The sequence below is a fragment of the Euleptes europaea genome, chromosome 9, assembly GCF_029931775.1.
Source record: "Euleptes europaea isolate rEulEur1 chromosome 9, rEulEur1.hap1, whole genome shotgun sequence".
Taxonomy (NCBI): Eukaryota; Metazoa; Chordata; class Lepidosauria; order Squamata; family Sphaerodactylidae; genus Euleptes; species Euleptes europaea.
Genome location: NC_079320.1, coordinates 11,083,401 through 11,227,579, shown reverse-complemented (window position 1 = coordinate 11,227,579; position 144,179 = coordinate 11,083,401). Strand labels below are relative to the sequence as shown.

General features: G+C 46.0%; 1 protein-coding gene and 2 non-coding genes across 3 annotated transcripts; 1 reads left to right on the top strand and 2 right to left on the bottom strand.

Moving 5' to 3' along the window:
- Positions 1 to 3,877: 3,877 nt before the first annotated feature.
- Positions 3,878 to 3,946, bottom strand: TRNAD-GUC (transfer RNA aspartic acid (anticodon GUC)). Its single transcript has one exon. It is a non-coding gene; the product is annotated as a tRNA-Asp (tRNA).
- A 29,948-nt stretch (positions 3,947 to 33,894) lies between these two features.
- LOC130482913 (nucleolar protein 58-like) lies at positions 33,895 to 101,803 on the top strand. The gene is made up of 3 exons (XM_056855789.1): positions 33,895 to 33,923; positions 34,491 to 34,635; positions 101,453 to 101,803. Exons 1-3 carry the CDS (start codon positions 33,895 to 33,897, stop codon positions 101,801 to 101,803), a joined length of 525 nt encoding a protein of 174 aa, XP_056711767.1.
- On the bottom strand, positions 41,096 to 41,167 carry TRNAS-AGA (transfer RNA serine (anticodon AGA)). The gene has a single exon. It is a non-coding gene; the product is annotated as a tRNA-Ser (tRNA).
- Positions 101,804 to 144,179: the final 42,376 nt, after the last annotated feature.

Genomic DNA, 144,179 nt, shown 5'->3' with positions numbered 1-144,179 from the left:
TCCTGCCAGTGGCAAAGGGGCAACCCAGGTGAGCAACTTGAAACTGAGGTCTTAAGGAACATTGTGCTTAAGGGACATTGTAGGGAGCCAGCGTGGTGTAGTGGTTAAAAGCGGTGGTTTGGAGCAATGGACTCTGACCTGGAGAACCGGGTTTGATTCCCTTCCACATAGGGTTGCCAACCTCCAGATACTAGCTGGAGATCCCCTGCTATTTACAACTGATCTCCAGCTGATAGAGATCAGTTCACCTGGAGAAAATGGCTGCTTTGGCAATTGGACTCTATGGCATTGAAGCCCCTCCTCCTCAAAACCCTGCCCTCATCAGGCTCCGCCCCCAAAATTTTCAGGTATTTCCCAACCCGGAGCTGGCAACCCTAACTCTCAAGTAGCAGATGACTTATGGTGACTCCCGATGGGGTTTTCAAGGCTAGAGACATTCCGAGGTAGTTTGCCATTGCCTGCCTCTGCATAGCAACCCTGGTTTTCCTTCATGGTCTCCCATCCGAATACTAACCAGGGACAACCCTGCTTAGCTTCCGAGAGTTGACAAGACCGGGCTGGCCTGGGCCATCCAGGTCAGGGCTGCAGATAGAGTAGAAGGCCAGAATGCTGAATTCTGTTTTCAAGCAGCCTTTATGAATGAGTTTGCTATGCTTTTTATCACTTTCTCTTCACCTTCCCTGTTATGTTTTCATGGGGGACTTCATTTTGTTCATGCAAAATGTTTTTGAAAGAACCAACTCCATCTTTCTTTTGTATGCATTGGTTCTGATCTGGCCCGTGAACGCACCAGCAACTCACCTCGCTATTTATACGTGTCGAGTACCAAAGAATCGAAAACGAAATAAAAATTCTGTTCCCACCGTGCCGCCTTTCTCCGGGTTTTTGATAAAATTCGCATGATTTCTGTTCCCACTGCGCCGCCTTTCTCCGCTGTACTGCGCTCAAAGGAAGGACGGCGATTGGTCTAAGAATTCGCGGGCCATCCCATAACGGTAGCGGGGAAGGTTGTTTAGAAAATGGCGGCGAAAAAGGGAAAAAAACCCGAGAATTGTACTGCGTGGCGGGAGTTCGAGGGGAAAGCGAAACTTGCCGCCGGGACTTGCCACCATCCCACCCTCTCGCATCTAAGCATGCAACTTAAAGGGGGGGCTCGTTTTGCAAGCTTCGATTCTGCCCCCTCCCCCCTCTGCCCCCTCTCCCCCACACATGCCGCCCCACTCCGGTTGACTTGGGAGTTTGTGCCGGAATCCGGCAGGTGACGCTTGCAAACCCCCCCCCAATTTCCCCCCTTCCTCCTTTGTAAAGCCGAAAAGGGGGGGCAACGAGTGTGGGCGGTTAGGAAGGATGGGGGGGCGGGGCGTTGGGCTTTCAGCGGGGTTGCATGTTCCCACTTCATTGCTCCGCGTGAGGAACACGTTTTATTTTTATAATCCGCCGTATAAGCGGATCCTCTTACCGCGGAGAAACTGCGCTCTGGAGACGTCCTCGGAATCCTTCGGGTGAGATGAAGTGGGAACATGCAAGGAAACCCCGCAGAAATCGGAGCGGCAAGCGTGCAGTGCGGACACGGCCCTGAGCTTGCGAGATCTTTGTATCCACCATCTGTGTACAGCTGAGTTTTGCGCCTCGATAAGCCACTTAATTCATTTCAGTGAAACTAAAGTGGCCTACTGGGGCAAAAGAGGACCCCAAATTTATGGCTCCTGCCTAGGGTTGCCAACCTCCAAGTACTGGCAGGAGGTTTTTGGGGAGGAGCCTGAGGAGGCCAGGATTTGGGGAGGGGAGGGACTTCAGTGCCATAGAGTTCAGTTGCCAAAGTGGCCATTTTCACCAGATGAACTGATCTCTATTAGCTGGAGGCTGGCAACGCTAATCTCCTAATAAATTCTAACATAGCCCATTCCAGATCAGTATTTCCCCCTTTCCTTCCTCTAGTTGCTGTTGCTTGTGTCAGGATATGAAGACTGTTTCACAGTTAATCTGCTTTTAGGTACCAGTAATTTCCTATTCACTGCTTATACAGTAAATCTCCCATTCCCTCTCGCTCCCACCCCCTCAAGCATGTGTGCGGAGGGGGAAATCCTTCCATACATTCTGCAAAGCATGTGTTTATCTCTGTATTTTTAAATATTATGGCTTCCCAACATCTGTCTTTGCAGGGTATAATCTTACTGATGAAATATTTAATGTTTTCCTCGAGCCCTTGTCAATATGTCTCTGTGTTATCAGCTTAGCAGATGAGGAAGCAGAAGGCTATAACCTCGGCTTACCTGCGTGTTTCCATGGCAAGTTTTGTGCGTATTGAGTTGGGAGCAAAATGCAAAGTAATTTCTTTGTGACATGGCTTCATTACATTTAACTCCCTGCATTCTGTCTGCTTAAATGATGACAATTTCGTCTCTAGATCTCGCAGCCATGTTGCCAAGAGATGTTGCCAAGATACTGATCACCAAATTACCCCAGGGTCATAACTTTGACTCCCTTCCCTGATCCTGCAAAGTAGTAAGGGGAATTGTGCCACATATGACATCAGTTGCAGATGTGTGGTAAAAAGACATTAAAGGTAAAGGTAGTCCCCTGTGCAAGCATCGGGTCATTCCTGACCCATGGGATGATGTCACATCTCGACGTTTACTAGGCAGACTATTTTTACGGGGTGGTTTGTCAGTGCCTTCCCCAGTCATCTACACTTTACCCCCCGCAAGCTGGGTTCTCATTTTACCGACCTAGGAAGGATGGAAGGCTGAGTCAACCTTGAGCCGGCTACCTGAAACCGACTTCTGTTGGGATTAAACTCAGGTCGGGAACAGAGCTTGGACTGCAGTACTGCAGCTTACCACTCTGCGCCACGGGGCTCCTGTTAGAATCTAACTTACTAACAAATATATTGTTTGAGCATGGGAAAATCTGTGAAGTAACATGAGTATCCCCAAAAGCAAACAACATGCATTGACTTCCAAAAGCAGTACTGTTTTTTTTTTCAACCTCAAACTGGTTCTGTTTTGCTACACACCCTGCACAACCTACCCCCATTATACAACTGAGATGAATGTTGATTGTGTGTGGTGTAGTGGAAATAGCCAGACTATATTTACAGAGTGGTTTGCCATTGCCTTCCCCAGTCATCTACTCTTTACCCAAGCAAGCTAGGTGCTCATTTTACCGACCTTGGAAGGATGGAAGGCTGAGTCAACCTTGAGCCAGCTACCGGAAACCAGCTTCCGTTGGGATCGAACTCAGGTTTGAGCAGAGCTTGGACTATAGTTCTGCAGCTTAATGCTCTGTGCCACGGGGCTCTTACTTCCCATATTTGTCAAATATGTTACAGTGGACTGCCCATGCATTTTGGTACTGGATTATTTATTCATATTGTTACTGTCAATACACCCGAATTCAAACAGAATTATGACTCAGGATTCAAGAAGTTCTCACTCTTTTTATGTTAGATTATGATACCTGTGAGTTCCTTTCGAATCCAACTTACCACAGGGTTAAATTCCAAATAAATAAGGGTGGAAAGTTCATTGGGCATCTAAGCTAATTCCATGAGTAGACTAACGGATGACTGTTTAAAAAGGGATCATTCTCAGAGCTGCACTAGTAACTCCAAACTATACAAACATATGAAGCTTTCTTATACTGTGTCAAATTATTGGATACGTGAACACATGAAGCTGCCTTCTACTGAATCAGACCCTTGGTTTTTTTTTAATTAAGAATGGATGCAGAGTTTTTGGGATAGACTTTCACTGAGTCATGAAGCTGCCTTATACTGAATCAGACTCTTGGTCCATCAAAGTCGGTATTGTCTACTCAGACTGGCAGTGGCTCTCCAGGGGTCTTTCACATCACCTACTTGCCTAGTCCCTTTAACTGGAGATGCCAGGGATTGAAGCTGGGACCTTCTGCATGACAAGCAGATGCTCTACCACTGAGCCACAGCCTGACAGACAATAGTTACATCTACCCTGATGGACAATAGTTAAATCAAGAATGGGTTTTAATTGCGGGAGGAAAGGTACCGGCTGGATATCAGGAAAACATTTTTTACAGTAAGAGTTCTTCGACAGTGGAATCGGCTACCTAGGGAGGTGGTGAGCTCCCCCTCACTGGCAGTCTTTAAGCAGCAGCTGGACAAACACTTGTCAGGGATGCTCTAAGCTGATCCTACATTAAGCAGGGGATTGGACGAGATGGCCTGTATGGTCCCTTCCAACTCTATGATTTTAACAAACCCTATATTCCTTTGTTCCTAACATCTGGGATGTACCTTAATGTATCTTACAGATATGTATGTTGCAGTTCTTCAGATATATGTAGATGCTGTTGGGATTACAAATTCATTTAAAATAGTTACTGAATTCTTAATAGCTTTTTAGATCTCGGCAGGTCTTGGAAGCTAAGCAGGATCGGTCCAGGTTAGTACTTGGAGGGGAGACCACCAAGGAAGTCCAGGTTGCTATGCAGAGGCAGGCAATGGCAAACCACTTCTCTTTAAAATATTGTCGAAGGCTTTCACGGTCAGAGTTCATTGGTTCTTGTAGGTTATCCGGGCTGTGTAACCGTGGTCTTGGAATTTTCTTTCCTGACGTTTCGCCAGCAACTGTGGCAGGCATCTTCAGAGTAGTAACACTGAAGGACAGTGTCTCTCAGTGTCAAGGGTGTAGAAAGAGTAATATATAGTCAGAAAGGGGTTGGGTTTGAGCTGAGTATTGTCCTGCAAAAGTATTGTCCTGTAAGTATCAAGATAATGTGCTAATGAGGGTATGGTATGTTAATATGAAACCATTGTATCCTGAAGTGATCTGTTAATGTGTGTAATCCAAAACTAATCTGTATGGCTATTGTTGAATGTTGTCTTTGTCTGGAGGTTTTTCAGGGCAGGAAGCCAAGCCTTATTCATTCTTAAACTCTCCTCTTTTCTGTTAAAGTTGTGCTGATGTTTGTGAATTTCAATGGCTTCTCTGTGCAATCTGACAAAATAGTTGGTAGAATTGTCCAGTCTTTCAGTGTCTTGGAATAAGACCCTGTGTCCTGTTTGTGTCAGTCCATGTTCAGCCACTGCTGATTTCTCAGGTTGGCCAAGTCTGCAGTATCTTTCATGTTCTTTTATCCTTGTTTGTATGCTGCGTTTTGTGGTCCCGATGTAAACTTCTCCACAGCTGCAAGGTATACGATATACTCCTGCAGAGGTGAGGGGGTCTCTTTTGTCTTTTGCTGATCGTAGCATTTGTTGTATTTTCTTGGTGGGTTTAAACACTGTTTGTAGGTTATGTTTTTTCAAAAGTTTCTCCATCCTATCAGTGACTCCTTTAATAAATGGCAAGAATACCTTTCCTATGGGAGACTGTTTTTCTTGAGTTTTCTGATTTTTGTTTGGTTCAATGGCCCTTCTGATTTCATTCTTGGAGTAGCCGTTTGCTAGCAGTGCGTGATTTAGATGGTTAGTTTCTTCCTTGAGAAACTGTGGTTCACAGATCCGTCTTGCACGGTCCATTAATGTTTTGATTATTCCTCTTTTCTGTCGGGGGTGGTGGTTGGAGTTTTTGTGTAAGTAGCGATCTGTGTGAGTTGGTTTCCGGTAGACCTTGTGACCTAACTGAAGGTTTGATTTACGGATGACAAGGGTATCAAGAAATGGGAGTTTACCCTCAATTTCCTTTTCCATGGTAAACTGAATGTTTGGATGGATATTATTAAGATGGTTTAGAAAGTCCATTAATTTTTCTTCACCATGGCTCCAAATGGTAAATGTATCATCTACGAACCTGAACCAGACTGTAGGTTTGTAAGGTGCTGATTCTAATGCTGTCTTTTCAAAATATTCCATGTAAAAGTTTGCTATTACTGGACTGAGTGGACTTCCCATAGCTACTCCATCAATCTGTTCATAAAATTCTTGATCCCATAGGAAATAACTTGTTGTCAAACAATGGTGAAATAAGGCTGTTATATCTTCTGGAAAAATCTGGTTAATCAATGAGATTGTGTCTTTTACTGGAACCTTGGTAAAGAGGGATACAACATCAAAACTGATTAATATATCCTTTGGATTGAGTCTTAACGGACTGATTTTGTTGATGAAGTGAGTTGAATCTTTGATGTAAGAAGTGGTTTTTCCAATGTGGTCCTGTAGGAGGGTGGTCAAATATTTAGCTAATTCATATGTTGGGGAACCAATGGCACTCACGATGGGTCGGAGTGGAACGGAATCCTTATGAATTTTAGGTAGTCCATATAATCGTGGTGGTTGTGCTTCAGTCTTGCATAGTTTTCTGTGTGTGTCGGGATGAAGAGTGGAATTCTTGATCAGAATGCTAGTTTTCCTGGTAATTTTGCAAGTTGGATCTCGTTTTAGTTTTTTGTATGTGGCAGGGTCCAGAAGTTCCTCAATCTTCTTTTTGTATTCTTCTGTTTTCATGATCACTGTGGCATTGCCTTTGTCAGCTGGTAGAATAATGATTTCTGGATCTGCATTGAGGGTCTTGATGGCGTTTCTCTCCTTGCGTGTTATATTGCTAGCAGGGGGCTTTGCTTTTCGTAGAATTCTTGCTGTCTCTCCTCTTATTTCCTCAGCATCTTCTTCAGGTAGATTACGAATGGCAGATTCTACATTTGCAATGATGTCTTCCACTGGAATTTGGGTGGGAGTGACTGCAAAGTTTCCTCCCTTAGCTAAGATGGAAGTTTCTTCAGGTGAGAGTTGTCGGTCTGTCAGATTGAAGATAATCCGTTTGTTGTCAAGTTTTGGACTGTTCTGTCTTCTTTCCTGTAATTTGTTAAACTTTTGCTTCTGTCTGGAAGTATGGCTGGTTAACCCCTGTTCCATTTTTCTGTAGGTGAGATTATCAATCTTGTCCCAATCATGGCTTCTCATTTTGTGGCTAGTATTGATATGTAAGGAAAACAACTCCTTGTCTGTGGCAGCAAGTTCTCTGCGGGTAGTGTGAATTCTCTCTCGTAAGAGAGCCCGTTCTAGATGGTCATAAATGATGGTCATTTTGGATTACACACATTAACAGATCACTTCAGGATACAATGGTTCCATATTAACATACCATACCCTCATTAGCACATTATCTTGATACTTACAGGACAATACTTTTGCAGGACAATACTCAGCTCAAACCCAACCCCTTTCTGACTATATATTACTCTTTCTACACCCTTGACACTGAGAGACACTGTCCTTCAGTGTTACTACTCTGAAGATGCCTGCCACAGTTGCTGGCGAAACGTCAGGAAAGAAAATTCCAAGACCACGGTTACACAGCCCGGATAACCTACAAGAACCACTTCTCTTTACCTTGGGCATTGAAAACCCTATGGGGTTGCCATAAGTCGGCTGTGACTTGATGTCACTTTCCACCACTATTTTCCCAATGGATATTAGTAGTACAACTGCTATTGTGTGTGCGGGGGGGAGGTATGTGAATTGTTTTTGACATTAAAATGGGGTCCTCACACTGAAGAAGGTTGGGGACTACTGGTTCACAAGACAAACTGTGGTCTTTTACGCATGGCTGTTTCCCTCGCTGTCACCCCTCTGACGACATCGAGACTTTGTGTTGATAACGCGTCCCGTTTCCGACTGTCAGAGGTCGCCTCGCTCTCCCCTTGTGTTTCCCTGCTTTTTGCCCATGTTTTCAGGGACCTTTTTATCTCCAGTTTGAAAATGCAGGCAAAATGCGGGGAAACATAGGGGGAGAGTGAGGCAACTTCTGAAGGCCGGAAACGGCATGCATAATCAACACAAAGACCTGAAGTCGTTGGAGGGGTGACCATGAGGGAAACAGCCATGCATAAAAGGCCTATCTGTGAAGTACTTGACAATGCTATGTAAATGTGAAGCATTAGTATTCTTAAGAACAGAATGAATAGGCCACTTGCTCAATGGCAGAACAGCATACAGAAAGTCCCAGATTGCCTTGCATCTTCACTTGAATGGATTATAGGGCATTTGCCTGGGGCTTGAAGAGTAGGGTTGCCAACCTCCAGGTATTAGCTGGAGATCTCCTGCTATTACAACTGATCTCCAGCCAACAGAGATCAGCTCACCTGGAGCAAATGGCCGCTTTGGCTATTGGACTCTATGGCATTGAAGTCTCCCCTCCCTATACCCTGCCTTCCTCAGTCTCCAAGCCAAAAACCTCCCACCAGTTGTGAAGAGGGATCTGGCAACCCTACTGAAGAGTCACTGTCATTCAGAACAGAGGGGAGCAGAACAGTGTTCTGATGAAGGGTGTCATAGGTTCATAACACCTCTTCCTATCTGACACATAGAAGTGATTCTTGTAGGCTGCCTATGTAGCATGGGACACTAAAAGACAAGCTACCATGGCAACAACCCATCCTGTCTATTTGGTCCATTTTAATCCTACCCTTTGGGAGGGAAGGCGGTGTGGTATAGCCCAATCTTGTCACATCTCGAAAACTAAGCAGGGTCGGTACTTGGAAGGGAGACCTCAACGAACGATGCTGCAGAGGAAAGCAATGGCAAACCACCTCTGCTTCTCACTTGTCTTGAAAGCCCCTTGCTGGGGTTGCCATACGTCGGCTGGGACTTGATGACACTTCACTAGCGTTGCTAGTACAGTACATGTATGCACAATAAAGGCCTGTACTGAATTTAACAAATTGAAGACTGCGGTCGTTTTCTGTTATTTTCCCTCCTTTCCCCCCATTGGAGTCAAGAAGTGCTACTTTAATCGTAAAAATGAGGCTGTAATCTTGAAGAAATCATCTTGACCAGTATTTAATGACTAGTCTGGTAGTTAACGGCCTGAGGCATAGCCCATGGCTATTAAAGTTCTGAAGGGAGGGAAATGGTAATTAACTGCATTCATCTGAGGTGAGGTTTCTTGAGTAAATGGACAAAAGCTGTATCAGATGATATTGCCTCTCAGTATGTTGAATGTGTACAGTCTATATTATGGGTACTCCAACTCAATAAGCCTGAGGATGCTTGTAGAATGTTGAGAACTATCGAACCAACCAACATTATTCTAGCTATAACACCCTCCTTAAAGATATGAGAGTTCAAAATGGCCATTTAAACTTATTTATTGAAGTATGCCCACCTTAACGTGGTGAGGGGGTTGTATGTGTCGCGGATGCTGAGAGCAATACCATAAGGGGTCTAGATTCTATCAGGAGACTAAACCCCTAGCAGAGTCACTCGAGGCGGAATGGTCACAGCTGAGACACCAGGCGAAGATGCGTCCACCCACTTCAGGGATCAATAGCCACATTCGCAGAACAGGCAGTTCCAATGGTGATGGGGGCAGAGGAATCCCTGAAGGCTAGCTACTGGGCAGCAGCAGTAGCGGAAGGTGACACTGACGGAGGATCTTTCGTAGACAACGGCAGTGCCACTACAGCTAACCCTGGTTAATACTGTGCAGAAGAAGGCACTGGTAAACCACTTCTGACCAACCTTTACCTTGAAAACCCTATGATGAGACAATCCAAAATAGACATCGATTCATAGGGTCGCCATGAGTCAGAAGCGACTTGACGGTACTTAATACATACACATTGACGTAACAACTTTTCTGTGGTTGGGAATGTCTGGGGAGGGGTCAAGAATCCATATGTGGTCTTTGGAAAGTCCTTGTGTTGGATCCAGCCCACACTCTTATAGTCTAGCCTACCTAGGGTAGCCAACTCCAAGTTGGGAAATACCTGGAGATTTTTGGGGCAGAGCCTGAAGAGGGCAGGGTTTGGGGAGGGGAGGGACTTCAACAGAGTCCATTTGCCAAAGCAGCCATTTTCTCCAGATGAACTGATCTCTTTCAGCTCGAGTTGAAATAGCAGATCTCCAGCTAATACCTGGAGGTTGGCAACCCTATGCCTACCTCACAGAATTGTTATATGAAGAAAGGAAAACCTTGTATGGTGCCTTAAGCTTCTTAGAGGAAGAGTAGAATAAAAATGCCCTGGATAGACTGTATGATAAAGTTTAGGGTGCAGAATTTTGCTGGCTTTTAGCATGGTGCATACAGAACTTATATTAATTTTTTCTGCAGTGCGCAGGAAATTTCAAAACTTACATTCACAGGCAGTATTTCTTTTTCTTCTTTAGGCTTCTACAGAAATATTAAAGAGTTTAAGTATGGGGGAGAAACAGGTATAAAATAGTTAACACGAACCCTCGGTTGCTGGATGGCAAACTGAATCTCTGTTCCAATGACAGTAAGGATTTTTGGTGGTTGTTGGTTGTTGGTTTTAATTTTATGATTCCATTTAGAATCTTATCCACAGAAAGGTAAACACTGAAAGATCATCAACCAAATAAATCGAAATAGAGAGGCAGTGGTCGGGTGGGCGGAGGCGGGGAAACCCCCTCAAGAGGGTCAGGAGATAATAAAGATTATACTCAATATTGGGATTATGATGTTAGTTCTTGATTTCAATAAAACTGGATAGAGATCTTTTATATCAGGGGCACGGCTAAGCTGCATGGACGAAGTAAATCTCCTGGGAATTATGCATAGAATCTCCACATCATTTGTACTGGATGGCTGATGAACTGAAAAAACTCCAGAATAGCCTGGCTTTAATTTGTAATCTTAATTTTCATATAAATCAGTGCAGGGGGGAGGGGCTATAATGCACGGACATTTTTTTTAGCCTAGTAACATGAAATCAGTACAAGAGGGGAGGCGCCCATTAACATTCATCGAGCTTGTGATCCTCTTTCTCCCCCCTCTGTCTATCCATCTGTCTCCCGTCTTTGTATCTATCTATCATTTCCCTCCACCTCTCGTTTTTTAAAAAAAAAAATGTTTAACAGCCATACAAGAACTAGGAGAGATAATGTTAGCACAATTTTTTTCCCTCCACCTCTTCCGAGGGTGACCTACAATAAATTTCCTTAGAAGCAATCATTTTCCTTAATACTCTTGACTTCAGCTCGACCAACGACAGATTGCTTGCTGGGTGCGACCATGTGCAGAGAAACTGGCCATGTAAGTCGTTCACCTTGGGATGCACTTCCCATCGATTTGAAAGCCACCTGGAACAGCGAAGGGCTGTGGCTCAGTGGCAGAGCATCTGCTTGGCATGCAGAAAGTCCCAGGTTCAATCCCCGGCATCTCCAGTTGTGAAAAATGTTAGCCTGAGATATGGTATTAGCTGGAGATCTCCTGCTATTACAACTGATCTCCAGCCAACAGAGATCAGTTCACCTGGAGAAAATGGCTGCTTTGGCAGTTGGACACTATGGTACTGAAGTCCCTCTCCTCCACAAACCCTGCCCTCCTCAGGCTCTGCCCCCCACCCCAAATCTCCCACTGGTGGGAGGGACTTGGCAACCCTAGGCTGAGATCCTGGAGAGCCACTGCCAATCAGATAATATTGACCGTGATGGAGCATTGGTCTGATGCAGGATAAGTAGGGTTGCCAGGTCCCTCTTTGTCATTGGCTGGAGGTTTTTGGGGTGAAGCCTGAAGAGGGTGGGGTTTGGGGAGCGGAGGGACTTCAATGCCATAGAGTCCAATTGCCAAAGCGGCCATTTGCTCCAGGGAGGAACTGGTTTCTATCAGCTGGAGATCCGTTGTAATAGCAGGAGATCTCCAGCTAGTACCTGGAGGTTAGCAAAAGGAAAGAACGTGCTGTGCAGAGAACAAGCAAAAAGTACCTGGAGCTAGGGCTGTCAATTCGGTTCGGCCCGAACTGAAAATCAGCCGAATTTCCCTTGATTCGGCGGTTTTTAGTTCGGGAGGAACCGAACTCAAAACTGGCGGGCAACCGGGGGGGCCGAATTCAGCGAGTTCGGGAGTTCGCGAATAAATTCGGCCAATTCGGGGCCGTCAGTAAGCAGCATAACCTTCAGTAAGCAGCATTCTCCTCCCCCGGCCAATCGGTGGCCAAGCTGGGTCTTCTTCTGGCCAATCAGTCAGGATTGAGTACTGGAGGAATCAGCTGATGTGCGGCCAGCCGGGGAAAGAGAGAGAGAGAGAGGGAAATCCTCATGTGTGTGTGAGGGGGTGCTTGTGCCCATTCGCTCCTTTCCGTGGCTGCAGGGGGCGCATTTTTGGGTGTGCCGACCCCAAACTTTCAGGGGATATTCAGACAGGTTTTCTTAAGAGACCACCCAAGTTTTGTAAACATTGGGTCAGGGGGTCCCGAGATATGGGCTCCCCCCTTTTTCTTTCCATGGCTGCAGAGGGCGCATTTTTGGGTGTGCCGACCCCAAACTTTCAGCGGAGCATCAGACAAGGCTTCTTAAGATACCCCCCAAGTTTTGTAAACATTGGGTCAGGGGCCCCCGAGATATGGGCTCCACCCCTTTTTCCTCTCCCCCCTTTTCCATTTTCGTGGCTGCAGGGGGCACTTTTTGGGGGGTGCAGCCCCCAAACTTTTATCATAGCTTTAGAGAAGCCCTCTTAAGAGACCACCCAAGTTTTGTAAAGATGGGTTCAGTGGGGGCTGAAATATCGGCTCCCCCCCTTTTCTCTTTCCGTGGCTGCAGGGGGCGCATTTTTGGGTGTGCCGACCCCAGACTTTCAGCGGAGCTTCAGTCAAGGCTTTTTAAGAGACCACCCAAGTTTTGTAAACATTGGGTCAGGGCCCCCCGAGATATGGGCTTTCCCCTTTTCCCTATTGGGATGAATGGATCACCCTCGAGAGATGCATACATATGGATCTTATATTGGATACAAATGGAATCATATTGGATTACCCAGCCTCCCAGCCCCTCCTGCTGGAACAGAAGACAGCCACAGTAAGACCCCTTTGGGGGCTTTAATCTATATTTTTTCTTTTCTGTGTGTGTGGCGGGGGGAAAGCAGAGTCTGTGTGTGTGTGTGGGGAGGGAGCAGTTTCTGTGGGGGGGGAAGCCAAAGGGGGCTTTTGCCGGTTCTGCCTGGGGTGTGTGTTCCCCCTCCAGTCTCTCTCTCCCTGGTTTGAGGGGGGGGGCTTCATTTTTATTCTTCAGGTTTTTCCTCATTCATAAGATCAGTTAGGTTATTTTGATGCTTGCTCAAAACTGGTTTTCAAATGGTGACTTAAAGAATGCATCTGCCTGGTCCCAAGTCCAATGCAAAAGGAGAAATTCCACCCCCTCCTGCTCATTATGCATAGCTAGCTGCCTCTGTCCCTTTCCATGGTATGCAAAGTCCCAGGTGTCAGGTGTTGCTTTGCACTGTTGCAAAGGTGTTGCATTGCGTGCTTGTGTTGCTTTGCAGTTGTATTGTTTTGCAAAATTCTTCACACCTGCCCCGCCCTTTGCATGTTTGCAAAGGTGTTGCTTTTCAGTTGTGTTGCTTTGCAAAGTTCTTAGCACCTGCCCCGCCCTTGCTCTCATCAGCTGTTTGTCGGGCCGGGAGCTTTGTGCGTGGGCGGCAAGCTCTGCTGAGAGATACACATTAAGGGTGGGGGGGACCCCTTTCAGGGCCCATATCTCAGCCCCCCCTGACCCAATCTTTACAAAACTTGGGGAGTCTTTCAATATACGTCCTTTGAAGCTCTGCTGAAAGTTTGGGACCTCTAAGCCCAAAAATGTCCCCCCCAGAGCCGCGGAAAGGCGCGGTTGTGTTTTTAATGGCTTTATTCGGCCGAATTTTTTTTCCGAACTTTGAATTCCCGCCGAATTGAACGGATCCGAAGTGGGGGAGTTCGGACTTCGGCACGTACCGAACCCACAAGGGCCAAATTCGGCCGAATCCGAACTTTGACAGCCCTACCTGGAGCGGCAACCCTATTGATGGAGCACTGGTCTGACTCAGGATAAGGCACCTTCACATGTTGTTCATGGATGAGAAAGAGAGTGCCAAAGTGTTTCCCTCCCCTCTCCCATGGAGTAGTTGTTACTCTAAGTCATGGGTCCCCAACAACTCATAAGGGACCCCTGCTTAAACTCCAACTCACTCAGAGTGAGTTGCTGCCCAGAGTTTTGTCAGACAAGCTCTGGGATGGCACAGATTCCTGAATCTCAAGACTCTGGAGCTTCTTTGAGCTGAGTGTTGTGGGCTAACAGCTCAGGGACTGCATAGTTAAGAGCATAAGAGCTCTTCTGGATCACACTGATGGCGCATCTTGTCCTGCATCCTCTTCCTAAATATAACCAGCCAGATGCTTCCACAAGGTCCAAAGCAGGACACAGTCTAAAGGCCTCACCCCGGCTTTCTGAGACATGGCTGCCTCTGAAAATGAAGGTTCCATTTAACCTTCTTGTGTAATGGCTTCTAAATAGGGATGCCAACTCTAGTTTGGGAAATTCCTGGAGCTCTGGAGATGGAACCTGGGTAGAGTGGGGTTTGGGGAGGGGATAGGGTTGCCAGCTCTGGATTGGGAAATACCTGGAGATTTTTGTGTTGCGGAGCCTGAGGAGGGTGGGGTTTGGGGAGAGAAAGGCCTTCAGTCCCATAGAGTCCAATTGCCAAGGCAGCCATTTTCTACAGGTGAACGGAGAGCTATCTCCCTCACAGGTACGGTTGCCAACCTCCAAGTGGTGGCTGGAGATCTCCTGCTATTACAACTGATCTCCAGCCGACAGAGATCAGTTGACCTGGAGAAAATGGCCACTTTAGCAATTGGACTCTATGGCATTGAAGTCCTGCCCCTCTCCAAACCCCACCCTCCTTAGGCTCTCAGAAACCTCCTGCCAGTGATGAAGAGGGACCTGGCAACCCTACTCACAGGGTTGTTGTGATAATTTGGAGCGGGGAAACATCCATCCTGCCTTGAGCTCTGAAGAAAGGGTGGGATTAACTGTGAAAGGTGCCGGTGGTTCGGCCTTTAGGTTTAGTGGACAGAAAATTTTCCTCGCAGAGGAACATTTCTCCTCATACTGGAAAAAAGAGTTCTTTACGTACAGAAAACAGCCTTTCCTGCCCATTTTATTACCTAGCTTCTCATACTTTGATGGAAACGTCCCATGACTTTAATGTAGTGTCCCAATTTTATGCAGCCTAGCTCCCTCTTATCTGGCATTTCAATCAGCTTTTATCTCGGAAGAGGCAATTTGTCTATCCGGGGTTTATTTGGCAGCCGTTCCCACAGCGAGCGAGCCCCCATTTTGTCATAACTCGCTGTATGGAAACATAAAAAGGAGCTGCTTATCCCCATCTTTCCCCTATTTATATAAAGATTGAAACAGACCCCTGCTGTTTTTGTAATCCCTCAAGGAAATGCCTCCTATCTTCTCAACAGTTGTGTCCAAGTGGATTTATGGGTACCAAAGAAGAGGAGTAAAGCATCGTTCACGTAAATAACATGGAGCCAAACGGCTCTCCGGGATGAGGAAGAGCTTCGGAGCTGACACACTAAATCAATCCGGGAGACCCCGGTGAATGAGAAAAGGGTTGGATATTGCCTCAGCCACCCCCGTCATGTCATAATATCGCACCGGTTCATGATGAGGCGACAAAATACCCAACGTTCACGGAACAGCTGCTTTCATAAGGACCGCAATAATGAAAAGCGCTCTCGGGATTCCTCGATACTTGGGTGGCAAAACAGAAGTTTCTGGCGAGGAAATTAGAACGCTAGCTGGCAAAAAGGAATTTTATTAATATAGTGAACGAGTTGTAGATTCAATTTCTGCGATTCAATTTATTGTTAAAATAATTTATTAATAAACTGTTTAGACACTTCTCTGGAAGTTCAACACGGTGGTGGGAGGGATTAAGGGTACACTGGTGGAGGGAGGTGGGAATAAAATTGGGTAAGATAAATGTAATAAGAATGTAATGAATATATTTTGAGTCTTTTTAAATTTATATATATATATATATATATATATATAATTCTTATTAGGTAGTTCTGTATATTGTTATATGTCTTTTTTTATTTTGGGGTTTTTTTGTATTATGTTTTATGTATTATGTTTTGTTTGAAAATATAATAAAAAAAATTAACAAAAAAGAGAAAATTAAAATGCCAAGAAGATTTATCTTTACTTATGCAGATGGCCCGCAGTCCAGAGCTGTGCAACGGTAGTCTAGGACACTGAAGAGGAAGGTGGAGGAGGGTACAGAAGTGAGAAAGAAATCTACGGTAAGTCTGTTGTTTTATTTTTAAAAGATACAAGGCACAACCAACTAACGCACACTTAAAATATAGCCTAGCAGCAACTAGGAAGTAGAGCGGCGGATCACCACTCTTGGATCCTTCTGAGCTGGAGATCTGCCAGGACCCATGAAGGGCCAGACCAAATGATTTTGCAGGCATTAAACGGCCCCCGGGCCTGACGTTCCCCACCCCTGAAGTAGAGAGTGAGTTGCCAGCTCCAGGTTGGGAAATACCTGGAGATTTGGGGGGGTGGGGCCTGAGGAGGGCAGGGTTTGGACAGGGGAGGGTCTTCATTGCCATAGAGTCCAATTGCCAAAGCAGCCATTTTCTCCAGGTGCACTGATCTCTATCGGCTGGAGATCAGTTGTAATAGCAGGAGATCTCCAGCCACCACCCTGCCCTCCTCTAAGTGAGAGCCCTTCAAATATTTCAAGAGAGTAATCATGTCCCCTCCCCAACCTCCTCCTCTCCAGACTGAGCTTTCCCCTCAGGCTTTCCTCGTAGGGCTTGGTCTCCAGGCCCCTGATCATCCTCGTCGCTCTCCTCTGCACCCGCCCCATTCTGACCACATCCTTTTTAAAGTGAGGACTCCAGGACTGCGCACAGCACTCCAGATGCAACCTAACCAATGTGATGTACAGCAGGACTATGACAGCTAGCAATTTGGATGTTATGCCCCTGTTGATACACCCCAAGATTGCATTAGCCTTTTTTGCCGCTTCATCACACTGGTTGCTCATATTCAGCTTACAGTCTACCCGTACCCCTAGATCTTGTTCACACACAGTGTTACCCCAGCCAGTATGCATGTTTCTCATTTTTGTTACTCAGATATAGAACTCTGCATTTGTCCGCTGTCATCTTGACACTCACTCCCTTTTGAAAAACAGAGGATTCTCCTCTGTTTCCTCCTACTTGACTGAGCACCCTCAATTTGTGTTGATGAGATACGAGGTACAATGAGACTATGGTAGCATCTCTAGTGGTTGCACAGAAGAAGGAGATCAGTTGTAGTTTGGGGTACTGGAAAAATCCTATTTCACTGCCCCAGGAACTCAAGCTTGAGAAGAACATCAGGGTGGAAAAATCGCTCTAAATTTGAAGAAAGTTCATTGGGACCACAGACACTCCTCTACAATTGGGTGACAGTTGCATGTTTGTACAAATAAACCTTGAAAAAAACATAAGAAACCTTATTGGGTATCTATCTTCCCATCCAGCTCTTGTTTTGTAATCCCTTCTTACCATAGCAAGCAAGAGGTTTTGGGATTTACATTGTTGATCTCCTTTCACTTTGGCATGGCTCTCTGCAATTTCACACTTGGTTGTCTCTCCCTTTCTACCACCCCAATATTTGGAGATAATCTTTTATCTGATGCTGCTGGTAAATATCAAAGGAGTTTCCCCATGGTTTCTTTCTAATCCTCCTATTTATTAACCTGAAGGTTCCTCAGTTGTTTGGCTAATCTCTTCTGGTAAGACTATAAGCCAAAAAGATTTCCAGAAGATGATCAGAGTTAAATAAACTGATAGATTACTGCTGGTTGGAACATAGCCTTAATTTTCCACCTTATGCTCTAGCTAAGCTCAAATAAGTAGGAACTGCTGAAGGAAAGGAGAGTGAGATTTCCAAAGCTGTAGGCCAAGTCAGATGGAATTTAAGTTTTTCAAAAAGTCAGGTTTCTCAAAACATTCAGCTGCTCTCTCACAATCTGCCTAGTAGTTTTTTACCATGCCATCCTTCACTAGGGTTGCCAGGTCCCTCTTTGCCACCAGTGGGAGGTTTTGGGGGCAAAGCCTGAGGAGGGCAGGGTTTGGGGAGGGGGGGACTTCAATGCCATAGAGTCCAATTGCCAAAGCGGCCATTTTCTCCAGGTGAACTGATCTCTGTCGGCTGGAGATCAGTTGTAATAGCAGGAGATCTCCAGCTAGTACCTGGAGTTTGGCAACCATATCCTTCACCCAAGGAGCTCATGTAGGCAAATGCAAAATCCTTATTTCATCCTCACAACAAACCTGTGTGTAGGGTTTCCAAGGTCCAGGTGGGGCCTGGAGATAGGGTTGCCAGGTCCCTCTTCGCTATCAGCGGGTGATTTTTGGGGCGGAGCCTAAGGAGGGCAGGGTTTGGGAGGGGAGGGACTTCAATGCCATAGAGTTCAATGGCCGAAGCGGCCATTTTCTCCAGGTGAACTGATCTCTATCGGCTGGAGATCAGTTGAATTAGCACGAGATCTTCTGCCATTACCTGGCAGTTGGGGGAGAAAATAGACACCACTGTACTATTATCAACCGATGAGGAAACTAGTACAGGAGCGAACCAGTATAATGAAGTGCAAAAAATATTTATGAGCTACTGTGTCTAACAATTACGCACAAACAATTACACATACATATTAACAAGAAATCTTATACATCAACTGTACAATCCATCTCATGGACGGTAAGACAAGGAATATATCTGAACAAGAGTGCAATGTCTCTCACTGTATGTACATCAATCTTCTGTAGAAGTATCATACAGGTAAATGAGTAGTTCTGACAATAATAATAGGTTAAAGGAGGATTTGCTTCAAGGAAGATACGGCCGTTTCAAATGGTTACATTTGCTAAGGTTACCCTTCGTGGGTTCTGTTATGCATGCAGCACTTTGAAATTGATTACTAAGGATGTGCAATAACAGAGGAATATGCTTGAAAGACTGATGAAGAGTCCAAAGAATTTGAAACGGCCGTATCTTCCTTGAAGCAAATCCTCCTTGAACCTATTATTATTGTCAGAACTACTCATTTACCTGTATGATACTTATACAGAAGATTGATGTACATACAGTGAGAGACATTGCACTCTTGTTCAGATATATTCCTTGTCTTACCGTCCATGAGATGGGTTGTACAGTTGATGTATAAGATTTCTTGTTAATATGTATGTGTAATTGTTTGTGTGTAATTGTTAGACACAGTAGCTCATAAATATTTTTTGCACTTCATTACCTGGCAGTTGGCAACCCTACCTGGAGATCTCCCATAATTACACTGATATCCAGACTACAGAGATAAGTTCCCCTGGAGAAAACTGCTACTTTGGAGGGTTTCATGAGTCAGCCTGCTGAGGCTTCCTCAGACAAAGAGGACCTCTAAGCAGAGGAAGGCAGAGGAACAGAGCAGCTGCAGCAGGCTGAACAACCGCAGGCAGAAGGTGCCTTTCCGTCTCTACAGTCGCGCAGTGCAGGGGACTTACCTGTGCCAGAAGCTCAGCCTCAGGCAGTGCCGCCAGAAAGCCACCCAGAGCAGCTGCAGCAGAGGTGTAAAAGACTCAGGGCATAGCTACATGATTGGAGAAGACGTGCCAGACTACAAGCTCAGTGAAGGACACCCCCAGATGACTGTAATGAGGCTAACGAGCTTCACCAGGCAGAGAATGCTGAGTCAGGGTAAAGCACAGCAGCTGATCCACTGCAGGGCCATTTAAGCAGGCCACCATAGCTGACTCATTGTGGGAGTAACTAGTTGCTACCACTCTGTGTTGACTGGGAATGCTGGCTGTTTCGATGACCATGCAACTTTGACCCTCGACCAGACCCCAACCCCTTGTTTGGATTATGGTTTTGGTACTGCTGCTTGGAACCTGGCATTTGACTTGGACCACTCCTGACCATGCCTCATGCATCTGGCCCTCAGACCTGCTGCTGTACAGGACAGAGAGTGGACTCTATGGCTATGGTTGCCAGGTCGCCTCTCTCCACTGATCACATGTGTGGCCACGTGATGCAATTATGTCAATTCTGGGAGTAAACCCAGAAGCACCCAGAACTTTTCCTCCCTCTCATCCAGTGCTAGAATTCAGGGGCACTCTGTGACAGACAGAAGATTCAGGACAGGCAAAAAGAAGCCCATCTTGACTGTGGGATAGACTGTAGTGAGACCTGCTTGTTGAGTTGGCTTTAAACATAGATTTGACAAATTCCATGGAGGAGAGGTAGGCTAGAGTAAAGGGAACCTCCATTTCCCAAGGAAGTATACCTCTGAATATCAGAAGCAACAATGCTTTGCCCTGGGTGTACAGCCTTCTGAAGGAATCTGTTGGTCATCATGAGGACCACACTAAGATGGACCACCCTATCAATCCACTGTGGGTGTTCTTATGTTTGAAGGTAGCTGACTGATGCTATTTTTAACCACACAAGCCAAAACTTCCATTTGTGGCATCCCACCAGGGGCTGGATAATTGTCTGATTTTTGCTACTTGAGTGGGAGATGCCAGGATACAGTACATGCCAAGGGATTGGTAGTCTGCAGAACCATCAAGAGAGTTGGCGTGGTTAAGAGCAGCAGACTCTGATCTGGACAACCGGGTTGGATTCCCCACTCCTCCACATGAAGCCTGCTGGGTAACCTTGGGCCAGTCACAGTCCTCTCAAAAGCCTCTTGGCCCACACGGAGGCAGGCATTGCAAACCACCTCCGGATGTCTCTTGCCTTGAAAACTCCATGGGGTCTCCATAAATCAGCTGTGACTTGACAGCACTCACACACACACAGTACTATCAAGGAGGGTGGCAAATCCTCAAGAAGAATTTCAACAAGCCCCCTATTCAATCTCCACACAATGTCTTTTTAATCAAGCAGTGCAGGTTAATCCTGGCTTTTGAAATATATAATCATCCCAGACTATGGTCATACTTTCTACTCATTTTGGAAAGAAAAGCATACAAATAATCTTGTAAAGCTGCAGAGATTTCTGATCAAAGTTTATCAGGTGAATCAAACCTGAAATGAATGGATTACAAGAGGAAGGTTGCTGTAATTTTTTGTTGTGGCTGTTAAGTGAGACAGAAGCAGATTTTGCCGAAATTTGCGCTCTAATTCCCATCTGGAAAGGCATTACTCTGGCAAGGAACAGGTTTGTGGGAATGTCATTTTTAATGACATCTGTAAAGTAAAAAAAAACCTACAGGCTTAATCTGTCACTCAACAGCAGGTACTTGGCATGCAACCATTGTGATACTGATGAAATTCAGATATTCAGGATATGCAAACTGTTGAATTTGATCAGATTGGTACTTTATCCTGTGTTTATTCTGTCCTGGCCCTTCTTTCCTTCCATCTCCTCAGCATCCAGGTGTACAGCTGTAGTATCAACAGTGAGATAATTTTGAGCATAAACGTGGGTTTCATGCCTACAGTGATTTGAACTGATACGAATATTAGTCTGTCTTGCTAGGTCAGAGGTCCCCCAACGTAGTGGCCGTAGGCAATATCTTCAGTAGCTCTCAATATATATACAGAACATCCCATATTATTGTATACCCCTCCCTGCCATAGTCTGTGATACATCTTACAGGTAATAATTTTTTCAATTGGTGTTACAATGCCTTGAAATTCAGTGCTGGCCCAACAAAAATTAAATCCATTAAGGTTTAATCTCGAACTGAAAGCTTTAAAAAAAAAAACATTAAAGGGACTGTTTTATCATGTGCTGTAATTTTAAACAAGCTAAAAATAGCATTAATAACCCTCGTATTAACTTCTCTTTCATTTAAAAAAAATCTAGCACTAAATTATGAAGGGAACGAATTTATGAGGCCCGACTTAGTAAAGTTTTTTTTTTTTTTTTTTTGTTACGAGCGTAAATCACACTGCGTGATTCCTGTTGGGGCAATGGCTGCAAATTAGGGACTACGGTAAATTTCAATAGACATTAATAATATAAACATCTCTCCGTTTTAACAAAGTGGAGAGTGGGCCCTGCTTGCCCTTGCACAGACAGACAGACAGGCAGACAGCTAGCCAGATAGATAGATTTGCTTGGTGATGATTTAAATGCTATCTAGGGCTAGAAGATGCGCCAGGATTGTAAAAAGAAAGGATGACATCTTTTTCCCCCAAAGATGAATGTCTATAAGCATCTTATCAGCAAGAAGAAAAGCAATGTGATCTGACTGCCAGAATGCTAATGAATGTTGCTCATCATAGTTGACGTATTCATGCAGATCTTTAAAGTAAATTATTATAACAATCAAGACATCAATACAATGCTTTTTTGAAGGAATTGCCAAAGTGGTTCTATATGGTTGAGTGGAACCAAAGTTCTATCTAGATCAGGGGTCCCCATAAGGTTCCCAAGTCCGTCTTTGCCACCAGCGGGAGGTTTTGCGGGCGGAGGCTGAGGAGGGCGGAGTTTGGGGAGGGGAGGGACTTCAATGCCATAGAGTCCAATTGCCAAAGTGGCCATTTTCTCCAGGTGAACTGATCTCTATCGGCTGGAGATCAGTTCTAATAAACAGGAGATCTCCAGCTAGTACCTGGAGGTTATATCAAAATAGACACTTCTGTGTACTGATTAGTTAAACCCAAAAACACACAGAAAATCACTCTCATGAAATTAACCCAAAATATAATGGCAAACAAAATACAAAAGTACCATAGATTCAACATCAAAATTCCAAAGATGGTGTTTCAGCTTATGTTACAGTCCTATACATTAACAAGGTAAGTTTACATAATTCTTGTGCTAATATCATTAAACAACTTTTATCTTTTTTTACAGGAACAACATTCCTTGCATTCAACACACGTCAGGTCAAAGAGGAAAACGGCCGTCTCTGTTCTTATATCTTCATCTGTTCCTCTTCAATTCCATATATTCTCAGCTAGGAACCAGTAAGCTGTATATACCAGGAAACTAGCCTGTTCAGGCAGTAGGATCAGTACCTACCTAATAGGAGATTGTACCAAATCATAGGCAGCAGGACATTGATCGTACACTGAGAATTATGATTGAATGTATACTTACCTTGTTAATGTATATGACTGTAACATACGCGGAAACACCATCTTTGGAATTTTGACGTTGAATCTATAGTACTTTTGTATTTCGTAATTTGTTTCCCATTATATTTTGGGTAAATTTCATGAGAGTACCTGGAGGTTGGAAGCCTGGAGAAAATGGCTGCTTTGGCAATTGGACTCTATGGCATTGAAGTCCCTCCCCTCCCCAAACTCCACTGTTACCCGAAATGCTCTTTGGATGGGGAATTAGCTAAACAAATCGGTAACTTTAATATTTTTATAGCGAGATCAACCAACTACACCAGAGCCCATTAACTGTGACCTTAAGAATCAAGACAGACAAGGGAATTCCGAATTAAGAGAGTTTGTTTCATTTTCTTTCAAATCAGTGATGCAACACAAACATACAGAGATTCTAAGAAATAAAAGGTAGTAGAATAAGGACAGATGCCAATGTGGCAGGAGGTTGTTGATTGGGAAATACTGCACCTTTTTCCAGATGAGGAGTTGTCCAAGTTCCAGTAGACTAAGATAGCAGAAAAAGGGGGGCATGGGGAATAAACAGGGGGCATGGGTAGCCCCCAGCGTGTTCTAGCATGGCTGCTCACTCCGGTAGAGTGACAGGCTGTATAGAATGGGAAGCCCTAAGGTAACGTATGGGCTGTGGGCACCCCAGATATACTGTTTTTCTGGGGGCAGAGTGAGGGGATTTACCCCTCCTGGATTCCCAGGTGACAAAAAGGTGACAAAAGACTTAATGGCTAGCTGCCAGGGTGGGGTGGGTGAGAATTTAGAAATCTATTTTAATTCCAGTGGTTTACACAACCCGGGAGGAACCGGGAGATCTCTGTTGAAGTGCTTAACGTTCTTAAACAAAAAGCGCGATCGCTGCTAACGCCTGGGGATCGCTGCTGCATAGCTGGAGGAACGACTCATCGCTGATATCAGGATCGCTGCTGATTGCCCATTAAGCTGCTGATGTTACAATGGGAGGGGGGTGTTGGCACTGACTATGTGACTGTCTGCTTTTCACGAAATGGCTGCTGCTGGAACAGGGACGAGCAGGAACATGGAGTCTCTCAGGTTCTCTGGAGGTTGCCCTTGCCTCTGCTTCCTAGCTGCCGGCTGCACGGAGCACACAGGAGCGGCCGCGTCAGTTTCAATGGAGCGAGCAGCGGCCGTCCCAGTAGCGTTTGGGGCGGGCGCGCGGCTGGAACAGTAGTCGTGTGCCTGCATATCGGGTTGCCAGGTCCAGTCCGGGAGTTTAGGCGGCCCGTATGCTTACACCACCCTCCTCAGGCTCCACCTCAAAAACCTCCTGCCGGTTGCGAAGAGGGACCTGGGAACCTTAACCATAGAGTTTTCAGAGGTGATTGCTAGAGCGTCCATGACAGTTCCGGGTCACATTACCCCAGTTCCAGAAAGCTACCGCTGGTTCCCAGGAGGGACCTGGCAACCCTAAATTGATATACGGAATAAATTATGGATGACTCAAACAAGGAAATCTATATCAGTGGTCCTTAGGGAGAATTCTTTGAAACTATTACACTGATACTATATTACTCCATTGCATCTTACAAGAATAGGGTTGCCAGGTCCCTCTTTGCAACTAGCGAAAGGTTGTTGGGGCGACGCCTGAGGAAGGCAGGGTTTAGAGAGGGGAGGGACTTCAGTGCCATAGAGTCCAGTTGCCAAAGCATCCATTTCTCCAGGTGAACTGATCTCTATTGGCTGGAGATCAGTTGTAATAGCAGGAGATCTCCAGCTACTACCTGGAGATTGGCAACCCTATGCAAGAATAAATAATTAAAAATAATACAAAATGCTAGAGAAATTGCAACCAGAGAGGTGAATGTATCCACATGCGGTGGTCATTCCCTGTAGTGTCAGTTCTGGAGAAAAATATTTATAGAAATGACAAATATTATGAATCACAGTATCCTTGCTTCATCAGCATTGGCTCTGTTGACAATCTGGGGGGAACAAAATGGAAAAGGGATTAATAGTGTTTATGTTAGTGGTAGCCCATAGGGTAATAGCAAAATGTTGGAAAACCACAAAACATTTAGCATTACATTCTTAGTATTCCAAACTGTGGCAAATAGCTATGGCCCAAAAATTGATGTATCAACTTTTTGACCTAACACACTGATTGATGAATACACATCCTTAGAAGCCTGGCATGAAATACAAGGTAGGAGATGTGAGCCATGTTCTAGTGTACATGGAATAAATATTTTTACAAGAAGCCACATAAGACAAAAAGGGCTTGTATGTATTTTCCACCTTGCATTATGAAATTGGATTGTTCGGATGTGTACTATATTACAATTTCATGTATGACCATTGAGGAAGGCCTATATGAGGCCAAAACACGTCTGGTCCTTGTTGGGTCCTACTTTGGTCATTGTATGGTTATACATCAATTGTGTATGTGTTTTATGTATTTATTTATTGTGAATTACTATCCTACTATATAGGCCCTGTGTTTTTAACTTTATTATGCACCATATTAAAATTGATATATTTGTAATTTTAGCATTCTTCAGCTCAACCCTTTCAGTTTGGATTCAACATTTTGGTTGAGTTTAATTTGTCCCCCCCACTTTTTTTTTTCTATGTTGGTGGTAGCCCATAGGGTAATATCAAAATGTTGGGAAACCGCAAAACTTTTAGCATGACATCTTTGGTATTCCAAACTGTGGCAAATAGCTATGGCAGAAAAATTGACTTATCAACTTACAGCCCATTCCTGAGAAATGGGCTGAAAGTTCTTTGGAGGGAGCATGGCCCCACTGCCAGCATAAGTGTGCTCTTATTCCGTGATAAGAGGCACTTATGCTGGCAGCAGGGGCAGTTCTGCCAGCGCCTGGGCGCTGCGGAGCTGCACGCCACTCCCCCGCTGCCACAGTCTCTCTGGGATCTAAATCCCAGAAGACAAATGCGGTGCCGGCATGGGGGGCATTCCCAGGAGTGGAATGACATTAGTCAGCTTCCTAAGCCCCTGCAGCCCAGGAACGCCCTCTCCAGCAACAGCGTTGCTGCCACAGGTTTTTTCGGTAGCAGCCTCGCTGTTTTCAATGGGGGGGAATACCCCATTTTCCTAAAAAGCCTTTTTAAAAGGCTTTTTTTAAGCCTTTCGGCAGCCGGGAAACCTCTTTGGAGGCAGCAGCAGCAGCGGCTTGGCTATGCCATCCCTGGCCGCCACAAAGCTCAGGAATGAGCTGCCTGAGTAGTAAAAGGTAAAGCTAAAATATCACATTCTATGAAAAGTGGCATGATTTCATTTCATACACAAATCAGAAAGGTGCTCAGCATCTATCAAAGTCCTTCTTCAGATTATGGGAAAGTAATTAAGTCTGAAATATAAAGAATTTATTTTTAATTCCCCAATGCCATTAATGAATTCCTCTGTTATTTGTAATTGTAAGATAAATTGGAAAATGTGTTAAACACATGAACAAGTGACGCTGCCTTATACTGAAGCAGACCCTTGGTCTATCAAAGTCAGTATTGTCTACTACTCAGACTGGCAGCGGCTCTCCAGGGTCTCAGGCAGGGGTCTTTCACATCCCCTACTTGCCTAGTCCCTTTAACTGGAGATGCTGGGAATCGAACCTGGGACCTTCTGCATGCCAAGCAAATGCTCTACCACTGAGCCCCATAGGAGTTAAATACTCTGTCAATAATCTGATTCAATTTTATGTAAGTTTTGTTTTTCTTGTTACATTATTTCTATGTTTGCATGTTTTTAAAGTTTTTTTTGTTATGGCTGTTTGAATGGCGGTTTTCTGTTTGGAAAATTATAAAAAATAAGAGAGTCAGTTAAAGGGGAGGAGAAAGCAAAGAGAAAGGTGGATTTAAGAAAGGCTGTTGCTACATAGCAGGCCATTGACCCTACAGAGCCAACATGTCCTTCCCAAACTCACCACAAAAAGGAGGCATGGGAGAAGATGTCAGATGGAAACAGGTCTACATAGGAAGAGGTTATCCTTCAAGTATGTGGGTCCTAAGTCATGAAGGGCTAACAGCTGAAACCTACATTTTGAAATGCATCCAGAGACAAATAAGCAGACAATACAACTGTTGCAAAATTAGCCTGCCTGTCAGCCAACACCAACCAAAAATCGGGCTGCTGCATTTTGTACTTAGTCAGCCCCATATGGAGTGCATCACAGAAGTCCAAGCTGGAAGTTACAGAAGGAACAGGAAAGGAAGGTGAAAGTTACAACAATAACAAGAAAGAAAGAAAGAAAGAAAGAAAGAAAGAAAGAAAGAAAGAAAGAAAGAAAGAAAGAAAGAAAGAAAGAAAGAAAGAAAGAAAGAAAGAAAGAAAGAAAGAAAGAAAGAAAGAAAGAAAGAAAGAAAGAACTAGCTCCAGGTAGTATCATCCATGTAGATGTGCCATAGATCCAATCCAAAATGGCTGCCATGATCTTGTGAGCTGATCTTATGAGACCTATACACTTTTCAAACGTGATTTAAACCCTTCCTTTAAAAAAATTATATTTTTCTGCAGACCTGGAGGGTTCCCCCAGATTAGTCAAGACATCTTCCCCAATGTGTACCTGGTCCCATTGTGCAGATTTTTTGGTCCCTACTGAGGGACCTTGTTCAGAATTAGATATATAAATTATGCTGGGTGAGTATACAACTCATTGATGTCATGGGGCAAGTGATTCCCAGGAAAAGGAGAATCCTTAGTATGGGGGTGTTTTTTGTAACATATTGTTCTTCCCTAAAAAGCTGTATTTTAGGTGCTTCTCCAAAAGAGTGGGAAATCCACAATGGCTAAGCTGCTAGTTCAATTTACGGAGAAGTGAACTATACACCTGGCAACCCTTTCTGCAGAAGGATTTCCTTCTTCTTGACCAAAAACGTCAGCAACTCTTCCATTTGATTCTGTCCGCAAGGCCCTCGCCGCCTCCTCATCAGCTGCCCTTGGCTGCAACAGAACCATAAAACATTTTATTGCAAAGCCATGAACAATCCATATGTCCGTTTGATGTGTCAGGCCACCAAGAAGCCAGCGCTTGTGGGGTAGCATAAGGATATCTGAAGGTGACACATGCTGTCATTCGATGAACAGAGATGCAGAAGGGGGTTTCTGGCAGCCAGCGACTTGGCCTTGACAACTTGTGATGGTGACCAGGTGGGGTGTGTTATCTTAATAGTCTGGAGCTCTTGTGAATTATTTGCTGATAGATGTAAACAGCTGTTATTCTTGGTAATGGAAAGCAATTAGAAACATCTGTACTCTTGGCGATGAGTAATGCCTCCTATCCTCACGGCTCCCATGTGCCAATTGGAAATAACTACATCATCCGAATGGGGCTGGCAAGTCTACCCTGCATTCTGGAACCGATGATTAGTATTGAGCTGTGAAGAACAAGAGGTGAAGAGCAGGAGAAAGAGGCTGTCCTTGGCTTGGAGGAAGACAGAATTCAGGGTTGTACAGGACCACCCCCACGAGAGGTTTCACTAGTTTTATTGAAATGTCTCCCGTTTGACCTGACGTAGCAAGAGAACCTCCAATGGTCAAATGGAAACATCTCCAAAGTTCACTGCCAGGGTTGGCATAATGCTCCTGGCTAAGAGACTCCTGATTTTGGCATCACAACCCTACTGCTAAGAATTGTCTGTCAAGCGGGACAAATCCAAGTTTGTGTTTTGTTGCATGTCACATCGACTAATGGAACTGGTCCCTGGCAAGGGAGCTTTGCAAGAGTTTCCCACATTGGGTGGAATTCAGGGGCACATGCTATTCACTTAAGGGTTGCAATCATCACCCGAGAAGAACTTGGCCAATCGAAGCTTTCATGGCGGCTGTCTCTGAGATAGTCCGTTTATCTCTTGAGAGCAGTCAGTAGATGTACATGGGGAGGAAGCTCCCAAGTACAGAGAGAAACACAATCTGAATACAATCTGATGTATTTGAGCGGCTATACAGATTAGGGTTGCCAACCTCCAGGTACTAGCTGGAGATCTCCTATTTCAACTGATCTCCAGCTGATCATTTCACCTGGAAAAAATGGCCACTTTGGCAATTTGACTCTATGGCATTGAAGTCCCTACTTTCTCCAAATTCTGCCCTCTTCAGGCTCCACCCCCAAAATCTCCTACCGGTGGGGAAGAGGGACCTGGCAACCCTAGTACAGATGTAGGCCTGCCTTGGAAACTGCATTTCCCACGATTGCTTGAATCCAGAGCAACAGAAATTGAGCAAACAGAAATGGGTCCAGAAATGAGGAAATTGATATTGTTCAAGGCTTCCTATTCCTTGGCTCCCTCATCAACCAAATGGGAGACTGCAGCCAAGAAATCAGAAGGAGATTGAGACTGGGACGGGCAGCCACGAAGGAGCTAGAAAAGATTCTGAAGTGTAAGGATGTGTCACTGGCCACCAAGATCAGGTTAATTCATGCCATTGTATTCCCTATTACTATGTATGGATGTGAAAGCTGAACAATGAAGAAAGTAGATTCCTTTGAAATGTGGTGTTGGAGAAGTTACAGATACCTTGGACTGCAAAAAGAACCAAACAAATCAGTGGGTTATAGATCAAATGAAGCCTGAACTGATCCTAGAAGCTATAATTACTAAACTGAGGCTGTCGTATTTTAATCACATTTGAGAAGACAAGAGTCACTGGAAAAGACAATCATGCTGGGAAAAGTTGAAGGCAGCAGGAAAAGAAGACCCAACAAGAGATGGATTGACTCTGTAAAGGAAGCCGCGGCCCTCAGTTTGCAAAGCCTGAGCAAGGCTGTTAAAGATAGGACATTTTGGAGGACATTGATTCATAGGGTCGTCATGAGTCGGAAGCAACTTGATGGCACTTCACATGTACACACACACTTAGCAACAGAAGGGTAATCAGTAGACTGTTTGGAAGGCACAGTTCTTGACACAAATACTGAGTTCTTTTAAATGGTCCGCGACTTTACCAACCACCCAGGATACCTGAAACTCCTGTAAGCCTCCCACTGAGAAAGCAGAATGCTCATCTGGAAGGTCTTTGCACTGCAATCTTATGCAAAGTAAGTCCAATTTGTGCCCAATTTATTTCAATGGGTTTCAATTGGGGTAACTCTGCCTAGGATTACACTACATTGGTGGTACTGGAGTATAAGTCTTTGAAACAGATCTATGCTGCTTTAAAAATCCTGCCAGTACACAGCTGAGCCTGAGCCTGTCAGACCTCCGAAGTAGGGTCGGCTCTGGTTAGTACTTCGATGGGAGACCATCAAGGAAGTCCGGGGTTCTTGGCAACCAGCTGAGATGGTCAGGTGTGTTGGTGGTTCTATCCCTGGGAAACATTAGGTTGGAACCACAGTAAGCTACAGTAAGGGAGGGAAGGCAGCATGGTATGGCCTGATCTTATCAGATCATGGAAGCTAAGCAGGGTCAGCCCTGGTTAGTGTTTGGATGGGAGACCGGCAAGGAATACCAGGGTCGCTATGCAGAGGAAGACAGTGGCAAACTCTCTTGCTTTGAAAACCTTATAGGGTTGCCAAAAGTCGGCTGCGACTAGACGACACTTTACACAGAGAGAGAGAGAGAGCTGAGGCTTGGGCAGTCAGCAGGCCAGTTTCATTACCTACTAGCTCAGCTGGGATTTTGACTTTGGTTTGAGAAGTAGTGTGGTGTAGTGGTTATAGCGTCAGACTAGGATCTTGGAGGCTTCGGTTCAAATTCCACGCCCATGCTATGGAAGCTTACTGAATGAGTAGTCAATACTGACTTGATGGACCAAGGGTCTGATTTAGTATAAGGCAGCTTCATGTGTTCATGTGTTACTGAGCAGGACATACATTACAGAATTTGCTGTCAAGCTGAAGGGTCAGCTTCCACTGTAAGCTCCTAGATACTCATATTCATAGCTTCCACATCTTGAATGTGCGCATCTCCCCTTTTCAAGTCCCCCTTCAGGCATTATAGCCAAAGTGCAAAAAGAAGACTTCTCAGTCATTTGTGCCTCCGCTTGTTCTCAAAACAAAACTTCTCTTAAAACTTCTATTTTTTGTGTGGGGGGGAAAGCGGGAGGGAGGGAGGGAGGGAGGGAGGGAGAAGGGCTACCCTATCAACCTGTAGTTTCATCTTGATTGAGGAGGAGGAGGAGGAGGAGAAGAAGAAGAAGAAGAAGAAGAAGAAGAAGAAGAAGAAGAAGAAGAAGGAGGAGGAGGAGGAGGAGGAGGAGGAGGAGGAGGAGGAGGAGGAGGAGGAGGAGGAGGAGGAGGAGGTTTTTATATGGTGACTTTCTCTACCACTTAAGGGAGACTCAACCCGGCTTATAACCACCTTCCCTTCCCCTCCCCACAATAGACACCCTGTGAGGTAGGTGGGGCTGAGAGAGCTCTAACAGAGCTGTAACTTGCCCAAAATCACCCAGCTGGCTTTGTGTGTAGGGAATCAAACTCGGTTCTCCAGATCAGAGTCCACCGCTCCAAACCACCGCTCTTAACCACTACACCACTCTGGCTCTCTCTTCGGTTGACCGAAGCAGGAGCACAGCACACGAACAAATCCGAGGAAGGCACGAGTCACGCCAGAAGGAGTTTACAATCTGCAGTGAGAGTGTCAAACTCCTGATAGGAAGGAGGATTGTTGGCGGGGCAGGTGGGGAGGGGACAAGGGGGGACGGGAGAAGAAGTGCCTGAATAAGCTGGCAGCGTGCACTCCTCAAGGGAGCTGTTGATTCCATAGCTGTTTAATCCTCAGCTTGGCGGCTGTCTTGGCAGTCACGGCACTCTATGATTGCCAATTGTGCCGCGTTGAGTTCGGAGATGGGAACACCTGTTTATTAGCATTTGGTTGAGCACATCCAACATATTTCATGGAGGCTGCAGGAGGGGGGAAATGCTTCTGACGGCTGTTAGTTTTTTGTTTGGTTCCCCCCCCCCCTTCGGCACCATGCTAGCTGCCTGCTCTTTCTGGATACCGAAAGGAAAAACATTCAATCTCTTTTTTTTCCCATGATCCTGCTGCCCCCCCCCTTGGATCTTTATACAGGAGTGACAAAGGCCCACTTCTAGGTCACTATATTGCTCTGGATTTGGGGAGGGGCCCTGGTTCAGTGGTAGAGCATCTGCTTGGCAGTCAGAAGGTCCCAGGTTCAATCCCAGCATTTCCAATTAAAGGGACTAGGCAAGTAGGTGATGTGAAAGACCTCAGCCTGAGACCCTGGAGAGCCGCTGCCGGCCTGAGTAGATTAAAATCATGAAGCTGCCACAGGGCTTATATCAGGAGAGGCCATCCTTCAGGGACTTGGGCCCCAAGAAGTGAAGGGCTTCTTGAGTTGGCCAAAAACTAGGGTTTCCAGGTCCCCCTTCGCCACTGGCGAGAGGTTTTTAGAGTAGAGCCTGAGGAGGACAGGGTTTGGGAGGGGAGGGACTTTAATGCCATAGAGTCCAATTGCCAAAGCGACCATTTTCTCCAGGCAAACTGATCTCTATCCCCTGGAGATCAGTTGTAATAGCAGGAGTTCTCCAGCTAGTACCTGGAGGTTGGCAACTTTACCCAAAACCCTGTATGTCAAACTTGTGCACCATCTGATTTCTGACTCTGTTTTAATTGGGTGTTAACTGAATTGATGGTTTTAATTAATACTGTTTATGGTATGTATTGATGTGACCCGCCCTGAGCCCAACCCTGACTGGGATAGGGTGGGATATAAATCTAATGAAGAAGAAGAGGAAGAGGAGGAAGAAGAGGAAGAAGCAGTTTCCTTCTAGAAATACAAAGGAAGCCCCCCTCATTCACAACAGTCTGAAATACACCTGATATATTTTTATTATCCAGAGCCTATGAGCCGTATGGTCGGCCTTCTTGAAGGTTGTCACTGGAAGGTTTGTAGAATTATTTTGAAGACCAAATAATTGTTTATATTGTGCATGGAAAATAATGAGAACAAACTCTTGTTGCATTGGAATGATATGTTAAAAGGTAGTATCGATTGCTTTTTCATTGCTGTCCAGTCAGATGGTAAGAATCCTTGTCATGAAAATACTACAGTTCTGTCTCTACAGAATCATGATTCAGCTTTGACAATGGCCACCTCAAAACCTGCCATGCTTTAGACAAACCTGCTTATGAATCGCACATGCATGATTGAACCTTGCGTATTCTCACAATGATGGTGTTCTTTCCATATTTTATCCTTTTTGAACTGAGCCATCTGCATTCTTGGATTATTTTTACTTTGTATGCAAAATGATCTCCTCTTGTGATTTTATAACCATTTTGGCTGAGAAGGATAAAGGCATAAGGACAGGAAACTATTTTTAATTTTTTTAATTAAATGTATTTACGAAAGGAATTATAAAATGTTTACAAAACTACATTCCATGTATATTACCACAAAAGTGTCACCAGTTACAATCTAAGACGTTGTCCACTAAAATAGAAGCTTAAAAGGGGATATTAGATTATCCTTGAATAAAACTTAGCTTAACCAGCTACCATAAATTTGACAAATGAAGTTCTAGCTAAAACATCACTGCTCAATGCTTTATCCAGTGTCCATACTTAGATACTTAGAATTACTTCTTTATATTCATAACTATGTTATTATTCCAATATTTAATAAAGAGAGAGCCAGAGTGGTGTAGTGGTTAAGAGCGGTGGTTTGGAGCGGTGGACTCTGATCTGGAGAATTGGGTTTGATTCCCCACTCCTCCTCATGAGCAATGGACTCTAATCTGGTGAACTGGATTTGTTTCTCCACTCCTACGCACAAAGCCAGGTGGGTGACCTTGGGCAAGTCACTCTCTCTCAGCCTCACCTACCTCACAGGGTGTCTGTGGTGGGGAGGGGAAGGGAAGGTGATTATAAGCCGGTTTGAGTCTTCGTTACGTGATAGAGAAAGTTGGCATATAAAAACCAATTCTTATTCTTCTTCAAGGTTGCCATTGATATAAACAAGATTGCCAGATTGAAATCCTAGGCACCCTCAGCATAGTTACCATGAACTTTCCTTCCTAGCATTTTAAGCACCATACCAATTAATGCATGCTCTGGATCGTTGCTAGGAGAGAGACACACGCACACAATCTCAGAAAGTATCTTGCTACACTGTTCCTGCACAAATGGACAATTCCACCAAATGTGGAACAAGGTACCAAAAGCTTCATTTCCAACAGATGTTAAAGGCAAAATTTGTTTTGGAAATGTGGACAAATTTGGCTAGCATCTAGAACCACCTGTGTAATAACTTGAAACTGTTTTCATGGATGCCAGCATTCAGTGAGGCATTAACAATATTTTCACGCAGCTTGAAACAGTCATCGTCCATGATAATTACTCATAGATCTTTTCCCCTCTGCTTATGCTAGAAGGGTTTCCTTGTTGTCTCACTGCCTGATACAATTTACCTAACAGCCCTTTCTGCATTGAAGATTTCACCATTAATAGCTCTGATGTAGTCAAGGTTCTGAAGATATTGAATTTCATCTGATTAAACTGCAGAAAGCTCTTAATTTGTAAATACTAACAAAGAGACCATTCATCTGGTGCCATCCTCTCGCTTCAAGTGGTGTAGGCAAGATGGCTAAGGGGAAAAAACAACAGAGGTTTATAAAATTATGCATGAGGGAAAGAAAGTGGATAGAGGTAGCTTTTTCTCCATCTCCTATAATACTAGAACTCAGGGGTACTCACTGAAGTTGTTGAGAAATAGGTTCAGGACAGAGGAGGAGGAGGAGGAGGAGGAGGAGGAGGAGGAGGAGGAGGAGGAGGAGGAGGAGGAGAAGAAGGAGAAGAAGAAGAAGAAGAAGAAGAAGAAGAAGAAGAAGAAGAAGAAGAAGAAGAAGAAGAAGAAGCAGCAGCTGGTTTTTTATATTCCGGCTTTCTCTACCACTTAAGGAAGAATGAAACTGGCTTACAATCACCTTCTATTCCTCTCCCCACAACAGACACCTTGCAAGGTAGGTGGGGCTGCGAGAGTTTGGAGAAAGCTGTGACTAGCCCAAGGTCAACCAGCAGGCTTCATGTGGAGGAGTGGGCAGTTCACCAGATTGGAGTCCACCACTGATGTGGACGAGTAGGGAATCAAACCCGGTTCTCCAGATTAGAGTCCATCGCTCCTAACCACTACACCATGCTGGCTCTCACACCTCTTTACTCAGCAAGGAATCAAACTGTGGAATTAATTACCAGTGGCGGTAGTGATGGCCATGATCATAAATAGCTTTAAAAGGAGATTAAACATATTCATGGAGAAGAGGTCCATCAATGATTACTAGCCATGGTTACTGAAGGGAGACTTAATCTACAGAGGCACCAAACCTCTGTATCACAGTTCTGAGAGGCCTCTATGCCACGTTTGTTTGGCCCTCTAGGGCACCTGGTTGGACTCAGTGTGAACACTATGCTGGACTAAATGGACCATTCATCTGATCCAGCAAGTTCTACTAAAGTTATTATGTTCTAATTGCTTTGATTTTCTGTAGTCTAGAAAATCTATGCTTTCACCAAACACTGAAATTTCCAGTTTGCCCGGCTGCATAGAATTGTGGATCTTAAAGAACTGAAGCTAGTGGGGGCAGTCCAGGGACAACTTGAGGTCTTTGCTTACAAACTCTGCTTTAGGGAGGAGCCATGGCTCAGTGGTAGAGCATCTGATCGGCATCCCAGGTTCAAATTCCAGCATCACCAGGTAAAAGGATCAGGTGCAGGGTGATGTGAAATGCCTGAAAATCTGGACAGCTGCTTCCAGACTAAGTAAATACAGACCTTGATGGACCAATTCAGTATAAGGCAGCTTCAGGTATTCGACTCTGAACATATCATATTAGGTATGGTTTCTTTCCTCTCTTTTTGCTAAACCACATCCAAGCTTGCTAAGGACCCTCAATGCTCAGTCTTAATCAGACAGGGCTTTCCCCTCTCTTTGTCTTTTTTTTTTTTTTAAAAAAATTGTTATTAAAAAAATTTCAAAAAAGAAAAAGAAAAACACTCATTACATACACAATCATTCACTTGCATTCAGTGTAGTCAGTCTTCCAGGGAGTTCGTTTTGAGTTAATCTTCATATCATGCTGGATATTTGTTTAAAAGATTATCTATTTTAATCCTATATCAATATTTCCACTGCTCTCATGCTATCTATCAGTACAATACTTAATGCAATTCATGTTACTCATTCTATGCATTACTTTTATTCTTGATCTGCTACACTAAACTTGACTATTTCATATACAGAATAAGTCTACCGCCTTTATATTACTATTCTTTTACATATTAGTAAGCCTCCACCTTTCTTTACTAAATTATAACTTCTACTTTATATAATCAAAATATAACACCCATTTCTTCTGAAATTCTTAACCTCTTTTTTTCCTTTTGATTAATTTGCAAAGTTTTTTTTTTTTTTTTGGTGGATCTCATTCTTCCCCTCCCCCATTGAAACTCCACCTTTGTTGGTTGCATTGCTGGATTTGTCTGCTTTTTGTGATTGGCGCACGTCATCTGCTTTAGACAAGACAAGGGCAGGGGAGGAAGGTTAGGAAGATCTTTTTTGCCAGCCGAAGGAGATCTGGGCTCATCATCTGTTCCTCTTCTGTTTCTAGTACTTAGCCTGGGGGTAACCACAGGTGCCAGCCAAAGTGCTGTTTGCTCTTGACTCTTCGCCCATGGCTTATTGCCTCTGGCCCTGACTAGCTCAGGATATGCTGCATTACTGTTGTTGTTTTGCCATCAAGTCATAGCCATCTTATGGCAACCCCATAGGGTTTTCTAGGCAATTTGTGGCGACCCCGTAGGGTTTTCAAGGCAAGAGACTTTCAGGGGTGGTTTTCCAATGCCTGCCTCTGCGTAGCAACCCTGGATTTCTTTGGTGGTTTCCCATCCAAGTACCAACCAGGGCCGACCCTGCTTAGCTTCTGAGATCTGATGAGATAGAATCATTGTGAAGGTTTTGGAAGGGGGGCCATACAGGCCATCTAGTCAAACCCCCTGCTTAATGCAGGCTCAGCCTAGAGCATCCCTGACAAGTGCTTGTCCAGCCTCTGCTTAAAGACTGCCAGTGAGGGGGAGCTCACCTCCTCCATAGGTAGCTGATTCCACTGTCGAGCAACTCTTACTGTAAAACCTTTTTTCCCTAATATCCACCTTTCCGGCCGCAATTTAAACCCATTATTGCGAGTCCTATCCTCACTGGCCAACAGGAACAGCTCCCTGCCCTCCTCTAAGTGACAGTCCTTCAAATACTTAAAGAGAGCAATCATGTCCCCCCTCAAGATCAAGCTCTTCAGGTCAGGTCATGCTGCATAATACAGTTTGTTTGTTTCTGTATATTTAAATTGCATTATTTTTGCGGGAGGTAGTTTGTAAGCCATTTTGAGTCCCCATTGGAGGAAAAGCAAGGTTTAAAAAAAATGTTAGATACAGTTAGGTCCATAGGTGGAAACTAAGTGGTTTAAGAGAAAGAGCCTCCAGGAGAGGAGACGGGCGACTGCACTGGTTCTGGGATGGCGTTCCAGGCAGCTGGGTCAGGAAGGGAGAACGGCAGGAGAACCGGGCAACAGAACTGGAGGAGTGAAGGTCACGGGCAGGAGGCTATCGGGATGCGCAATCCCTGCGCCGCTCCCCTCCGCTTCCCTAAATCCTCCCTGCGTCCGTCAAGCTGCTGCGGCTGCTGTCGTTGTCATCATTCGTGTTGTTTGGGGGGGGTCGGCTCGCTCGCCGAGGGCTCCCTGCCAACAGGAGCAGAATGTCATTATGAGAGGAGGCTGCTGTGAGCCCCCGCCATCGCCGGGAATTTATCACCGCGAGCATTGATCATAATGGACTCCTTCACCAAATGACTTTGGACGAGCCAGGCCTTGGCAGTGGGCACCGAGACCCACATGGCAATTATTATTCAACTGAGCGGCCGTGTAATAGAATCGGGGGGGGGGGGAGGACACATCACACCGGAGCGGCCGGCAATCTCTCACAAAGCCCCACATGCAGAACTGCAGGAATTCACTCCAACCGTCCAGACCGCCAGACAGGCGGTTGGGGAAATGAGCACTCTGGAGCATTGCTAATCCAGCGGCCAAGCTAGCAAGGGAGGTCAATAGCCAGGGAAGCTGGCGGAGAGGAAGGAGAATGAATCAAAAAGGGGGAGTCCACATCGGACAGATCGGCAGTTGTCCTTCTGACAAGTCTTGCAACCGGACTGGAGGATCCAACACATCCCTACTGCCATAAACCACATTGCACTGAATTTTCCTTGCACGGCTGGTGTATTTGCATCGTTTTCTTTAATTCAATGCCTTTTGATGTTTTTGTGTGGTTTTTGTTTGTTTGTTTGTTTGCAATTTGATTTTGAGCGCACACATGAGCTCACTTGAAGCTGCCTTATGCTGAATCAGACCCTTGGTCCATCAAAGTCAGTATTGTTACCTCACTAGACATTGACATTTTGACTCCGATGCTGGATTTTAAACCTTGCTGAGAATCTTGGCCCTCTCCTTCTAAAAGCTCTTTATTGTCTACTAAAACATGGCCTTAAAAAAGGGTTCAGCAAATGTGTGTGGGCTAGGTAGAGTTGCCAACTTCCAGGCACTAGCTGGAGATCTCCTGCTATTACAACTGATCTCTAGCCGATGGAGATCGGTTCCCCTGGAGAAAATGGCCACTTTGGCAATTGGACTCTATGGCATTGAAGTCCATCCCCTACCCAAACCCTGCCCTCCTCAGGCTCTACCCCAAAAACCTCCCACTGGTGGCAAAGAGGGACCTGGCAACCCTAGCACTAGGCCTAACAAAAGCCATTAACCATGATATTTGTTGATTTCTTAAAATATAGTTCTTAAAATATTGATATACTGCCTTTTCTCACAGAAGTGCCCCAATAGCAAACTGAAATCTCTGTTCAAAGGCAACTATGAATACTGGATGTTGGGGATACATGGCTGGGTATACATATATGTTCTTGAGTTGTTTGCATGCTCTCTGGGGGAATCTGGTTTAAGACTGCTAAATGGTCCTTTGGTCTTTACTAGCAAAGGCATTTTTACATTCTTAATGCAGCTATTCTTGCCTTTTAAAAAACAATTGGCTCCTGTAGATCAGTTTTCACATAATCTCTTATTTCAACAAAAGATTAAATCTCATGGATGTCTTTATTTAGCAATGCCATGCATTTTTGTGACGAAAGAAACTACATATCATAGGTCCCCACAGATCATATTGGAGCAAGTAATGTGCTGGTTCCTCCACAAGACATATTCAGAAACATAGAAATGTGCTGGTTCCTCCACAAGTTATATGCAGAAACATAGAAGGTACCACAAGGGTCATCTAGTCCAACCCCCTGTGCAATGCAGGAAATTCACAACTATCACTATGCTGTTTATCCCATATTATGATTGTCAGCAGAAACAGTGGGAGATACGCTTGCAGGAATGAGGATTTCTGGAGTGGAATGTCTGACCCAGCTACTGAAAACATTTGAGTACACATGAAGACATAAAATTGTCTTACTGAACAGGACCATCAGTCCATCAAGGTCAGTGTTGTCCACTGATACTGGCAGCAGCTCTCCAGGGTTTCTGGTGGAGAGCTTTCACATCATCTACTGCCTGGTCCTTTTAACTGGAAATGCTGGGGATTGAACCTGGGACCTTCTGCATTCCAAGCAGATGCTTTACCATTGAGCCATCATTGATGTCCCTCCCCAATTGACTGGTTTAGGTTCAGTGTTGTGTCCTATTTCACTGACTCAGTCCCAAGGAGAACATGAATGTGTCCATGGACTCCTACCACTGTGCCATGAAGAAGAAGAAGAAGAAGAAGAAGAAGAAGAAGAAGAAGAGTTGGCTTTTTACCACACTTTTCTCTACCGTAAGGAGACTCAAAGTGGCTTACAATCAGCTTTCCTTTCCCCCCCACCACCACCACCACAACAGGCACCTTGTGAGGTAGGTGGGGCTGAGAGAGCTCTGAGAGAACTGTGACTGGCCCAAGGTCACCCCAGCAGGCTTCATGTGGAGGAGCAGGGAATCAAACCTGGTTCTCCAGATTAGAGACCACCTCTCTTAACCAGTACACCATGCTGGCCCTCTAGTTGAGTAACTACTGAATAAGTTACATTTGTGGACAGCTCATTCTTTTGTGAGTGTGGGTGTTAACACGGTCAAGGAACTGAGTGTTCATATCATAAACATGTGATTTGGTTATGCTTATAGTTTTTGAGGTTTCCCCTTATTCCAGAACCAATATTCCATCTTTCCAATCTAACCTGTGTCCTTTTAAGGAAGAACTACCGAATGTCTATTATCTAGAGTCCTGAATGGGAATCAGTGTCAAAGTTGAAAAGAACTCAGCCTTGGCACTGCCACTGATATTGACAGAAGTGTTACTCTTAGGTTCTGAAGGCTGAAACAATTCTTTATTAAACACCCAACTCTAAATCTTCCATTGCAATCCTGGCTATGGAGATTCATGGCTGCTTTTTGCTTGAACATTCCACAACACTTTTGACATGTTTAAACTAGAGATAAATTCAAAACATTCAGCCTCAAAACTATCCATCTTCTTGATGGGAATCTGCTCTAATGGCGTGCCACGACATGGACCATTCATCATTACCAAGCCATCCATCACGCCCCATCAGCCAATGGCCAGATGACAAGCCTCCCAATCTGCATAAGATAGCAATCGATTTAATTGTTGGTGGTGTTGATGCGATGGAGGAAGGGAGTGCTAAATCCCTTCTCAAAAGCTGTTGACTCCTCGGGAATCAAGACGGCCTTCTCGCTTGAGACAAAGCTTCTCTGTTCTGACAAATAAGGGGGAGGTTCCCTTGCCTGTAACATGACATCTCATTCTTTAGACAAACTCTGCAAGGTGATGCACTATGCAAACAGGCTTCTCTGGATGGCCTGGGAAGAACTAAAGCGCTGAACTGGAGTGAACTAGGAGAAGTTCTTTTGGCTTAGGAACTACTTGGGGGAAATACACTATACAGGGGCAGGTTATATGAACACATGAACACATGAAGCTGCCTTATACTGAATCAGACTCTTGGTTCATCAAAGTCAGTATTGTCTACTCAGACCAGCAGTGGCTCTCCAAGGTCTCAGGTAGAGGTCTTTCGTGTCACCTACTTCAGACAGGAGAAAAATATCACCTTACAAGAGAGACAGTGTCCCTGGTTGTCTTGAACACACATGAAGCTGCCTTCTACTGAATCAGACCCTTGGTCCATCAAAGTCAGTATTGTCTACTCAGACTGGCAGCAGCTCTCCAGGGTCTCAGGCTGAGGTCTTTCACATCACCTATCTGCCTCGTCCCTTTAACTGGAGATGCCAGGGATTGAACCTGGGACCTTCTGCATTCTAATCAGATGTTCTACCACTGAGCCACAGCCCCTCCCTTTATGCTATTTTCCCTCTACTAAATGGCAAGAGAACATGCTTAGATAATCAGTGGCTTCATCTCAAGACATTTTATAAATTTGTATTTGAACCAAAAAAAAAACTTTTTTAAAAGCTTCCTAAGTATATCAAACTATTGTGTGCACTAAATTATACACAATGCAGTCCAGACTAAAAACACAGCCAATAATGTTTAGATTTAACTAACAAGGCAGTATTTAATATTTCTGGAAATTACATGTCTGGCCACCTCCTCTGAAGGGATCTTGATCCTGCTAGGGCCAGAACTTTGTGGCTTGTTTCTTGAGTCTTCCATTCTTGCCCCCTGCCTGGTTTGCTTTCCTGCCTGACTTCCAAAGCTGAGCCTGTTTGTGTTTATATTTCATTGTAATTCATAGAATCATAGAGTTGGAAGGGACCACCAGGGTCATCTAGTCCAACCCCCTGTGTGTTCTCCCACTGCCACATGAGAACTAGGGTGCCACAGTAATTGCCACAAATGAGTTCTCTGGGCACAGTTACCATAATTGATGGTAGCGATTCTGGTGAGCCAATTCCCCCGATTAGTTCATTGGTGCAGCAAATGTCCCGAACCCCATCTGAACTAGACAGTGGCTGGAGAAATTGACTCCAATGGGCACCACTGAAACAATGAAGTACTGCAAAGGTGCAAATAAAACAAGGAACAGATTGCAAAAAAACAAGGGAATGGCTCAAACTCAGTCACTGAACTCAGGATGCACTGCAATCCTCTTTCCTGGGAGCAAGCCTTATTGAATAAAATGGGACTAAAATGAGAGCCAGCATGGTGTCGTGGTTAAGAGTGGTGGTTTGGAGTGGTGGAGTCTGATCTGGAGAACCGGGTTTGATTCCCCACTCCTCCACATGAGCGGCGGAGGCTAATCTGGGGAACTAGATTTGTTTCCCCACTCCTACACATGAAGCCAGCTGGGTGACCTTGGGCTAGTCACAGCTCTCTCAGCCCCACCTACCTCACAGGGTGTCTGTTGTGGGGAGGGGAACGGAAGGTGATTGTAAGCTGGTTTGATACTTCCTTAAGTGGTAGAGACCGTCCATCCTTCCAAGGTCAGAAAAATGAGTACCCAGCTTGCTGGGGGTAAAGGGAAGATGACTGGGGAAAGCACTGGCAAACCACCCGGTAAACAAAGTCTGCCTAGGAAACGTCAGGATGTGATGTCACCCCATGGGTCAGGAATGACCCGGTGCTTGAACAGGGGACCTTTACCTTTTAAGTGGTAGAGAAAGTTGGCATATAAAAACCAACTCTTCTTCTTCTACTACTGTCTTGGACCCTAGAAAGCTGCTGCCAGTCAGAAGACAATACTAACATTGATGGACAAACATTCTGACTCAGCTTCGAGTGCTCTGACTTCTTTTGTACCATTTCTGCTGTAGTGGTTTGTTGCTTTTCTCCATGATTGATTGCTTTATTCTTTTGTAAGCTGCCTCGAAAGCTTTTTTAAAAAGTGGAAAGGCAGGCGATAGATTTTTGAAATGAAATCAGATTCCGTTAAATCAGGCATTTTGGATATGCCAACATCAAGATGAGCATCCCCGAACGACGCCTCCCTCCCTCCTGTCACCATGGCTCAAATCTTTTCCTCACCTTTTATAGCCCCTCCACCGCCCCCTTTGTAAATCTGGGTAACAGAAATGACGAAAATGCCACACATCTCCCTTGTTGTCTCTGAACATGCGACGGACGGACCCCGCGTGTCGACTGTCTTGGAACGTCCCTCCGCTTGGAGGAATGTGAAGCTCAGGGCCCAGATGCCAAGGCAAATTGGAATGGGCCCGGTTGTTGCTTTTTGTTGCCGTCGCTTTGAACAGTTTCGGAAGCATCTGTTAAGTTGGCCCGTTCCACAAAAGCTCGTGGAGTTGCCTAGACTACAGACTCCTGCAAACTCTTTGTTTATTTTTATTTCCTGACAATGAGAGGGACAGCACAAAGAAGCACATGAAATCGCTGCCCTGGCCACCTGGAAAGGTGATGATGTAACAACATCATCTCATGGTAGACCCTGTATGTTAGCATTGGCTTTCCATATATTTAGGGTTGCCTAACCTCCAAGTACTAGCTGGAGATCTCCTGCTATTTCAACTGTTCTCCAGCTGATAGAGATCAGTTCCCCTGGAGAAAATGGCCGCTTTGGCCATTGGACTCTATGGCATTGAAGTCCCTCTGGTTTGATTCTTCCTTAAGTGGTAGAGAAAGCTGGCCTATAAAAAACCAACTCTTCTTCTTCTTCTTCTTCGTCTTCTTCTTCTTCCCCAAAGATAAGGTTGCCAACCTCCAGATGAGGCCTGGAGATCTCCCGGAATTACAACTGATCTCCAGAGTACAGAAAACAGTTCCCCTGGAAAAAAATGGCTGCTTTGGAGGATGAACTCCTTAGCATTATACCCCATTAATAGGGTTGCCAACCTCCAGGTACTAGCTGGAGATCTCCTGCAATTACAACTGATTTCCAGCTGATAGAGATCAGTTCCCCTGGAGAAAATGGCTGCTTTGGCCACTGGGCTCTATGGCATTGAAGTCCCTCCCTCCCCAAACCCTGCCCTCCTCAGGCTCCGCCCCAAAAACCTCCCGCCAGTGGTGAAGTGGTGAAGACCTGGAGCTGGCAACCCTACATATACTTCAACCACATTGTCAAAGTCAGCTCATGTCAAGTGGGGGGTGGGGCAAAGGGAAGGTAAAACTGAAATGGGGGAAGGGCGCTGAGAACCACCACATGCCCCCAGACAAAGATTTTTCATTCCCCCCTCATATCAACCAGACTCAGCATAAACATCATATGAAACCAAATCCCATGACCTGGCCAGTTTTGTGGGCCCCAGAGTGGCCAGGGCCTCAGGAATTTCTTTCTTCCATTTCCTTCAGTTTGGCAGGCTAGCATGAAGATCATTTCAGTAAACCTTCCTTGTTCCTAGGGTTGCCAGGTCCCTCTTCACCACCAGCAGGAGGTTTTTGGGGTGGAGCCTGAGGGGGGGGGTTGGGGGAGTGGAGGTACTTCAGTGCCATAGATTCCAATTGCCAAAGTGACCATTTTCTCCAGGGGAACTGATCTATATCCGCTGGAGATCGGTTGCAATAGCAGGAGATCTCCAGCTACTACCTGGAGGTTGGCAACCCTACTTGTTCCTCAAATAGGCATGAACTAGAAGATTCTCCGGACTGTGAATATCACATGACCTGGTCTGGCCGTGTTCGCCACCTTAAAGGCCCTGATTGGGTGGAAGACCAGCATAAAAATATTGTAAATATTTTAAATAATTAAATAAATATCATTTTAAGAGACTTTTTGCAGATTATGTCTGATCTTCTGTTTTACATATTTATACTGCTTCTTTTCCTAGACATATGGATTCATGGGTCTCCTTTTCTCTACATTATCCTTGCAAGAGCTTTATGAGTAGAGTTGCCAACCTCCAGGTGGCACCTGGAGATCTCCTGCTATTACAATTGATCTCCGGATGACCAAGATCTGTCCCCTGGAGAAAATGGCTGCTTTGGAGGGTGGACTATATGGCATTATTCCCTTCTGAAGTCCCTTCTTTCCCCAAATCCCACCCTCCTCAGGCTTCAGCCTCAAAATCTCCTGGTATTTCCCAACCCAGAGCTGGCCACACTACCTGTGAGATAGGTTAGTCTGAGAGAGAGTTACTGGCCTATGTTCATTCAGCAAGCTTCATATCAGAGTAGGGGTTTGGACTAGGGTTTCCAGCTTAAAGTTGTCCAAGGCTGGCAACTGGCAGGAGACTTACCTGGGGGAGGGTCTAGCTGGTGATTTGGTGATGTCACTTCTGATGTGACCCAAAAGTGACATCATCACATTGCTGGGGATGTTCTAGCATGCTCTAGCATGGTATGGTGATTAAGAGCGGTGGACTCTAATATGGAGAACCAGGTTTGATTCCCTGCACCTCCACATGAGTGGCAGACTCTAATCTGGAGAATCGGGTTTGTTTCCCCACTCCTACACATGAAGCCTGCTGGATGACCTTGGGATAGTCACAGTTCTCTCTGAACTCTCTCAGCCCCACCTACCTCACAAGGTGTCTGTTGTGGGAAGGGGAAGGGAAGGCGATTATAAGCTGCTTTAAGACTCCTTAAAGGTAGAGAAAAAGTGGGGTAGAAAAACCAGCTTTCCTTCTTCAACTTGTATGGTTTAACCACAGAGTTTTGAGTGAATGCTAGAGCACCGTCTGATGCATGTCTGGGTCATGATGATGTCTGGGTCATGTCTTAAGTGATGTCATGGTGTTTGGTGATGCCAATTGCCCCTCGTTGTCTCCTGATATTTTTTCTCTTGCTGCACATGTGAGTAGCAAGTAGAGAAACTGGGCATATAAAAACCAACTCTGATCTGGAGAACAGGGTTTGATTCCCCACTCCTCTACATGAGCGGCGGGAGCTAATCTGGTGAACTGGATTTGTTTCCCCACTCCTACACACAAAGCCAGCAGGGTGACCTTGGGCACGTTACAGCTCTGTTAGAGCTCTCTCAGCCCCACCTACCTCACAGGGTGTCTGTTGTGGGGAGGGGGAGGGAAGGTGATTGTAAGCCGGTTTGATTCTCCCTTAAATGGTAGAGAAAGTCAGCATATACAAACCAACTTTTCTTCTTCTTCTTTGTCTTCTTCTTCTTTGTCTTCGTCTTCATCTTCTTCATCTTCGTCTTCTTCATCTTCATCTTCTTCTTCATCATCATCTTCTTCTTTGTCTTCTTCTTCCTCTGGCCATATGAATCAATTGCCATGTGGCTGTAGTTTCTGGCGGCTTCCAAGTGGTGGCCATGTTGTGTGAAAGAGATCTTAGATATACAGCACGTAGGCTGAACATGTACTGAAGGGAGAGATCATTGCCAACACCAATTGAGGCAGTACTCTGTCAAGGGATAAACCTTTGTTACTTGATGAAGTAGCTCCATTGCAGCAAAGTGCCGTGCATAAATAGGGCTGCCAGGGTTGTAGAATTTGACCACATTTTCATACCCAAATTACATCTGATCGAAATGCTTCTTCTGTTTACACGCTCTGACATTCCTTTTTCAATAACAGAAAGTTCACTTCCAAATGCGCCCCGGCACTGATGAGAAAATATGGATGTAATTTAGGGTTAATTGCTGGAACAAAGCAATTTGTGCTCTTGCTCATCATTGTACATGAAAAACTTTTCTCAAACTATTCATATAACAACAGAAAAATTCCCTCACAAATAAACTTAGCAAGTCTGGCAACTGCCCCATTCAATCATAAGTTTTAAAAATATTCTGTGATGACTGTATTTTAATATAAAAAAAAATTCTAATAAGCGATGTCCTCACAAATGGTATCTGGGATGTTATTTCCCATGGATTCTAAGAGATCCCAATATTTTATTCAAGCCTGTTATCTTTGAATCAAAATCTTCCAGAGACAGAACATTTTTAAACAAAAAGAACCATGCTTATTGATACCTTCTTAATTTCTGTATCTGTGTCAAGTAGGTATTGGCTCAGTTGAAACATGAAACCACAGTTTGTTTTAACAATAGAAACTTTCTGAGACTGGGATTCAGTTTGCAGATGGTCACTGAAACCCTTGTTTGTGCCAATAAATGCAGCTTTTATCACCTTCGTCCTGTCACTAGGGAGGGCAGGGCTGGGAAATAAACAGGGATTAAACCAGGACATCTGCATTCACACATTGTGTGAAACCACAATCAAAACTAACCGTGGTAAATATACCAACTTCAAACCATGGTTTCAGATGCTGACTTGATGTAACATAACTTTGATTAGCGAAGCAGAAGCAGAAGCAGAAGAAGAACTGGTTTTTATATGCCAAAACGGTAGTTTGAACCGCTAAAGATGCAGGATGCCTGGGAAATACCTTCTTTTTGATAATTGGCTGATCATTGCCTCCTGGGTTGTGTACAATTTCTTTTTCACATTGACATCCTGCTCTTTCTCATCGAATCCTAGAGCTGGGAGGAGCCATCTTGTATGGCCCACTAATGATGATGAAGAAGAGTTGGTTTTTATATGCTGACTTTCTCTACCACTTAAGGGAGAATCAAACCGGCTTACAATCACCTTTCATTCCTCTCCCCACAACAGACACCCTGTGAGGTAGGTGGAGCTGAGAGAGCTCTAAGAGAGCGGTGACTAGCCTAAGGTCACCCAGCAGGCTTCATGTGGAAGAGTGGGGAAACCAACCCGGTTCTCCAGATTAGAGTCCACCGTTCTTAACCACTACACAATGCTGGCTCTCAGTAGCCCATGATCAAATATATTAACCATAGTTAGTTTAATTAAAGTACGGATGATTTTTTGTGATGTTAGTCACACAAACCACCAATTTAATTCAGACTACCAGTATTCTGAATATACAGTGTTTCATTTTCCCATAACTCACTTTAACTGAATTGAATTGATCCCAGTGATGTTGTGGGGGGACCATAAAAAAACCAAGCAAATGCAATTAAGAAAACATAATGGAGTGGTGAACAGACACTTTCCAGACACATTGAATGTTTGAGTCAAACATGCATAAATTATGGGGAAAGTCTTACATGTTTTTGGAGTCAGTTATTACTCCAAACGCATAGGAAGATTACAAGGTATTTTGTTAATTCTGCAGAAATATGAGGAACCTAGGTCCACATTTGGCTCCTACATCAGCTAAAGTTAATAATGTCTGCACCTATCAGTTAGTGTCTGGCAGACAGATAGTTGGTAGTCAGGCAGCACAGAAGATAACCTGGCAGCATTCCTTTGGTAACAAGTTGGCCAGGAGGAGACCAGATCTCAGAGCTGTATATTACAGTGTGACATAGGACTGGCCTTTTGGGTTTGATTGTTCCTCCCTGGGCAAGGAGGACCAGCTGCTGTGAAAGTGTTCCAGCTTCAGCTGGCTGGAGTTCCTTTACCCAGCAGCCCAAGTGGTAGAAGAAGCACAGAACTGATGCCTGATCCTAATTCAGGTTCCCGTGGCAGCAGACTTCAGAACTGGAATCCATCAAGACAGATGGAATCAAAGCAACAAAACTGTTTCGGGGGATGAAAATACAATGCCAACTGGCCATTCATACCATTATATGTTCATGTGGAATACACAACCAACACTGGATACACAATTGCCCTCATCTGTCATGTAAGTGTATGGTAGACCGGTCTAGGTTGAAGACCCACATAGGATTTCAAATCCTACTTTGTGTGTAGCTTTGGTCATTGCAGAATTATGTCCACCTTGGCTTCATTGAATGCTGAGAATACATATGAAGATAGAATAAGAAGAGTTGGCTTTTATATGCTGATTTTCTCTATCTTTTAAGGAGAATCAAACCAGTTTACAATCTCCTTCCCTTCCTCTCCCCAAAACAGATACTTTGTGAGGTAGGTGAGGCTGAGAGAGCTGTAAAAGAACTGTGACTAGCCCAAGATCACTCAGCAGGTTTCATGTGTAGTTTACAGATTTCCTGTCCAAGTTTTCTATTAGACCTCCCTTTAGTAATGAATAAGATACTCACAGACTTAGAACGAAGGGACCATCTTGAAGTATGTGGTGATGCCAGAAGGAAATGTGCACCCTCCTTCTGGGGACAAAGTACCCCATCTTTTCCAGTGCCCCCAGATTATCTTTAATTCTTAACCATTACAACTTTTTGAAAATGTTTCTTCTTGGCCAGACATAATGCCTTACCCCTCAATGAATTAACTGGCAGATTTTTGAAAATCCCAACCGAACAGAGTCTGCCCATGTGGAAAGGCAAAGACAGAAACACCCATTTTTTATTCAGTTGTGATTTATATTCTTCTATAAAATCTTCTTTGATTACTCCATTGATTTCACACTTTCCTGTATGTTCTCATGTCTACCACTTAATTTATTTGCTGTCTGGTAATGAAAAGGTTGTTACTCTATCCTTAGTTTACTACTTAACAGCCGCTTTGAAGATACGCCAAAAGTTATAATCAAGTTACTACTAAATGCTCATTTGTAGTCAGGCACTCTTTTTGCACTGGAACTGGAACAGGCCTCTGAAGCACCAACCCAACAAGAAGGAGGAGGAGGAGGGGGGGAGGAAGAAGAAGAAGAAGAAGAGTTTGTTTTTATATGCTGACTTTCTTGACCACTTAAGGAAGAATCAAACCAGCGTCACCTTTCCTTCCCCTCCCCACAACAGACACCCTGTGAGGTAGGTGGGGCTGAGAGATTGTGACTAGCCCAAGGTCACCCAGCTGGCTTCATGTGTAGGAGTGGGGAAACAAATCCAGCTCACCAGATTAGCCTCCGCTGCTCATGTGGAGGAGTGGGGAATCAAACCCAGTTCTCCAGATCAGACCCCACCGCTCCAAACCACCGCTCTTAACCACTATGCCACGCTGGCTATAGATCTAGCCATCAAGTGCCAGTGGGCAACTCTAATAAACATAGTTTCAGGATAGTAACATAAAACAATAGTAACACCCAACATAAAACAAAACACACAATGTACATACATACATTTTACATAGCTATGACATCTATCAGATACTATGGAGTGATTCTCTAACAATCTATACATTCTACCATTCTAGAAAATTATTTATGTGTCTGAAATATAAAATATAAACATGCTTTAAAAGAGAAAGAGGGGAGAATCTAAACATAATTAACATCTTCTTGCAGTATACATGAATTACAGTTCTTATTGTCATATAATTCCGCTTCTGTATAGAAAGCCTATCAGTCAATGTATAGTTATACTATATATTTTCTAAATTTTATGATATCTGCTTTAACCTAATATATGCTTTAGTCTATTCTAACAGTACAGTTATATTGAAATACCATGTAATATCCATATAATATAATTTTAAACAATTATAACTAAATTGCCAGCCTTCAACCATAACAAGGCCTATGGCCATAATATCATGCACAATAAATTGTTTAAATCTATATATCTACTGTAACATTTCATATTATCTTATACATCTTATGTTACTCTGACATGTAATCATAATACAGATAATAGGGAGTTTTGACTCTCAAAACTGTATGTTCCAAAAAATCCTGGTCTCTTAGAAGCTGCTGGACTCGAATCTAGATCATCTAATAAACGTAATCAGCTTTAAATACATAAATTAACTGTAAATTAACCATTGCTATCATGCTTTCTCCAAGCATGATCACTAAGTGCACTTTTAGCAACAACACTTGAAGCGATTTCCTAAGCACACCTGCAGCTCAAGCAGGAATTTATAGGGAAAGACAGGACATCCCCCACACACACAAACTATCTGGCTTTTATACCCTGGATTAAGAAAAGTGCATCTCCATCCCTGATCTGGGTAGCCCAGTCTAGCCCGATCTCATCAGATCTCGGAAGCTAAGCAGGGTCACCCCTGGTCAGTAGTTGGTTGGGAGACCACCATGGAAGTCCAAGGTCAGGACACAGAGGCAGACTTTGGCAAACCACCTCTGAACGTCTCTTGCCTTGAATACCCTACAAAGTCCCCATAAGTTGGCTGCAACTTGACACATTCATGCAAAGAGGTGGAAGAGTGAAGAAGAAGAAGAAAAAGAGTTGGTTTTTATATGCCGACTTTCTCTACCACTTAAGGGAGACTCAAACCGGCTTGCAATCACCTTCCCTTCCCCTCCCCACAACAGACACCCAGTGAGATAGGTGGGGCTGAGAGAGTTCAGAGAGAACTGTGACTAGCCCAAGGTTACCCAGCTGGCTTCATGTGTAGGAGTGGGGACACAAACCCAGTTCACCAGTTTAGCGTCCGCCACTCATGTGGAGGAGTGGGGGAATCAAACCCGGCTCTCCAGATTAAAGTCCACTGCTCCAAACCACTGCTCTTAACCATTACACCATGCTAGCTCTGAATCAGAAGCACTGCAGTGTTTCAACATGTTCCTCCCCTTGCCAGACCTACTCAGCACGATCCCATCCTGCTGTTTCTCACCCTTGACCCTAAACGGTCATTAACTCTCAAGGTTTTCCAAGGCAGCCTGAAAAGAGTTGCTCCCTTGCTCTTCCAAGCCAAATGAACCAAAACTGTGCCGCTGCTTTGTATCGTGGCGACCCAAGAAATGCAGCCTGGCTAATAGGATCACAATATGTGAGATGCCAAAGTATTTCTGTGATTTACAATATGCCTAATGAGCAAATCCGATGAAGAGGTTTGTTGTCTACCATAAAACCAGATGGATGTAAGCAGTGATTAGAAGCAATTAACTCCATGCGGCACTAAATAACTTTCCATCATTAAAGCTCTCCCCCCCTCCTTCCACACCCTGTTACAGATAGGGGTGAAAATGTACCACAAATAGAGCACTCAGTGTGATCTTCAAAATATTTTCTGTTGGTCTTGCTGTAACCCAGGTGGAACTGGTCCAGCATAGCAAAGAAGTCGATGAGTGCTGAATTTTCAAAAGGGAGCTACTGATAGTTACATGTGCCTGCAAGAGCTCCAACTTTTAATTTTATGGCCAATTATAGGTGCCAAATGGTAATGCAAAGGCTCTGCACATGCTCAGAGGTTTCATACTGTTCATTCAAGAAGAAGAAGAAGAAGAAGGAGGAGGAGAAGGAAAAGGAGGAGGAGGAGGAGAAGATGATGGTGGTGGTGGTGGTGGTGGTGGTAGTGGTGGTAGTGGTGGTAGTGGTGGTGATAGTGTGACCTCAAGTTGCAACCAACTCATGGCGATCCCAAGACCATGGGGTTTTCAAGGCAAGAGATGAGCAGAGATGGTTTGGCCATTGCCTGCCTCTGTCTACCAACCCTGGGCTTTCTTGGTGGTCTCCCATCCAAGTACTAACCAGGACTGACCCTGCTTAGCTTTCAGGTTATGACTTACAAAATCCCAAAAATATAATTAAACAAATAACTAGCAACAAAAAGAAAATTAAGTGCAACTCTCAAGGCTGGTCTAGGATGATGATGATGATGGTGATGATGGTGATGATGATGACGATGACAATGATGATGAAGAAGAAGAGGAAGAAGAAGAAGATAATGGTGATGGTGACGGTGATGGTGATGATGAAGGAGGAGTTGGTTTTTATATACCGACTTTCTCTACTACTTAAGGAATAATCAAGCTGGCTTACAATCACCTTCCCTTCCCCTCCCCACAACAGACACCCTGTGAGGTAGGTGGGGCTGAGAAAGCTCTAAGAGCTGTGACTAGCCCAAGAATCCCCCAGCTGGCTTCATGTGTAGGAGTGGGGAAACAAATCCAGCTCACCAGATTAGCGTCCACCACTCATGTGGAGGAGTGAGGAATCAAACCCGGTTCTCCAGATCAGAGTCTACTGCTCCAAACCACCACTCTTAACCACTACACCTCGCTGGCCTAAACAGTACGGGACCTCAACAGTACAGGACATCAACAGTACAGTAGCACCAAATGTATTGTTATAAAACCTATGATTGTTACATGAATTCTGAAACAAGTTCCTGGAACAGTGCTGTCAATACTAAATCTAATGCGAAATTCAAGGCAAATTGGGAAGTCCTGCTCTGGCGAAATTGCCAGAAGCCTGCTTTCACACTCCATAGCATGTATTGGAGTCTATGTGTATAAAGCACATGCGACTGTCCTGTGAGCATCTAGCATAGCTTAGAGAAGTTATAAGGCACAGAGAAGGAATGACCAGACTCAGTTGTCCAGAAGCAGGAAAAAGATGTAAACTCTGCAGGACCACGGACAGCTCCCCACAAAAGCGCCCATGTTGCTCTGAAAAACTGGAATGTTGTGACATCATGGTTTGAAAAATCTGCTTTCCACCCCTCTGTCTTTTTTACATCTTGTAACACTCAACCTGATGAAGAGTTCTAGTGGGATCAACAAAAGGTTTCCCAATGTTTTAGCTGGCCCTAATAGAAGTAGCCCTGTGGCCCAGAGTGGTATGCTGCAGCACCACAGTCAAAAGCTCTGCTCACGACCTGAGTTCGATCCTGACGGAAGTCGAGTTCAGGTAGCCGGCTCAAGGTTGACTCAGTCTCCCATCTTTCCGAGGTCGGTAAAATGAGTACCCAGCTTGCTGGGGGTAAAGGGAAGATGACTGGGGAAGGCAATGAGAAACCACCCCGTAAACAAAGTCTGCCTAGTAATCGTCGGGATGTGACATCACCTCATGGTTCAGTAATGACCCGGTGCTTACTTTTAATAGAAGGTATTGAGAGCCAGTGTGGCATAGTGGTTAAGGTGTTAGACTAGGACCTGGGAAAACCAGATTCATATCTCCACTCTGCCATGAAAATTTGCTGGGTGACCTTGGGCCAGTCACACACTACTGGTGTGCATATCAATAGGATGTTTTTTTAAAAAACAAAAAATACCTTTTTGGTATTTTTCAAGGTTGTTTCTCAAAGCAGGCAAGGGGCAGTGAAAGGAACTCCCCTGCCTTCCTATCCAAGCCGACTGCTGTCTCCTGCCTCCTTGGAGGCCTGAGCTGGCAAGCAACTTGGATACAAGGAAGGCAGGTGCATTCCTTTTGCCAGCCCCTGTGTGCTCCAGACAGAGCACACAGCATGGTGTAGTGGTTAAGAGCAGTGGTTTGGAGCAGTGGACTCTGATCTGGAGAACCGGGTTTGATTCCCCCACTCCTCCACATGAGTGGCAGAAGCTTATCTGGTGAACCGGCTTAGTTTCCCCACTCCTACACATGAAGCCAGCTGGGTGACCTTGGGCTAGTCACAGTTCTATTAAGAGCTCTCTCATCCCCACCTATCTCACTGGGTGTCTGTTGTGAGAGGGAAGGTAAGGTGATTCCTTAAGCGGAAGAGAAAGTCAGCATATAAAAACCAACTCTTCTACTTATTATTATTCTTCCTATCAGAGCCGAATTTTTCGGCATTTCTCAGGTTTGAGTTATTAACCCCAAAATTTTCTGGTTTAATAAACCCAAACCCAAAAAATACAACAACAACAACAACAAAAACCCTCCATGCACACCCCTTTCACGTACTCTCAGCCTCAACCCTGGCAAGTATTTGGATGGGAGACCTCCAAGGAATAGAATGGGTGTAATGTGGAGGCAGGCAAAGGCAAACCACCTCTGAACATCTCTTGCCTTGAAAGCCCTATGGGGTTGCCATAAGTCAGCTGTGACTTGACAGCAAAAAGAAAAAGAAAGAAGGTATTGCATGGATTTTGTTCCTGTTTTGTGATTCTGTTCACACCTATACAGCTGTTTATCACTTTACATCCTCAGATGTCCTACATGCAAATCTACAAATAATTTAAAGGGGCAGTGCACTGGTTTGGAGCCTTACATCGTGGAAACACTGGGTGTCCTCAGTGAGCCAACAGACACCAACAGATGTAAGCACGGCTGGAGATGTAGTATGTAAGCATGGGTGTGGGGGGGAGCAAGGAGCCCAGAATCGACTATTACATGGGCACCTGGAGAGCACCTGTGGAAAGGTAACAAAAAAATGAACCTTGTGTGGGTGAATAGGAAGAGATCAAAAACAGGATGAGATTAAATCAAAAGGGTTTCTGTCTAAACAATAGGAAGAACTTTCTAACAGTTAGAGCGGTTCCTCAGTGGAACAGGCTTCCTCGGGAGGTGGTAAGCTCTCCTTCCCTGGAGATTTTTAAGCAGAGGTTAGATAGCCATCTGTCAGCAATGCTGATTCTATGACCTTAGGCAGATGATGAGAGGGAGGGCATCTTGGCCATCCTCTGGGCATGGAGTAGGGGTCACTGGGGGTGTGGGGGGTAGTTGTGAATTTCCTGCATTGTGCAGGGGGTTGGACTAGATGACCCTGGTGGTCCCTTCCAACTCTATGAATCTATGGTTCTATGAAAAGAGACTGAGAATGAGAGAAAGAGGTCCCGTGGAGGAAGGTATGGAGAAAGGTATGGAGGAAGGTATAAGTTACAGGGTCATTGCTGAAGCTAAGCACGTTTGGGATTGACCGGTGACTGGAAGAGAGATTTTCTCTTCCCAGAATTCTGTGTGCACTGCTTCAAGTTCAACAGTGAAAGAAGATGGGATCTAAATGTGATGAATAGAGATAGAAGTGATCATCAGTTTTCTGTATTAAAAAAATGAACAAACTCTAGTTCCAAACATCAGACAGGCATTAACAGACCCCTTTCACCCCATTTGGGGATGTTCAGTCACAGGATAATGCTGCTGCAGTCCTTTTGTTTGTGGGCTTCCTAGAGGCACCTGGTTGGCCACTGTGTGCACAGATTGCTGGACTTGATGGGCCTTGCTCTGATCCAGCATGGCCTTTCTTATGTTCTTTTGAGTGGACATATTCATGTAGGATCAGGCTATCCATGGCTACTAATCAAAATGAATACAGTCATGATGCATACCTATTCTCTCCAGCATCAGAGGAGCATGCCTATTATTTTAGGTGCTGTGGGACACAGGCAGGATGCTGCTGCATCTTATTTGTGGGCTTCCTAGAGGCACCTGGTTGGCCACTGTGTGAACAGACTGCTGGACCTGATGAGCCTTGGTCTGACCCAACATGGCTTTTCTTATGCATATCTGTTCTTATGAGTGTAGAAGTCAGGTGACATTTGCAGGGGTCATATGATTCCACTCTCAAGGCCTTTGACCTTTCCCTAAACAAATCTTGCTTAAAGGGTAAGGTGCTGATTTTGCAGTTCTTTAGGCCTTTTCTGCTCAGTTGGACATACACACAGGTGGGCAAAGTAGGGAGGAGGGGAAACGGTAGGGAAGGCCGGACACCAGGCTTCGAAAGAAGCAAAATGGCATTGACAATTTTTTAAAAAATAAAAAAACTTGCAATCTTCAACTTTTGCTGCGAAATGAGCCATTCAGGCATCCCTTCTTCCGAACGTTCCTTGCCGCTTTCGGAGAAGCATATTGGGGCAAAGCTCGCCAGCTGCCGTCTTCCTTTGCCTTCTGCTGCCATTATCCTCAGGCACCACCCCACCTTCTGGCCCTCCAGCTTGTGAGGGGGGGAAGAGGAGGGAGGTTCGCACACATATCACACAGCAGGGGAGAGCCGAATTTAGTTATATGTGTGCCTGGTCGATGCAACCGATTCCTCTTCTCTTCCTGCAGCCGCTGACTTCACCAAGTATCAGCCTGCCTGCCTGATTTCCCATCATCTGTTCGCTCGTTTTTTCTCTGCTCTCCTGTCTTCAAACTATGGTAAAGAGACAGGCGGGCAAACACAGGTAGGATACAACCCAGGGAAAGAGATGTAGCGGATGGCCACTGTTCTCTGGGTTGTGTGATGGGGAGGGGCTGTGGCTCAATGATAGAGCATCTGCTTGGCATGCAGAAGGTCCCAGGTTCAATCCCCAGCATCTCCAGTTAAAGGGACTAGGCAAGTAGGTGATGTGAAAGACCTCTGCCTGAGACCCTGGAGAGCTGCTGGTGGTCTGAGTAGACAATTTTGACTTTGATGGACCAAGGGTCTGATTCAGTATAAGACAGCTTCATGTGTACATGTGACAATAGACACACAGTGAGAGAGAGAGAGAGAGAGAGAGAGAGAGAGAGCTCTGCTTTTCTGCTGTGGAGCAATATGACTCCCCAAAGCCAAAATGAGCAGAAGGGGAAAATATATGACAGCACCCCCCATATCTGGAATTTAGCCAGCAGCAGGAGCTGATATGAGCCTCTTGAACACCCCAATCGGCTCCAAGTTCAGAGCCATTTTTTTCAGAATACCCCTTCTTTCTCCTAGTGACTAGGGTTGCCAACCTCCAGGTTCTAGCTGGAGATCTCCTGCTATTACAACTGATTTCCAGCCAAGAAGAAATCAGTTCACCTGCAGAAAATGGCCACTTCGGCCATTGGCATTGAAGTCCCTCCCCTCCCAAACCCTGCCCCCCTCAGGCTCCATCCCAAAAAACCTCCCGCCAGTGGCAAAGAGGGACCTGGCAACCCCTCTAGTGACTGTGATGTCATCTCACAGCCAGTCACATCTGGCGACTTGAAAAGGATGTGAGCCAAAACAATTGTTTTTGGACCTGGTACTTATGTTTGTTTGTTTTTCATTGTTATCACCTGAGTTTGGAAGTTAAAAAAAAATACATAGAGTTTGCATTACCACTGATTTCAATGGAAAGTGCATCTCTGGTGTCAACTTTCCCCCATTTGAGATGAGGCTCGCAGGGCTTGTGCTCCTGCCTGAAAGGCTCTTCCCTGTCAAATTTGGACTCCAGTTAACAGACCAAATTCTCACTTGCACAGGAGGAGGAGGAGGAGGAGGAGGAGGAGGAGGAGGAGGAGGAGGAGGAGGAAGAGGAAGAGGAAGAGGAAGAGGAAGAGGAAGAGGAAGAAGAAGAAGAAGAAGAAGAAGAAGAAGAAGAAGAAGAAGAAGAAGAAGAAGAAGAAGAAGAAGAAGAAGAAGAAGAAGAAGAAGAAGCAACCACTTGGAAAGTTAGATCTTTCAGCACAATCTTCTTGGGTGGCAAGAACTGTGTCTAACTGTGCTGATGCCTAAATGTCAGTTAGATGTCTGCTGCCAGTCTGAGTAGACAATACTGACTTGGACGGACCAAGGGTCTGATTCAGTTTAAGGCAGCTTCATGCATCCATGTGTGTTCAAGTGCCATTTACCCTGCAGTCTCCATAAAGTGATAGCCATAAAAAAGCCACCCCAGAGGCCTGGTTCTTTCTCCCCCTCCCCCAGATCTCCGTAGTATTTCGAAATGTAAAAGCTTCGCCAAATTGGTTGAGTCAGGCTTGGAAGGGTGGCAGTTTCACGGCTTGTAGACTCCAAGCGTTCACAGTCGTTCGGAAATGAAGTCTCCTGCGCCTTACACTGTGTCTGTGTAGGTGTAGCAATTTGCAAAACATACAGCACATCTGATGTATTGTGTCAACATCGAGGCATCTACAGATGGAGTCAAAAGATGAGCAGCCTCCAAGCAGCATATACTATCTCTTCCCGCATGTCGATATCAAAGGCGGGGGGAGAGAAGGACATTGGGTTGCTTTGCAAAAGGAATGAAAAAGTACTCCAATAAATGGCTTCATTGGCTCTTCCAAAATGGGTTTATACAATCTTTAAAGCCAAGCTAAACCACCAGTGTAGCTTTCCCTGGAGCATACCGATTCCGGCTGCATGTCTGAAAATTCCTCTGTTTCTCTCAAGGTTGCCAACCTCCAGGTACTCACAGAAAATCACTCTCATGAAAATAACCCAAAATAAAATGGGAATCAAAATACAAAATACAATAGTACCATAGATTCAACATCAATATTCCAAAGATGGTGTTTCACTGTTGTGTTACAGTCATATACGTTGTCAAGGTAAGTATACATTCAATCATAAATGTCATTAAACAACTTTTATCTTTTTTTGCAGGAACAACATTCCTTGCATTCAACACATGTCAGGTTGAAGAGGAAGACGGCCGTTTCTGTTCTTATGTCTTCATCAGTTCCTCTTCAATTACGTATATTCTTAGTGAATGATCAATGGCCTGCAGCCTATAGTTTGGTACAGTCTGCTATTAGGTAGGTACTGATCTTACTGCCTTAACAGGCTAGTTTCCTGCGATATACAGCATACTGGTTCTTAGATAAAAGTTGTTTAATGACATTAGCATGCGAATTTATGATTGAATGTGCTCATAGACACATGGTTCCCGTGGATGAGTTTCCTGGCTCCCACTTCCTCGTTCCCTGAAGTGACTCTTCTCTAAAACAACAAGCCAAACCTGGACTTTACTTCACTGGAGGTGAACATGCTTCAGAAGAGCCCACAAGGCATCGCCTTTGTGTCTGGAGGGAGTTTCCATTTGGAAACAGCTGCCTTCATTGTAGGAGGTGGCTTGGCTTGGAATTTCCCAACATTATACGATTGGCCTCAGCCCCCATGACAGCCGTTTTGTAGCTGGCCATGCCCTCATGGCCACCATTTTGCAGTGGCACCCACTATCTTTTCTTAAAATTCCAAAAGTGTCCGCAGGCTCAACAAGGTTGGGGACCCCTGCAAATGAGTTACTTGCTGCTATGTGCCGACAACGCCCTTAGTCAAACTAGACTGTTTTAAATTAGGATAATAAATGGATACCAATTAAATATTAAAAAGAGAACCATTCACAAGCATCTGAATTCACTCTTCTCTACTTAAGGACAGATCGACTCACATACTAGCTGCATCTGAAGAAGTGAGTTGTGACTCATGAAAGCTCATACCCTGCCAGTAGGGTTGCCATCCTCTAGGTACTAGCTGGAGATCTCCTGCTATTACAACTGCTCCCCAGCCAATAGAGATCAGTTCCCCTGGAGAAAATGGCCACTTTGGCAATTGGACCCTATGGCATTGAAGTCCGTCCCCTCCCCAAACCCAGCCCTCCTCAGGCTCCACCCCAAAAATCTCCAGGTATTTCTCAACCAAGAGCTGGCAACCTTACCTGCCAGACATTTTTATAGTCTTTAAGGTGCTACTGGACTCTTGCTCTTTTCTACTACATTCACAAACATGTGAGTTTCTCTGGACATCAATGGTAGATGTAATGGTTGGGATGCTTTAGCCAAAGACTTTTCAAAGGAGACACCAATGAGAAGCTGCAGAGGCCTAGAAAATCATGGCTTATCTCAGCCTACTTAGTAAAGAATACAGGAAAACCTTCCAAGGGAAAGTGGATGTCCAGCTTCTTCGGCTGGACAGAATATATGGGAGCAAAATATAAAATGTTGTTTACATTGTTCAGGCTGTTGAAAACATCTACGAATACCTACTGCCTTGTCGACGTTAACATATAATGCCATCAATAATTTTTTTATGGAAGCTAACCTGGTGCTGCCTTAATGCACAATTTTAAAAGGAAGCAACAAAAGAGACATAAACTGGATAAAGCCTCCTTTTATTTCAGAGGATGTTCGTTCTACGGCATTTGCTGCGTAATGAGGGACCACGAAGAGGAGTCCCATTTTATATGTGCATAAAACTCGAGAGCTGTAGCACAAACCGAAGTACTGCCAGCCCATAAAATCTGGGAAAAGGATAAACATTGACTGAAGATAGGACAAATAACTATGAAAAAAAATAAGTGTGTCAGAAATCATGGGAAGGAGAGTGCGGGTCAAAAATTGAAAGTGTGCGCCCCATTTCACACATGCCGATCCATGCACTGTAGTGTGCATATAAACATGGATCAACTTGCTGCATGCAATCTTTATGAACCGAAGGTGTGGCATGGAGGCAGGGCTGGTTCCAAGTTTGGGGGGGCCCTGGGCAGACAGTGCCCAGAGCACCCATCTGCCCACCACCAGAGCCACCCTCATGGCTCCCTTTCCACCTCCATTTCTGCATGCCCCACTTCCCTGTGTGTCCTTCTTCCACTTGCAAACCCTCCCACCGCCCATGCTCAGTTGTGTTAGCCGAAATGCACTTTAAATGGGGAATTAGCTGCGCACACAGTAACTATAATATTTATAAAGCGGAATGCAACCAATGTATTCCAGAGATGGAATCTGTGACCTTAGAACCTTAGAATAACGACAGAGGCAAGGGATTCCAAATTAAGAGAGTTTATGTTTTCAAGCGTTCAATGGTGCAACACAAACACAGAGAGAGAATCTAGGAATTCAAAATGGAGGAGAGAGAGAGACAATCGCCAATGTGGCAGGAAAACGTTGACGGGCTATGCGATACCTTTCCTGTAGAGGAGTTGTCCTTAGTTCCAGCAGGCTAAGATCCAGAGAAATAGAGGGGGGACAAGGAATAGGGGTTCCCGGGGACTTGACCAGCAAAGTGGGAGGGAGCGTGGCCAGGCTACGCAAAATCCAAGCCAACAGAGTGATGGCAAATATGCCAGGGAAAGACCTAAGGTACCATTATGGGTGTGGGTGACCCCAGTTATACAGTTTTCTGGGGGCAGGGTGATTGGATTACCCCTCTGTGGTTCCCGTGTGACAAAAGATGATAATGACCCTAATGGTCGGCTGCCGGGGTGGGGAGAGGGTGATTTGGAAAAGACTATTCTAATTCCAGTGACTTGTGCAACACCGGGAGAAACCGGGAGTCTCTGCAGATTGGATTAACAACCTAACACAAAGGCGCGATATCGCTACATCTGGGGCTCATTGCTCTGCATTGGCGGAGGAACGATTCTTTGCTGTTATCTCAACATCTGTCGATGGCTGGCTAATCATAGCTGATGATGCAAGGGGGGTGTCGGTGAAGGCTACGTGCTTGCCTGCTTTAGATGAAATGGCGTTTGCTGGAACGGAGGACATACAGGAAATGGAGTCTCTCTGGTTCACTGGAGAGGTTGACTTGGCCTCGGCTCCTCAGCTGCCGGCTCCGCGGGATGCATAGGAGCGTTCGTGTCAGTTTAACAGCGTGCGCACGTATGCCTGGGGTTGCCATGACCAGTCCGGGAGTTTGGGCACTCCGTTAGACAACAGTTGCCTGCACCACCTGCGCACCCTTTCCCTGACAGCAGTGGCCCATACATGCAGCTGGGAGTGCTGCTACCCTTGCCACCACCAGGAGTGCCATCACTATGAACCATCCACATGCTCTTCTATTAGGGTTGCCAGGTCCCTCTTTGCCACTGGCAGGAGGTTTTTGGGGTGGAGCCTGAGGAGGATGGGGTTTGGGGAGGGGAGGGACTTCAATGCCATAGAGTCCAATTGCCAAAGCTGCCATTTTCTCCAGGGGAACTGATCTCTATCGGCTGGAGAGCAGTTGTAATAGCAGGAGATCTCCAGCAAGTACCTGGAGGTTGGCAACCCTACTGGCAGGGTATGAGCTTTCATGAGTCACAACGCACTTCTTCAGATGCAGCTAGTATGTGAGTCCATCTGTCCTTAAGTAGAGAAGAGTGAATTCAGATGCTTGTGAATGGTTCTCTTTTTAATATTTAATTGGTATCCATTTATTATCCTAATTAAAAAACAGTCTAGTTTGACTAAGGGCGTCGTGGGCACATAGCAGCAAGTAACTCATTTGCAGGGGTCTCCAACCTTGTTGAGCCTGATGGACACTTTTGGAATTTTACGAAAAGATAGTGGGTGCCTATTAGGGGGGTATAATGCTAAGGAGTTCATCCTCCAAAGCAGCCATTTTCTCCAGGGGAACTGGTTTCTGTACTCTGGAGATCAGTTATAATTCTGGGAGATCTCCAGGCCTCATCTGGAGGTTGGCAACCCTATCTTTGGGAAAGAAGACGAGTTGGTTTTTATATGCCGACTTTCTCTACCACTTAAGGAAGAATCAAACCGGCTTACAATCACCTTCCCTTCCCCTCCCCACAACAGACACCCTGTGAGGTAGGTGGGACTGAGAGAGTTTGGAGAGAACTGTGACTGGCCCAAGGTCACCCAGCTGGCTTCATGTGTAGGAGTGGGGAAACAAATCCAGTTCACCAGATTAGCCTCCACCTCACATGTGGAGGAATGGGGAGGGGAGGGACTTCAATTACATAGTCCAAAGGCCAAAGCAGCCATTTTCCCCAGGTGAACAGATCTCTCTCGGCTGGAGATCAGTTGTAATAGCAGGAGATCTCCAGCTAGTACCTGGAGGCTGACAACCCTAGCCACTTTGGAGAACTGGTTGAACATGATCTAGTTGTAGCAAAAATACTCCCCAAAGCCACCACTGAGCTCAGTGGCAAAAGACTATGGGAGTTTAGGCCAAGGTCACATGCTGCAAAATGAAGGTTGCTGAACGTGGGACCACCTGCCGCACTGCCGCTGATTACTTAACAGGAACTCGGTTGTAACATATGCAAATGATCCCGGCACTGAGATGGAAATGAGGCAACTAAGGCATTGTCATATATAGATGTCCTCATTAGAAATGGGATGATAATGAAGCCTTTGGAATAATTGGCAGTGTTGACTATCTGGGATTTCAGAATTCCATTGTCCATCTGAAATTAAAAGGTTTTGGGAAAATAGGGGCTCATATAGTCCTGTTGGGGGGTGCTGCTAATTACGCTTTTGATTCTCTGCATTTTATACACACTAGATTTTCTTCTCTATTTATCAATCTCTCTGCCTGGAAATTGACTTTGAAAGAGACTCTGTAATGGCCAGCAAGTCGTAAAGAATAAAGATGCCATTACTGTAATGAGACCTATCATTACAGCAGATATTTCAGAAGACAGATTAGAGATGACGGCCGAACGGCTGGCCAGTCACTTGGATGCCACCGGCTTCTAGATTTGGAAGTAATGTACAGCATTTATTCACTGGGGGCCGGAAGTAATGGGTAGGAGAGCTGTGAAGACATTGCGATTCCAGGAAGACACGTCATCATTGACCTTGATTGAGTGACAAAGGATTGTGGGAGTTTTGACAAAACTTTCAAGTCTTCTATTGTTTCAATTGATGGTGGCCCACTTGGAGTATAATAAAGCCCATTTCTTCTCTCCAGTAGCTTCTACAATTTGGAATAGGCTCACTGGGGAGGTTAGAGGGAGGCCATCTCTGAGAAGTTTTTAGGAGGTGCTGTAAGTCCGTTTTATGTGTGAGAGATTTCAATGGGGCATTGTCTTGGGGAGGGGGTTATTGTATTTTGTGTGCTTTTCATTTTGGAATTGTAAGGTGCCTTGAGCCACAAAGGAAAGATGGGGTGGTGGTGGAAGGTCCTGTCAAGTTACAGCTGACTTAGGGTAACCCTATAGGGTTCTCAACGCAATGGATGAACAGAGGTGGTTTGCCATTGCCTGCCTCTGCATAGCTTCCCTGGATTTCCTTGGGGGCCTCCCATCCAAATATCAACCAGGGCTGACCCTGCTTACCTTCTGAGACCTGATGAGATCAGGCTAGCCTGTGGTATCCATGTCAGACTTAGATACAAAGCCTTATTTTGAAGTGGTGGTAAAAGCAGGAAGATCCCCTTAATGCACAATGGGCACCCTGCCTTCTAATGTAGACTTGGGCTTGTTGGCCTCTTCCTTCCTGGGGGTGGTCCTGGATGAGCCTGTACTGGAGGTGAAGCAATGTATGCAGCAATGAATGTACCACTGGCTTCAAGAACTGTGAAGTGCTGCCTTGGTAGCCAGCATGGTGTAGTGGCTAAGAGCAGTGGTTTGGTGCGGTGGACTCTGATCTGGAGAACCGGGTTTGATTCCTTACTCCTCCACATGAGTGGCGGAGACTAATCTGGTGAACCGAGTTGGTTTCCCCACTCCTACACATGAAGCCAGCTGGGTGACCTTGTCCTAGTCATAGATCTCATAAAGCTCTCTCAGCCCCACCTACCTCACAGGGTGCCTGTTGTGGAGAGGGGAAGGGAAGGTGATTGTAACTTGTTTGATTCTTCCTTATGTTGTGGAGAAAGTTGGCATATAAAAACCAACTCTTCTTCTTCATCATCATCATCTTCTACTACTACTACTACTTTTTCTTGGATAGAAAGGTGGGATGCACATTCTGTAAATACATAAATAAATGGGTCAATTGGTGTGGCTTTTCTGGTGGGTCTTTCAGAGTTATCCATTCCAGGTCTTGATTCCATCTGACCTTAACAGGGAAGAGCTGTGGCTCAGTAGTAGAGCATCTGTTTGGCATGTAAAAGGTACCACGTTCAATCCTTGGCATCTCCAGTTAAAATGATCTTGTAGTAAATGAGGTGACCCTGGAAGGTGACAAAGACCCTGGAGAGCCGTTGCCTGTCTGAGTAGACAGTGCTGGCCTTGGCAGACCAGTGACTCAATTCCGTATGTATAAGGAAGCTTCATGTGTTCATGGTGTATTCAGGATAGTCCTTGGAGGATGACATTTCTGATTTGGGATCTAGAAGGTAATTGACCATGACATTGTTACCACCAACTATTAAGCATGAAGGTGTAAATATGACTGTATTGAAATTTATTTTATTTTTCTATTTTGCCCCGCCCTAAATCCCCGGCCAAAGGCCAGGCTCAGGACAGTTAAAATCATCAATTCTCGATACAATAAAACGAGGTGTGTTTTACAGTGCTACCAATGTATATGGATTACTATCAGTGGAATATTTCCACTATCAATGGAATATCATCAATGGAGTGGCTATAGGAGCAATGCTGAGGGAGGTTAGAACCGTTTCAGCTCATACTTGGGACTTCCTCAATAGCAGCCTCAGTATTTTGGAATAAGCACAGCAGGGAGCAAGGAGCCCCATGGTGCAGAGTGGTAAGCTGCAGTACTGCAGTCCAAGCTCTGCTCATGACCTGAGTTCGATCCCAACGGAAGTTGGTTTCAGGTAGTTGGCTCAAGGTTGACTCAGCCTTCCATCCTTCCAAGGTCGGTAAAATTAGTACCCAGCTTGCTGGGGGTAAAGGGAAGATGACTGGGGAAGGCACTGGCAAACCACCCTGTAAACAAAAGTCGGACTAGTAAATGTTGGGATGTGACATCACCCCATGGGTCAGGAATGACCCGGTGCTTGCACAGAGGACCTTTACCTTACCAACCAGCACAGCAAGTATTTTTAAACAGGTAGCAAACCAGTTTGTGATAGGAAGAAAGTAGATTCCTTTGAAATGTGGTGTTGGAGGAGAGTGTTGCGGATACCGTGGACAGCCAAAAAAATAAATCAGTGGGTTATAGATCAAATCAAGCCTGAACAAACCCTAGAAGCTAAAATGACTAAACTGAGGCTATCGTATTTTGGTCACATTAAGAGAAAAGAGTCACTGGAAAAGACAGTCATGCTAGGAAAAGTTGAGGGCAGCAGGAAAAGAGGAAGACCCAACAAGAGATGGATTGACTCAATAAAGGAAGCCACGGCCCTCAGTTTGCAAGATCTGAGCAAGGCTGTCAAAGATAGGACATTTTGGAGGACTTTGATTCATAGGGTCGACTGGCTGGCTAGGCAGGTGTCCCCTACCTCCCTCACCGTTCCATGTGCGTCCCTCCCAAAGCTGTGCGCTCAGTGGAAGAGGACAACCATCCCAAATAGACGGAGTGTACCGTTCTTCAGTCAAGGGTATACGATAGCTGCGCTCCCCTGCTAGAACCTCCAAACAAGAACAAGATTCATAGGGTCGCCATGAGTCAGAAGCGACTTGACGGCACTTAACACACACTTAACACACAGCTCGGTTTCAACATGACACTGTGCAGATGCTAAGTCCCACAGGGAGAACTTCTGTTTCTCCAGTGTGATGGTTAAATTAAGTCAAAGATGATGTTCAGTGGTGACAGTTTCACATTGTTTCAACATGGTGTTTCACGTCTTCGGAAAGTTTATATCTTTGTTCAGTCCTCTCCCACCACTCCGGAAGGATAGTGGTTCCAAATTTTCACAATATGATGGCGCCAGATTATTTTTCTAGACTCAAAAACGAGTCCGGCTGGAAAACCCAAAAATGTTCTCTCTGTCATTTCCTGTTTCCATGTTCATTCTTTGGCCACATCTCTTTATTGCCATCTGTTTCTTTCTGGCAACTAGTGGTGGGCAAGCGACTCTAACTGAGTGACATCTGTTATCTGAATGAGTCTATGGATGCAATTCACCAGGAACATCCCTTCTCAGATGCCTCGGAAATTAAAAAGAACAATTTGAGTTGTATTTCTCAGTTGTTTCATGGGGATTTATACAGGAACTTTTATAGACCCAATGAATACCCTCTGTAGACCCTCACTGAGATATGTGAGAAAGATTGTGAGGCACTGAGGAATGTAGCTGGTTGGGTGGGAGAGAAAAGTCCAACATTGGACATCAAAGAAGAAGAAGAAGAGTTGGTTTTTATATGCCAACTTTCTCTACCTTTTACGGAGAATCAAACTGGCTTGCAATCTCCTTTCCCCCCTCTCCCCACAACAGACACCTTGTGAGGTAGGTGTGGCTGAGAGAGTTCAGAGAGCTGTGACTAGCCCAAGGTCACCCAGCAGGCTTCATGTGGAGGAGTAGGGAAACAAACCCAGTTCACCAGATTAGAGTCCACCGCTCATGTGGAGGAGTGGGGTATCAAACCCGGTTCTCCAGATTAGAGTCCATTGCTCTTAACCACTACACCATGTTGAGTCAGAACAGAGGTCCAAGAAACAGCAAGATGACAAGCCAGGGTCAGGACAGAAGGCTCACAAAAAAACATTTTTGGTTCTTCCAGAAAAATCAAGTGGTTCTTAAGTGATAGGATGAAGTCTGCTGGTGCTGATCAATTATTGTGGCTTCTCATATCCATGACCACTGCCTGAAACAGCTACCATAAACCACAGAGACCAACTTAGTGTTAACTTCGCATCCTCTCAAACACTATATACTCCAGTGAAGTTGGTTCCTGTGTTTAGCTATAAATTGGCAGAACGCTCATGATGAAAACTACCAAGCATAAGTTAATACTCCGTTTAGAGCCAACTTAGTGGCAGCAACGCTTACACCGAAGGCACACTGGAGTTCCATGATGGAAGAAAGGTGGATATAACACATTACATAAATAAAACAAGGCTCTTCTCATTGCATCCAGATAATCCAGTCCAGCAGAGGTAGGAGTTTTACTGAGTTTTGTGAACACACCATTGCAGTCTGAAAATCCAAGTAAGTCTAGTCAAAGGATAAATACGGTAGCTTAGAATGAGTACCATATCGCTCCTTGGGGTTTTCATGGGTACTTGTAGGAGTTCTCCACAAACCCTCCACTTTCAAAACCAACTGGGGATTGCTTTGTCAGGATGTAGGGTTGTGCAAAAAAAAATCGGTAAATTTTGGGTTCGGGTTTATTGAGCCTGATTTTTTTTTCAGTAAACCCAAAATAAGCCAAATACCCAAACCAGTAAATATGGGTATTCGACTTTATTTCTGGATTTCCCTCCCACAAAAAACTTTGGTCCATTATAGTCTATGGAAAACATTTTTGAAGCTCCTGTGGGAGCAGGAGTTTTTTTACAATGCTTCTCTGTGGAGAAGTGGGAGCGACCCCTTCGGGACCCCATAAAATTGGACCCCTGACCCAATCTGCACCAGACTTCGGGGTTAATGCAAGGAGAGTTCCTTGGAGCTACCCTGAACCTGGACCTGGCAACCCTATTTGGGGAGGGGAGGGACTTCAATGCCATAGAGTCAATTGCCAAGGTTGCCATTTTCTCCAGGTCAACTGATTTCTACAGGCTGGAGATCAGTTGTAATATCAGGAGATCTCCAGCTAGTAACTGGAGGTTGGCAACCATACATTTGCCCTCCCCTTGGCTAATGCAATGGTGTTATCATTTTTACACTCCAAGAAAAATTGCTTTGCGAGGCATTAAAGAAAGCTCAAGACGGGAGGATCCTCACTTCCCCACCCCCAAGCACAGCAGCCTCTTTATCTCATATTTGTCTCAAACAATATGAAATGTTGCACAGTCCTCTTGCCGAGGTGGCAGGCCTGAGCTATTAAATGAATGACTCCAAGCAAGGCGGCAATGGACCGTGACATGCCGCTATTTGTGCTCACCGTGCAAATTCTGCTGGATGGATGAAGCTTATGCAGTGTTTGCACAAGGAGGGGAGGGGAGGATTTGTTGGTCTTTCTATCTGTTTAAAATGAAACACAGGAGCCGGGTGCAGTCTTGCTCTAAACAGACATTCTGAAATCATCCAACAAGGAAACCTGATACAGGTTAATTTTTTAAAGTATTTCTTCATGCAATGTATAGTTTAATTGTGGAACTCCCTGCCCCAGGATGTGGTGATGGCTGCCAACTTGGAAGGCTTTAAGAGGGGACTGGACACGTTCATGGAGGAAAGGGGTATTCATGGCTACTAATAAAAATGGATACTAGTCATGATGCATGGCTATTCTCTCCAAGATCAGAGGAGCATGCCTATTATGTTAGGTGCTTTGGAACACAGGCAGGAGAATGCTGCTGCAGCTGTCTTGTTTGTGGGCTTCCTAGAGGCACCTGGTTGGCCACTATGTGAACAGGCTGCTGGACTTGATGGACCTTGGTCTGATCCAGCAAGGCCTTTCTTATGTTCTTATGAGTGGACCCGTTCACGGAGGATAGGGCTATCCGTGGCTACTAGTCAAAATGGATACTAGTCATGATGCGTGCTTATTCTCTCCAGGATCAGAGGAGCATGCCTATTCTATTAGGTGCTTTGGAACACAGGCAGGATAATGCTGCTGCAGTCATCTTGTTTGGGGGCTTCCTAGAGGCACCTGGTTGGCCACTGTGTGAACAGACTGCGGGACTTGATGGACCTTGGTCTGATCCAGCAGGGCCTTTCTTATGTTCTTATGTTCTTAGCTATGTACATAAGTGCTGTCAAGCACAAACAGACTTTTGGTGGCCCATGGGGTTTCCAAGGCAAGAATAGTTCAGAGATAGTTAGACTCTGCAAAGCAACTCTTGGTGGTCTCCTATCCAAGTACTAACCAGACCCTGCTTAGCTTCCGAGAACTGACGAGATAAGGCTAGCCTGGGCCATCCAGATCAGGGTATATCAGGGCCCCAGATATATTATTAGAACTTCCCATAATCTCACACACAATGTTTTTCAAAGTTTATATATTCTGCTGGCAGTCTTCAAAGGCTTGCATGTGTGAATGGGCCCTTGATCAGAAATATAGGGCTGTCTTATAGGGGGTGGTGCCGATGATGTCACCAGGAGGTTCTAGGATTCCTCTTAATCCTTCCTTAATCTCCTTAAAAATATAGAGACTGGGAAAATCTTTAGAGTGTCTGTTGCCCCAGAAGGTGGGACCAGAACCAACGGGTTGAAATTAAATCAAAAGAGTTTCCATCTAGACATTAGGAAGAACTGTCTAACAGAGCGGTTCCTCAGTGGAACAGGCTTCCTCTGGAGGTGGTGAGCTCTCCTTCCCTGGAGGTTTTAAAGCAGGGGCTAGATGGCCATCTGTCAGCAATGCTGATTCTATGACCTTGGACAGTTCATGAGAGGGAGGGCACCTTGGCCATCTTCTGGGCATGGAGTAGGGGTCAGTGGGGATGTGGGAGCAGGTAGTTGTGAATTTCCTGCATTGTGCAGGGGGTTGGACTAGATGACCCTGGTGGTCCCTTCCAGCTCTATGATTCTATGATTCTAAGAAATACAATGCTGCATCCTTTCATGTATCCACACGTCCTCGCAAGCACAATGCTGGTCAGTGATATCAGCTCGGTTACCAGTCCTGGCATGAACAGTAGTCAACTATTGGGGGGGGGGGGATCTAGTGATGTAGATGCATGTGTGAAGCATCCTACAGAGAACACTGGGCACATGAATGCATAGACTCTGAATTCTACATCCAGGCAGATTTTTTTTTTTTGAAAACCCAAATAAATTTGGCACAAGATGGAGAGGTGGCTGTGAATATAAACAGATGGTAAAAGAACAGAGCATACTCTCCCAGTTCCCTTAAATGAAACGGGTGGGGGGGTGCCTGTCTTCTGAAATGCCATCCTTTGATAACCAGCATCCAAACAAGATGATACTTGTAGGAAACCGAATGCCACAGATGGATGCTTTCAGAACCTTCTGCTGAATACTCCAGACAGGTTGGTCCTTCCCCGCCTTTAATGAACAAATCTACCCTGCAGGTTCCAAAAAAAATCCCCAAAAACCTGTTCAGCTAGAACCGCGTGCCCAAGGAGGCCTTTGGATGTGTGTTTTGTGAATTGAACACACTCACACAAACACGCTGCCGCCACAGGCTTTATGGAAAGCCACCACTGAAACTGAGAGGGAATTGTCAAAGCAATTAGCATCCTCACGGCATGGGGGCACCGGCCTACCTTAGTCAATCACAGCAATACTGAAAAGGATATTTTCAGAAAACGATTGTTTCCTTTCGTCTGGAGAATTCTGTGCCCAATCCGTACCTGGTTGTCTAAAAGAGACCCCCCCCCCAAAAAAAGCCATCGGTTTCAAACCAAAGAAAATTGACTGACTCTTTGCATCTCTTGATAAGCGGCGAGACCTCCTGCAAAAAAACCAATTTGAAAATAAAGAATTGGATTCCTGCTTGTCTTTTATGCTTCATTATTTTCAGGCTGCAATTAAAACCAGTGGCCCTAAAGAGCTTCACACACATTGCAGCGTTCAGTGCGCTTAACACAGCTAATCAGAAATACTACAATAATACTCACTGAAATGCTCATTGAGCAATGTCAATTTCTTTGGGATGAATAGGGTTGCCAACCTCCAGGTACTTGGAGACAAACAAGGCTCAGTGCTGCAATGGTAATGGAAAAGATCCACAACAGCACTTACAACTATAATAATAAAGTAAGGATTTTTATAAAGTGAAAAAGGTGCAAAAAAAAGTGAATATATATACATGAATACAATAGGGTACAATAAGATACAAATTATCAAAAGAATCCAGCACAGATGGAAATTCAATTGAAGGATATAACCATCCTGTAAGGCAGGTACCTGCACAAGAGAGACACAAGGAAGACTTTGGTCCTGTTTGAGACTTTATTTATTATGACTATTATGAATTCTCTTAGATACATGTAGCTGATGAAGCCAAGTGCGAAACGTGCTTTTGATCTAGACGACATGTCCTGATACTTCCTCGTTGTGGCTTCGCCATCGCTGTTTACCGTCCAGTTTGTCATATACAGAGAAGAAATAACAACATATTGTGGACAATATATATTGACTTACCTGCCTTACAGGATGCTTATATCCTTCAATTTAATTTCCATCTGTGCTGGATTCTTTTGATAATTTGTATCTTATTGTACCCTATTGTATTCATGTATACATATTCACTTTTTGCACCTTTTTCACTTTATAAAAATCCTTACTTTATTATTATAGTTGTAAGTGCTGTTGTGGATCTTTTTCAACCTCCAGGTACTAGTTGGAGATCTCCTGCTATTACAACTGATCTCCAGTTGATAGAGATCAGTTCCCTGGAGAAAATGGCCACTTTGGCAATTGGACTCTATGGCAGAACTCAGAAGTGCTGCCTTGGTAGCCAGCCTGGTGTAGTGGTTAAGAGCAGTGGTTTGGAGCAATGGGCTCTAAACTGGAGAACCGGGTTTGATTCCCCTCTCCTCCACATGAGCACCGGACACTAATCTGGTGAACCAGGTTGGTTTCCCCACTCCTACACATGAAGCCAGCTGGGTGACCTTGGGCTAGTCACAGCTCTCTTAGAGCTCACTCAACCCCATCTACATCACAGGGTGTCTGTTGTGGGGAGGGGAGGGGAAGGGAAGGTGATTGTAAGCCGGTTTGATTCTTCCTTAAATGGTAGAGATAGTCGGCATATAAAAACCAACTTCTTCTTCTTCTTCTTCTTTCTCAGATCATGCAGACTGAGGGCCGTAGCTTCCTTGATTGAGTCAACCCATTTCATGCCGGGTCTTCCTCTTTTCCTTCAACTTCTCCTAGCATTATTGTCTGTTGATAAGGCTATATCTTTTGCTTTCTCAACGACATCAACAATGTTGTTAAGACTTTTATGAAAATCCCTGGCACAAAACTTTTCCTTCACCTCCTACAGCAAAACTCTGGACCAAACTCAACCCAAGATTTTTTTTTCTTTTCATGAAGATTCTTTAATGAAGCTGCACACAATGCTCATTAGAAAACATGAGTAATATCAATAGCTGACATTCGTTCTCTGAAAACCCTGACCTTTCAAAACGCCATCATGTCGCTGGAAAGAAATAAAAAAGCCCCCCCCCCCCAAGAATCTATGATGTTTGAAATTCTACTTAATTGGAAGCTACTCTCTAACTCCCCAACCCACTATTTTTTTAAAAAAAAATAGTTTGTCAATCGCAAAACCGTGCTGACAATAAATTCACCCATAAATTGTTAATGGCATTAATTCTACCGAGGGGCATAAATTCTCGCAAATAAGGCCATTGCGGATGTGCGTCTCCTTGTTATCGTTGATCTCTCAAGTTCGATCACGGTTGATGCTGAAGTCATTTGGATGCCAGTTTTTTAACCCTTTGACCCCGGCAGAAGCTTAATTGTTTGCCAGGGTGCTTAGTGGAGGTAGTAAACAAATTAGGCATGTAAAGTGCTAAGACAATGGATGTCGTTTATGTCCCACGCTCTGCTGAGCTTTATGGTACCTTGGCTTCTCATTCGACCATGCCAAGGAGACCAAATGGGGGAATTTAAGGATGGGTCTGTCTCAAGTCTTTGGTCAGGACAAGCAGACGTATTGATTCTCTAGACTCCTGCTGCTGGCGTTTAAGAGTCGGTGGACTGGGTGCTGGGCAGATGCTTCCCAATGTCTCCATCTTAGGGTTGCCATCCTGCAAGTGGTGGCTGGAGATCTCCCGCTACTACAACTGATCTCCAGCCGATAGAGATCAGTTCGCCTGGAGAAAATGGCCGCTTTGGCAATTGGACTCTATGGCATTGAAATGGCTCTGTGGCTTCCAAATGTCTCTTCATCCTAGGGTTCCCAATCTCCAGGTGGCTGGAGATCTCCAGCTGATAGAGATCAGTTCCCCCTAGAGAAAATGGCCGCTTTGGCAATTGGACTCTATGGCATTGAAATCCCTCCCCTCTCCAAACCCTGCCCTCCTCAGGCTCTGCCCCAAAAATCTCCAGGTATTTCCAACTAAGGTTGCCAATCTCCAGGTACTAGCTGGAGATATCCTGCTATTACAACTGATCTCCAGCTGATAGAGATCAGTTCACCTGGAGAAAATGGCCACTTTGACAATTGGACTCTATGGCATTGAAGCCCCTCCCCAAACCCCACCCTTTTCAGGCCCCATCCCAAAAAACTCCTGCTGGTGGTGAAGAGGAACCGGGCAACCCTATTCCCCACCCAGAGCTGGCAACCCTACTTCATCTGAATCTGTCCCTAGATTTTGGCCTTCCAGATGACCTTTTGAAGTGGAACCAATACCCCGAGGTATTCTTTATTGGAGAAGTACATTTCTAAATATTGCACTTTGTTTATGGAAATGTTTTGAGGAAACTGCTTTCCCTCCAAAGTTGCTCATGTCATTATGTTTATGGGTTGCATCAAGATTCTCTTTGTGTGGTGTCTTGCCAGCACACTGGTACACAAGTGCAGCCAGTCTAGTGTAGAGTGTTGGACTAGGATCTGAAAGACCTGGCTTAAAGCCCTGTGTGGCCGGATGGGGGATACTGGTGGGCCGGGCCCAGGGTTGCCAGGTCCCTCTTTGCCACCGGCGGGAGGTTTTTGGGGCAGAGCCTGAGGAGGGCGGGGTTTGGGGAGGGGAGGGACTTCAATGCGTACAGTCCAATAGCCAAAGCGGCCATTTTTTCCGGGGGGAATTGATCTCTATCAGCTGGAGATTAGTTGTAATAGCAGGAGATCTCCAGCTGAGGCCACAGAGACACATCACACCCAGAATAAGGCAGTCGTGTTTGATGAGCGTAGGAAGCAATACATGAATGCCCATGAAATGAACTTCATTTGAAAAGGGTCCATGGCACTGTGGTATAGCATCTGCTTGGCATGCAGAAGGTCCCAGGTTCAATCTCCAACATGTCCTGTTAAAAAGGGATCAAGTAGGAAGTGACGTGTAAGACCTTCTGCCTGAGACCCTGGAGAGTCGCTGCCAGTCTGAGTAGACAATACTGACCTTGATGGACCAAGGGCCTGATTTGGTATAAGGCAGCTTCATGTTTTAACATGTTCACCATCCCGAATAGGCCTTGCAGTTGCCACAGTAGTAGAGATATGGGAAGCATTTGAAAACTAATATTTATTCGGGACCAGAGACAATCCTTTAACCAGGCGAGCCAAGCAAAAGGTAACAAACTATAAGATCCAATTAGGGTTGCCAGCTCTAAATTGGGAAATATCTGGAGATTTTTGGGGCGGAGCCTGAGGAGGGCAGGATTTGGAGAGGGGAGGGACTTCAAGGCCATAGAGTCCAATTGCCAAAGCGGCCATTTTCTCCAGGTGAACTGATCGCTGTCGCCTGGAGATCAGTTGTAATAGCGAGAGATCTCCCGCCACCACCTGGAGGTTGGCAACCCTAGATCCAATAATGGCTTATGATGAAGCTTTATCGCCAATGAGATTGTATCAGAGCTGGGGAGAGGGGTCCGGAGGGATTATGGCCTGTTCAGTCCCGTTTCAAATTTCTCGCTGGCCTTTGAGTTATTAATGAGATTTAGCCCCGCAGTTGGCATGAGTCACAGGCCCATATGGGGTGGGAGCAGCCATCTCCCAGATGCCCACAGAAGTGAGTGCAGAAAACCAATTGCCTTTGCTTCAAGGGCAACAAGGAAACAACTAAGCACAAAGGGAAAGGGGAGCTGTAGAAATGGACCTTGAAATGTGGCATCAGCATCCCCTCTGAGATAGCACCAGAATGGATCAAGCCATTTATAGTGGAGAAAGACCTGGGAAACCACAGATGATGGTGAAAGGGTGGATGCCAAATGGATGGCTGACGCTAATGGCCAACACTAATGGTCAACACTGATCTATCAAATGCCCCCTCCAGGCCCCTACTAGGGTTGCCAGGTCCCTCTTCGCCACTATAAGGGGTGGTGTGTGTGACTAGCCCAAGGTCACCCAGCTGGCTTCAAGTGTAGGAGTGGGGAACCAACCCGGTTCACCAGATTAACCTCCGCCGCTCATGTGGAGGAGTGGGGAATCAAACCCGGTTCTCCAGATCAGAGTCCACCGCTCCAAACCACTACTCTTAACCAATACACCATGCTGACTACACCAGGTGCTGTTGGACTCAATTCTAGCTGTTCTACTGTAGACCAACCCGGCTACCCTCTGAAACTATCTAACAGGGACAAAACTTTTTTTTGTTGTTGCATGACCCCAATTCCTTCAGGAGCTCTCAGCATCTTTATTAATCTCTGAGAAAATTAAAAGAAGAGAAAGAGACAGAGGAGAGGCCATGTGAAAGGTATTCTCCGGCGAGCCCGGCAAGGTCAAAGACTAATACACTATGAAACTGTTAACAAAGAAAGTTAAAATTAACTAGTCCCTTGAGAGAGATTCTGTTCTAATGTGCTTTGCCTTATGTTCTCTTCATCTCCTTTCCTGGGCATCTTTGCTCCCCCGTCTGACAGTAACTTCTGACAAGGCCAGGAGAACCATCAAATCGGCAGCCGCACTGAAGCTCCCAAGAGAACAGGCATCCCCTGTGGAACTAAGGATGACATTTACTGTTTAAACTTTAAAGCCACTTAACCCTGCTTTTTTGCTGACGGAAGAGTTGTCTTTACTGTAGCTTGTGTGTGTAAAGTGCTGTCAAGTTGCAGCCGACATGGCGACCGCTTATGGGGTTTTCATAGGGTTGCCAACCTCCAGGTACTGGCTGGAGATCTCCTGCTATTACAACTGATCTCCAGCCAATAAAGAGCAGTTCACCTGGAGAAAATGGCCACCTTGGCAATTGGACTCTATGGCATTGAAGTCCCAAGGTCATGCATCTGGTTTCATGTGGAGGAGTAGGGAAACAAATCAAGTTCACAAGATTAGCCTCCTCCGCTCATGTGGAGGAGTGGGGAATCAAACCTGGTTCTCCAGATTAGCTTCCGCCGCTCATGTGGAGAAGTGGGGTATCAAGTTCTCCAGATCAGAGTCCGCCGCTCCAAACCACCGCTCCTAACCACTACACCATGCTGGCTCTCCCTGGTGACAGTTTCCCATGGCGGTCCTGCCTCAGAGGTTGTAGGAATCCGCTCTTGCTCGGCTGAACCCTGCGACACTTCTGAGGCAGCACGCAGGCAGGCTGCTGTCACCCTCTCCCTGCATCCTTAGAATTGCAGTCACCAGGGCTGGGGCCAGGAGGCAATTTGGCAGCTGCCAGGCTTTCCACTCTGCCTGGGAGACAGCTGCGATCGTTTCCTGAATGGCGGAGAGGATCTCACAGAGAGTCCGTCCTGTTTTTACACATTTGTTTTCCTTACATCTGGAAGAAGCATACAAATGCTCTCCAAGGAAAATGTTGCATTTTTGCTAAAAAGGTGCAGCAGATGGAATAGGTCTAGGCAGCAGTAGGGGGAGAGACTGAGGGAGATTATAAAGACAGATTGGTTGCCAACCTCCAGGTACTAGCTGGAGATCTCCTGCTATTACAACTGATCTCCAGCTGATAGAGATCAGTTCACCTGGAGAAAATGGCAATTGGACATTGAAGGCATTGAAAGCATTGAAGTCCCTCCCCAAATCCCGCCCTCCTCAGGCTCTGCCCTCAAAACCTCCTGCCAGTGGTGAAGAGGGCCCTGGCAACCCTCTTCTTCTTCTTCTTCGTCTTCTTCTTCATGTGCTCTTGTGTGAATAAGGCCCTTTTCTTAGATTTCACTGTACCAGCCACACTCTCCTCTGTACCAGTCATTCTTGTTGGAATAGATATTCCAACAATTCTCTCCTTGCCTGAAGGATGTCCAAGACCCTTGAGCTCCAGCACTTTACAGTGAATCTCCAACAATACCACCCCTTTTTGGATTGAAAGAAGCTGCTGGATGGAGAAGGGAGGTGACAGGCTTGATGCTTATCTCTGCAAAGCACGCTTCCTGACCCATTGCTTGTTTTATTTTATGCCTTCTCGGCTTCCTTCCAATCACACACACACACACACACACACACACACACACACACACACACACCGAGGCTAAATTCAGGTCAAGTGATCCAACCCTAACCAGAAAAGAAAGCCCTTTCTTTCACTAGATTATTCAAGTAAAGCATTTGAGTGCAAGCATTTGGGGGAAGGGGGAAACAGCCAAAGTCGCTCTAATGAGAACTTCTTGCATTTCCAGCTTTGGGCAGAAACACGACAAAGAGCTATGATGAAACAGAAGCAACTCAGACAGGAGGTGGAGCAAAGCAGCTTGGGCTAACCTAACATGCACACGAAGCTGCCTTCTACTGAATCAGAGCACTGGTCACTCCATCAAGACCAGTGTTGTCTACTCAGACTGACAGCAGCTCTCCAGGGTCGCAGGCATAGGTCTTTCCCATCATCTACTGCCTGGTCCTTTTAACTGGGGATTCCAGGGATTGAACCTGGGATCTTCCGCATGAGAAGTAGATCCTCTTCCTCTGAGCCACAGCCCCTCCCCGAGTGAGGATGCTGTGTGCTGCATTATACAGGACAGAGGATAAGGAAAGGCAAATGGATTTTAAATGGGGAAAACATAGCACGGTTAGTGACGTTGCAGCTATTTTACAGCAGTTACCTCTGAAAAAGCTGTTCGATCACTCTGTTGAGCATTGTGACTAGGGTTGCCAGCTCTGCGTTGGGAAATACCTGGAGATTTTGGGGGCGGAGCCTGAGGAGGGCAGGGTTTGGAGAGGGGAGGGACTTCAATGCCATAGAGTCCAATTGCCAAAGCGGCCATTTTCTCCAGGGGAACTGATCTCTATCAGCTGGAGATCAGTTGTAATAGCGGGAGATCTCCAGCCAACACCTGGAGGTTGGCAACCTTAATTGTGGCCAAGGCACCCATCTTAAAGGTCTCTGTTATGTTATGGTTGGAAATGATTATTGGAAATAACTGTATGAGTTTCCTGTTCCCTTTAAGGGGACTGAAATGCAGGATACAATGGAAATGAAAACAGCAAAGTAGAAACAGATGCACATAAAGGAGAAATGCCCTGGAAAATAAAGATAAAGATCAGAAAACTGAGCAGGGAGGTCTGGAGGACAGTTTTCATGACCTCAAAGAAGAGTAAAATATAAGGTTTTAGGAAAACGAATAGAAAGATATGAGTCCAGTAGCACCTCAGAGACCAACAAGATTTTCGGGGTACAAGCTTTTGAGAGTCAAAGCTCCCTTCGTCTGATACTATCTCACAAAGGGAGCTTTGTTTGTGACAAAGGTAGATTTGACTCTTGAAAGCTCATACCCTGAAAAACTTGTTGGTCTCTAAGGCAAACACATGAAGCTGCCACTGAGCTACAGCCCCTCCCAAAGGGCCTTCGCCTGACTCCCCCACCCATTCTCACTCTCTCCAAAAGGGAGCAGCTCTCCAGGGTCTCATAAGAACATAAGAGAAGCCCTGCTGGATCAGACCAAGGCCCATCAAGTCCAGCAGTCTGTTCACACAGTGGCCAACCAGGCAGAGGTCTTTCACATCACCTACTTGATTGAACCTGGGACCTTCTGCGTGCCAAGCTCTACCACTGAGCTACAGCCCCTCCCAAAGGTCCTTGGCCTGACTCCCCCACCCATTCTCACTCTCTCCAAAAGGGAGCCGCTCTCCAAGGTCTCAGGCAGAGGTCTTTCACATCACCTACTTGTCTAGTCCCTTTAACTGGAGGTGCTGGGGACTGAACCTGGGACCTTCTGCATGCCAAGCAGATGCTCTACCACTAAGCCACAGCCCCGCCCTGCTACTGGACTTGTATCTAACGCTTCTACTGCAGCCCAACACAGATACTTTGTGAAACTATAGACGTGCCAGTTGCAGTTGCTTTCTTAATGGTGTGATAGCTGGCACCCATGGGGCCCTTATTTATGCATTCCACATAAGTAATCCTGAAGGTTGATAGTAAAATAAGAATTAAACAATACAGGAGCAACATGTAGTACACCAGCATAGAGGTGCTAGTTTACTACCTGCAGGCAGTTTTTACACAGGGGAGTACTGAAAAATACAATTGTCTCCTATAGTCTAATTCAGGGCCGAAATCAGTTGCACATCTTACTCTGCATAATGCTTAGATTAGCTTTGAGAGCTGTGATGTCCCAGTCAGCAAAAGGACATGAGGACAAGTGAATACTCCCCCTATCAAAAAAATCCCTGCTTATAGAAAGCTAGCATGTCAGGCATAAAAGTTCTAGCCACTTCTTTTCCATGAAATCCTTCTTTTCTGTTAGTGGGGATATTTTGAGACGACGGAGCTCCAAATATTTTGATTGTTTACTGGATGTACTTTGGTGGCTATCATGACAGAGTTCATGGGTGACATATTTTCTTCTCTGTCTCAGGGTCTTCGCACAATCTTACCTTTTTCTGAACAGCCTCCCCTTAGGAAAAAGTAAGCTTATCCCACTACTTTAATTCCAATATAAGTGTTCTTTTTCATAGCCTTTAGGATATAAATTGGACACCCAGATGTGAACCCCAGCTGCAAAGTTAGAATGGGGGAGTGCCAAGAAAGGAAGTGTAAATAATATTTCCAAATGGGATTTCAAACCTGCGCCGGTTAATAGACACATCTCATCCCTTCAAGTGAAACAGGAGGTTGTCACTTAGGATAAACGGGGGAGTCACCCATGGTTGTTTGCCACACGGAATTGAAGCAATGATCTCAAGCAGACATTGAAATGCTTCAGTGACAATTCTTTTATGGGTTTTCTTGTGCGTTTTTCCCCCTCTCCAAATTAATTTCCTCGGTTCCAAATCATACACTTGGAAGGAGCACAGTGCATGAAACTGAAATGAGATTGTCTTTTTCCCCCCACCCAAACTGAACACAAATATCCAGTCAAGAGGTCTGACTCGTCCAGTAAACGGAAAGCCAATAACATATTAAATTTGTAGATAGGGCAGATCCTACCATTCCCGTCTTCCTCACCTCACCCCTGTTTTTACCATGGATATTATTGAAATGAAAGCAATGAGGTACACCCGCAGTTGCTCAAGTTAGCGTTGCATCCTGAAATCTGAGCAGGGGAGGAGGAGGAGGAGGAGAAGGAGGAGGAGAAGAATAGCTGGATTCCATGTGCCAACTTTCTCTACCTTTTAAGGAGTCTCAATGCAGCTTACAATTACCTTCCCTTCCTCTCCCCACAACAGGCACCTTGTGAGGCAAATGTGGCTGAGAGAGTTCAGAGAGAACTGTGACTAGTTCAAGGTCATCCAGCAGGCTTCATGTGTAGGAGTGGGGAAACCAACCCAGTTCACCAGATAAGAGTCCGTTGGTTATGTGGAGGAGTGGGGAATCAAATCCGCTTCCTCAGATTAGAGTCCACCACTTTTAAGAGATATTTGTGTGGATCAGAGCCCACTTCATTCGATGCATGAAGTATGTTCTTCGATAGTAGATAAAGGTTTTTAAAAAGTAACAGTGAGGCTGTAAAACAATGAAATGCAAGAAATAAAAATCTGTGACGTTTCTATGCAACAGCTCAGTTGGATATACAATAAGCATAGGCAACATCCATAACGGCAATCATAGGTATCAGTAGGGTTGCCAGGTCCCTCTTCGCCCCTGGCAGGAGGTTTTTGAGGCAGAGCCTAAGGAGGACGGGGTTTGGAGAAGGGAGGGACTTCATTGCCATAGAGTCCAATTGCCAAAGCGGCCATTTTCTCCAGGGGAACTGATCTATATCAGCTGGAGATCAGTTATAATAGCAGGAGATCTCCTGCCACCACTTGGAGGTTGGTAACCCTAGGTATCAGTGCTCCCACAATCCTCCTGGACTTGCTTTTAGATATTAATTTAAAAATAAGTTAGCCCTAATGTTAAAATTAGTAGAATATGCAGTGAAGGCAAGTATTATTGTGTTACTGTTAAAATATTAACAATATGTAAAATGAACGAGCAAGTAAAAAATTAAGAGGATTTATCATTAAGAGGCTAGAGACCTGGCAAAAAATACTTTACAAGTAGGATAGAAAAATCATTGTAATTTTATCAAATCTTTGTATGGCCACCCAGAACCTGTTTATTTTTTATGTATTGTTTTCTCTTTATCTGTATTTATCTGTTTTCTATTTCTGTTTTTATTTTTATTGAAATGAAATAAAAATCTTTTTTTAGAAATCCTCCTAGATATGCTAAGTTAATTTGAACACCTGTTAGGGATGCCAGCCTCCAGGTGGGGTCTGAGGATCCCCAGGAGTTACAGCTCTCCCCTGGTGAAAATGGATACTTTGGAGGGTGGACTCTATGGCTAGGGTTGCCAGGTCCCTCTTTGCCACTGGCGGGAGGCTTTGGGGGCAGAGCCTGAGGAGGGTGAGGTTTGGGGAGGGAAGGGACTTCAATGCCATAGAGTCCAATTGCCAAAGCAGCTGGGGGGACGTGGCAACCCTAACACCTGGGTTGACTAAGGCCTGGGTTAGACATGCAACAGAATGAGGTGGCAGAATGCTGATGTGGTAGGAGTTTCGATTCTTGAAAAACAGCATCATCAGTGTCATAATACTATTTCTGGGTGAAAATCCAGACAGCAGTTATTGGTTGCAACGGCATGTTAAAACCCAATAAATAAAAAGTTTTCTTCAATGAAATGATATCCTTCAGGTTTGTGGTTAGGCCTCAGTCCTTTGTCCACAATAAACGTTTCACCTACTTACTTGGATAAAGATTTATACAGGTAATAGGGAAAATAGGTAGCAGATATGGGTGCAGCGATTAATAAATTATTCAATTGAGAGCAGTACTGGCAGAGTGATTTAGCACATGTCAATTTGGGGGATATAGGAATGGTTTTAATAAACGGTGTACAGAACGAAATCAGCAGTGGTAGAATACTAAAAATCGTAATTTCAGCACATCCCAAGCAAAAGAGCTTAGGAGAGAGAAGGAACATGTCCAGAAATACATGAACACATGAAGCTGCCTTATACTGAATCAGACCCTTGGTCCATCAAAGTCACTATTGTCTACTCGAACAGGCGGCGGCTCTCCAGGGTCTCAGGCAGAGGAGGAGGAGGAGGAGGAGGAGAAGAAAAAGAAGAAGAAGAGTTGGTTTTTATATGCCGACTTTCTCTACCACTTAAGGAAGAATCAAACCAGCTTACAATCCCCTTCCCTTCCCCTCCTCAAAACAGACACTCTGTGAGGTAGGCAGGGCTGAGATAGCTCAAAGAGAACTATGACTAGCCCAAGGCTTCGTGTGGAGGAGTGGGGAAACGAATCCAGTTCACCAGATTAGCCTCCGCCGCTCATGTGGAGGAGCAGGGAATCAAACCCGGTTCTCCAGATCAGAGCCCACCTCTCCAAACCATCGCTCTTAACCACTACACCGCGCTGACTTAGAGGTCTTTCACATCCCCTACTTGCCTAGTCCCTTTAACTGGAGATGCCAGGGATTGAACCTGGGATCTTCTTCATGCCAAGCAGAGGCTCTACCACTGAGCCACAGCCCCTCCCTAAATAATAAATAATCCTGATGGTCCCGTCCGGAGGTCTGTGGGCAACCCCACGGACAAGATAGAGGTTTCTGCATATTTGGGGGACTCACAAGGTGTGTGGTATTGCTCTGTAAATTAAAAAGAAAAAGAATCCTCCCACTTCCCAAAAAAAGAATGCACTGAGCATGCCCAATAGACTCCTAGAGGCATGGAACATTGCGGGAAGTGGAATGGCCAAGGGGCGCTGGGAATAGAAGAGCCGGTAAATTGACCTGCCATGAGTAGCTTTTAATTCACTGGAGGAAGTTGTGAGATGAACATCTCCCTCCAGCAACCCTCCCTTTCAGAACTGGGAGGGGAAGGTAAAAAAAAATCCCTCCTCACTAGTAAAAATGGATACTAGTCATGATGTATCTCTATTGACGCTAGTATCAGAGGAGCATGCCTATTATATTAGGTGCTGTGGAACACAGGCAGGATACTGCTGCTGCAGTCGTCTTGTTCATGGGCTTCCTAGAGGCACCTGGTTGGCCACGGTGTGAACAGACTGCTGGACTTGATGGACCTTGTGTGAGAGATCCCCCTCTCTGAGTTTGCTTCTCCAAATCAGTTGCTCAGACGTTGATACAGAAACAATCGATTTATTGAAGCCTTCAGGAGATGAGACAGGCACAGGTAGAAAGTTGCAAGTGAGGGGCTATACGGGTTTACAGAATATATTGACTCCAGGGCACTGGGGCACTGGGGTTCACACTTATTGTTATGGGAAGTTACAAGCTTGGCATAATACAAAACATCAGACAGATCCCAGGAAGTCTGGGCGGCTATCACACTTCCAAGGCCGCATCGGCCTGAGGGAGTACTGGCAGGAAGAACAGCGGGGGGGGGGGGAAGATACATGGGCCATCAGGCCTGGCGCCTGAGACCAGAAGGTGTGAACTGCTTTTACGAGTTCACTGATAACACAGCAGGTGATGGAAAGCAGAGACACAAAGACAGAGACCCTCACATTCTGCCCCCCTTAAGGCCCCCCCCCGGGGTCCCCGAGAGGACGAGGCTTATCGGGATAAGCAAGGTGGAATTCCCGGACTAAGCGAGGAGCCGCCATGTGGGGTGCGGCCACCCATTCGTCATGAGCGGAGCCAAGGTTTTTCCAGCGAACAAAGTAAAACAGTTTCCCTTTCTTCCATTTGGAGTCTAAAACCTTGGATATTTCCAAATGGGTGTCCCCTCCTACTACGGTAGGAATCTCGTGTGCGGGAGGGGGGTGGAACTGGGGGGCTGCCACATAGGGTTTGAGGAGGCTTATATGAAAGACTGGATGGACTCCTTTCAGAGTTTTTGGGAGGTCCAGTTCCACAGTAACCTCGTTGATTACTCTGGTAATGGGGAAAGGTCCCACATAACGGTCGCTCAGTTTTTTGCAGGGGCGAAGAGAGCGGAGGTTTTTGGTGGACAGATAGACTTGCTCCCCCACCTTGAGTTCCCATCCCGGAGACCGGTGTTTGTCTGCTTGTTCCTTGTACTTGCTTTTTGCCCTTTCCAGATTTTTGAGCAACCATGGCCAGGTGGATTTAACCACCTGAATCCACTCCTGAAGGTCAGGGGTAGACTGGAGCTCTGGCGAGACGGGGGCAGAACCGAAAGGGCCGAAATCCGTCCCGTATATAACTTGGAAGGGACTAAAGCCGGTAGAGGAATGAGGCGCATTGTTATACGCATATTCGGCAAATGGCAGCAGGTCGACCCAGTCGTCCTGGTGGAAATTTACATAGCAACGCAAATAACATTCTACCACCGCATTTACTCGTTCTGTTTGACCATCCGTTTGGGGGTGATAGGCGGAAGAAAGGCCCTGCTCTTCCACTCCCATTAACTTTAGGAAGGCCCGCCAGAATTTGGCAACAAACTGGACCCCCCGGTCGGAGAGGACCTTCCTCGGGATCGAGTGTAGCCTGAGGACGTGTGTGATGAACAGTTTAGCTAAGCCCTGGGCTGAAGGAAGGCCTGCACATGGAACGAAGTGAACCTGTTTGGAAAAGAGGTCTGTGATAACCCAAAGAACCGTTTTTCCCCGACTCGGAGGTAGGTCGGTGATAAAATCCATGGCGATGACTTCCCAGGGACGGGAGGGGCTCTCAAGCGGTTTGAGAAGCCCTGGGGGTTTTCCCATCCGTTTCTTGGCTGTGGCGCAGGTGGGGCAGCTGCGCACATACAACTCTACATCAGATCTCATACCGGGCCACCAGAATTGTCTTCGAACCAGGTGAAGCGTTTTTATGAAACCAAAATGACCCGCTAGCCTGGCACCATGTACAAGTCCCAATACTTCCTTGCGAAGAGAGGAGGGGACGTACAGTTTCCCCCCTTGCACCCACCAAGTGTTGGTACGTTCCAGACCAGTGGGGAGGAGATGATGCTCCTCCTCCTGCAAGGAGGCGTCCCGGAGTCGCTGTTGGAAGGCTTCCGGGATGCCTTTGAGTGTAGGGGGGGTCTCCGGTGGTCGGGCTTGGGACCGGGTGGTGACGGCTAAGCTAGGAACTTCCCCTCGCTGCTCGGGAGTGAACAGGGAGTCGACTGGGCGATCGAAATCGTTGCGATACTGGGGAAGTCGTGACAAAGCGTCGGCTAGGGCATTTTCTTTGCCAGGGACATGTCTGAGAGTGAACCGGAACTTAGCGAAAAATTGGGCCCACCGAACCTGTTTGGCATTGAGTTTTCTAGCCCCCTTGAGGGCCTCAAGATTCTTGTGATCGGTACACACTTCGAATGGCAGTTCGGCCCCTTCCAAGAAGTGTCGCCATATGGTAAGGGCATGTTTGACCGCTGCTGCCTCCTTCTCCCAAATGGCCCAGTTGATTTCAGACTGGGAAAACTTCTTGGAGAAGTAGGCGCATGGTCTCAACCGTCCCCCCTCATCCCTCTGCAATAGGGCCCCGCCCATGGCTACATCCGAGGCATCCACTTGCACCACAAAAGGCTTGGTGCAATCTGGGTGAGCCAAAACGGGTTCGGATGAAAAAAGTAGCTTCAAACGTTCAAAAGCTAGCTGGCACTGGGGGGACCATTGCAAACGGGCTGAGGGAAGCGCGGCGCTAGCCCCCTTGTCCTTGGTACGCAACAGGGCAGTGAGGGGAAGCGCAACTTGGGCAAAGTTAGGAATGAAGTTCCGGTAAAAATTGGCAAACCCCAAAAACTGCTGAAGTTGGCGGCGGGTAGTGGGGGGTTCCCAGTCCCGCACTGCCTGGACCTTGGCGGGGTCCATTTCCAACCCTTGGTGGGAGATCACATACCCCAGAAACGTAATGGAGGGTTGGTGGAATTCACATTTGGACACCTTAGCATACAGTTTGTGCTCCCGCAGCCGCTGGAGCACCTCTCGCACTAGGCGCACATGGTCTTCCATGGTTTCAGAGTAAATAAGGATGTCATCGAGAAATACCACCACCCCCCGAAACAGCAAATCATGCAAAACCTCATTAATTAATTGCATAAAGACACTCGGAGCCCCCGAAAGTCCGAACGGCATGACTAGGTACTCAAACATCCCAAAACAACTGGAAAAGGCCGTTTTGGGTTCGTCTCCTTCTTTGATGCGAATGCGGTGGTAGGCTTCTACCAAGTCCAGTTTGGTGAAGATTCGGCCCTCCTTTAATTGTGCTAGAAGGTCAGGAATAAGAGGGAGGGGGTAAGCATTAGACTGGGTGACTGCGTTCAGTCTGCGAAAGTCAATACACAGTCTTAAATCTCCCGTCTTTTTCTTTACAAAGAAAGCTGGGGCTGAATAAGGAGCCTTGGAGGGGCGTATGAAACCCCTCGCCAGATTGACATCCAGATAGTCTCGCAACACTGTCTTTTCACTAGGGCTCATGGGGTAAACCTTTCCCTTAGACAGTTTGCCTTCCCCTACAATCTCGATGGCACAGTCCGTTTCTCTGTGGGGAGGCAGTTCGTCGCACTCTCTAACATCAAAAACATCAGTAAATTGCGAGTACTCAGAGGGTAATTGAGGAGAGACTGGGGCGGGGGACCCTACCAGTGCGGCGGCTGGAGTCCTGAGTACCCGTTCCTTGTCATGCAACCCACAGGGGTTTTCGGGGAAGGAAAGCACCCGTTTAACCCAATCAATGGAGGGATTGTGCCCCCTTAACCAGTTCATCCCTAACACCACAGGGGTTACAATAGGGGCGATAGTGAAATACAACCGTTCCCAATGTTCCCCCACGGACATAATCACGGCTGCAGTTCTGTGGGTCACCGGGCCCCGTTTAAAGTCACTCCCGTCCATTTGGGAAAAACGGAGGGGTCCCGGAAGCCGCTTGCGCCGGACACCCAACTTCTTGGCAGTTTCCTCATTTATCATGGTGCGGGCACACCCCGAGTCGACCAACGCGGGGACCTCTAACGGGGGGCCCCCTTTGGGTAGGGACAGATGGACACGCACAAATACATTGTCCTCTTGGGCGCTTACCATCGGTGGAGCTCCTTGCACAACGATAGGGACGGTCTGCTGCGGAGCCCCCTCTACAGCAGACCGACGGCGTTTTTTGCCGGCTGTTCCCACTCTTCCTCCTCGCTGGAAGAGGGGGACGGGGTAGTGGCCTCCGGGGAGCCGTCCGAATCAAAGACGGTATTTGTAATCCGGGACCCCGATGGGACCGTAGAGTCGGATGCCCCATCCTGGGGACGTGCGTGGAGAGCGGAGGGTGCGCCGGAGCGCCGGCTCAGTGGTCCACTTCTGCGGCGAGGCTGGCTGTCGGCGGCCGGTTTCGTCGGCTCGGCCTGGGTTTGGCGGGGAGGGGTCGGACGGCCTGAGCGAGAGGGGCATTGCGATGCAAAGTGACCCTTTCCCCCGCAGATCAGGCAGACGCCGGCCTCGAACCGCTTGCGGCGTTCCGCGGCCGAGAGGACCCCGCCACCCCCTTGCCGGAGTTCCCGGCCACGGTCACCCCGGGGCCTGGGGTCTCGCCCAATCCGTTGCTTGGACAAGTTCAGGAGTTGTTTGCGATTCTCGATGTCAGCAGCATGGCGAACCCAACCTTCCACATCCGGGGGGTTCCCTTGCATGAAGGCCCAATGTTGGAGGTCTGGGTTGAGACCCTCCCTGAAACATTGTACCAAGGTAGCCTCACTCCAGTCCAGAATTCGGCTAGCCAGTGACTGGAACTCACTTGCATACTGCGCCACCGACTTAGTCCCTTGGCGCAGTTGCATCAGGGAGGCTTTAGCCCGCTCACCTAGAGTCGGGTCCTCAAAACGGTTTCGGAGTGCTACCATGAACTCGTCCAGGGTTCGCAGCACCGGCGAGCGGAGTTCATACTGCAACACCATCCAGGCAGCCGCCTCCCCTTGCAGTAAGGAAGCCACGTACTGCACCCGGGACTCCTCAGAAACGAAGGTTCGGCCTTGTTCCCGCATAAAAATGTCTACTTGGACCATAAAAAAGGTCAACTGGTCTCCCGACCCGTCATACGTGACTTTCAGGTCCCGACGGGCCGGGGGGGCAGGGGTTGCGGGCGGAACTACTGGCGCCCCGTCTGGGGGAGCACCGGCTGGAGGTTGCAATTTCAGCGCATCTAGGGTCGTGGCCATCTCACCCATTACGCGTTGCATGATCTCCATCTGCTCCTGCATAGCCCGGCGGTCTTCCTGCCACTGTTTTCGTTCTTCCTCCATGAGGGCCTCTTTGCGGGCCGGGTCCCCTTCGAGTCCCGTGCTGGGGAAGGCCAACCGGCGATCCTTCGCCGCAGTCCGCGAGAGCGACCAGCCCTTGGGAGAGTCCAGCCAATAAGTGAGCCCCCGGGGACGTCCGTCCCGATCTTGGTCGGGGGCGCGACCCTTCGGTTTCTTTGGCTTGGCTCCCTCCTCTTTAGGGTCCGGCTTCTCCGGCTCGTCCGGTTCCTTGGGGACATCGGGGTTAGGGGTGGTGTCCTCGTCGGCTGACATTCTGTCCAAAGCGGTACAGCTGCAGTCCGAGAGGCAAGGACTTGCAACTTAATGTGAGAGATCCCCCTCTCTGAGTTTGCTTCTCCAAATCAGTTGCTCAGACGTTGATACAGAAACAATCGATTTATTGAAGCCTTCAGGAGATGAGACAGGCACAGGTAGAAAGTTGCAAGTGAGGGGCTATACGGGTTTACAGAATATATTGACTCCAGGGCACTGGGGCACTGGGGTTCACACTTATTGTTATGGGAAGTTACAAGCTTGGCATAATACAAAACATCAGACAGATCCCAGGAAGTCTGGGCGGCTATCACACTTCCAAGGCCGCATCGGCCTGAGGGAGTACTGGCAGGAAGAACAGCGGGGGGGGGGGGAAGATACATGGGCCATCAGGCCTGGCGCCTGAGACCAGAAGGTGTGAACTGCTTTTACGAGTTCACTGATAACACAGCAGGTGATGGAAAGCAGAGACACAAAGACAGAGACCCTCACACCTTGGTCTGATCCAGCATGGCCTTTCTTATGTTCTTAATTTCTCACCGGGTTGCAATCCTCCTCCCCAAAGTCTTCTCTTTAAAAAAAAAAAAAAAATGGTTCTAATTCTCCCTGTCTTTTGGAAACAGGAAAACTTACTAAGCAAATGATATCTGTCAGATCCACACTGGGCACATAACCGCCTTCGTTCTGAATGTTCTACCCTCACTGACTTTCACTGTGACCTTGACTGAGCTACGCTGCCCTTACCCGGGGAATTTGTTAAGTATCCATCCAGCACCGCTGCCAGCTTTGATGACAGTGTCTGGACGTTGCTACCGCCGAACAAAAGTTGGGAAACTGCAGCTGACTTCTTACAGTGAGGGGCACATTGCGTCTGAAGCCTTGAAAGGTATTAATACACCCACGAGCAGGCCCCATTCACTTTAATTAGTGATCAATTACTGAGCATCAAAGACAGCGTGCAACAGAATAATCCCAGTCCTTGGAGACTAACTTTCTCCCACCGCCACTAATTTTTCTCCCTCCAAGTTCGAAACGAAAAAAAGATATGCTACTGTTAGCACACACAAACAACTGAGTGCAAAGAGGCGCGTGGATACCCTCTCCTCCCCGCAGTGTGATATAGTAGTTAAGAGCGATGGTTTGGAGCGGTGGACTCTGATCTGGAGAACCAGGTTTGATTCCCCACTCCTCCACATGAGCGGCGGAGGCTAATCTGGTGAACTGGATTTGTTTCCCCACTCCTACACATGAAGCCAGCTGGGTGACCTTGGGCTAGTCACAGTTCTCTCAGCCCCACCTACCTCACAGGGTATTTGTTGTGGGGAGGGAAGATGATTGTAAGCCGGTTTGATTCTTCCTTAAGTGGTAGAGAAAGTCGGCATATAAAACCAACTCTTCTTCTTCTTCTTCTTCTTCTTCTTCTTAACACCTATGCACATCTAGAGTGCTGTAGCGCCCCCTGATATCCAGGCATGCTGAATCACCTTATTCCAACATAAGAGCGATGGTTTGGAGCGGTGGACTCTGATCTGGAGAACCAGGTTTGATTCCCCACTCCTCCACATGAGCGGCGGAGGCTAATCTGGTGAACTGGATTTGTTTCCCCACTCCAACACATGAAGCCAGCTGGATGACCTTGGGCTAGTCACAGTTCTCTCAGCCCTCTGATATCCAGGCATGCTGAATCACCTTATTCCAACATATTTAGCATGCAATGCAGAGTTTTATTCGAGTCTATCTCCATTGAACTCAGAGGGCTTGGTGGTGGAAAGTGATGTCAAGTCATATCCTTGGCCTTGGGCTAGTCACATTGTCTCAGCCCCACCTACCTCACAGGGTGTTTGTTGTGGAGAGGGGAAGGGAAGCCAATTGTAAGCCGTTTTGATTCTCCCTTAAGTGGTAGAGAAAGTCGGCATATAAAAACCAACTCTTCTTCTCTCTCTCTCTCTCTTTCTTTCTTTATTTCTTTCTCTCTCTCTCTGCCACTGTCTTCCCCCTACCATTTTTATTGGGGGGGGGGGCTTCTCTGCACTTGCTGTTGGGGTTTTGAGGAAGGGAATGGGGGAGGAGCACAGAATTCAGTGAACAGCTGGGCCCCATCACTTTTCATTGCGGGTCTTGAAGAGATGCGCTTGACAGAGTGATACACAGAGGCTGTCCCAGTTAATGACTTCACCATTCTCCATCATTATTCCCATCATTAGGAAATTAGGAGGACAGAAGGTATTTACTGTAAACCTGCCACCTCCCAAGGAGAGATAAATAGAAACTGATAAATGGGATCTTCTGACGCTGTTCGTCTATTAACCTTCTGCTTCCCAGTGCCGACATATGCATACCAACGTGCCATTAATATCCGGTAATTGGCATGGTGGTGAGTGGCGCCTTACCTTTCCAGACGTGCCCCCATTCTCATCCGTGACGAAGGTAGGTACACCTGCAAAGAAAAGGTGGGAGGGAGGAGGGAAAAATGGTCCCATTTCGAGCGCAGAAATGGTTGAGGTTGACTCGGCTATTGGGGCATGAGCTGTCCTAGACAGCACCAACTCTGCCTGACTAGGGTTGCTAACCTCCAGATGGCGTAGGGTTGCCAACCTCCAGGTAATACCTGGAGATCGGCCTAGTGTACACCATCAAATTATCTCTGCAGCCCTGCTCCTTCTTTCAGATAGCAATACATGGCTTCTCCCCCCCCCCCTTTGCTTCTGTTTCAGAGAGCAAGATGGCTTTGTAGCCCTGCAGCCAATCAGACAGCTTGGCTTAAAGCAGAGAGCCTGGCCAGCCAAATCGCATTTTGACCTCCTTCATCTGCTCATCTGCAAACTTTTGGATGAACGAGAACTTCTGATAGCCTTCTGCTCTGCTGCCCCCAACCCTGTGAACAATGCCAGGAAGTCCATGATAAAGATCTGAGGGCAATTCAATACGTTCTCACAAAGGAGCCCTGTGAAGCCATTTACCTCCCCCCACCCCAAAAAAAAGTCTACTAAATTTACTTCTGCGAACATTGCTGCCGAACGTTTGGAGGAGACATTCAGCATATTTATCTAAGGCACAGCATATTTCTTCACTGATATCTGATTTGATCTCAGTATTTGACAGCATCTGGGAGCCATCCTAAGGGTTGCTAGGTCCCTCTTCGCCACCGGCAGGAGGTTTTTGGGGCAGAGCCTGAGGAGGGCGGGGTTTGAGGAGGGGTGCGACGTCAATGCCATAGAGTCCAATGGCCAAAGCGGCCATTTTCCCCAGGTGAACGGATCTCTAAAGGTTGGAGATCAGTTGTAATAGCAGGAGATCTCCAGCTAATACCTGGAGGTTAGCAACCCTAGCCATCATAAATATAACATAGAAAGTACAAAGGGGGAGGCTTGTAAGAAATCCCCCAGAATATTTATACCCCTAAATCTCCCCCTCCAAGATTTTATAACCTATTGGTGGATTGAGGAGACCAATATATCCACTATACATTTTTATCCAGACTACACCTAAGGAGCTCAGGGTAGCATACATGCCCCCCTTTATCCCCAGAATGATCCTGTGAGGTAGGTCATGCTAGTCCAAGTCACCCAATGGGCTTCATCACAATGGCAGGAATTCCCCAATATTCCTCTTGCCCTGTAACTGCTTGCAATATCCCATGAGGTGTTCCTTGTGAGTCCTTATGAGGCCATTATATTTCCATAGTGGTTAAGAGCGGTGGTTTGGAGTGGTGGACTCTGATCTGGAGAACCGGGTTTGATTCCCCACTCCTCCACATGAGCGGCGGAGGCTAACCTGGTGAACTGGATTTGTTTCCCCACTCCTACGCATGAAGCCAGCTGGGTGACCTTGGGCTAGTCACAGCTCTCTCAGCCTCACCTACCTCACAGGGTGTCTGTTGTGGGGAGGGGAAGGGAAGGTGATTGTAGGCCAATTTGATTCTTCCTTAAGTGGTAGAGAAAGTCGGCAGATAAAAACTAACTCTTCTTCTTTCTTCTTCTTCTTCTTCTTCTTCTTCTTCTTCTTCTTCTTCTACCACTGAGCCACAGCTCCTCCAGCTAGACTCGCTAGACAAGAAATGGAGGAGGCCGTCGTATGTTCCTCTCACCTCACATTCTGAGGGACATGATCCCTAGGGTGGTCAAACCCGGTGGCTTGGCCGGCTCCTCATGCTGAGACCACACCAGCAAGTAACCGAGGGCTATTCGACTGGCAGAAACAAGGGCAATTTACCCGGTTTGGCTTTGCAATGCTGCTAACCAAGGCTTTCGCTTGTTTACTTTGCCCACATTACGTGTATCACCAAGAGAAATCCCGCCGCTTTAGCTATTCTACACAGCTGGCATCACTGCCAGAGGGTCAGTAAGGATTCCAAGAGCTACCACTAGAACCGGCCCCATTTCCGCGTGTTTTGTCCCCACCGTGCAAAACCTCTCGGCTCTGGAATCTGACAGTCAATCCACCAGAGGGACGGTTCAAGCACTTCAGTGCGGCCGCAGCCTGGCTCTGAGTGTCCATGAAATGCATATTTTTTTCACCAATGTGACACTAATTGGGTCTGTCCAGATTGAAGGGATTCGACCCTGGGCTTTTTAAATTCCCAAAGACCTACTCCCCCCATGATCGCCGTCGAAATGGAAGGGCTGAGGTTTCACAGGCTGCAGCTGCGAAACTCCCAGTCGGAGAGGTACAATTTAGAAAGCCATTTTCCTCCTCGCTGTCGCTTTCAGACTCGTCCAATGATACTTTTTTTTTCCCAAGCTGGGGGTGGGGATGGGAATTGGGAGCCGAGCCGGGAAGCTACCTAGCCAAGTTTGCAGAAGGCAACACGACAGAGCCGTTTTTTTAAAAAAGACTCTTGCTTAGAAATGCCTGGCAATGGAAAAACAAATAACTAATTTCTCTTCTCAGTGCATAACTAAAAAAAAAAAAGAACAGAATGCCAGATTTACAGTTTATCATTTAGGTAAAACTAAATGATAATGAGGCCACAGCCCTCAATTTGCAAGACCTGAGCAAGGCTGTTAAAGATAGGATGTTTTGGAGGACATCGATTCATAGGGTCGCCAGGAGTCGGAAGCGACTTGACGGCACTTAACACACACACAATACTTAACACCTGCCCTTGTCTAGTACTTGGGTGGGAGACCTCCAAGGAATACCAGGGTTGTGACATGGAGGAGGAAGAGGAAAAGGAAGAAGAAGAGTTGGTTTTATATGCTGATTTTCTCTACCTTTTAAGTAGAATCAAATTGGTTTACAATCTCCCCCCCTTCCTTTCCCCACAACAGACACCTTGTGAGGTAGGTGAGCTGAGACAGTTCAGAGAGAACTGTGACTAGCCCAAGGTCACCCAGCTGGCTTCACATGGAGGAGTGGGGAAACCAACCCAGTTCACCATATTAGAGTTCGCCGCTCTTAACCACTACACCACACAGGCTCTCACCAGGTAGGCAATGCAAACCATCTTCGAATGTCTCTTTCCTTGAATAGCCTATGGGGTCACCATAAGTCAGCTATGACTTGACGGTAAAAAAAAAAAAAAAATACTAAGCAGTCCAAGTCTATGCCTCAAGACTGTAGCCAGGATGAGGTCAGTGGATGCACCATCCTACCTGGAGTGCTGTTTTACACCTCCACCCCCATTCAAGCCCATTTCCTCCATAAGTTGGCTTTTAATTTATGACTTGCCAGTTTCCATCTACAGAAGGCAATTAAGGGGAGACATGATAGAGGTCTATAAAATTATGCATGGTATGGAGAGAGTGGACAGGGAGAAGCTTTTCTCCCTCTCTCATAATACTAGAATGAGCTGCAACTGCTGAAGCTGGAGGGCGAGAGAGTCAAAACAGATAAAAGAAAGTATTTCTTCACACAATACATAGTTCAGTTGTGGAACTCCCTGCCCCAGGATGTGGTGATGGCTGCCAACTTGGAAGGCTTTAAGAGAGGAGTGGACATGTTCATGGAGGAGAGAGGGCTATTCACGGTTACTGGTCAAAATGGATAGTAGTAGTCATGATGCATACCTGTTCTCTCCAGGATCAGAGGAGCATGCCTACTATATTGGGTGCTGTGGAACATGGGCAGGACAATGCTGCTGCAGTCGTCTTGTTTGTGGGCTGCTTTGGAGGGCGGACTATGGCATTGTACCCTGCTGAGGTCCCTCCCCTCCCCAACCCCCCCCCAGCTCTGCCCCCCAAATCTCTAGGTATTTCCCAGCCCAGAGCTGGCAACCCTATTTTGGTGCCAGGCCAAAGCACTTTATTTTTACCCAGGATTGTAATTAAGGGGGTTGATCTCTATAAGCAGTGTCTACTGTCTGGTTCTAATCAGAGGACTGTTTTACAAGCATCGGTTTAGGCTGCTAGGTGCTTTCTTCTGTCTTTATGCTGGGGGGTTTTATGGACTGTTTATTTTCATGTCTTTATACCGTTTGCATAATTTTATCAGGTTCAATCTTGTGAGCCACCTCAAGCAAGTCTCTGAAGAGGCAACGTATATATTTTCTCAATAAACACACAAAACAGAAATCAATCCATGAGCATAATTAATCTGCAATAATGCATATTTAACAGTGAAATCCTAATAACGCTTTCCTGGGAGTAAGCCCCATTCAGTAGACCTTAGTAGGACTCTGAGTAGAGTTGCTGAAGTTCGAATAGGACCACAGACTCCACTGTCTTCTGACGCACACCCTAAACATGTTTTTACTCATTCGATTGCCCAAATTCCTTCGACTCGGTAAAAAGTCTAATCTTTCTGCATCAGACTACATCAGAAATACAAAATGCTGAAAAGAAAAAGGTATTTAAAGTTTCCTATTCCAGATGAAGTAGTCCCGTGAGACTTTGAACCTATCTAGCTATTCGAAAGTTTTTTTTTTTCATTCTGACTTAAACCACTTTGTAGTTTGAACGGGGAAAATAGTAAAGTCTGTAGGTTTCCAACATTTATGCTTGTACAAAAGTAGGATCTTTCTTGGGAATGACACAAGCAGCCATCTAGTGGGAAAGAAGAAAACTACCTGGGATTCCGTGACAAAACTATATTTAGTAGAATCACAGGACGTTAAATGAATTATGCAATAAAAGAAAATCTATGCAAATGGATCATTTGCATTTATACACAGATTGCGCAGTTTGTTCTTGATAGAGTTTAACTGAATGCCTTTTTTTTTCATCCCTTCTCTACATAGAATTGACTGTGCCTTGAACTGATTTTCTCTGACCCTGCAGGCTAGCTAAAGAGGATAGTCTCTGAGCATGTTCAAAGTGCTTGCCCCGCATCTCTAAATAATGGAAGGTAGCCCTGCCGTACCGAATGAGGGGGCAGAGCCCCTGAAACAGTGGTTGTGGCTTCTTATTTCAGCCTTTCACTGTACAAATGAAGTCCCAACAGCAAACCAAGTGGATCGTTCTGACTTCTATTTTGGCTCTGCAAGCTGGTTTTGATCATGGTTCATGTATATCAGTGGTTCCCAAAGTGGGCTGTACCACCCCCTGAGGGGGATTACCTAGGGGGCACTAAGAAGCAAGGGGGAAACAGAGGGGCACTAGAGGTGGGCCCCTTCAACTGTGTTGTTCACTAATTTACAATAGATCAAGCTATGGCACCATGCTGGCAAATTTGGTGGAATCCGCATTTTTTTCCAGACTTTGAAGAGCTGATACCACTGGATCAAGTTCAAGTTTTGTTGAATAAATTTCAACTAAAAAGTTTTAATTTTTTTGAATAGATGTGCAATTAATTGTTACTGTTCTGAAATTTTATTGTTATCTTCTTTAGTGAGTGATGCAAACCCCTATTTTGAATAATGCTTGTTATAGGATAGGGTAGGGGGCGCTGGGGTTGAGTTTGTGGAACCAAGGGGGCGGTGGCCCGAAACGGTTGGGAACCACTGATGCAGATGAATTATTTTAAAGGTATTCCAGGAATCAGTGAGGCATACTACTGTTTTGTGCCACAGTTAACATAAGAATATAAGAACAGCCCTGCTGGATCAGACCAAGGTCCATCAAGTTCCACAGTCTGTTCCCACAGTGGCCAACCAGGTGCCTCAAGGAAGCCCAAAAACAAGATGACTGCAGCAGCACCATCCTGCCTGTGTTCCACAGCACCTAATATAATAGGCATGCTCCTCTGACCCTGGAGAGAATAGGTATGCATCACCCAGGGACCTTTGAGTTCCTCAGACACTTATCAGGAGGGAGGGGGTTGTCTCTCAAGGAGACCATTAGTACCAGTGAGCACGGTTCCCAAAAGGGCACCTTACGCATCGTTCCCAACCTTTTCCTTCAAAGCACAGCTAAAGGAGACTGTGAGATGTGTTACCCATACACATGAAGCTGCCTTATACTGAATCAAACCTTTGATCCATCAAGATCTGCTTTGGCTGCTCAGATTGGCAGTGGTTCCACATGATCATAAGCACATAAGAACATAAGAAAAGTCATGCTGGATCAGACCAAGGTCCATCAAGTCCAGCAGTCTGTTCACACAGTAACCAGCCAGGTCTTAGGCAGAGGTCTTTCATAACAACCTACTACCTGATCTTATTTATGTACCCTGGCTTCATGTGTAGGAGTGGGGAAACAAACCCAGTTCACCAGATTAGCATCCACCACTCATGTAGAGGAGTAGGGAAACAAACCCAGTTCTCCAGATTGGAGTCCGCCACTCCAAAGCACCGCTCTTAACCACCACACCACACTGGCTCTCTTGAGAAAGGCAGGTATCCATTTAAGCCAAAGGTTTGCATCTTCCCAAAACCTGAAATAGAATTCTTGCAGAGAAGAGGCGGCATGGCCCTGGCACTACTTAAAAGAGGGATATTTGGAATGACTTCCTCCCTTCCTTACTGTCCTCCGTTAGTTTGATGTTGTCAAATCAGATGTGGCAGCTTGTTTAAAACTTGTTTACTGGGAGGAGGCTGTAAACTGTGCAGAGATGTGATTAAAAGTTTAATAAAGAAGCAGAGTGGATAATGTGAATTTCAGAGGCAAAAAGCTTTACTGCCGGGAAATGGTTTGTCTTAGGAAAACATTCATTTAACTTTGCAGGAAGCCACTGGACTGAAAAAAATGTGCATGTAGCAAAAATGACATAAGAAATTCCTGAAGTGGGAATTATGAGAATGTTCTTTAGTAGTTATATATAGTGGTGTTTTGCTTCAGTACAAAAATCCCGACCTTTCCAGCTGGGCTGGGAATCCATGAGATGAGCAGCATTCTGAAGGGGCAGTTGGTGAATGAGTTATTTGGTGCAAACAAGTAAGCAAGTTCCAGATAGCCCAGCAGTGGGGAGCTCTGCAGGACCAAGGAGAGCGCCCATAAAAGGCAGATGTTGCTTTGGCATGTATCAGAAAACCGCTGAACTATAGTTGCCAGGCCTCACCTGGCCACAGGCTTAGGGTTGCTAGATCCAGTTTGGGAAACCCCTGGAGATTTGGGGGTGGTACCTGGGGAGGTCAGGGACCTCAGTGGGGTACAATGCTACAGAGTCCACCCTCCAAAGCATCCATCTTCTCCACTGTAATTCTGGGGTATCCCCAGGTCTCACCTGGAGGCTGGCATTCCTATGCTGAATTAAGTAAATATTAGAGAAGAAGAAGAAGAGTTGGGCTGTTACCGCACTAGGTATTCCCAGCGATGTATTAAGAGTTTGAAAATGTTATAAAAAACATCGCTTTAAAAGGGTTTTTGGATGCCACGGCTAAAAAATGGTTGGAAGACGTCTTCCCAGCTAAAGAGGCCAAACAAAGTGCAAACAGTATTTTTTATAACAGTTTCAAACTCTTAATACATCGGTGGGAATACATAGGAAGTGGAGAAAGTATTTTTTATAACATTTTCAAACTCTTAATACATCGCTGGGAATATATGCCGATTTTCTCTACCTTTTAAGGAGAATCAAACCAACTTACAATCTCTTTTCCTTCCTCTCCCCACAACAGACACCTGTGAGGTAGGTGGGGCTGAGAGAGTTCAAAGAGAACTGTGACTAAATTGGGCTAAACCAATGGACTATGTAGTTCAGCAACATCTGTCTCATGTACTGGTTTCCACTTGGAAGAAGAAGAAAACAACATTGCACTTACCTGTAACTGTTGTTCATTGAGTGGTCCTCTGTGCAGGCACACATGGGATCTGCACTTGTGAGAGGGAAGGGGGTTGGCCATCCCTCAGTTCTATCGCCGCCACCACGGAGTTCGGTTGTGTGAGAGCTTCAGCTATTAATAGCGAGTCCTACCTCGACCCTCGCCATGGCCCTCTTTAAAAACTGTTCCTCGTGTGGCGCCAAAATGTCCAAAAGCGACGACCACATTGAGTGCCTTTACTGCCTCGGAGAGGCGCATATCACCGATGCCTGCAGGATTTGCAGCTGCTTCACCTCCAGGGCCCAACAAGGCAGGGACGACAAGCTCAAAGCCTTCCTATATAAAAAGCCCTTGCCCCCGATACATCCACCAAAAAAACCACCTCTTCGGGAAAGGCTCTTCGTCCAAGACTAAGAAAAAATCCCCACGCCAAGCCGGCCGGTACCGGTAGCCCCAAGGATCGCTCTCCTTCCAAAGGGACCTCTTTGGTACCAAAGGACTCGGTTCCGAACCCGGGGAGGCCTCCCCGGTCGCCAGCTCACAGCTTATCACAGGGAACCGAAAGACGTTTCACCCGGCACAGAGCACCGCCTAGGGGCCGCTCGCCACGGCTTCCATCCCCTTCACCCAAAAGACCTGCATCGGACCGGGTGAGGATCACGCCTTCGCCTCAGGGATTGCGTCTGCACCAATCCCCATCCGGAGCTGGGTCGGTACTGATCGACCTACCTTCAAGTCCAGGGTCCAACGTGTCCTCCCAACACCGGCATTCATGGCAAGGTTCCGATCATAGATCGTCCCCTCAATACCGTTCATGATTGGTACTGTTCAGAAATTCTCTGTAGCAGGCCACGAAGATGTAAGAGGTGGTTTTTATATGCCGACTTTCTCTACCTTTTAACGGGAATCAAACCGACTTGATTCTCCTTAAAAGGTAGAGAAAGATGGCATATAAAAACCAACTCTTCTTCTTCTAAGTAGAAACCAGTACATGAGACAGATGTTGCAGCATCTGGTTCTTAGTTTTGGTGCACAGAGTGCTGAACTACACAGACCATTGGTTCAGCCCAATTTGGAAAGCCCTGTGGGTTTTTTTCCCCTAGGGCCAAATTTACCTAGTTTGCTTGGATGGGAAGAGGAGCATCCATTCGGATAGAGTGTCATCTGTCAACTGGATGAGCTTCTTCTCTAGCACTGAGGGTTATGGTGTTAGAACAGGGTCACCCAGGCTGTACCATATTGGAGTGGTCTATGTACAAGCAGTAAAAGTGATCACAGAAAATGGATGACTTTCCACTGCTCCATTGACTTATCCAACTTATGTGTGCTTGGTTTTTTACCCAGCAATCTCTCTCTCTCTCTCTCTCTCTCTCTCTCTCTCTCTCTCTCTGTTCCCCCCTCCCTCCCTCCCTCTCCCCCTCCCTCCCTCCCTCCCTCTCCTTTTCTTATGGCACTCCATGGCAAAAGGGAAAAGTGACGTGTTCATAAGAAAATGAAGAGCTGGTTCTGTTTGAATATGTCATTAACCCCTAAGCGCCATCGCTTCAATCATTGGTGGTTCCCCTCACCAAGCTTTCGCCTCCCCCCCCCCACCTGACCTGGTTGGTCTGATTATGAATGATCAATGTGCCCATTTGCAGCAGAAACCTTTTTTCCGCATCTCAAGACCCTCGGCCTTTAGCCGCTCATGCAGATAATAACGGCACTTCAAATCGCTTGCCCATAACTCCGAGCTTCATTAAACCGTGGGGCTGTCACCAAAAGTTCCTTTAACTGTCATTTGCCTCTCCACCAGGGAAAATTGACAGTCCTGGGGAAAAAGGGGGGGAAACCAGGGTATAGATAAAATAAAACAACAATTTGGGTATTCTGCCAAATGCCTGCGGTTGCCCAGGCCTGCGTGTTAGAATCCACTCATTTACCGAAGGGTGAAGCGATTGCCAGCAGCAGGCACGGTTTTAATGCCATCTGATGGGAGATCTGGCACTTGAAACATGCCTGAGGTTAAGTTTCAGCTTCAAAGAGAGGAGCGCTTCCACAGAATTGATCAGGTGTTCGACAGGGACCGCTCCTCTTCCACTTACGGCCATTGATGATGTGGTGTGGATTGTCAGGTGGCCCCTTTGGGATCGATCTCACCGTCCACTTCTGATTCAGATGCTGAAGCTCAGCTGCACATTTTGCAGCTGCGACAGGCCTCAATTAGGATCCAACTTGCTCTTTGAATAATGGGAGCCTTTGTCGAGTTCAACAGCTGCTTTTATGAGCAAAATGTTAGCTGGCTACATCGTCATTCAAGGAGAAAGACAACTGAAGGTAAGCAGGAAGGGTATGACATTGTAAAAACTGTTTCATGGAATGGGCGGTGGCTCAGTTGTAGATTATCTGCCTCGCCTACAGAAGAAGAAGAAGAAGAAAAAGAAGAAGAAGAAGAAGAAGAAGAAGAAGAAGAAGGAGGAGGAGGAGGAGGAGGAGGAGGAGGAGAAGGAGAAGGAGAAGAAGAAGAAGGAGGAGGAGGAGGAGGAGGAGGAGGAGAAGGAGAAGAAGAAGAAGAAAAAGAAGAAGAAGAAGAAGAAGAAAAAGAAGAAGAAGAAGAAGGAGGAGGAGGAGGAGAAGGAGAAGAAGAAGAAGAAGAAGAAGAAGAAGAAGAGGAGGAGGAGGAGGAGGAGGAGGAGGAGGAGGAGGAGGAGGAAGAGGAGGACAAAGGGCAACTTTAAACACCATTACTCCCATAGGAAGACACCAGATAAAGCTTGAGAATGGCTGCGTCAGTAGAGAAAATTAAAGGAATCCAATGTCTACATAAGAACATAAGAAAAGCCCTGCTGGATCAGGCCAAGGCCCATCAAGTCCAGCAGTCTGTTCACACAGTGGCCGACCAGGTGCCTCTAGGAAGCCACTAACAAGATGACTGCAGCAGCAACCATCCTACCTGTGTTCCACCGCACCCAAAATAATAGGCATGCTCCTCTGATACTAGAGAGAATAGGTATGCAGCATGACTAGTATCCATTCTAACTAACAGCCATGAATACCCCTCTCCTCCATAAATATGTCCACTCCCTCTTAAAGCCCTCCAAGCTGGCAGCCATCACCACATCCTGGGCAGGGAGTTCCACAATTTAACTATGCATTGTGTGAAAAAATACTTCCTTTTATCTGTTTTGAATCTCTCACCCTCCAGCTTTAGCAGATGACCCCGTGTTCTAGTATTATGGGAGTGGGAAAAAAACTTCTCCCTGTCCCCTCTCTCCAAACCATGCATAATTTTATAGACGTCTATCATGTCTCCCCTCAGCCGCCTTCTTTCCAAGCTAAACAGCCCTAAGCGTCTTTACCGCTCCCCATAGGACAGTTGCTCTAGTCTCCAAGCTTTCTATGCTGGTTGGCCACAAAACTCCTGGAAGTTCCACTTCCATGGGAGGAGAGTAATATCTGACAGTTTAAGCTATGAGACGGTGATGGTGGAAAGGGACATCAAGTCACAGCCAACAACTCCATAGGGTTTTCAAGGCAAGAGATGCTCGGAGGTTGTTTGCCATCTCCTGCCTCTGCATAGCAACCCTGGATTTCCTTGGTGGTCTCCCATCCAAGTACAGTACGGTGGACTCTCATCTGCAGAACTGGGTTTGATTCCCCACTCCTCCACATGAGCGGCGGAGGCTAATCTGGTGAACCAGCTTGGTGACCTTGGGCAAGTTACAGCTCTGTTAGAGCTCTCTCAGCCCCACCTGCTTCACAGGGTGTCTGTTGTGGGGAGGGGAAGGGAAGGTGATTGTAAGCCGATTTGAGTATCCCTTAAGTGGTAGAGAAAGTCGGCATATAAAAACCAACTCTTCTTCTTCTACTAACCATGCCCAGCTTTGCTTGGCTTCTGAGGTTTGATGAGACCAGGCTAACCTGGGCCGTCCAAGTCAGAACATTTGAAGTTACCACAATCTAAAGATAAGGGGAAAGGCCTTAATGATGAACTGTCCACAGACTTGAGTATATTAAGAGCACAGAATTTGTTCAATGGTCCTCCTAGACCATCATTGTGGGTGTTCTTGCTTGTTGAGTAAGCAACACGCAAGTGAAGGTTGGGCAATAAGGGATCCTTGCAGTACATCAGCCCTCTCCACCCAATGTGTGTCTTAAGACCATATGAAAGGTCCATCTCATCCAGCATCCTGTTTGCCACAGTAGCCAAATAGATGCCACAGCAGGCATGCAAGCTTGGGCACAGAGGCCAAAGCTTCCCCTTGGCTGGCCTCCCTCCGAAGAGGCACCCTTCTTTGGAAACTTTTGCTGTTAAGAAAAGGGACTGGATAGCCCACTGTTGAAAAAGTTTTATATACAAAGAATGCATGTAGACTGCAAGTCTATGGGCTGGATTTAAGAACATAAGTGTAGAGATTCTTGTGAGCAATGGGGTGGCTGATGGGCACACCCAAGTCACCTGAAACATTGGTTCACAACAAACTCTGGGTCTCATCTCTGGAACAATTATGTTCAAAGACCCTCTCCTGATGCTGTAGATGATTACTGCTTGCTAAGCTAATTCTCCTGTTTACCTGATAGGATATTTGTTCGAATCTCTGGTGTAAAGAAAGGAATGTCTCATTGTCTTAATTACTGATTGATTTTGCTACTCATTATCTTGGCTTCTTAATAAAACTGGGAGGCCGCTCGGGAGGAGTTAGGAGTGACCTATAGCAATCAAGACACGGTGTTTGTGTCTTCCCTTCACATTAGAAGAGCAACACTGGATCAGACCAAGGCCCATCAAGGCCCTGGAGAGAATAGGTATGAATCATGACCAGTATCCATAAGAACATTTTGACCAGTAGCCATGGATAGCCCTATCCTCCATAAGAACATGAGAAAAGCCATGCTGGATCAGACCAAGGCCCATCAAGTCCAGCAGTCTGTTCACACAGTGGCCAACCAGGTGCCTCTAGGAAGCCCACAAACAAGACAACTGCAGCAGCATTATCCTGCCTATGTTCCACAGCACCCATTACAATAGGCATGCTCCTCTGATACCAGAGAGAATAGGTATGCATCATGACTAGTATCCATTTTGACTAGTAGCTGTGAATAGCCCTCTCTTCCATGAACATGTCCACTCCCCTCTTAAAGCCTTCCAAGTTGGCTGCCATCACCACATCCTGGGACCACATCCTGAGTTCCACAATTTAGCTATGCGTTGTGTGAAGAAACAGATTTGATTTAATTATTTTCTGCATTTCTTGCATTATGGACCTCAAAGCAACCTACACACAGATTTTCCTAGGAAGTCTCCCGCACAGGCACTGACAAGATCTGGACCTGGATTGCTTCAGCAAGGCTACTGCATCATGTGCCATACATTGGTTCACACATGCATGTTCATCCCTGGATGTCTGCAACATCCTGTGATGACTTGTATGCATGAATGCGGCATCATTGTGTAGATAAGGAACATGATGTTTTTTTTAAAAAAGGTTCACAAAACTAGATAGCATAGAATCATAGGGTTGGAAGGTACCATAAAAGGACACTGCAGAGCTGGAAGAAGTTAGGGCAACCAAGATGGTTAAGGGGAAAGCACCTTTCTTATTAAAAAGACTGAAGAGTCCGGGACTTTTCCATTCAGAAAAAAAAAAGCAACTAAGGGGGACATGATAGTGGTTTATCAAACAAGAACAATAGAATCACAGAGTTGGAAGGGGCCATAGAGGCCATCTAGTCCAACCCCCTGCTTAATGCAGGATCAGCCTAGAGCATCCCTGACAAGTGCTTGTCCAGCCTCTGCTTAAAGACTGCTGGTGAGGGGGAGCTCACCACTTCCCTAGGTAGCTGATTCCACTGTTGAACAACTCTTAATGTAAAAAAATTTTTCCTAATATCCAGCTGGTACCATTTCACCTGCAACTTAAATCCATTATTATGAGTCCTATCCTCTGCTGCCAGCAGGAACAGCTAACCTGCCCTCCTCTAAGTGACAATTTAAGAGAGCAATCATGTCCCCCCTCAACCTCCTCTTCTCCAGACTAAATATTCCCAACTCCCTCAGCCTTTTTTCCTAGGGCTTGGTCTCCTGGTGCCTGATCATCCTCATTGCTCTCCTCTGCACCCGCTCGATTCTGTCCACATCTTTTTTGAATAACTGAGTGCAGGGGGGAAAATCAAGGGATGAAAAAGCATGCGTGAACCTTCGCTTTTGCTTCCTTGTGGAACAAGTCAACAGCCTTGCTAATCAAGAAACAGTTCTCAACGCGACTGCATTTCCAGAACGAGCTGGGTATTTAAGGGGACCTGTAACGGCCGGGTGACATGAATTCAGCGATGTGATTTAGGCAAGAAGACGGCATTGTCCACACTGACACCAAAGGCCAACGAACTTTTAATTGAAAGGAGCAAAGAAACCTCCCCGAGGAAAAGAGGAGCCATAAATATAAGCAGATCTACTCTTTAACGGAGGGCAAAATGGCCATTTGGCGTGGGGCGGGGGTGCAGACAAGAACCCCCAACACCTGCCGGACCCAATGGACTCTGAAATGTTGTTCCAGAATTAATCAAGTCATTTAAAATCATGGCCACAGTCCCGCTATTCAGTACTCCTATACATGGATTTGCTGATCCTGAGACTAATCCACGCCGGGTGACTTCGGCAGTATATCACTATAATTGCTGTTTTAGGGCTGCAAATTGGAGCTAAAATAACCAGATGCAAAAGAGACGGCCATCTCAGGCTTTCAAGATGGATCTTCAAAGTTCAAGGAGAGTTCAAGCATGGAAGAGGCAATCGAAAAGGGTCAAGTGTAAGGAGATTGTTCACGTTCGGGAGGAATTAACTTTACAAATATATTGTTTCAGGAGGTGGTAATTGTCCCATCTTCCTGCTATTCATACCTCATTGAACCTTCGCATTTCTTTCCGGGCATTAGAGTGAGTCGCCCTCATTGAAATAAATTTGATTTTGACAAAATATTCTGGTTTGAAGCCCACGGCTAATTCCCTTGGCATTTTTTAAACAGTGTCGTTCAGAGTCAAAAGACCAGTCTCAAGTTTGAGGTCTCCAGTGGAAAAAGCAGTGGGATTTCAGACAGAAGACAGAAAGGAGGACTGAGAAGGAACCATCTTTGCAGAACCACATCTATTCCTCTTTTGCATTATAAATATAGATTCATAGGGTTGCCAAGCTCCAGGTAGTGGCTGGAGATCTCCTGCTATTACAACTGATCTCCGTCCGATAGAGATCAGTTCCCCTGGAGAAAATGGCCGCTTTGGCAATGGGACTCTATAGCATTGAAGTCCCTCCCCTTGCCAAACCCTGTCCTCCTCAGACTTTGCCCCCAAACTTCCCGCTGGTGGCAAAGAGGGACCCTACAGATTCAGCCAAGGTCAAGCTTGGCCAGTTTATAACTTGCACACCAGTGTATTTGTTCTGATATGCTGCTTTTCAAAGTTTCTCCAACTGCTCTCTGCAGCTGATCACATGAACACATGAAGTTGCCTTCTACTGAATCAGACCCTTGGTCCATCAGAGTCAGTATTGTCTACTCAGACCAGCAGCGGCTCTCCGGGGTCTCAGGCAGAGGTCTTTCACCTCACCTACTTGCCTAGTCCCTTTCACTGGAGATGCCGGGGATTGAACCTGCATGCCGAGCAGATGCTCTACAAACTGAGCCACAGCCCTTCCCCTAAATTCCATGGCACTGCTGGGAATCTGGTCCATCAGTCTTCAACTAATGTCCTACAGGATGAATATCAGGTAGGGTTGCCAGCTCTGAGTTGGCGAATAGCTGGAGATTATGAGGGTGGAGCCTTGAGGAGGGCAGGGTTTAGGGAGGGAAAGGACATCAGTGGTGTATAATGCCATAGAGGCTACCTTCCAATGAGGCCATTTCCTCTAGGGAACTGATCTCTGTTGCCTGGATCTCAGTTGTAATCCCAGAAGATCTTCAGCCACCACCTGGAGGCTGATAACTCTAACAGAGGCAAGGCATGGCCCAGAAAGTGAGATACTGAAGGCACAATTTCTATCAGTTCCAATGAGGAGAAAAAATGGTAGAGGTTGGAAGAAACCAGGGTGGATGTCTAAAGAACTTTTGGTTGAGATAGAATTTTAAAAGGGCATGTACAAGAAATGGAAAAAGGAGGAAATCAACAAAGAGGAATTCAAACAAGTAGCCAGCATATGCAGGGAGAAAGTCAGGAAGGCTAAACCGCAGAATGAGCTCCGGCTTGCCAGGGACATTAATAACAACAAAAAAGGGTTTTTTGGTTATGTCCATAGCAAAACGAAGATCAAGGTAACGATGGGGTCACTGCATGGCGAAGACGGTGAATTATTAACAGGGGAGGCAGAAAAGGCAGAATTACTTAACACCTTCTTTGTCTCAGTCTTCTCCCAAAAGGGAAATAGGGCTCAACCTGGGAATCATGGCGCAGAGGATGCAGAAGGGGAATTACAGCATAGTATAGGCACTGGGATGGTACGGGAATACCTGCCTACTCTTAATGAATTAAAGTCTCCAGGGCCTGATGAACTGCATCCAAGGGTGTTAAAAGAACTGGCCGAAGTGATCTCAGAACCACTGGCAATAATCTTTGAGAATTCCTGGAGAACAGGAGAAGTTCCAGCAGACTGGAGGAGGGCAAATGTGGTCCCCATCTTTAAAAAGGGGGGGGGAAATCCCAAACAATTATCGCCCATTGGTTCTTGTAGGTTATCCGGGCTGTGTGACCGTGGTCTTGGTGTTTTCTTTCCTGACGTTGTCCTTCAGTATTACTCCTCTGAAGATGCCTGCCACAGCTGCTGGCGAAACGTCAGGAAAGAAAATACCAAGACCACGGTCAAACAGCCCGGATAACCTACAAGAACCAATGAGCTCTGACCGTGAAAGCCTTCGACAATAATTATCGCCCAGTCAGCTTGACATCAATACCAGGTAAGATACTAGAGCAGATAATTAAACAGACGGTCTGTAAGCACTTAGAGAGAAATGCCATGCTCACTGACAGTCAACATGGGTTTCTCAAAAACAGGTCACGCCAAACTAATCTCATATCTTTTTTTGAAAGAGTGACAAGTATGGTAGATGAAAGGAATGCTGTAGATGTAGTGTACCTTGATTTCAGTAAAGCCTTTGATAAAGTCCCCCATGATCTTCTTGAAGCAAAGCTAGTAAAATGTGGGCTGGACACTGCTACTGTTGGGTGGATTGGTAATTGGTTGACCAACCGAACCCAAAGGGTGCTCATTAACGGCACATCCTGGAGAGGAGTGACCAGTGGGGTACCACAGGGGTATGTCCTGGGACCGGTGCTATTTAACGTTTTTATAAATGACTTGGAGGATGGAATAGAGGACATGATAATTAAATTTGCAGATGACACCAAGTTGGGAGAGATAGTTAATACTCCAGAGGACAGGGTCAGAGTTCAGAATGACCTTGATAGACTAGAGAGCTGGGCCATAAACAATAAAATGGATTTCAGTAGGGAGAAGTGTAAAGTATTCACCTAGGCAGAAACATTAGGCACAGGTACAGGATGGGAGATAGTTGGCTTGACAACAGTACATGTGAAAGAGATCTGGGAGTCTTAGTGGACCACAAACTGAATATGAGTCAACAGTGTGATATGGTGGCTAAGAAGGCCAATGCAATTCTGGGCTGCATCAAAAAAAGTATTGTGTCTAGATCAAGGGAAGTAATACTACCACTGTATTCTGCATTGGTCAGACCTCACTTGGAATACTGTGTCCAGTTTTGGGCTCCACAATTTAAGAAGGATGTTGACAAATTGGAGCGTGTCCAGAGGAGGGCAACCAGAATGGTCAAAGGTCTGGAATCCATGCCCTATGAGGAGAGACTTAGGGAGTTGGGTTTGTTTAGTTTGGAGAAGAGAAGGTTGAGGGGAGACATGATAGCCATGTTTAAAAATTTGAAGGGATGTCATGTTGATGAGGGAACTAGCTTGTTCTCTGTTGCTTCAGAGACTAGGACACGGAGTAATGGATTTAAACTAAGAGAAAAGCGATTCCATCTAAACATTAGGAAGAACTTTCTGACGGTGAGGGCAGTTTGACGATGGAATGCACTACCTCGGGGGGGGGCGTGGAGTCCCCGTCTTTGGAGGTCTTTAAGCAGAGGCTGGATGGCCATCTGTCGGGAGTGCTTTGATTGGGGGATCCTGCATGGCAGGGGGTTGGACTGGATGGCGCTTGGGATCTCTTCCAACCTTGTGTGATTTTGTGATTTGTGATTTTGTGACCGCCAACACTGAGGTCTGACCAAAGGAAGGAACTGCAAAGAGACTCATTCTAGTTTCCTGCACTCTGCCTTTGATTTCCTCTTCCTCCTCTGCTGATGCTGAACACACAATGCTGCCCTGCACTGAGTCAGACCATTGGTCTATCTTATCAAGGTCAGTGTAGTCTACTCTGACTGGCAGAGATGCAGGTGGAGATAGGGTCGCCAACTAGGGTTATGAGGTCACTTAGACTGGCAGGCAATTGCCTGTCAATCCAGTGCCCGGCTTGGAAGTGGGGATCGCGTGCACGCGCAGACGAGCCAATGCGATCGCATCACTTCTGGTTTACACTCAGAAGCGCCGCATCGCAACATGCCTTTTACCACTCAAACTCCTAGCTTACCACTTTGAGTGGTAAAAGGGACATTGTGATGCAGTGCTTCTGGGTGTAAACCGGAAGTGATATGATTGTGTCGGTGCGGCCATGCGCAAGCAATCCCTGCTTCAGCTCTGCCCCAAAAACCTCCCACCGGAGCTGAGGGAGGCCTGGAAACCCTATTGCCAACCTGCAGGTAGTAGCTGGAGATCTCCTGCTATGACTACTGATCTCCAGGTGGTAAGCTCTCCTTCCCAGGGGGTTTTAAAGAGGCTAGATGACCATCTATCAGCCATGCTGATTTTATGACCTTAAGCAGATGATGAGAGGGAGGGCATCTTGGCCATTTTCTGGGCCTGGAGTAGGGGTCACTGGGGGTGTGGGGGGGGGGAGGTAGTTGTGAATTTCCTGCATTGTGCAGGGGGTTGGACTAGATGTCCCTGGTGGTCCCTTCCAACTCTTTGATTCTATGATTCTATGCAATGGCCGCTTTGGCAATTAGACTCTATGGCATTGAAGTCCTTCCCCTCCCCAAACCCTGCCCTCCTCAGGCTCTGCCCCCAAAACCTCCTGCCGGTGGTGAAGAGGGACCTGGCAACCCTAGTCCTTAAGGTATGTTGGTCCCAGGCTGTGATGCGTAGACCTCCCACTCTGCGACTTTTCTAGGTAACGCCATTTGACATATGGATCTAAAAGACCCCTGAAATGAACTCAGAGGCTCAAAGCATTGGGGAGCTGGAGACGAAATGGACACATTTTTCTCTCTCTCTGCAAGTTTTTGGGCTGGGGCCAGGAAGCCAAAGCGTCGGAGAGTTGAACGGGAGCATCCTCTCTGGTTTGGCTGTTCTTTTGGCCCCCTAACTTTTCTCTCTCTTTTTTTTTGCCCAGCCTTTTACCGAGTGAAGAGAAATTCCTTTATCTGCATCTGCCCCATTGTCACCGGCAAACTAGAATCCCACCCGGCTTTCAAAAATGTCACCCAAGGCCTGGTCCTTTCCACTTCCTCCCCTCCTCCTCCTCTCTCTCTCTCTCTCTCTCTCTCTTTCTTATTCAGGATATCAGGCAGATAAGAGTTATCAGGAAAGGTCATTCTCAATTTCTGTACAGAAATTATCTGTCTCCGGTACGTAATAAACATTTATCCATGCCTTTATTAGCTATATTGGATCTGACAGTTCTGTTAAACCATTTTCTTTCATTTTGCTAGGTCATGACGGTTAATGCTGCTAAAAAATCTCATCATGGCTTTGATCACTGTATTGTCTTGCCTGCATAACTGGGATTTTGTAAGGTAAGCAGAGGCTGGAATTACCTATTACAGTTACAGCCCGTTGAGTCCCGGCTAGGATCCCCCCTCCTCTTTCCCTTCATCATCACAATAAAACAGCAGCAAGGCATAAATTCTACTTTTGGGGTTATATTTAGTTGGGCAGCTGACATTTCATCCAGCAGTTGTGTTAAGTCCATTCAGCACTGGCGCCGCTCCATCTTTTTCACATCCTTGAGCTTCAGAAATTACGGTGTGGGGCCATTGCTGAAGAAAATGAGCCCCATGAATGAGAATGTACATCTAGCGATGACGTGTCAGCCACAGGCGTCCTGGGTAGGGTTGCCAACCTCCAGGTGGTGGCTGGAGATCTCCCGCTATTACAAGTGATCTCCAGCCGCTAGAGATCAGTTCTCCTGGAGAAAATGGCCGCTTTGACAATTGGACTCTATGAAATTGAAGTCCTTCCCCAAACCCTGCCCTCCTCAGGCTCTGCCCCCAAATACTCCCTCCGGTGATGAAGAGGGACCTGATAACCCTAATGCTGGGAAAGGGAACATAGACATCTGCTTGGAATGGCTTCATTCTGTGTATATACTTCTCTCGGGTTGTAAGCTGTATCTAAAAAGATGTCTGGGCCTTGCTGGTCTATTGAAATTGTTACGGTGCTTCAAACATGATCTAGGAACCTGACTGGGGGTATGGCAATGAATTCCATAGTTTAGCTACCATTTATCTTCTGTTATGTAGCTTTTAATTACTATCTTGCATACTACTATCTACATAAAATCTTTGAATATCTGAAACAAAAAAAGAATAGTAAAGCTGGATATGACCTCCCCATGTCTTCTCTGTAGAAACTTCAGATTATTTGTTCCACCTTTGTTCACAAATAGAGGGTTAACCAGTTTGACACATTAAGGAGTTCAGCAGGTCCTGTAAAACAGAGCTATTCTGCCAGGCCTGTAACTGAGGGCAGCCACGATTTGTCCATCATTGCTGGCCTCCCCCATCTCTCCCCCCATTCTTGTTATCTGTGGGGGTGTATTCTGCTTATCTGGTGCCATGGTGGCTACTATTGTTCTACTATTGTTTTACTGAACGCCATCTTGTTTTTAGTGTTATTATGATGGTTGCATTTTACCCATGAACATATGAAGCTGCCTTATACTGAATCAGACCCTTGGTCCATCAAAATCAGTATTGTCTACTCAGACCGGCAGCAGCTCTCCAGGGTCTCAGGCAGAGGTCTTTCACATCACCTACTTGCCCTGTTCCTTTAACTGGAGATGTTGGGGATTGAACCTGGGACCTTCGGCATGCCAAGCAGATGCTCTAACACTGAGCCACAGCCCTTCCCCATTAAATTTTTAATGTGTTATGATTTTTATGTGGATTTAAAGGTTGTTGCCCGCCCTGAGCCCAGTGTGACTGGGCAGGCTAGAAATATAATAAATAAATAAATAAACACAACATGAAATGTGTGTGTGTGAAATGTCAAGTCACAGCCGTAGGGTTTTCCAAGGCAAGAGATTAACAGAGGTGGTTTGCCATCGCCTTCCTCTGCACAACTACCCTGGCATTCGTTGGTGGTCTCCCATCCAGTTACTAACCAGCGCTGACTCTGCTTAGCTTCTGAGATCTGATGAGATCAGGCTAGCCTGGGCCACCCAGGCCAGGGCCAACAGGAATTAGAGAGGATTTTAGATCTGGCCGGGGAACGGCAAGTGCATAAAATGCTCACACAAAAAAACAGTCCAGAGAATCGATTGACCCAAATACAAAAGGTAATCACCAAACAAAAGGCTGATCGATCTGGTGAAATGAGCAGCAATTATCCAGAGTTTCATCAGAACTGAGAAGTTATCATTAATGACCCTCTGCTCATAAAGAGCCAGCTGTCTGGACGCTGAGCGCCTGCTCTTTTGAACAGTGACTTGCCATGTGCAGAATCTTTTTAAAACAAATGGCTGAATAATAAAAAAGAGAAGAAAACACATATATATTACATATGTTCAAGGAGTCAACAGGTTGTTTCCCATGAGGTTTGCCTATCTCTGTTTTACCTGAATAATACACTCCGCTACTAGATTGAATGTCAAACATACACAAAATTTCATTACAAATATGTCAACCTTATAAACCAATTCTATTAACACTTTATGACAAGAAGAAGAAGAAGAAGAGGGAGGAGGGAAGGGGCCGTGGCTCAGTGGTAGAGCACCTGCTTGGCATGCAGAAGGTCCCGGAGGTCCCAGGTTCAATCCCCGGCATCTCCAGCTAAAGGGACTAGGCAAGCAGGTAATGTGAAAGACCTCTGCCTGAGACCCTGGAGGGCCGCTGCCGGTCAGAGTAGATAATACTGACTTTGATAGACCTTGAAGGTCTGATTGATATACACACCCCTAGTAATTGCAAATGGGGCTCCCCATGAGCTACCACTGTTTTATGACAATATTACAGCTATTACTAATAATACATTAAGCCAACATCTTAATAATGCCAATCAAAGATCACGATTGCTTGGAAGTTCAAAGTGCAGTTTATCAGTTTCCATAGTAATTGACAGAACAAGAAGAACTGGCATTGATAGATCGGGTATATACAGATAATAAGAATCCTGTTGTACACTTTAGTTTCGGGGCAAAATCTCGTTTCAGATCTGGCTAGATGTAAAACTGAGGGAAACTCACAGCATGTGCCGAAGGGGGCGGGAATCACCTTTCGGCCCCATCCAGCCCTTCTTCAGCCTTTCTCCACATGCTCCGTTTGTTCCTGTTTACAAAGCCCTTGATACAAGGTCAATGGCAAAAGGCCCCTTATTCTTTCTGACATGACTGAGACCCTGAGAAAGAGAGGGATGCACACAGTTGCCTCAAAGCATCAGGCGCTTTGAGGGAGAGCCAGTTTCCTTCTCCACCTTGGAAGACACATGGCCCTTTTTTTGTGCAGGGCGCAAAAATCCCACAGATTCCAACAAAGAAAGATCAAGGGTGCTAACCTTGATGCCCGGCTAACCTAACCTAGGCATGTCCATGTTTGGAGAAAGGAGGTGTTTCTGGGACACCAACTGGCCACCCAGCCTCGGCCTCTCTCCATCATAACTCATGTTTGGCTTTCAAATGGCTCGGCTCAGAGGTGGAGGTTGGCTCTGGGGCTGTTACCCTTTTCCTCAAATGACATTACAATATGCAAGACAAAAGAGCCACAGACCGAGAGGTGCTCTCTGACCTTGGGTTTTTTCAGGATAGAAGGCTGCCAAACGAGAAGCCGAGCCCCTTTGGTCATGGGAATTGCCAGCTCACATTGAAAAAAGATCATTCAGTATAGACTCCTGTTTTTGCTGAACCGGTTCAAAAAATCACCTCGAGTTCTTACACAAGCCATTGGCTGTCCAGAGGTGCTCTGAAAAGACTTTCTTCTTGTGATACCTCATAGAATCATAGAGTTGGAAGGGACCACCAAGGTCATGAAGCTGCCTTATTCTGAATCAGACCCTTGGTCCATCAAAGTCAGAATTGTCTATTCAGACCGGCACCGGCTCTCCAGGGTCTCAGGCAGAGTTCTTTCACATCACCTATGTGCCTAGTCACATCACCTACGTGCCTAGTCCCTTTAACTGGAGATGCCAGGATTGAAGCTGGGACCTTCTGCATGCCAAGCAAATGCTCTACCACTGAGCCACAGCCCCTCCCCAAATATATATTTGATGATCTTGAATATGCCGACTTTATCACTTAAGGAAGACTCAAACCTGCTTACAACCACCTTCCCTTCCCCTCCCCTCAACAGACGCCCTGTGAGGTAGGTGGGACTGAGAGAGTGTGACTAGCCCAAGGTCACCCAGCTGGCTTCACGTGTAGGAGTAGGGAAACAAACCCAGTTCTCCAGATCAGCCTCCACAGCTCCAAAACACCACTCTTAACTACTACAACACGCTGGCACCACAGAATTCCATTGACTTCAACTAACACCAAACAATAAGACTTTTAAAAACCATGTTGCTCGTGGTTTATTTATCCAACTGGTGGCCAAGCAGTGTGCAGTGTCAACTGGTCTGCAGAGGGAGGAAGAAAGTGCTTCGCTCAGGCTGCATGAAAATGAGCATGTGTGGAACACGGCCTTTTGCATTGTGTGGTTTGAATATGTGAAAAGCAGCCTGACAAGCACGTAGGGTTGCCAGGTCCCTCTTCACCACTGGCAGGAGGTTTTTGGGGCAGAGCCTGAGGAGGGTGGGGTTTGGGGAGGGGAGGGACTTCAATTCCATAGAGTCCAATTACCAAAGCGGCCGTTTTCTCCAGGTGAACTGATCTCTATCAGCTGGAGATCCCTTGTAATAGCAGGAGATCTTCAGCTAGCAACCCTAGTTGGTTTTTATACCCTCCTATCCAATCTATTAGCTCTGGTCCAGAGATAGGGTAGCCAGGTCCCTCTTTGCAACTGGCGGGAGGTTTTGGGGTCTGAGCCTGAGGATTGCGGAGTTTGGGGAGGGACTTAGAGTGCCGTAGAGTCCACTTGCCAAAACAGCCATTTTCTCCAAGTGAACTGATCTCGAACAGCTGGAGATCCGTTGTAATAGCAGGAGATCTCCAGCTAGCACCTGGCGGTTCAACAAGCACGGTTCAACTGTTCATGAACAGCAGAATTGACTGACCATAAAAAAGGATCAGTTTGTGACTTGTGAACAGAACATGGGTCATGCTTTGCTCTTTTGTGCACCCTCCCCAGCTTGGTGTGAGAGCCAGCATGATGTAGTGGTTAAGATCGGTGGTTTGGAGGTGGAGTCTGATCTGGAGAACCGGGTTCAATTCTCCACTCCTTCACATGAGTGGCAGAGTCTAATCTGGTGAACTGGATTTGTTTCCCCACTCCTCCACATGAAGCCAGATGGGTGACCTTGGGCTAGTCACACTCTCTCACCCCACCTCACAGAGGGTCTGTTGTGGGGAGGGGAAGGGAAGGTAATTGTAAGCTTGTTTGAGTCTCCCTGAAGTGGTGATTTTTGAACTTACCTGGAGCCACCTTGGCCATTGGAACGTTGTACATATGAGGATGTGATTCCTGTTCAATTATCATTTCTCTGAATTAAATTGATCCGCTGATGAAGCCTCCGGCGAAACATGGATACCAATCTAGACGACATGTCCTTGTATCCCCCTTTTCAGCTGTTTAAGCGTGGACTACAATCACTTACTTGTAGCATTGCTACACCTATATGCAATACTATACAATGTTAAGGATGCTTACCTGAAGAACCAATTGGATTGATTTTTGTACCTTTGTACTTTGCATTTTGTAAATATTGTATATATTTGTCTCTTTTGTAAGCTAAGTATTCACTTGTCACCTTGCACTTTATTATAGTTGTATTGCATTGAAATTGCGTGCTGGTTTTGCTTTCCAAACAATACCCAGAGACCCAGCTATGGCCTACCAACCTGTCAAACGTTGAGCTGGCATTAAGTATGTAGCCAGCCTTTCCTATTTTTACATAGGGGAGGGGGAATGCTATTGACGGGTCCGTGAGTTCAATACAACCTTGAAACTAATTCCATGCAGAAGCCATGCAGCCCAGCTCCGTTTCATCGTGAAATCACTCAGGCAAAGCAGAAAACCTGCCCTGGAGCCATTGACAGCAGGGCCTGCTATTTGAAGTCCCGCAAAATGTTCAAGGAACAACTCTTGTGGTTTGGCCAAAGAGAGAGAGGGAGAAGGGGGGGGGTTGCTTGCCTGCCCAGGAAAACGGAAACTGGTGGTAAGAGGAGATGGGATTCTGACAACTGTTACATGGGGGGGCACAGTTGTTATCCGCCCACCCTCCGTCATTTCTAGCCAGGCTGCGCTCTTCCCTGCCAGGAAAATTTATTCGTCAAGTCTAATATTCGACCACCTTGACAAATGTAAAATGGTCAAAATATTTATCTGGCTAAGGGCCGTAAATAAATTATCTATCTCTATCTGGTCAAAATTATATCATGGTAGTGTCAGCGGCAGTTCTGTTTGTTGTGTCCCACCCCCCCAAAAAAAATTGACTGTAGGCTTGTCCCTGAGAAGGTGCCCTCAGCAAATAAGTAGGGTTACTAACCTCCAGGTACTAGCTGGAGATTTCCTGCTATTACAACTGATCTCCAGCTGATAGAGATCAGTCCCCCTGGAGAAAATGGTCACTTTGGCAACTGGACTCTGTGGAATTGAAGTTCCTCCCTTCCCCAAACCCTGCCCTCCTCAGGCTGCACCCCAAAAAGCTCCTGCTTGTTTTGTTGCGGGGTTTTTAAGAAAGAAAAGGGTGCGGTTTTTAAAAGGTAAAGGTCCCCTGTGCAAGCACCGGGTCATTTCTGACCCATGGGGTGACGTCACATCCCGACGTTTACTAGGCAGACTTTGTTTTACGGGGTGGTTTGCCAGTGCCTTCCCCAGTCATCTTCCCCTTATCCCCAGCAAGCTGGGTACTCATTTTACCGACCTTGGAAGGATGGAAGGCTGAGTCAACCTTGAGCCAGCTACCTGAAACCGACTTCCATCGGGATCGAACTCAGGTCGTGAGCAGAGCTTGGGACTGTAGTACTGCAGCTTAACACTCTGCGCCACGGGGCAGTTTTTTAGAAGGAGTCAAATAAACGTTGTTAGGCTTGCCAGCATGGTGTCGAGAGCCAGTGTGGTGTAATGGTTAAGAGCTGTGCACTCTAATCTGGAGAACCGGGTTTGATTCCCCACTCCTCTATGGCAAAGCCATAGAGTTTCCAACAATTGCTAGAGTGGCATGACATCACTTATGGCTTTTCTACAAAGGGTAGCGCTCTACAAAAGGTGTCACTAAGTTACTTGGATAAATTATTAGGAACTGTGTTCTGTACTACCGTGTATAGTTTGCTGTGGGTTGGATCTTATTGTGTACATTTGCCAGTGTGGTGTAGTGGTTAAGAGCGGGGGGGTGAATGGTGGACTCTAATCTGGAGAACCAAGTTTGATTCCCCACTCCTCCACATGAGCGGCAGAGGCTAATCTGGTGAACTGAGTTGGTTTCCTCACTCCTACACATGAAGCCAGCTAGGTGACCTTGGGCTAGTCACAGTTCTCTTAGAGCTCTCTCAGCCTCACCTACCTCACAGAAGAAGGAGGAGGAGGAGGAGGAGGAACTGGTTTTCATATGCTGACTTTCTCTACCACTTAAGGAAGAATCAAACTGGCTTACAATCACCTTCCCCTCCCCTCCCACAACAGACACCCTGTGAAGTAGGTGGGGCTGATAGAGCTCTAAGAGAGTTGTGACTAGCCCAAGGTCACCCAGCTGGCTTCATGTGGAAGAGTGGGGAAACGAACCCGGTTCACTAGATTACCATCTGCTGCTCGTATGGAGGAGTGGGGAATCAAACTCAGTTCTCCAGATTAGAGTCCACCGTTCCAAACCACCTCTCTTAACCACTACACCACGCTGGCTCTTGTATGTCTCTTATGTAGGACACTTCTTAAGTTCTCATGGTCTTATTTATAATGTAGCCAAGCTATTATTCTACTTGATCTGTTGTGGTCTAAAGCCACAACATCTAGAGAGTATTGGTGTGCATGTTTGTGTGTTACACCAAATGTAACATTTTCTTCCTTGCCTTTTGCCGGTGTAATAACTAACTCCCCCAAAGTTGGAAGGAAAAGGAGAAACTAGGCCAGGTGTACACAGTTGTGCAAACAGAAAGAGAATGGACATGGGTCTGGTTGAATGTATTTCCCTTAAGGTCTAAATTCCCCATGCTAGGTGAAACAATAGTTGTGAGGGCTGATTGCTAGTTCAGTAATTGCAGCTAAGAAAAGAAACTGGTTAAGGCCAATGAAATGAAATGAAAGATATCAGGGGCAAAGCACATTCAGAAACCAGAGGTGACAGTGTGGGTCAGCTATAGTCACAGCATCCATCTATTATTGATCAGAGCTTTTCGAAATGTGTCTAATGCACGAAAATGCTCTCCAGGCAAAATGTCATTGAAATACTAATAACAGTCAATAAATGCATAGACACGCGGAAAGAAGAGTAGAGAACAATGTCGATGGGTGAGATAAAACCAGGATTTCATACACCAGCATGACATGGCATCCAAACTATCCTGTTTCCTGAAGGGCACTGCAGTGGACAGATCTGTGGAGGCAGAGTGGTTAGGGTACACGATTCAGGACAACAGGATCTGAGTTCAAATTTAGCCACTGAGGTTCAAAACATGGTCTGGCATCAAAGTACTGAGTGTGGTTGATCCTGCTGAGCTCCCAAGTTCTGATGAGGCAGGGCTGAGATGGGCTATTAAGGCTCAGGCAGTCTTGTGTGATCAAGTCATCAAGTTATCAAGTCACAGCCAACTTATGGCAACCCAGTAGGATTTTCAAGGCAAGAAACTAACAAAGGAGGTTTGCTATTGCCGTCCTCTGCATAGCGACCCTGGCATTCGTTGGTGGTCTCCCATCCAAAATACAGTTGTGCATATCAAAATCAAAAGAGTTTCCATGTAGACATTAGGAAGAATTTTCTAACAGTTAGAGCAGTTCCTCAGTGGAACAGGCTTCCTCAGGAGGTGGTAAGTGCTCCTTCCCTGGAGGTTTTTAAGCAGAGGCTAGATGGCCATCTGTCAGCAATGCTGATTCTATGACCTTAGGCAGTTCATGAGAGGGAGGACATCTTGGCCACCTTCTGGGCATGGAGTAGGGGTCACTGGGGGTGTGTGGGGGAGGTAGTTGTGAATTTCCTGCATTGTGCAGGGGGTTGGACGTGATGACCCTGGTGGTCACTTCCAACTCTATGATTCTATCATTCTATATCGATAAACCCAAACCGGAAATAAACCGGAAATTAGCCATTTCGGCAACATTCGGGTTTTGGTTTTACCGGATACCTAAACCTGGGTATAATAACGAAGCCTGATAGCCGATCACCGAATCAGCCAAATAGGTAATCGGCTTTTTTTGGCTTTGGCTTTCCCCAGGCTTTTCCCTATGAGAATTTCTTAATGAGCTCTAGGGGCAACATTTTTGGAGGTAGAGTTCCCACATTTTCAGGGTAGCTTCAAGGGACTATCCTTGCATGAACACCCACGTTTGGTGAAGATTGGGTCAGGGGGTCTAATTTTATGGGTTCCAGAAGGGGCCACCCCCTCCTCCATAGAGAATAATTGTAAATTTTACCATCCTTCTCTATGGAGGAGGGGCGACCCCTTCCAGACCCCATAAAATTGGACCCCCTGTCCTAAACTATACCAAACTTCGGAGTTCATGCAAGGAGAGTCCCTTGAAGCCACACTACAAATTTGGTGACTCTACCTCAAAAATGCCCCCCCGGGATAATTTTAAAAGTACTACTCCCTTTTCACAGTCTGTCATGGCTGCATCTGTACCCAAGAGTCGTGGGAAAACTCAGTTTCCCATGAATGCTTGCAATGGGCCTGTGCAATTGTTCCATTGATGGAGAGGGAAGGCAACATGTTATAGCCTGATCTCATCAGATGTTGGAAGCTAAGCAGAGTCAGTACTTGGAAGGGAGATCACCAAGGAAGACTCTGCAGAGGCAGGCAATGGCAAACCACCTCTGCTTCTCAATTGCCTTGAAAGCCCCCTGCTGGAGTCACCATAAGTTGGTTGTGACTTGATGGCACTTTACACACACACCCAAGTGTTCCATTAATTACATTTCATAACTGATAAATGCTTCTACAAGTCTAGTTTGTCTGATAATGGAATAAAGACACTGTTCATTACATCATATAACCCTCTCAGAATTCAAGAAACCAGAGACCACGCAATGAAGCATCAAACCTATGAAGCCCCCTAATACCATCAGCCCATCCTATCAACCTCAGCATTGGTTGGTCCACGGACTTGAGCAGAGTTCTGTCCCAACATTGGGTTCTGAGATCCTTTCACAGAATTTCCCAGGGACTGAACTTGGGGCTTGATGCTCCATCACTGAACCACAGAGCAGCAGTCCAAGCCATCAGGGCTCCTCATAACTATGCTCTTAAGAACATAAGACCATAAGAAAGGCCAAGCTGGTTCAGAGCAAGGCCCATCAAGTCCAGCAGTCTGTTCACACAGTGGCCAACCAGGGGCCTCTAGGAAGCCCACAAACAAGACGACTGCAGCAGCATCCTGCCTGGGTTCCACAGCACCAAATATAATTGAGTAAAACTGAGCCCTCTTGATTGAAACTGAGCCCCTTGTTTCCCAAATGTACATGTTGCATGACAGAATGAGAGAGAGAAAGAGAGGTTCTCTCCGTTCCTCTCTGTGCACAATGCGATCTGGGCTGTGCATCCTTTCATGTGCCATTCTGCGTCCTTGAGGAGCATCACGCTAAGGACCACTATGGCCCACCAGGAGGCCAGCCAATCTGTTCAGCTGCAAATTAAGAAATACATGAACTAGTCCTGTGGATAGAATGCACAAAAATGGAAGCCCGAGATCTACTGGCAGCTCTTCCAAAAATAAAATGCAGTCTCTGTCAAGCATCTTTCCGGGGCAGTCTCCCTCCCTCTCTCTTTTATTTTTGTCTCTGCGTCTTTCTGAGCGCCGACTGTACCTTTCCGGAGTTTAACCTGGAGCTAGCCGGCCTGTTCCTCAGAGAGGTGCAATATGGGACGGAGAAGGAGAAAGGGAGGGGACCACGGGGGTGGGCTCCTTTTCTTTGCACTTGCGAGCAGCTTTGAATGTGGACCATCTGTGCCCCCAGCTGGAATGCTGGAGATGGTCTGGCACTTGAACCACACCATATTTACAGATCTAAACACAAACGGCTGAAGCCTGATTGTTTCATGATTCATTAGGCAGAGAAGCTCTCCTCTCCCGCCAGCACAGCTGTTACAGAGTAAACCTTTGTCACTTAATAGGCCTGATTATTACTTTCCATCAAAGGTATTGATCTGTGTCAGCTCTACTTAAGAGGGGGAGAGGGGGAAGAAGGAGCGAAAAATAAAAAGGGGGGGCACCGAAAATGTGTCAGGAAATCACGCCGGGGAACGAGGCAAGGGGAAGCGGAGGGAAAGGACGGTGACATTTGACAAGGGAAGCGTCCCCGGTCGGTACTTTTCAGTACACTCTGGATGTACTGTATTCATGGACTGCATGAGTCAGTCAGCTGGGTTGCTCCTGGAAACAGATCGTCATGCATGATGCAGCAATTTTTTTCGATGTGTGTGGGCAATCCTCCGGCCAGCCGCCCATTACAGCCACAGATGGAAGTGGGCAGCTGAAAGATGCAAAGAGGATTTTAAATTATTATTAATACGTCCTCCCCCCTTCCCCCGCTTTTTCTATAAAAGCTCTAACAAGCTGCACTGATTTTGGGGGGGAAAGGCCAGGGTCTATAATAGAATGCAAGCATGTGTTGTTAAGCCTGAATTAATCTTTAGGCTGAAGATACAAGATGACATTTGTAGAGCGGCAGGATCAGCTTGGAAACGCCCTCACTGTGTTCAGCACAAATGTACCTTTTCCTCAAAGCCTGACTCTGAAAAGCACCGTTTCTGCAGGTTTGCAGCTGGAGATGGTAGTAAGAACATAGAGAAAGGCCATGCTGGATCCGACCAAGGCCCATCAAGTCCAGCAGTCTGTTCACACAGTGGCCAACCAGGGGCCTCTAGGAAGCCCCCAACAAGACGACTGCAGCAGCATTATCCTGCCTGTATTCCACAGCACCTAATATAATAGGCAACCTCAACTGATCCTGGAGAGAATAGGTATGCATCATGATTAGTATTTGTTCTGACTAGTAGCCATGGATAGCCCTCTCCTCCGTGAATATGTCCACTCCCCTCTTCGAGCTTTCCAAGTTGGCAGCCATCACCATATCCTGGGGCAGGGAGTTCCACAACTTAACGATGTGTTGTGTGAAGAAATACTTCCTTTTATCTGTTTTGAATCTCTCACTGTCCAGCTTCAGCAGATAACCCCGCATTCTTGAATTAGAAAGCGGCTAATCGCAGTGACATCAACAAGACACAATTCTGCCCATACACACAAACATCCATTTGCAAGAGACACTGTGATGTAGTGGCTAGACTAGGACCCAGGTTTGAATCCACACTCTGCCACGGAAGCTTGCTGGGTGACCCCGGGCCAGTCACGTACTCACAGGCTAACCTACCTCACACGACTGTCGTGAAGATAAATTGGATGTGAAGAAGCTTTGGGGCCCTATTGGGAAGAAAGTTGGGGAATAATCAAACATATAAACAAACCTATTTGATGGAATAGCCAATCCAGTTGAAGCATTCAGTGGTTGAGGGAAAACAAGATGAACTACTACACTTGAATCAGTAGAATGGGTTGGATCACACGAAGCTGCCTTATACTGAATCAGATCCTTGTTTTCTCAACTGAATAACCAGACATTTACACCTAATCAATAACATCACAGTATTATCTGGACTGAGACGCTGAAATATTAGAATTAATCGATGAGTAGCAGTAAAAAGAACCAAGTTCATCTACTCAAAAGAAATTTAATTAGTCAAGGGTTCTCATTAGGGTTGCCAGGTCCCTCTTCGCCACCGGTGGGAGGTTCTTGGGGTGGAGCAAGAGGAGGGTGGGGTTTGGAGAGGGGAGGGACTTCAATGCCATAGAGTCCAATTGCCAAAGGGTGAGCTGATCTCTATCGGATGGAGATCAGTTGTAATAGCAGGAGATCTCCAGCTAGTACCTGGAGGTTGGCAAACCTAGTTCTCATAAATTACCATTTTCTTCCCCAGTTAGGTTTCTTTTTTTTTTACCAATTCATTTAATTTCATTAAAAGACTTTATTTCGGAACTTATTTCGTATTGTGTGCGTGCAGGGGCACTCCCGTTGCATATGCTTTCTTACGCAAAACAATCTGAATTCAGGGGCTTGGATCCTATGAACAAGTTCCGTGCGCACTAGACAGTCTCTGCTGCAGAGTACACTTCTTCTTGCACAAGCTTTTCCTTTGCACAAGGCTCATTGGAAACCACTGATCTTGGACAAATGAAAGAGCTAGCACATGCTGTATGAGGAGACTATCTAATATGCATGGAATTTTTTATAGGAACCAAGCCAATGTCTACATATCCATCATATCAGTATGGCGTGATGGATTAGTATGGCACAGTAGAATACACCAAAACACTGGGATCATTCAAAAATTATTTGAAAATTCGGGTGCACAAGATTGCTAGTTACATAAGATTAGTATCTGACATAACTAGCCACCTGGTCAGTTCTTATCTAGAATCTTGCCTTCCCAAAATGGTGCTATAAAATATTTTAAATTTTTAAAACTCATACAATCATATATCCCACATACCTCTGCAACATCTACCGAAGTCAATATCTACCTATGATGTACATCAATCATGTCATGCTCATCTTATATAACCAGCACTCTTGTATCTGAATTTTCAAACAATTTTTGAATGATCCCAGTATTTTGGTGGTATAACACAAAAACAGTGGTATAAAATATTTTACATTTTAAAAACCCATACAATAATATATTGCACATAACCTCCGCAAATCTGACCTTTGATGGAACAGAAGCAAAAGATGAGATCTGAAAGTGGAGAAGGAGGAGAAAACAAGACACCGTGTTTGGGGAATCTCCATTCCCTTAGAACTGCATAGGAAAACAATGTTACTTCCCCCTGTTTAAAAGAAGTATTTTGTTGCAACATCAGCAACCAATCCCCACACTCACCTCAAGTCTATTTGCATGTCAAGCAACTACCATGTTGCAGATAAAGAAAAGGAGGGCAATCACCATGCTTAACACATTTTGGGAGCACCTGGATGAAAATTAACATAGGCATACAGAGATGGGCAACAATCAGCATAGGGGGTCAAAGGGCAAGGCTGAAATGGGCAAAAACCATGCTCCCCACATCCACCAACATAAGTGCCATTTCTCTGGTATAAGGGCACCTTTGGTCCCAACCCACTTTCTGGAAACAAATATGAGTGACATTACAAGATCTGGAGAATTGTTCTGATACTGGGCATCTCATTAGCATGGCCCTTTTCCTTTCCCATGGATGGCCACAAGAAAAAATATAAGGCACCCTTGCTTTTAAAACGTGCAAAACTTGTTTCAATGGGCTTTTTTTCCTGGGTTGCTGAGTTTAAATGAGCATCCTGCATTGCATGACTAGCATCAGCTAAACAAGACGAGGCTGAATTTGTGTCTCCTCTTCTACAGGTATTTAAAACCTGGGCATGTGCAGAGACGAGCTAAAGGGATCTTAGCCAAGAGCTGAGTGGGAGGGGGTTCTGTATCCAGAAGACACCACCACCACCACCACCACTGTTTCTTTGTATTGTATTTTTATGTCATTTGCTGGTTTGGGTCCCCAGTAAGGAGAAATCAAACAAACAAACAAACAAACTTCTGTAGCTTAATTTTTGTTGGAGCCAGGTTTGAATACCCATTCTGCTGTGGAAGCTTGCTGGGTGACCTGTTTTGAATCTCTTGCCCTCCCGCTTCAGCAGATGACCCCGACAATGAACGGGGCTACCTGCTGCCCCTCAGCTGGCCGGAGAGCATAAGTAGGCCAGCTGAAGGGGGGGCGATCCATGGGTGCACAGCACGCATGGTGCGATTATGTCACTTCCGGATTTACCCCGGAAGCACCAGAATCACAATGGGGAAGCTCTAGCACTCTCCCCCCAAAACTCTACGGTTTCCATAGTTTTGGGGGGAATGTGCTAGAGCATCCCATATAATGCCAGCGCTTCTCGGGTAAACCCGGAAGTGACGTCATTGTGCCATGCGCACGTGGGACACATACTCCTGACAACCCTACTTCTCAGATACAGTCACACAACAATCATTCCTCTCACAGAAACACAAACCCCAGTTCTTGTAGCTGAGTAGGGTTGCCAGGTCCCTCTTCACCAGGGGTGGGAGGTTTTTGAGGTGGAGCCTGAGGAGGGCAGGGTTTGGGGAGGGACTTCAGTGCCATAGAGTCTAATTGCCAAAGAGGCCATTTTCTCCAGGTGAACTGATCTCTATCGGCTGGAGATCAGTTGTAATAGCAGGAGATATCCAGCTAGTACCTGGAGGTTGGCAACCCTAAGCCTGAGTCACTTTCCCTCACCCCATTCTAACTGGGATTTAACATTTCAGAGCGATTTATTTTTTAAAAAAAACAGACCTGACACTTCTCCTAATGGCGTGGATGACGGGCTGGTAGCGGCGGCTCAACGCAAAGCCGTAGCCCACCATGAATAATATTTCTAAATCTGTTGTAATGCTGGAAATTACCGCTCATTAACTTTGTAAGAAAGGGATGATTAAACTAATAGTTACTGAGCGGCATTTTCGGTGACAGGAGGCAGCGATTAGAATAAACTGACTTCAATGTACATTGGGAACTGGGAATAATGAGATGTGGCAGGAAGCCGATAAGAGAACACGGCCCTCTGCTCAAATCAATGAATTACTCCCTCCCTTCTTCACCACTTTTACAGCGGTACAAGGTGGTCTAATGAAAAATCAATAGCCCTCTGTAATTCCAAATTGCACTCAATCATTTGACCTGACAATTTCTTCTCTCTCTTTTCCACCCCCCCCCCTTTCCTCAGTCACACGCAAGCCATTCCCCTCTTCCTGAGAGGGCACAGTTCATATAAAAAGAGGAGTACTACTTCACGAAGTATACAGCGGGAATCTGCTACTAGCCCATTGTAATTTATCCTGGATACGATACCAAATGATACAATACCAGATCACTGAATACAGGAAACCTTTCCTGGGCTAGGCAAAGGGAGACCAAATGCAACAGTGGGGAGGACTCCTGTACTGACAATAGCTGTGCTGAAGAGGTAGGGTTGCCAACTTCCGGGGGGGGGGGCTGGAGATCTCCTGGAATTACAACTGATCTCTAGGTAGGGTTGCCAACCTCCATGTACTAGCTGGCGATCTCCTGCTATTACAACTGATCTCCAGTCAATAGAGATCAGTTCACCTGGAGAAAATAGCTGCTTTGACAATTGGACTGGATGACATTGAAGCCCCTCCCCAAACCCCGCCCTCCACAGGCTCCACCCAAAAAACCTCCCAATGGTGGCAAAGAGGGACCTGGCAACCCTATCTCCAGGTAAGATTGCCAGCCTCCAGGTGGTGGCTGGAGATTTCCTGCTATTACAACTGATCTCCAGGTCTTACTCCTAGCACTTTCACACAGCCCAAATAATGCACTTTCAATCCACTTTCAATGCACCTTAATGATCGTTTGCATGTTGGTTTTGCCAGTTCACACAGTAAAATCCACCTTCAAAGTGCACTGAAAGTGGATTGAAAGTGCATTATTTGGGCTGTGTGAAAGTGCCTAGTCTACACATGGAGCAGAACAAAGAAGAAGGGTAGATTGTGCCAGTTACAAATGAGGTTGCTTTATTCTGAACCAGACCTAGTCCATCTAGGTTTGTCAGCCCCCCAACAGAGGCAACCATATTTTTTTTGTAAATGGCAGTCAGGCTGATGGCGTGATGTCACTTCCGATAAAGACCAGAAGTTACATCAGTCCTCTCTAGGAATCACCAGTGATTCCATACTTCTATCCATAGAGTTCCCAGCAATTTCTACAGCTACCCTGGGTCACTTCTAGGTTTTCGCAGGAAGTGACATTGTGGTGTACACAATGTCGCCACCCCATTTCGCTGCCCCAAACCTCCCATTAGCATGAGGCTGGCATCCCTACCCAGTTCTGTGGACCCAAGTTATAAAGGTGGCTGCCCCATTGAAGCTTTGTGGGACCCAACAGTGCTATGGGAGTTCCAGTCACTGAACTCCAGGGTAACGTGTAGTTTTGCCCTGATGGAGCAAAGGCGTAGATAGAAAGGTGGCTAATAAATGTTCTAAACAAATAAATACAATAAATACACCTTTTACTAATTGGCTAGTTCCAGCAAATAGCCAGCATTGTATAGTAGATGAGATTGTATAGTGGTTAAAATGCTGGAGTAGAATCTCAGAGATCCAGGTTCGAATTCCTGCTCTGCTATGAAAGGTCACTGGGTGACCTTGGGTGAGCCCCCCCCCCCTCTCTCTCTCTCTCGGCTTAATCTGTCTCACAGGGTTGGGTAAGGATAAGATGTAGGGTTGCCAGCCTCCAGGTAACAACCAAATCGACACAGAAACAGCTCTTATACAAATGTAACAAATTCTATATTATACCACAACAAATCTGATCATTACACAAGCTTCCAGAAATAGAAAAATACAAATTACACACTACAAATGGGATCAGAAGGGAACCTAGGCGTATATGGAAGTATACTAGCCACTTGCTGGCAGATAATATGAAATTAATGCTACCCATGGGAGCTATGTGAAAATATTGGAGAAGATATACCAACTTGCAGTTTAAGGGTTTCAGAAGGAACTGAGGAAAGAACTGAAACAGCTGTATTCCTTTTCTACCAGATACCTGTGAAAGAAAAGGAAATATTAAAAACATAATTATATGTTAAATACAGATGATACATACCTGTTGTACTTGAAGAAAAAATACATACCTTTTTAGACATAGGAATATTGCATGTGTTGGTTGTATACCATATTGGATGTTGAAAAATTGTAATTTGTAGTGTGTAATTTGTATTTTTGCATTTCTGTAAGCTTGTATAATGATCAGATTTGTTGTGGTATAATATAGAATTTGTTACATTTGTACAAGAGCTGTTTCTGTGTCTATTTGGTTGTAACTATTGTATACACAGAAGTGTCTATTGCTGCAAGCCTCCGGGTACTAGCTGGAGATCTTCCACTATTACAACTGATCTCCAGGTAATAGTAATCAGTTCCCCTGGAGAAAACGGGCGCTTTGGCAACTGGACTCTGCGCCATTGAAGTCCCTCCCTTCCCCCAAACTCCGCCTTCCTCAGACACTGCCCCAAACACCTCCTGTGGTGGCAAAAGGGGACTTGGCAACCCTAATAAGATGAAGTGACCCTGTAAGATGCATTGGGTCCCGATTTGAGGAGAAAAATGAGGTATAAATATCTAAATAAAGGAATATGTAAGAAAAATCCTGGGTATTTATTATAGTATCTCGTAACCCTGAGGTCAGAGATTCAGTGTGCAGTTTATGGCCAAAATATATATGCCAAAATATATCATGATTGTTTTAAAAGGGGATTAGTCACATTCTTGGAGGTCTCTCAGCGGCTAAGAGCTCTGCTGGTTAAATGGAACCTTCACTTTCAGAAGCAGTGTACCTCTGAATGCCGTATGCTGAGTGGAGAAACCAACAGAGTGTTGTGGTCTTCATTCCTGAATGGTGGGTTTCCCAGAGGCCTCTGGCTGGCTAGAGGAGACAAAATGCTGAACAAGATGAACCTTTTGCTTCGATCCCCAAGCCTCTTACATTCTTTTGCCCAAAGCCCTGAAGAATGATTTCCCACTGTGTTCAAGCCTTACTGTTAGGGTTGCCAACCTCCAGGTGGGGCCAGGAGATCTCCTGGAATTACCATTGCTCTCCAGACTAGAGATCATTTCCCAGGGAGGAAATGGTTGCTTAAATCGTAGCCTCAATGGCATTATACCCCGCCAAGGTCCCTCCGTTCCTCAAACCCTACCCACCCGAAGCTCAGTCCCTAAATCTCCAGGAATTTCCCAACCCAAAATTGGCAAACCTAGAAGAAGAAGAAGAAGAAGAAGAAGAAGAAGAAGAAGAAGAAGAAGAAGAAGAACAACAACAACAACAACAACAACAACAACAACAACAACAACAACAACAAGAAGAGTTAGTTTTTATATGCCAACTTTCTCTACCACTTAAGGAAGAATCAAACCGGCTTACCTTACCTTCCCCTCTCCACAACAGTCACCCTGTGAGGTAGGTGGGGCGGAGAGAGCTGTGACTAGAACAAGGACACCCAGCTTGCTTCATGTGGGGAAACACAACCAGTTCACCAGATTAGCCTTCGCCGCTCATGTGGAGGAGTGGGGAATCAAACCCGGTCCTCCAGATCAGAGTCCACCGCTCCAAACCACCGCTCTCAACCACTACATCACACTGGCTCCTACCCACTGCCCCTCCAAAAACAGAAACGTATTTGTTAGAGGATGCCAGGTCTCCCCTGGCCACTGGCAAGGGATGGGAGGGGGGTAGGGTTACCAGATCCAGGTCAGGAAACTCCTGGAGATTTGGGGATGGAGCCTGGGGAGGGCAGAGACCTAGGTGGGGTACAGTGCCCTAAAGTCCATCCTCCAAAGCATCCATTTTCTCCAGGGGGACTATCTCTATGGTCTGGATACGAGCTGTAATTCTGGGAAATCCCCAGGTCCCACCTGGAGGCTGGCATCCCCTAGGACCGCTGCTTACCTAAAAAGCTGTAAATATAAATTCACCAGCTGTTGCCCCTTACGCGGAAGGCACGGCAGCAAAAAATAGCAGATGTAAATGTTACCTGCGTAAGCCAGCAGGGTTTCATATTTTACCGGATGCCCTGAGTAATTCCCATATATCTCGACACCCTCTCGAGCTTGACACCAAGTGATGCAAACGATAAAGCATAGTTTGTAAGGGATGGAGAGGGGAGCATCGAGTAAAAAGACCTTTCTTCACTGTGCGGCTGATGATGATTGATGCAGTCACTCCAGCACAAAAGGAACGTTTGCAGGTGGCAGAAAAGGAAGGGGGATCGGTTGGAAAATACCCTGATAATATTGGGTGCATCAAAGAGAACATAACTTTGAAAACACATCAGGAGTCGTTCAGATTTCCACTTTCCCCTGGAAAGGGGGGTCTTTTATGCATGGCTGTTTTCCTCGCAGTCACCCCTCCAATGACTTCAGGTCTTTGCTTTGATTATGCATGCCGTTTCCGGCCGTCAGAAATCACCTCACTCTCCCCCTGCACTTCCCCACATTTTGCCAGCATTTTTAGGGACCTGTTTTATCTCGAATTTGAAAACACGGGCAAAAGGAGGGGAAATGCAGGGGCAGAGCAAGGCGACCTCTGACGGCTGGAAACGGCACGCATAATCTACTGAGGTCCCTCCCCTTCCTAAATACCACTCTCCCAGGCTCTACTAGGGTTGCCAACCTCCAGGTACTAGCTGGAGATCTCTCGCTATTACAACTAATCTCCAGCCAATAAAGATCAGTTCACCTGGAGAAAATGGCCGCTTTGGCCATTGGACTCTATGGCATTGAAGTCCCTCCTCTCTCCAAACCCCACCCCACCCCCAGGCTCCGCTCCCAAAACCTCCCATCAGTGGCGAAGAGGGACCTGGCAACCCTTGGCTCTACCCTCAAATCACCAGGTATTTCCAAACTTGGAATTGGCAACCCTACTGTTCAGGATTACTCTGTGAATATTGTTTTATACTGTTTTTATGCCCTCCCTGGCTTGTTTTAATACTGGCGATTCTTATGTTGTTGTTTTGATCGTTCTTCACTTTCAATGTTTAAGAGGCTGTTGAAGACAGTTTTATTTAGGGCACCATTTGATTAAATTAATTTTTCTATTTGTTGGCTGTCTTAAATTAGGATTTTAACTTGTGAGTTTTTAATGTATTTTATGGTTACTGCTTTGTTTACATTGGAAGCTGACTTGGGTTACATAAGGTAGAAAGGCAGTGAATGAATATTTTAAATAAATAAATATGCTCTAAATAAAGAACAGATAGAGCTAGAAAAGAGTGGCATTGTTATGGGGAGTGGAATTTCTTTTTCAACAAATCATGTTTTCCAGATACAGCCATTGATGCCCCTTGTTCTGTTTTTCCCTTTCTAGAAAAAAATCCTGTTTCATTTCTCTTTGATGTCTCTTTGTAGTTTTTGGTTACACCTCTGTGCTCTAGCAGGGTGCTCTAGCAGGAGGGCAGGAAGGTTTGGGAAGATACTGCAAACTTAGGCAGATCATGAGAGGGAGGGCAGGAAGGGATGAGTCAGTGTTTGGCTCTTTTTTACATGCCATGGGCAGTGCCAATTGCCATTTTGGGGTCAGGAAGGAATGTTCCTCCAGGCCAGATTTGACAGGGATCCTGGAGGGTTTTTGCCTTCCTCTGGGCATAGAGCAGGGGTCACTGGGGGAGTGGGGGGGAAGGTAGTTGTGAATTTCCTGCATTGTGAAGGGGGTTGGACTAGGTGACCCAAGGTCCATTCCAGCTCTTTGCTTCTGTGTTTCTATGCCTGCCTCTGATCATCTGCAGACTGAAATTCAGAAGTGATGCAGAAGCTCCTCTCCTGCTCCTCCTCTCTTTGAGTTTTTCTTTTCATCGAAACGGAACTGATTGAAAACAGACTCCAAATTCTTAAAAAGAACCAAAAAAATTGATTGTTGGATTTCAGGGAGAAATTGGGCAAAGAGGGATTAAGAGAATTCCTCTTAACAACTCTAGAAAAGACTTCCTGTGGAAGGTGGCCTCATAGTCTGACTCAGCATAAACACCTTTCCATGTCTGAGGTTTGCTCCTTTTTATTTTGAATATCCCTGCTCCTGTCTGTATAACATACAAAATGCAACTCCGTATGAACTGCACAATAGAAAACAGCCGGCGGAATTCCAATCACAGTCAAAAAATAAATGCCTGAATGTCCAAAATCCAATGCGGTGGTCTGAAGACAATACAGTGCATTGCAGACAGCACAGCAGACGCTCAGCGCAACATATACACAGAGATTTAGCTGCGACTGATGAAGCTTTCTGAAATAGGATCTTACCGGGAACCTATTTCGCTTTGCTTAATGGTTGGAATCACACTGTATTGTCTTCAGACCACCGCACTGGATTTTGGACATTCAGGCATTTATTTTTTTACTATGATTGGAATTGTGTGGGCTATTTTCTATTGTACAATTCATATGGAGTTGCATATTGTATGTTCCATGCAGTGTTTTGAATTGAGATACATAGATATAAAAAGGACATTGTTTATTAATGAGTTAATTGTTTCCTGCATGCAATTTGCTACTGTAGAATTGTTATATACTGTTTAGCCATAGTTGCTGCTTTTTTTTTTTTGCTCAATAGTTAACGTTTTCAGCACAAGTTTTTTTCCACCTGTCTGTATAACAGCAGCCCCGCATGCAGAAATGTAGCAGGTAATACCACAGCATACTTATTTATACATGAACAATAAGGGGTTGGTATCAGGGAAGGAGAAGGTACAATACATTTAGAAATAGGAGAACCAACTTCTGTCCAGTGCATTTGTATCCCCTTTTCCTCTAAAGAGCTCGGAGAAGCATTCAAGACTATTTTACCCTCATGTTATCCTTAAAACAATCCTGTGAGGTAGGCAGGGTGTGAGTGTTCCAAGTTCACTCAGCAAGCTTCGTGGCAGCATGAAAATTTGAACTGAGGTCACCCAGATCCTACTGTAACCACTACACCACACTGCTTCCAGAACTTTGAGAAACCCTGGGTTGGGAACACATTTGAATGTGGGAACAAGGTTGTTGTGGCCACTGAACCAGTCTGTTGACTCTGATATCGTTTTGCTGTAATGCAGCTAGATTTGATTTATCAACAAAACTCTCCAGTTTGGCCCTCAAAACCCCATTTATGCAGTGAGCCCCATGAAGACGTCCGCCACCACATTTTGGAAAGGATATTTTTGGGTGAAATAAAAATCCTGTCCAAAAATGAGTGCATAACTGTGGTTCTCACAATGGCAGGTGAAAGTTAACTACACGTCCTTCAGAAAGATTTATGCACCACGCTGTTCGTAAAATGCCAGTCACCAAATTCAGGCTTTTATCTTCTGTTGATCTCTCTTTTTAGGGCTAATTTGCATACAGCTTGTTAGAAGCCCAAACGGAGTCAAAAACTGCAGCTGGATAATAAAATGGGGATTGGTTTGCAGGCAAATATCACAGGCCTGCCTTTGCAAAAGTGCCAAGATGGATCCATATATTGGTATCTGTTATTTCTCAAATAAACTCTTTGGTTGTTAAAGATGCAAAGAGCCCTTGTGAGATGAAACTGAAGGTCCATATATTCCAGCATCTCTGGAGCCAGCGTGGTGTGGTGGTTAAGAACGGTGGTTTGGAGCAGAGGACTCTGATCTGGAGAACCGAGTTTGATTCCCCACTCCTCCGCATGAGCGGCGGAGGCTAATCTGGTGAACTGGATTTGTTTCCCCGACTCCTCCACATGAAGCCAGCTGGGTGGCCTTGGGCTAGTCACTGTTCTCTCAGCCCCACCTACCTCACAGGGTGTCTGTTGTGGGGAGAGGAAGTGAAGGTGATCGGTTTTATTCTCCCTTAAGTGGTAGAGAAAGTTGGCATATAAAAACCAAGTCTTCTTCTTCTTCGTTTCCTAGAGTGGCTGCTGGGGCATGAAGGTTGTCACCCTCCCCTGTTGTTTGCCTTTTCAATGGAATTCAGAACACTGCCTCTGAACTTGGAGGTTCCATTTTGCTATCATGAGACCACTGAGAGACTTCTCTCTGTGATGAATATGTCTAATTGCCTCTCAAAGCAATCACCACATCTGTGGCCCTGTAGGTGGAACATTTGTTACTTTGTCTGTTTGCATCATTTTCACTCGGTTTTTTCCTATGGTGGAAAACAGGAGTGTAAAAGAGAGTTTTTTGGGGGGGAAGTACAAAAACTGTCATCACAGACAAATAATTCATCAAGAAGAGATTAGGCAGGGGCCATGGCTCAGTGGTAGAGCATCTGCTTGGCATGCAGAAGGTCCCAGGTTCAATCCCCAGCATCTCCAGTTAAAAGATCATGCAGTAGGTGATGTGAAAGACTTCTGCCTGAGACCCTGGAGAGCCACTACCAGTCTATGGAGACAATGCTGACTTTGATGGACCAAGGATCCGATTCAGTATAAGGCAGCTTCAAGAAGAGCAGTTCCCAAAAGAACTAGCTATCTACTGGAAAAGCCTTTTTGAAAAGTTTGAAAGGTATGTGTTTAAGTGTTTTATTTTGTGTCTCCTAAATCTACTGCCAATCCATTTCCTTGGGTGGCCCCAAGTTCTAGTATTCTCTGAGAAGGGGAACAATTCAGATCTCTGAAAGAAAAATGATAAACTTCCTTGTTTATTTCTCAATCCAGATTTCCTTGGAATACCATTTGAAAACCACCATGCTATGCTCCGAGGGTTGCCAACTCCGGGGTGGGACATACCTTGAGATGTGGGGGTAGATCCTAAGGAGCGGAGGATTTGGGGAGGGGATAGGGTTGCCAGGTCCCTTTTTGCAACCGGCGGGAGGTTTTTGGGGCGGAGCCTGAGGGTGCGGTTTGGGGAGGGGAGGGACTTCAATTCCATACAGTCCAATTGCCAAGTGGCCATTTTCTCCAGGTGAACTGATCTCTGCCGGCTGGAGATCAGTTGCAGTAGCAGGAAATCTCCAGCTAGTACCTGGAGGTTGAAGGAAAAATCAGACACCTCTGTACAATTACCAAAGGATGAATTGGGCTTCGTGCTCCGAAACGATTGTTTTCTCCTTCAATAGCCTTTCTCCTTCAATAGCCTGCTGTGCTGCAAAGAAAGAAATACACATTAAAAGGACATTTTTAAGTGAACTTTGCTTCAATACTTACTTGTTAAAGGAATTAATTGCGAACTTACCTGTTGAAATATCCTGTAAATAAGAAAAAATACACTTGTTTGTTGGCAATGTATGGTGTTGGTGGTTACATTACCACATACTGTAAAGATTTAGCCTGAATATATTTGGCATCATTTATGGCTGGATTCCAGTACCTGGAGGTTGGCAACTCTAGGAGGGGAGGGACCTCAGCGGGGTATAATGCCATTGAGTTAGGGTTGTCAGGTCCCTCTTCACCACCGGCGGGAGGTTTTGGGGGTGAAGCTTGAGGAAGGCGGGGTTTGGGGAGAGGAGGGACTTCAATGCCATAGAGTCCAATTGCCAAAGTGGCCATTTTTTCCAGGTGAACTGATCTCTATCGGCTGGATCTCCAGCTAGTGCATGGAGGTTGGCAACCCTACATAGAGTCCATCCTCCAAAGCAGCCATTTTCTCCAGGGGAACCGATCTTGGTCATCTGAGGATCAATTGTAGCAGTAATAGATTTCAATGTACCACCTGGAGGTTGGCAACCCTAGTTCCCCTGGAGAAATGGCAGCTTCAGAAGGTTGATTCTATGGCGTCACATCCTTGGCGAATGCCCTCCCAAGGCTCTGCCCCGAAATCTCCAGGAATTTCCCAGCTTGGAGTTGGCAACCCACGTTGCTCCGAGCCAGCCGGTTCTCCTGCTGCCCCCGACCCCGAGAAAAGCCCCCATTCCGGCTTGTAATTTGTTGCTAATCAGCCACCATCTTCCCCGCCACCGGTAGCAGCTTGTCTCTCAGGGAGGCTAATGGCCTTACAAGTCACCGAGTCAATGTCAATGGGATGGCTCCGATTCAATCAGAGGGCCGGATGAGTGATGCCTCCTGCTGACATTAGCACTCATTTTGAGCTCCAGCATCTGGGGCCTTGTAAATAACCATCAGTGGGAGGGTCCGGGGGACAGGTCATTAGCCCCGCGAAAAATAAATATCGCTTCCCTTGATGGCTGCGAGTAATTTAGCTCAGACGAGGAAATTTCACCCTAGATTAAGTATGATGAGGCAGTAGCCGTCAGAGGAGGCCAAACACTGAGGCCTTGATGAGTTTGGGGGAAATTTATACGCAGCCAGCTGAATGCGAGATGAGTTCAAAGAAATGATGGACTTCTTTCTCCCCGGCCTTTAGCCGCGGGAAGGAGCCAGCCGGAGGAATCTCTTCTATCTCCCTCGCTCTCTCTCCTCCGTCCATGCTCCACCCTGCATGCCTGCTCCATCTTTAATAGCTAGGGTTGCCAACTTCCAGGCGGCACCTGGAGATCTCCCACTATTACAATTGATCTCCAGATGATCAAGATCAGCTCCCCTGGCGAAAATGGCTGCCTTGGAGGGTGGACTCTGTGGCATTATACCATGCTGAGGTCCCTCCCCTCCCCAAATTCCGCCCTCCCCTGGTTCCACCCCCAAAATTTCCAGGTATTTCCCAACCCAGAGGTGGCAACCCTATTAATAACCCATTTGCAGAGCCTGTCCAGACCGTGGGGTTCTGATTTCTAAAAGGGGCCAGGGCTCAAAGTAGGGTTACCAGCTCTGGATTTTGTCGTTTCGCACAGTAAAATCCAGCTGCAAAGTGCACTGAAAGTGGATTGAAAGTGCATTATTTAGCATGTGTGAAAGCAAGGTTTCAGAGCTAAGCCGTGAGGGGCCTTGTGAAAATTCACTCCGGGAGGAGGAAGGGAGCATTGTACAGTCAGACTCACACTAGAACAGGGGTCTCAAAACTGCGGCTCCAGAGCCGCATGCGGCTCTTTGGCCCGTTGAGTGCGGCTCTCCGAACTTGGTTCGGAGCCCCTGCTCTTGCACCCGCTCAAGCTGGCAGCTGGGCTGCGGAGCCGGAATGCCTGAGAGAGAGAGAGCAGGCGAGCGGGCACGCTGTCTCCCCCCCCCCCGCCGTGGAAAATGGCTGGGTCCCCCTTTCCCTTGCCTTCAATGGTCGGGAGGCTAAAGCCTCCCCTCCCCTCTATCCGTGTGATTGCTGGGTGGTGGCTTGGCGGTTCCTGCCCCCCGCCTATCAGCTGTTGGGCGGGGCGGGCTTCCTTTGGTAGACCTGGCCTCCAGCTGAGTCCCATTGGGAGGCCATGTCTACCCACTGGCTTTCTTGGCGGTGGACCTGGACTCCAAGGGGGGGGGGAGTCCCCCTTCAGAGTCCAGGTCTACCAATTGGCTTCTAAGGGCCTCCGGAGGCCAGGTCTACTGCCGAGAAAGCCAATGGGTAGACCTGGCCTCCCAACGGGACTCAGCCGGAGGCCAGGTCTACCAATAGGCTTTTATGGCAGTAGACCAGGCCTCCAGACGAGGATTCCAGACGGGGAGGGGGAAATGGCAGGGACCTACAATTTATTTTTTATCAATAAATAAGATCACTATTAAGTATGATATCAAGTTTTATTCAGTGTACCTATAGTTTAATTAAGACTTAAAACTTTAATTAAAGTTTATTAAGTTAATAAACAGTGTACCTACCTATATAGTTTAAGTTTAAGAAATTTGGCTCTCAAAAGAAATCTCAATCATTGTACTGTTGATATTTGGCTCTTTTGACTAATGAGTTTGCCGACCCCTGCACTAGAATAAAGACGTTTTCCTAACAGGACAAACCTGTAGCAGGAAATCTGCCCTCCCTTTCTGTACATCTACGGAATTCCCCACAGCAGTTGGCAACCCTATAGGCATTTTATAAATCAGAGGGTGACATCGTTCTAGCTCTGCCCCAGGCCTTCTTCGCCCGCTGCCTTCTTTCTTCTGTTTCACACAAGTAGCATAACAAACTCCCCACTGTACCTCAGCTCCGCTTTCTCTTTGACCCATTGATCTAAGCTGCCGGCGCTGTTACAGAGTTGTCTCTGCTGCTCTCCAGTGGAAACACGCTGAGCATTCACCTCTGGTGGGAAAGTACGACTGGACCTCTTATTTGGTCCCTTCCAAGTTCTGCATCTTCAGGGAAGAACCTGGAAGCCGCTGAAAAAGGGGTGACCAGGTGCAAAAGGCAAGAGGGCTCATAGTTAAGAATAATACCTATGATTCGCCTTCAATGTATGTGGTGTTTTATGGGGTAACGTGAGTACAAAAAAAAAGAACAAGATTGCCCAGGAATAAGAATGCATTACAAACATCTGCCTGCACGCCAAGCATATTTCATGTTGAGAGTTGTGAACAGTGCTACAACCAGGGGACAGGCATTCCTTTAGAGCAGGGCTGGGGAACTTTTTTTCCACCAAGGGCCATTTGTATATTTATAACATCATTCGCGCGCCATACAAAATTAGTGGGCAAACAGGCAGGCATCCAACCGGCGGCGCACTCGCCCACCTGGTGGCACAGGAAGGTCTGTTGCACCAGCTGGGCGTAGTCGTCCAGCCACACGCCGGAGTTGCTCCTGCTCCGCATGGTTGGGGTCGGATTCTACGGCTCCTGCTACCTCCGCCTAGAGGGGTGAAATGGCTAAGAACTCCCCCCCCCGTGCATTCTGGCCCTGACCCCTTTAACCCCTCCATTATCGCCACTTCCGCCCCCCGCCCTCTTGTAGTACAGAGGGAATATGTTTCTCCGTGGCTCGAGTGGGAAAGGGTTAACACCGTTTCTTGGGCGGTCCTAGCAGCTCCATAGCTAAGGACTCTTCTGCAAGGTGGGGGGGAAAGGTTCCTTTTCTCAGCAAAACAAACTCACATCCGCCTTGAATAGAGGCTATTCCTGTCCGTGGGAGGGGGCGGATCGCCAGTCTTAGATCCTTCTGAGCTAGAGATCTGCCAGGACCCACAAAGGACCAGACCAAATGATTTTGCAGGCCTTAAACGGCCCCCGGGCCTGACGTTCCCCACCCCTGCTTTAGAGCTCAATCAAAGTCTAAGCTCAAACATTTGCTAAGTTTCAATGTTTAATAGCAAAAGATACTCAAAACTGTTTGCCAGCCTGCACATATCAGATGTGCCAGGACTAGGGTTGCCGGGTCCCTCTTCACCACCGGCAGGAGGTTTTTGGGGTGGAGCATGAGAAGGGCGGGTTTTGGATAGGGGAGGGAATTCAGTGCCATAGAGTTCAATTGCCAAAGTCCCTCCCCTCCCTAAGCTCTGCCGTCCTCAGGCTCCGCCTCAAAAACCTCCCGGCGATGGCAAAGAGGGACCTGGCAACCCTACACGCTTCCCTGAGAAGCCTGGTTTGTTTACATGGGTCGCAACATTCTCTATAATCTTTCTGGTAAGATTGCCAACCTCCAAGTACTCTCCCCATCGGTCTGTGACTTCACTTCGTGGAAACCTCCGTGAGACCACTGATGGCTGTGAACACTTACCTTTCAAAGGACTGTTGAATACTTACCTTTCTAAGGATTGTATACCTGTTGGACTATATATGTTGGCTTTGGACTGCTTTTGATGGTTCTTTGGTGGTGCACATGTTGCTGTTATCTGTGCTATATTTGTTTGTATGACCGGTTGTGGTTTGCGTGTTTGTGTAGCAGTATAAATTTTTGCACTTTGTTTAATCTTTCACATCTATGCTGATTTCCAAACCTAGGTATTAGCATAGAGGTGCCTACAAACCTCTGGGTACTAGCTGGAGATCTCCCGCTACTACAACTGATCTCCAGCCGATAGAGATCAGTTCACCTGGAGAAAATGGCCGCTTTGGCAATTGGACACTATGGCATTGAAGTCCCTCTCCAAACCCCGCCCCTCTCAGGTTCCGCCCAAACAACCTCCCGCCAATGGCGAAGAGGGACCTGGTAATCCTACTTTCTGGACAAGTCCAACAACTGTTCCCCTATATTTCTGGCCAAAGCTGTGGCACCAGTAATGTATTGGGTAGGGATACCAGGCCCTCGCCTGGCACCCCCAGGAGCTTTGGGGGCGGGCAAGGACTGGATGTGGCCTTGCGCTACATGTCGATGTCATGTCCGGATGAAAACCTGGATGTAACATCAGTACATCAGTCAACACTCTGGAAACTCTATGGTATTTCCAGAGTGCCAGCTGACACACTAATGTTACTTCTGGGTTATCATCCAGGCATGATGTCAAGATGTAGTGCAACATCTATTCTGCTCCCCACTATTGAACACATGAAGCTGCCTTATACTGAATCAGACCCTTGGTCCATCAGTTTCAGTATTGCCTACTCAGACTGGCAGTGGCTCTCCAGGGTCTCAGGTAGAGGTCTTTCACATCACCTACCTGCCTAGTCCCTTTAACTGGGGATGCTGGGGATTGAACCTGGGATCTTCTGCATGCCAAGCAGAGGCTCTACCACTGAGCCACAGCCTCTGTCCTGCCGGTCCCAGAATCAAGGATGGGTAAGGAAAGCCCAGTGGTGGGAGAATGCCTGCCTGAAGAAGGCAAACGGCATGGCTAATGTTGGGAGATTCATTGCTGTTGTGATACTGGCTAATTGGACTTCAGCTGCATTTTAATGAGTTGTTTTATATGTGTTTTTAAATGTACTGTTTACCTGTCCCAAGCACTGAAGAGGTGATGGGCGATACATTTAAACACATCAATAAAATATTAACGTTGCATTAATATTAATTTCTGTGCCTTCTTAATTGGTAACTATTAGGAAGGCCTTCTTTATGAGCCTCAGGGTGTGTAAAACTTCTATGATTTGGGCAGTGAGCCTGCTGTTGAAAAGCACTTGTAGTGTTTTGTTCAAATAACCCACTTTCCAGATGGAACACAAGGGAAAACAGTGCTGAGTGTCTGCAGGAGAAATGGGCTGTGGGATGTTCAGGTTGGGTAGAACCAGAGACATCTTAAAACTACGTCTCCTCCCCGGAGCAGTTTTTCGAGTACTTTTCAACGTCTATTGTGCTGTTTGTTTGTTTTTTAAAAAAGATGCTGTCAATTAAAAATATAAAAGCCATCCTGATGAAAAGGGAGAGGAAAAGACAGCTAAATCGACATTCAATTCATTTTCAGTCCAAAATGGAAAGGATCTGAGCTTGTCTAAATGGCAGACAAGGGCGGAAATGTGCTGCAACTCCTTAGGAGAGGGAATGTCTATATGGACCCTCACTATCTCAAACAGTATCCAAAGGATTGTCGAAGGCTTTCACGGTCAGAGTTCATTGGTTCTTGTAGGTTATCCGGGCTGTGTAACCGTGGTCTTGGAATTTTCTTTCCTGACGTTTCGCCAGCAACTGTGGCAGGCATCTTCAGAGTAGTAACACTGAAGGACAGTAGTAACACTGAAGGACAGTATCCAAAGGGTTCAGCAAAAGCGGGAGTCGTGCGTTTGTATCATTTGTATATGCTCCTCTCATTCCCACAAATAGTAAGGGCTGATTCACACATCACAAAGTCCCCACGTCCACCAGAAGGAGTTTGTATCACATGCAGACTGGGGTTGTTTATACATGGGTATTTTCACTCACATTCATCCCTGGTCTATCTTGGTTGGTCCTTGGAGTTAGGCATGAGTTTTCCGACAATGAGAGATGACCTTGTGGCCAGCCTTCACAAATCCCAGGACTTCTCGTTTCTCTGAAAACCTGAGTTTTCGATCTCCCCTGAGATCAGCCTGGGAGAAATCCCCATGCATAAGGCAAAGCGCTGGACACAGAAGTTTGGGGGAGACATTTCTCTCACAGAAAGCACTACAGCCAATTACAAAGCAGTGTGTCAAGGGGCGGGGATTCAAATGCTTCCTGCTTCCTGCTTTCTCGGAGTTCTTTCTGAGCAGAAGAAAGGATTTTAAAAACGAGGGTTGGGTTCCCCCCCTGTTCCTTTTAGAGAGCTCTGTATTGTTTTTGTTTTTAAAATGCTTTTTAACACGGCACTTGGGTTTCCATGGGGGGGGCTCTTTTCCTCTTGCAGGAAGCACTGCAGCCAGTTACAAAGCAGTGTTTCAAGGGGCGGGGACTCAAATGCTTCTTGATTTGAGCTTGGAGACTGCTGGTGCATAGATTCGCAACAGGAAAGTGTGGGTCCAGCGAGCATTGAACCTCAGGTAAAACTCCCAATCATAAACAACCTGGGAGTTCTGTGCCTCCCAGATAAACGTGGACCTGACTCATTCATTCATTCATTCATTCACCTTTAATAGGCATCACTCAAAAGACATCAACCTGACTCTAATCACAACCATGGTGCATAAGGAGAAGGAGCTTCAGCCTCCCCACACATGGACTCCATTCCTCCTGAAAGAAGCATGTTACGGTTGCAATCAGAATCCGGCTTGCATGCATGTGGGAGTAGCAGGGTTGTCAATCTCCAGGTGGGGCCTGGCGATCTCCCAGAATTACAACTGATCTCCAGACTGCAGCAATCAGTTCCCCTGAAGGAATGGCAGCTTTGATGGGTGGATTCTATGGCATCACATCCCCACTGAACTCCATCCTCTCCAAGGATTGCCAATTTCCAGGTGGGGGCTGGAGACCTTTTAGAATTACAACTGATCTTCATACTACAGAGATTAGTTCCCCTTTAGAAAATGGTTGCTTTGGAGAGTGGATTCTATGGCTTATGTCCCATGGAGGCCCCTCCCTCCCCAGACTCTACCCCCAATCTCCAGGAATTGTCCAACCTGGAGTTGACAACCCTAGGCACAGAGGTCACAGTGTAAAAGTGACACAAAATTATCATGGTAGGCAAAAGGAATCTCTGTTCTGGAAGAAATTGGGGGGGGCAGGAACAGGCTCACTGGCATTGCACCAATGTGTGACATCACTTCCTGCACAAAACCAGAAGTGACACCATCACATCAGGGTGACGCTTTAGGACTCATCCAGAACTCTGTGGTTTAATGATCTTCTTAACAATTATGTCACTTCCAGTTTTGCGCCAGAAGTGACATCATGCATCAGCATGACACCGGTGAGTCCCCCACCATTTGCCCCCAAGAACCTGTGATTTGATGGCAGGGAACAGGGGACCAGTCCTGGCTACCCTACTATGACACATGAATTGGTCCTAAGAAGTTCTATCATGGGTTTTTTACAGGGTCACTTTCCTTAGAGACAAGATTACTGGAAACATATGATGCTTAAAAAAAAAATAAACAGCCAAATTTACAAATGAACAGGTTGATCAGACAGGAAGCAAGCAGACAGGGAGGTCATACTGGTTCCTAAGCAACATTAACTCAACATCCCAGAATGTTAGAAGTTGCTTTTTGCCAACCAGAAACCTGTTGTCAACCTTTTCTAGCAAGCTCCAAACTCATAAGAACATAAGGAAGGCCATGCTGGATAAGTCCAAGGTCGATCAAGTCCAACAGTCTGTTCACACAGCGGCCAACCAGGGGCCTCTAGGAAGCCCACAAACAAGACAACTGCAGCACCACCATCTTGCCTGTGTTTTACAACACCTCATAGAATAGGAATTCTCCTCTGATCCTAGAGAGAATAGGTTTGCATCATGACTAGTATCCATTTTGACTAGAAGCCATGGATAGCCCTACCTTCCATAAGAACATAAGAAAGGCCCTGCTGGATCAGACCAAGGTCCATCAAGTCCAGCAGTTTGTTCACACAGTGGCCAACCAGGTGCTTCTAGGAAGCCCACAAACATGATGACTGCAGCAGCATTCTCCTGCCTGTGTTCCCCAGTACCTAACAGAATAGCCATGCTCCTCTGATCCTGGAGAGAATAGATATGCAATTCTCTTTCATATTCAAGAGCAAAACGTATTTCCTTCGGCCCCTATCCAAATACATATACTATAACATGACAGCAGCTTGGAGAGGCTACCAGTGATCAAAGGCCATTAATCAGGACCTCAGGACACATCGCTAAAAGCCAGCCTATTTTAAA

Excerpts from the sequence above, each read along its gene's own strand:
- LOC130482913 (XM_056855789.1), top strand. The coding sequence starts at position 33,895 with ATGGACAATTCCACCAAATGTGGAACAAG. Across the intron at positions 33,924-34,490 it reads TCCACCAAATGTGGAACAAG|GACAGAGGAGGAGGAGGAGG; the intron begins GTACCAAAAGCT and ends AAATAGGTTCAG. Across the intron at positions 34,636-101,452 it reads AGAAGAAGAAGCAGCAGCTG|AAGAAGAAGAAAAAGAAGAA; the intron begins GTTTTTTATATT and ends CTACAGAAGAAG.